At 46.1% G+C, this 144,179-nt stretch overlaps 1 protein-coding gene across 1 annotated transcript; it reads right to left on the bottom strand.

The window, feature by feature from the left end:
* Positions 1-81,001: 81,001 nt before the first annotated feature.
* WNT9A (Wnt family member 9A) lies at positions 81,002-141,399 on the bottom strand. The gene is made up of 4 exons (XM_055806532.1): positions 141,254-141,399; positions 104,535-104,794; positions 100,257-100,519; positions 81,002-87,958 (listed from the first exon to the last, which is right to left on the bottom strand). Exons 1-4 carry the CDS (start codon positions 141,346-141,348, stop codon positions 87,485-87,487), a joined length of 1,092 nt encoding a protein of 363 aa, XP_055662507.1. The 5' UTR covers positions 141,349-141,399; the 3' UTR covers positions 81,002-87,484.
* Positions 141,400-144,179: the final 2,780 nt, after the last annotated feature.

Below are 144,179 nucleotides of genomic sequence, written 5' to 3'. Positions count from 1 at the left end.
GACTGTTTCGATTCAGGTTCTCAGTGGGTATAAGTTGGAGGTACCCCTGTGACAGTGATAAAGACCAGATGAAAATTTGATTTAGTTACACTGAAAGGTGGGTCAGGAACCCACATGAGAAATCCACATGAGCTCAGATTATTTGAAGATTTCTATTTTCCAAGTACAAATGTGCTGTAAAAGCAGCTCCTCCTGCAGAATTGTCCTGTTTCCAGATCCCCCAGAAAACCTGCAGTGGTGAAAGTTTTGAGAAGACCGAAATCAAAAGGTGATTTAGTTTAACTTCTAGCAAAATCTTGTATTCTAAGGAGGTTTGAAAAATGATTCTTGAAGCGATACTGACATTTCCCCATTGATTTCATTTCCCAGGCCTCAATACAGATTAGTTTTTCTTCTTTTCTAAATTTTCAGACAATTATCCTATTTGGTTGAGGTTTTTTAAAATAAAAGTAGCTATTAATTTCACTTCTTAAAATTATTTTTGCCACAAAATCTCAATAAATCCGAATTTCAGGAAGCCGAACACCTTGATAACTACTAGCATAACATTTTCACTAAAGTAAGTTTTTCCCGAGATTCCTCACACACCTTCCTTCTGCCAATAGCTACACCTATGTGCTGCAAAATTATCTTGAAGATGGGGGTAAAAACCCTCCATTAAAGCCACCACAAGGGAGAAAGACAAAAAGCAGATGGCACATTTCATTACCTTGCTAATCCCCACGCACATATCAGGCATACAGACTGGGATTCATCTGCTCTATTTTTATACACCCAAACGTTAGACATCTGAATTGGAGCTAGTCAGCCTCCACCAATGTAACCAGCAGAACAGAGAAATCGCAGCTTAAAGCAAGTGATTGACTTCCCGAGGCTATGCATTGCTCCCCACTGACTGCACATGTCTCAGGTGAATATATCAGACTTGGGCATAGAAAAGAGGGTAAACTCAAACACAGGTTGTTTTGCCATCTTCAGTTCCTCCATCCCCAACAACCCAGAGAAAACCAAGAAATTCAGCTTTACCTCTCCCCTTGTAACTGAGAGCAGCAGGGAACCACATAACAAAATTTAATTACATCCCGTATGCAGGACCAGTATGTGACCATGAATAATAACTAAACGGTTGTCCCTCCAAGGAAGAACTTTCCTTTGAGTGGGTCAATTCTTTCAGATACCCACATGAAAAATTATAGTACTAAAATTTGTTAGTATTGAATATTATATTGTTGAATTCTTATATTATTAGATACTTATTCCTACTTCGACAAGCATCTTCCTTGCTGACACAGAAGTCATGTCTTGGCCCACCCAACAGCTAGAGTGTAGCTGGTCCTCTGAACAAAACCCTTGGAGGACTTGATCAAAGGTACGTACTCATACCTTGCCTGATACACCAGTGAAATTTAGTGGCAAGGATGACTACATTCAAGAGACTGACTGAAGGAGGTGATCTGGGTATGCCAAAGCACAGTCATTGGGTACATCACAGAAAAAAAAGCAGGAAAGCTGGCTTCAATTCCCACATCAGCCCCAAGGATTCAGAACTGTAGTCCTAGCACCAAGCTTGGACAAAAGGAAGATGAACAAACTGCATCTTTGTCCCATCTGTTCAGGATACAGCTGGGCAGGGAAAAGAAGGAAAGTTTACCTGGAGCAGGCAAACGGAGTCTCAGTCTTTAGCCTAATGCTTGGAAAATTCACCTGAAAATCTAGAGCACGGAAAGAGCTGAAGTCTCCTTGCCTTCCACAGTAAACAGCTCATTAGTGTCAGCTCATCACGTTTGTGTCATACTGACCAAAAATTGGCTGATTTAAGACAGAGAAATATTCCAATATATGTCAACTGAAGTTGACATACCTTCTTTCAACTCTGTTATCTGTCTTTCTAGCTGTCCATCTGCCTGTAATATGCTGAATCATTAGTTTTTCATGGAAAGTATTTTCTTTTTGAAACTTGCACTCTCTGTTGAAAAAAATAAAAAAAAAAATCATGGAAAATGTAGCTGTAGTACTAGGTACTGTTATGCCAGACTCTCACTTGGCCTGGATCAGTATACCTCTGCTGACCTCAATAATAATTTAACTTGAGGGCAAGCAAAGAACTTGGTGTTCAGTCATAGAGTGACTGTGGCTAATCTGGTGAATAAATCAGACAAGACCAACCAGTTGCTTCATAAATTCACGGTAGCCCATGGCCAACACATTACTCTCAAGCAGTGGCACAGCAATTTAATGGGAAACTTGCATTATTGTTGTTGTTGTTATTATTTTTAAGGCTTTGGCTTTTTTCCATGAGTCTTTGCCAAGTTGCTCAATACTGTCACTGGCATCAAACTGAAGCTATTAAGTTTTTCCTGATGTGAGCATGAGCTAGAAATGTGGCTCATTTCAGGAAAAAAAAAAAAAATGAAAGCCCACTCCTTTAAAGGCACTTGGTTTTCAGAAGGGACAGCTTAGTATTTATATTGTCAACGAGAAGTGCACGAGCCTCACCAATATCCCCCATTTATGTCCTCAGAGCATACGTCCCTGACTGAGCACGCTGCTGCTGCATGAGATAAATGAGGTTTGTGCAGCTTTGCCTTTTCTCAGTCCCCAGTGGCTGTACATGAAGGTACTTGTGAACCTTCCAGTTCTTTAATAATTGAAGCCAACGGAAAATTTATCCATATTTTCCATAGCCAGATGCTGTTCTCAATAGAGAAGGGAAATAGCAAAGCACCTTCGAGGCATTCTGCTTTGAAGGTGCAGGAAAAAAGGTAGTGCTGCCCCTGCCCAGCCTTGCCGTGGTTTTGGTGCCTCCTGGGGGGATGCTGACTCTGTAGAGCCGTGGCGTGGTACAGACTGCACTTGGAAGTAGTAGGGAACAGCACGCTTTCCTACTCTGCTGCATAACAAACCATTTCAAGTTCAGTTGTTTGGTAGGTGTGGATTTGGGGGAAGGGAGGGAGGCAGTGGAATTTAATTCCTTTCCCTAGTGTAGATGGGGTTTTGTTTTCATTTTCTTGCTGCTATAGCTCAGAAAGACCAAGGAAGGAGAAATGAGGAGTGGGGCAACATGAAGGAAAGAAAGGGAAAGAAGATAAATATTTCTGTATTGATATTGATTAACTGATATGCAGAGGAAAGAGAGAGAAAGAGAGAGGAGCACATTAACAAATCTCTATTTAAATACTAACTTACAAGTGAAAATGTGTTGGCTCCTTCTAAATCCCTACAGAGATTTTGAGACATTGAAGCCAGCAGACACCCTATGATCATCTAACCTGACCTTTCTTAACTCAGTCTAGAAACTTTACCCAGTGATTCCTGGAATGGCAGGAATTATCCCCACTATGTGAGTACATTTCTAAGATGCAGCTTAATAAACTGATGATGGGTATCATATTGCCTGTGATAGCAGAGCACTGGATGTCATGGGCTGGTTCCTGTGTTCCTCTGGAGGAATGTTACCAATGGCTTGTGGTTGAGCTAAAGCACATTTATCCCTTCTTCCTGCAACTGCTACTAATTCTGACATTGCTGTCAGAGCTGCCTTGTCCTAGCATGCATAGGGAGATTCATAGCCATATGAATCATAGTACAGAGGGAGAGCTATGCTGCAAAGATTTCCCAGTTCTTTCCTGAACCCATCAGGTCAAGGTAGATCAATTTGTCTGTTGTTAAAATTACAGCCACAGGCACAGGAGGTTAGTGCTATGTGATGCAGACACCCTTAGATACCACTCTGCCATGCCTTGGCTAGATGAGGATTTGCATTCCTGGCCATTCTGGAGTATTTTAAAGGGGTCAGTCTTGCTATCTCATGATCTAAAGACACAGGTAGTCAGACACACATCCTGAAAGAGTATCCACACCAGGGATCAAGGTGTGTCAGAAGCCGTAATCTTCACCCCACGTAGCAGTTCTACAGCTGAGGAAGAGGTACTCCTCTATCTCGTCTATTCGCCTCCTTGCCTCCTGATAAACAAGTCAGTTTTGTAAGGCTCTGACATCTCTACTTCCCATGAAGGTGTCTTCTGCTGCCCCAGAATTTCATCAAGCAGAAAATAAAAAACCCCTGGCCATTTAGCCAGGGTTTCCCACCACAGCAGCAGCTTCAAAATGTCCAGTCCTGGCACAAACAAGCCCCAGCTCCGCTGCACTGGCAAAGGAAGGCTGACATTACCTGGACATGGTGGTTTCACGGCACAATATATAGTACCCATGATTTCTATATGCACAGAACCTGACATGTCGTGAAAGGGTTGAACAGGTAAAATCTGTCAGCATGGGGCACATGCAATCATGGTCGTCTGTCCTGGTCATCCTGGGGTCACTGCATGTGTACAGCATGGCAGTCACACTCATATCCCTCTTTGGGATTTTTCAGATGGAATATGGGATCAATCCAATTTTGTCTCCCCTTGTCTCAGCATGTTAATTTGTGGGACATGCAATTCAGCTCTCCTGATTATGTAAACAATGAGACTTGTATTAAAAGGACAGGCTGTGGTTCTTTTGCCCTGAGGTAAAATTTTCACCTCTTGGGTTCCTCATGGTCTTTGTATTCTCTTGCTGGAAGCTGAAAGATGTCACCAAGTTAAATGACCCTACAGACACTGGCTGGGCAAGAAAAGTAAGGGACATATTTAGCTTGGGGCTGCCTAAAATAGCTACTCCAGCTGTTGGAATTAGGGCATTTCCAGGTTGTGGAATGTCACAAGTCTCATACTGTAGCAACAATGGGACACCATGAGAAAGCCAGAGCTATTATTCATGTTTCAGGCTCTGGAGAATTCAGAGGTCCAAACAAAACTCAGAGCTGCAAAAGCTTGGAATATCATGAAAATACACTCATCTGGAAATGGTCTAAGAATCTTCTGCAGTGGTTACTGGCAACCACTGAAGAACCTAGGTGGACAGGTCTTGCCTTCCCAGGATGCAGGAAATGTTGGGATGGCCTTTCCCAAGGTATTTTGCTTCTGTGTTTCCCTTCACAGCAGGTAACAAAGCCACATCCAGCAAACAATGGATGTAGTGCAGGAGACTGGAATCTGACACTGGAACTTCTGAATACTTGGCACTAAAAATGTTAGCATCCTGCCCCTGTGCTAAAAGCAACTCATTGCAACTGCTGCCAGTGAGAGGGCTCGGACATTTGAGAAGAACAGGAAAAGCTTGGAGGTTGGGTCTGGAACAGATACTGCCTAGGAGCGAGGAACCTGGAATCAAGTCCTCAATGAAAGTATAGACACTCAGCAGGACACAACTAGTCTCACCACAGCATGAAGTAGGGGTATCAAGTTCTGGAAAGCATGGCGTTTGTCCTTGAGGGCAGGAGAAATGGGCTTTGGTGGATTCAGTGGGGTTCCTCCAGATTTCGGGGCTGAGGACTTGGGCTCATTGTTTCTGAACATCCATCAGCACGTGAAAACAGCTCATAGCTGTTTCTCATACAGGAGAAAGAAGACCTACTCATGGCCTAAAGAAAGTTTCCCAACAGCACAAATGAGGTGTATCCTGGGTTGGTTGCCATATGCAAGTCTTACCTTAGCAATGCAATGGACACATCTGGAATACTTGTAATTACATTTGGGTTTTAAGGGTGCACTATAAGTCCTCTCTGAGGGCTACTTTAAGCTGGGACTGTTGCAGTTGGGTGGTCTCTGGCCACAGGTGCACTTCTAATTAAAATGCAATGTGAAAAATCAGGGGAAAGGCCTGCAACAAGGAGCAAGGGGCTTGCTAAAGAGTCAATTTTACAGCAGTCTTACAGAATTAAGGCAGGTGAGAGTTCAGAGCCAGTGGTGTTTGTTCAAAGGAAGTTATTTTGGATTTTTGCTAAAGCAGAAGATGCTTATTCATAAAAGACCTCCCTCCTTTTTGTTGATTACTCCTCACTCTGCCTTATTGCTTCATTTTGTCGTATTTCAAAACAAACATGACACAAGAAAATTGATAGTAGAAGTGGTCCCCCCAACATAAGACTTTGTCAGGGACCTCACTTTTAATTCCCCAGCTTAATTAAATGCTTCTCCTGCCCCCTTTGACTGGTATGCTCAAGCAGCCTCTCTAGCATGAAGCCTCTCCATATCTCATTACATGACACAGGATGTCCCTGGCAATATGACAATAAAAAAGGGCTGGCAATATCCATGCCTTGCTGTATCTGACACATCTCACTGCAGGGACAGGATTCAGTTGCCAGCATGCAGGCATTTGATAACATTTTGGGTGCTGCACATTATCCAAACCAACCTCTACTTGTCACTCCAGAAGCTGCAGGTCTCCCAGTAACCCTGTGCCACATCTAAGACACTTCAGGGCATCTTAACTGATGTGATGTACCTATGCGTGAGCCACTGAACTGAGATGACATATTCTTTTGCTAAGAAGTAACGCATAATAACATAAATCACCGATACTTTGTCAGGATGGTCTAGAAACGTGAATTGTGTTGGTACAAACAATAACTTGCTTTGCTAAAATATTTTGATTACTTGTAATTGCATCCCAGATCCTGCCTTATCTTCTTACCAGTTTCTCTCCATTTTTTGCGTAAAGACAGGCTATTGCCCTGCCATTCTAGTAGCCATTTCTAAAACAATATTCTGTGTTTTATTCTTTCCACTCGTCACTTTGGCTGTTAACCATGCAATCTAGATGGGACATGTAAGTCTTAGCTAGTCACTCTCGGCATTCTTTTTAATCCATGCTTGGCTTTCTTTTTAATCCATGGAAGGAAACAAGCATCCCCAGAAAGGAGGAAGAAAACCCTTTAGAGATGCATCCCCGCACCCCATAGACTACCAAATGAACCTTGGTTGACCAGCTAAGATGAATAGTTAAGTTAGATGAGATGAATCCCACATTTAGGATCCAATTCCCAACAGAAATCAAGGATATGTTTCATTTTAAATGTCATATATTGGGATGAACATTTGCAGAAATACTGGCTTTTGACCATATTCTAGCTTAAGTGAAAATTATTTTCATCATTCTACAATAACCTCTTAACTCTCCCAAAATGGGAAAGCTTTTAGACTCATAGCAGGGTGTTGGACTAGATGATCTTCAGAGGTCCCTTCCAACCCTGACCATTCTGTGATTCCCAAGTTGCCAGTTTTAACTGGCTAGTGAAGAATTATTTTTTCTTAGTCATTGATTTGCTTTCCTATCGCTTACCAGCTTCTTGTCAGGATTGGCAGCTGCCAACCTCACCCATATTTTACACCTGTCCTGTTCTGTGAAAGCTGCCTCTCTAGTTCTGGTTAGAGAGATACACAGAGTGGCAAAATTTATCTGTGAGAAATTCTGATGCGCATATTACTCAGAGACCTACTAAACTGCGTATTCTCCATATGCACCAATATTTACTTTTTTCAGACACATTGTTCCTTTGAGTGTTCTTCATACATGGTTACAAGGAAATTTTCTAGAGGAAGGATATAATTAATAATTTGGAATTATTTTTATTTATCTATTTATGGCTATTATTCCACTGGGGAAATAAATTCCCTACAGTGTGGGATTCCAGCTCTGTAAGTCTCATGAAGGAAGAAGAGGTGGTGGTGTGTGGGGGTAACATGTAGAAGGTGGGGTTTTTTTTCTAGAGTAAGAAAAAAAAATCTCAAGCACAAAAGCTAATGATATTTTTGTGCTACTTTTGTGAAATGCTGATATGTGTGTTCAAATGGACTGCAGTATGATGCCTTTCAGTATTTGGAGGCATTCGTGGTCCATCAAGGAGTGTATGTGGGGATGGACAGTGGTATCCACAGTGGACTCTGCTGAGGTAGATTCCTTCACAGTTACTATTCAGTAGAAACTTCCAGGGCTCAGATCCTCAGCTGATGGGAACCAGAAGTTCTGCCACCTGTCCAAAACCCATTTTCCATTGCCTGGTCCTACCAGATCACTGAATATTGGCAGTTGAATTTATTACTGGTTTAGAACAGTAGGCAGCATTTCCTCAAAAAATCACAGTATTTTATCCTCTCTCAAAATGGGACATTAATTTAAACAATTTAAATGTAAGCACTTTGTCTGTATTTCTTAAAACAAAAGCAATCCTGCTTAGTGCTAGCTGTGTGGTGCAGCTATTACTCACAGATGGATATCATATGTACAAAGACTGTGGATCCCATCCCGAGCTTCAGGTCACGCTGGGGAGGGAAAGGTGGTGAGGACTTTATCTGGGAAAGCTGAGAGGAAAAAGCAGTAACTTAAATATTTCCCCAGCCAATGTGCTGTTTGGAGGAAGAGGGCTTGTCATTCTAGAGAAGATGGATTAGTAAGCTCATGTAAGTAAAGTTGCATAATAAAGGCAATTTATCCTGGATCCACAGCATGCATGAGGCTGACCCTCCAGGGCTGCCTGTCTCCCTGCACAGTGCATCAAGGCACACACATACTACTGTAGAGAATGCATTTAGGTGTCAAAGGGTTGCAGTCAATCAATCACTTCTTTGGCCACCACCTCTCTTGCCCATCCCTCAGGGGGGCAACGTTCTGTGTTTTATTCTTTCCACTCATCATTTATTTCTTTTGAAAGAACAAGCCTTCTTTGTTTGGGGCTCCTACAAGTTGCACTAGATGGGAGGGGTGGGGGGATTCTCTCACAGGGTCTCTGAGGCAAACTCCACAGCTGATTTCTGAGTACACCACGTACCACGGTGTCACAAAGATACCACAAACAGAGAAAAGTCATGCAGCCATGTGCTATGGGAGCTGGCCCCATATTCATGCCAAGATTCTGGATTTCCTGGTGCTCTAAAGCTCTTTGGACCATGGGGATTATACATTGCACAAGATATCAGATGCCAAACACTGACTTTTAAAAAAGCACATGGGAAACAACTCAAAATGACCTCTTGAAAAAAGGATCCTATGGATATGTTTTTAACAATAACAGAGCAGGAAACTTTGCCTTATTAGACATTTACCCAGCTTATCTGCCTGCTGGCACTCCTTAAGTGCACTTGAACACATGCTGGGCCACCTAGGTCTGGGATCCTCTCTGATTTCACAAACTGAGCAAGGTCAGCTCAGGGCAGGGGTTGGGTAAGATTCCCCTTAGTGAAACCCCCGCTGTCCATCAAAAATGGTGCTATTCCATCAACTGGCAACGAACCTCTTTTTCACAGAATCATAGAATCATTTAGGTTGGAAAAGACCTCTAAGATCATCGAGTCCAACAATTAACTCAGCATTGCCAAGTCCATCACTTCCTATATGCATGTACTTATTATACAGCTACATTCTCTCAGTTTTGAACCTATTTTTGGCCTTGCTACTGAGCTCATTTAGTTCAGACAACCTTGTTGCTACCGACGGTGATAATGAAATGAACAATCCCCAGATTGTTGTGGCAAGGAATCAGAAGGGAATAGATTGTGAAAAACAAACAAACAAAAAAAAAAAAAACCAAACACCCCAAAAATGGAAAAAAAAACAAAAAACAACAAAAACAAACAAACAAAAAAAACCCAAACAAAAAAAGAAGACACAGGAGTTCATCCAGAAAGTCTTTGTTAGAAAGGAGAAGGTGAAAGCTTCTGTCAGCAGCATCCTGGATTGCAAACCAGTCCACACAGTTCCCTTTGGCACCCTGGGGAATTTGTCACACTGGAAACTGCACTCTTGTCCTCACCAGTCTTAGCAGGTCTCAGCTTTTTCTATGGACTCCATTCTGTCCATGTCTGTATCTCACCCTCTCCCTGCCCTCCATAAATGTCTTTTTCCCTTGCTGCTTTCAGAAGGGATATAATTTCCATTTCCTCTATTTGGTCCAAAGGGTAGCATCCGATACAAGACAAACAAGCAGCCTTGTCTCCTGCTGCTCAGCTGCATTTTTTTGCAGAAGACTGTCAGTTATAGTGCATTGAACATATAGTTCCATTTCCCCCCTTTTTAAAAAAAAAATAATTTCTCATCTGGCTTGTTTCCTTGTATAGAAATATCTTTAGGCTGCTGTCGGACATTAACAGTGAAAGAAAGAGAAGGGAACCTGTGGGCTGTAAAAGACATGATTGCGGTCACCTTGGGTCAGCCCATGCTGTTGCTGACCTGCATTCCAAACTATAAATCTGTGATTTTGCCCAAGGACAGAATCTACATTAATTTCAATCAGAACCCTGCTAGTTGAAAAATATTTACAAAAAAGATCCAGAATCCTATTGGAAGGTGATTTATTTACCTAGGCATTCTTTAATATCTGATGCCTGGAATCTTGCTTTTATGCCTTCCTTGAAGAATACAGGCTGTGAAGTTCAAGGTTTCATTGGGGCATCACCACCAGGAACAGTCAAGATCATGAAGAGACCTTGAGCATCCTCAGTATAAGGACCACTCATATTGAACTACTCCGCAGTGCTGTAGACCAAACAAACATAAAATAAAGATCCCAAATCTGCTCTACCCTTGGACACAACCAGGAACCCCATGGAATAGGTATGGGGAGACTCATGGGGACAGGCTACAAATGGCAGCTTTGGCTGAGAGTGAAATGATGATATCTGCAAACACCTAAATACCTGCAGCAGCACCCAGTGAAGAGAAGGTTGCTACAGCAGTGATGTGTGTTATGCCAGACCCTGTATCCTTGATAGAGAGTGCAGGAAAGGGCAGGGATCTGGGGAAGGGAGGGGATATGGGAAGCCAGATGAAAAGTTTTATTAGGTGATTATTAAACTATTCTGCAGTGCCAAGCACAGCGCAAGGCTGCCAGCTTGTCTCACTGCAGAACCAAAATTAAAATAATGAGAGGGGCCCTAATCACGGGGTGTCTAACTGCTGATTTTCTATCTGTGCTGGCTGATGGGCTTCACCAGCCTAAGAGAGAAACTCAGAGGTGGCAGATAAGCTTCCCTCAAGGGCAATACCCTTTCAGCTCACTCTGGTGCCCTTCATAGATACAGGCTCCTAATCTGGCAATAAGAAGTGTGATGAGAACCCAAACTACCCAGCAACTAGGGCTACCGGAGGCTGGCTCCTTTCCCAGTGAACGAAGAGAAGATGAGACTGTCTTTCGACAACCTACCCAAGCCCAATCCTTTTGTCGTGACTGCTTCATTCCACAGACCCAGGAGCAGTATCTAGGGGCCTATGGAGTGGGTGGTCTGAAATATTCATCACTGTCATGTAATGAAATACCGTCTGGAGCATCTTCATCCATTTTAAGCACCTTAATAGGTGGTCTGAATATAATCCATTCTTCACGCATGGGACACAGGTGTCCACCATGGAAAGGGGAACTTTCTCTTGAGGGGTGGAAGTGGACACCTTTTGATTGTCCCCTGACTTCAGTCTTCAGAGGAAATACCAACTTCAGGGTGTTGTCAAGATCATCATTTATAAACAGAGGTTCGCAATTTCTGCATCTAGACCTAATGGCAACTGCAAACAGCTTCTGGATGTTGATTAAAAAAAGATCCAGGTCCTGATTCAGCAAAGCATTTTATCATACATTTTGAATCTGACTGTGGTTGCTGGGTCATAACTAAGTGCTTGGCAGTGGCTTGCCAAAAGAGGTCTGAGACAAGAAAAATATGCTGTCACTCAGCAGCAATGTAGCCCAGGAGACTGATCCTGAGACACACGTGGGCTGGATGCACCCACACCATCCACCTGGGAACATCATACAGATCAGGTAAGACTTTCTTCAGTATGGATATTGTCTCTCCAAAGGACTGGTAGAAGGTTCCCTTTCTTTGACACCATTAACCTTATGATTCTGCATGCTGTGACCAGTCTATTTTTAAATAATACAGCCCTGCCTACATCACGCCTCTGGGGATGTTTCTGTCACCTTAATTGAAATTCTCTTGTAGGAAGCTTTCTCCACACCTAGCTTTCACTTGCCTTAACCTCCTTTTCATCTCATTACTGTGGAGATGGTGACCTTCTGAGGTGCCTGGACCATGTCCAGGGACATGAGAAGGTCACTGTCACGATGCCAGGTGGACACAGAGGAGGCAATACAAGACAGACATCCTTGACCTATGACGTTGTCCACCCATTGGAACGCAAGTGTTCTGTGGGATGTGTTAGCTGGCTTTAGGATCTGGAGGCAGATTTCCGTGCCTAGAACTAGCGGTTCTGGTAATTCTCCAAGAGACGAAAGGGAGGAATATATAGTGCTGAGCGGAAAGGCAGTGCTGTTCTTAGAGAACTGCGTGGGGCTGACGTAATGTTCTGTGCTGTGATATTCCCAGTTGGAACATATGACTTTGGGTCACAGGTTTGTGGGGAGCCATCTTGGGAACGTAATAGCAGCTCTGAGCAATCCAGCCTCTGCTTTTCCACAGTGTGTGCATAGGCACATCCATGTGGTTTCGCCTGCGGGCACAGAATCAATACGGCTGTTGTTGCCTTTTATAAAATCCACGCTTTGTCTCGGTCTCTTCCCAGTAAACTATTGGCTTACCATTAGTGGATCTGGTAAGCTTCTCCTGTACCATTAACAGCTGGATGAGGTTGTGGGGTGGATGGAGAAAGAGACCTCAGGGCTTCAGCACTTGCAAATCCCACAGCAAGTTCCTATCTACTCCCACTCCTGCCGGAACACCATGGTAACGAGCTCAAACTGTGCAAACTGGCTGCAAAATGCTTTTCTTCAGTCAGTAACACAATACTTTTTCTTTCTCCAGACATCTAACATACACTTGCATCCCCCCGAACACACCATACCAGTTCCCAATGTGATAAGCAATTAATTTGGTAAAGGCTTCCTTTTTTAGGAGCTAAAGCTGTTAGAGTTACTGGTCTTGAGGGAGATATGAAATCTGCTTTCTCCCCTACCAGACCATTCCTGCAGAACACCACCACCTCACCTCTGGGACACTGAGATCCAAGTGATGTGAAAGCAGCTGTTGAGCTTGCAGAGCCCATTGAACCCACTAGCTGTGCAGGAGAAGCCTTTTCTGTGTCAAAGGCATTTCTTCTGCTGATCTTCAGAGCAGGAAAAGATTTGGGGAGGCAGGTGATTTGGACCCTACCCTAAAATGCCCTTTTCCAAGGAGCCATAACCCTGCGGATCCATTTCCACTATGATTCAAACCATCTTTCTCACCACAGATTAAAAATAAAGTGTCAAAATATGCTATGACTCAGTAAAACACAGCAGGGGTTGCTAATTTCCTGCCGGGTGCTCCTATTCTACGTTCTCAGTGCAAATGCTGGTATCTTCTTCAATTCAGAGTCCAGGGTGTTGAGTCTCAAAATAATATTCCAACTCCACTGTAGATTCAGGACATACTGGTGCTCAACCTGTTTGCTCCACCAGAAGCCACTGGAGGCTTGGTAGCTGGCATGCCTTCATTCAGACACACTTTTCCTATGTTATGCAATCCCTCAGGTGTATTGCAATTTGTATTAAAGAAGTACCGAGAGGACCTGTGTAAAATGAAGCCCCATTTGGCAAAAAAAAAAAGAAAGAAAAAAACCAACCCCAAACTAATAAAACAAAGTCTCCAAGATGAGGAAATTCTAAAGACAATGCAAACAGATAAACTAGGAGAAAAGGGGATGCATGAAATGAGGCATGGTGAAGTAATTTGTTTAGGGACATATAGTCTTTATTGCATCTTTTTGCTCAGACCCTTAAAGGTAGCTGAGATGATTCAATCCTCCTGGTGGTTTTCTTAAAAGGAAAAAAGGCCAGCATCACAGCATATACCAAGGGCAGGAGGCACAAAGGTTCAGGATTTCTATTGGGAAAGAAAGATTGTACTAAACACATGATGCTGAAAGACTTTGATTTAGGGAGACAGGAAGGGAAGAGAGAGGGACAATTCAGTTGTAGCACAGAATAAGTTATAAAGCCAAATGGAACAGCAAGGAAAGGGACAAACTGGAGCAGTAGGACAGGTCAGCAGCAGCAATGGAGATGTTATTGTCTTTGAATAGAGGCAGGGTGCCTCTAGGCAGAAAAAAAGATCATATATGATGAAAGTCATGTAAGCAGCAAAAAGCTGGCAAGAACCAGTGCCTGCACTGAGTGGTGCTGGGCTGCACAAGAAAAGCTGCTTATCAAGCAGAATCACTTACTCAGCCCTAAAATTTGACTCCCTCCCTCCTGCTGTAGCAGCCTTTCTCTCAGCTGAAAAAGTGACATTGCCATGATGCATTTTTTGGGTTTTTTTTTCCACCAGGCTCAACGATTCTGCATTTTGAACACAGAACCGGTGCATCTAATCCAAATTGGGAAGGTCATGTCATGAGTAGACTCACTTATTTCTTCATTGGCCAAGTCTGAAAAGCATCAAAGTAAATGGGACAAAGAAAACCAAGTGGTTGGGAGGCAAAGTCCCTGAACTGGGACTTCTTGTATGATGTTGGTTGGGTCTTTAACACTGTAGTGAGTTACTCTAACTGTGCCTCCCTCCTTGACTTAGTCATAAGGGGTAAAGGCATTTCTATTTGTTGGGTAGCAAGCATTGATTGCTCTCCTGGATGTAACGTTGACCTTGCCAGGAGGCAGAATTTACTTGGTTGTGCTCAGCAACAGCATACTTTTACCTCTTTTTTTTTTTTTTTTTTTCCCTGGGGACCATTTTTCACCCTGGAGAGAAGTCTCACACATTGCTCTCCTGCTTCTTGTGCTTGCGCTCATTCTTGTTCATTCCTCTCAGATAAAGTAACGTTTACTTAAGACTGGAAAATCTTACTTTATGAACCTTTTGCTTCATGGCTTGGGCTCGGCTCAGCTGAAAAATTAGAGGCCACATCTTCACATAGTATAAAACGGGAACCAGGCCAGTTTCCACCAGGGAAGAATCCAGTCTCCCCTGGCAAGAGCAATGCTGCTCGGATTGACCAGCGAGGGTTAACGGGACATCATGCTTCGCTTTTAACATCATCTCTGACAAAAGGAGAACACAGGAGACATAGAAAGGGAGTGAGAGATTTTCTGAGGGAGCATAAATATAATTGCAGTCAGAGGCCAATATTTTCCATGGTTTGCAGCAGTCATTCACAAGCCTCAGACATCAATAAATGAACCTTTAACTTGCCTTCTAGCTCCATTATCCATTCCACACAGTGCTTTAATTACTTGGTGCCTAAGAAGCATTTTGGACATTGAAGTCTGTCACCCCTTAAGCTGTCTGCCCGACTCTTCATTTCACGAACAAGATACACACAACCTCGTTCAGCCAACGGTAGGCTGGTCACACAAGTATTATGTTTTTCCTCTCGCTGTCTACTGTTTCACCACTGTAGGAATTACACAGCCAAGAGCACAGTAGGAATAATGGCTCTATTCATTTCCCCCTGGGACTAATTCTTACAGATGGCAAGCACTGTGATGGGGCAAATTAGCTTCTTATTTCATTTGGAGGCTTAAAGTTATAAGCTCATTTTGTTGTTGTTTACGGGATAGCTCACCACAGGACGGTGCAACCCTGTACATTGCTGTTAGGAGGAAAAGAGGCAAATCCTGTACCAATGGTGGTCAGAGGGTAGGAAAGGGGATGCTAGGAGGACCCTGCCACTGCTGAGCCCATACCCATCGTGTGCTCAGATCTGCAGCCAGAGGAAAGCTTTGTGGCTGCCTGGGCTCCCAGTCAGGTGCTGATATGAACGGGAGGCTTAGCAATGCTGCAATCCAGGATCACGGCCACGGCAGTTTGGGAAATCAGGATTTGCCAGTGCTTCTGGGGAGAAGTGGTAGAAAAAACAAGCAGTTTGCACAGACAGGCTTGGCTACTGTTAGATTACTTGGAAATGTGCTGCAGATTGAAAAATGGGAGATCCTTGTTTACCAGAAAAGAGCGGCAAACAGATGTACCCATGAATGTTTTCTTTCACAGTCATTTTCCTCTTGAGACACACAAGAGAGCAGCAGTTTCAAAACTCAACAGAAGATCCTTGCAAAGCGAAGGCCATCCTTTTCCCTTCGGTAATCACTGTGTGGTTGCCACTACCCACCGAACTGTGGCCACGTGCGCCACCGTACCCTTACCAGATGGCATTTCCAGATAGGGCTGCGCCTCCACGCACATTGGTGTTTGTCTAGTATTCCAAGCAGAAAATAGAAGGATATATCCTTAGTTTTGAGTGAATCAGCATCTCTCTGGAGATTTCAATTTATACCAGTCACTAATCTGGCCCATCATGTTGTTTTTTGTCGGAGCTTCCAGGGTCAAAGTCTCCATGAGTAGTAAAAGATGCTGGATGGGATTTTATTTGCCTGCAAAAACCCTGTATTTGTGTCCCAGACAGAAACTGTCAGTGAAATGAGTTACCAGGGTTTATCAGAGAGGTTATTAAGAGCTGTTTTCCTGCATCTGCCAGCCAAGACAAAAAGTGGTTTTTTTTCTGCAGTGTCTCAGATCATAAGGGATGTTTAACCTCTCCTCGGAGAACCTTAAGGAGACTGAGTACAGCCTCACATCAGAGGGGTTATAGGTACTGACCTGAATCCCACCAGGGATATGGCGTTAAACACGTGACAGACTGAAGCCTCGGATTCCCTGCCCTCTTTAGTCTTTACCAGCACTGTAAAGAGCTCTGTGAATTTTCAGTATTTCACCTAGAGGTCTACCAATGTCACTGTTTGTGTGTCCTGATTTCTTATCTCCCTTACATTTCCCTCTCTCCCAGATGTCACCTCTGCTCTGGATTACTCCTCATTATTTATTCCTGTGTCTATCTGCTGCTGAATTATCTTTCTGTTTGATCCAGGAGAAATATGAGAATAAGAACTTGCCTCCCTTCACTTGCAGTGTTTACATCTCCATCTGAATTGGTCACCCTCAACTGTTTTTATAGTCTTGGAGAGAAAAAGGTACTTTCAGAGCATGATTAAGTTGATCTATATTTAGGGATGAATTGCACACTAGATGCTATCTGTTGTATTGACTAGTTCTCTTGTTGTATCTTGCTCAGGCATGCACATCTACATTATAAATGATCTTCACCTCTCTTCAAGCATCCTCATGCACTGAGAAGTCCTTTGTTCCCTTCCCATCATATTTCTTATGCCCTTTCTACCATTCAGCTATGTACAGCACACATCTTCTGTTGCATCACTGCACTCCTGACATCCATGGCAATTTCTCTTCCTTAAGATACACAATCCAGTGTTCCAGAGCCATCACACACAGCCTTTTTTCCACAGTGTGGCATGTCCCAGAAGGCACAAAGCGGTTTTCAGGCATGATCAGGTGGAATTTAGTTTTCAGGTCCTTCATTCTCACAGTCCCTCACTGACCCTAAGTCCTTATTCTGTTGTTCCTCAGGATGGAATCTGGGAGACATCTTCATGACACCAAGCAGAAGAAGTTTGCTGTGACAGAAAGGCACGTTTAGATAATCATCTTGCTTCTGGTCCCTTAACTGGACCAGGATATCCATATGCCACAACCTTGTGTGACTCTGCTCCTTCTCCATGGCCTGCGACCTTACTCAGTAGATCCTACAGCTCTGGTAATGTTCTACCATTAAGTAAAAGCTTACTTCCTATTGCATATTTTTTTCTGTAGAATGGGACAATTGCTGGCCATCAACTCTACTACTTTGTGCTGCTGACAGAAAGACCTCATAACTCAGAGGTTTGACAGCAGCACTATTCACGTAAGGCTTTTGTTGTGCACGCGTAGCAGAAGTGCACATTCTTACATCATGTGGACCAATATGTACCTAATTGTTAATGAGGCTTTGATGATCACCATAAACAGAAAAGTGGCATATATCTTCTCTGCATCTGAGATGCTTTTAGGTCTCCATAAAAATATGAACTTCTATTTTCTGAAATACTTCAAAATATGCAAAAAGAAAATCACTGTCAACAGTATCCCCTTTTTGAGGGAAGAGGACAAAAACAATTTGGATTAAAATCCAAAACTTTCAGATGTATGAAATAGACATAGCCTATTAAAATAATTTAAGAAATGATAAGGGTTATTACAGCATAAAAATTGATCTTCAAAATGAAAAGTCACGATGACATGAAAATTGGTAATTCTCTTTTCTGACAAGATAAACAGAATGTTTCCATCCTACAAAATGCTACATTTGCATATGCACAGACACACACATATGTTTGTAAAATGCAGCCTGCTAACAGACATTTTTTTTCTGAAAGTTTAATTTGTGACAAAAATATTTAAAATTAACAAGCCTATTTTCAACACAGAAACAATCTCTTCAGAAAGCTTGCAGCCACAAGCAAATGCACTTGTAGAAAAGTAAACCTGATTGCTTTATAAAGCCACCATAATATGAGGTAATGATCTAGATGGTGTAAATTACCCCCGAACTCTAGATATTCTGGGATAAGAATGGACAGTTAAAGTAATGAGTGAGGCTACAGCTTCTCCATAGCTGTTCCATATGCATCCATCTCCAGTACCTTGGCTTTAGAGAAAAGGGAGCCTACCTGTTCCTTAAGCCCATGGTTTTGTTGGCTTTACTGTACAAGAGGGATATGGTTTTTGAGCAACCCTGAGCTCGGCTGCAGTCATGCCCTAAGCCTCTGAGCTGCTGCTTTCCCTGCTGTGGCAGGTTAGAGCTTTGTTGCCATTTGCCCTTGGCTCTGCAGAGCAATTGCGCTCTCTGTTGCAGGGTGACCACCTCCATTTTCTTCCACAACAGAAGAAAAAAGAAAAAAGAAAGAAAGAAAAAATCCCACATGTTGATTGTATTGAATCACAAAGCCAACATCATGCTGTGGTGGAAATTCCTTCCTCACTTTGATGCATCCCCCCCCAGCTTTCTGTCTTTGCTTAGAGCCAGTGGTTACTGGAACCACCAAGTCCTACATTGCGTCGAGCCAAGTCCTCGCCTACATTGCGTCGAGCCAAGTCCTCGCCTGCACCCAGCACCGCTCAGTCTCAAGCCCTTGAGGGGAAAGCCCAGGCTAGCAAAGCCATGCAAACACACTGATGAAAGCCTGTGTCAGCAACATATGTGTACAGACCTCCCTACCTCGCCGGATTAATGATTTCTGTGGTAGGCTCGTTGCTAGTTTTACAAGCTTAGACTCAAGGCAGAAAAGGGGAGGAGGAGAGGGCCAAGAGAGGAGGCACTGAAGTTTAATGACAAAATCGTGGCTGGCTTTTCCAGGGCATTTCATTATATAAGTTGAGCGGTAAGATCGTTTCCTACGCCCCTGTGACCAAAGGAATGCACGGAGCACGCAGCTCGAACCAGCCAGTGAAATGGATAGCTTGCTGAGTCCAGGAACATGCATAGGCTGTCCCAGCCTCCGCAGTGCAGAAGCACAGCCTCGCCAGTGAACGAACGAGCTGCTCCAGAGTTGCTTTAACTCCGGTCCAGGGGATTAAATGATTCAATCCAGGGTTTGCAAGGGAAAGCCTGGGTAAGCCAGCCAAAGGCAGAGTGCAGTAAGCATGCAAGGAGTTCAACTCAGGATTCTTTATTAAAGGAATAGAAAAGAACAACAATAAAGTAAAATTCCAGCAGTTAAAAAGCACAAGGCTCCATGTTTCTGGTAACTCCAGGCTGAAGGGCTTGTAATGCAATGCTGTTCCATTCTGTGTTATTTCATTTTTCCAAATCCATCCCCACCATCACACACACACACACTCTTCCTTCTCCTAACCTTGCACACTGAGGTCTCTGAAGCTAAATTGGCTTGTACCTATGCATGTACTACTCAATGTCCTCAGTTTGCTGAATTTCATGTTAACAGCAAATATTAACAGGCTGATCAGCACCTATTTTCCTCCTTAAGGCAAGAAAAGAGACATATCTGCACTTACGTCCCTAAAGCTACCTCCCCAGGTAGGGGCCAACACACTTGTAACAAGCTATTTTCAAAGACCACTGTAGTTGTCAACAAACTTCCATGAGCAATGTCAAACATATGGACTGACATCTGCACAAGCTAGGAAAGCACCATAAAATTTCAGCTGTAGTCTAGAAAGTCGCATCAAGCTTGCAAGATTCGCAGGGCATGAAGGACAGGCAGCAAAGGGAAATCTGGCTGTATAATCTAGTGGTTAGTGGTCTCTGGTCAAGGCTTCGGGTGCCTAAAATAAAATATAAATGCCCTTTGCAGAAATGTCCCAGAAAGCTACTCAGGGCAGGAAACTATTTTATTACTTGATTTTTTCACTAGTTATAGCCCTAAAACAGCAGCTATGACCTCCAGCATCCCTCCCTTTATTATTTCCATCGGATAAGGGTAGCTATCACCTGCAGTTCTGGCTTTGGGCAGTTCATTCTAGCAGGTTATTCTCAGCACCCATTACAGAGGGAAGCAAGGTGCTAACATCAGCTATGTGCTTCTTGCTTGTGGTGGTTGCCGACTAACTTCCAGATGTTTCATCATGGATTGTGGCAACATCTGGGCTCTTTTATGGCAAGACAATCTTGCTGCAACAGCAAAGAATGCAGAGAGAAGCAGTGGTTTTTATTAGATTGGATACACAGAGCTTAGGAAAAACTAAAACTAGGAAGGCAAATAACAGACAAATTCCTTGGTAGGCAAGCCTTTCTTCGAGAGTGAAACAGGACCAGCAAGTTTGTACTTGGGTTCTAAAGTATACTTCACCTGAGCAGCTGGTTTGCATCCGAACTGCTGAAAAGAAGTGTTTGGTATCATATCGTGAACCATTAGCTGTTCACGGGTGATGGGGCAGGAGCAAGAACACACTGCTCCTGCTCCTGACATCAGGTTAGGAGTAACTAAACAGAGGCATCTTGTTTTAGGTAGTCATGCATCTACTGTCAGTCCCTTTTATCTATATATGCATTATTTTTAAAAAGGAATTAACACAATTATCAGTGGGAGTATACATTATACAAAGCCATTTCTGAACTCTGGAGAAGCTTAGCTCTCAACACAAATTGTACCCCCATCTCCCCAAAAAAAAGATGTTCTTTTTATGCAAAGAGTTGCTTGCCTCTGTTGGGTTATTAGGTTGTCTCATTGCTTTTGCTGCCTTGTTTGCAAATGCTTCTGAGGATCTTCATCCAGAATATGCCTGTCACTGTGAACCGAGAAAGCTGTGCAGAACAGATATCAAATGCGATCTGTTGGGTATTCACCTTGTTTAAGCATAGCCATTTGAACCTGCCTTTGTTGAGTCAGGAATTCTTGACCATGACATGCAAGTGAAGAGCTGTTCTTTTCAAAATGTGCCCTGAGCTTTACTCTCTTCCTAAACTGACCCCAGAAACAGGAGATTGTGACAGAATCACCCCTCTGAGGTCAAGCAGCATTCATGACAACAGAAACTCACTTTGCCCTGCTGAACCCTACTTTTCATCCTGCCTCAGCCCAACAATTATTATGACTATTAATTCATAATGAAACCACTAACATCATTCATGCTGGTATTATGACTGCTACTTTACAGAATTTTCTTTAATCTTTGAGTTCAAAAGGATTGTCGCATTAAGAAAGATGTCTCAAAGGTTTAGGGGACCCCAGAAAGGAATGGAAATGCCCAATCAAACCTTCATGATGGGTGCCAAGTCCCCAGAAACCCAGCAACAAACAATTTTCTGTTACTCCATTCTCTGTCTTAGTAAGAGGAGCTGCCTTATGTAACTTCAGCTATGAAGAGCTAGGTATGAAAAAATGTAAAGGCAGTTTTGATCAACTTCTTCCATCACAGTATAGATATCTTTCTATGTGAGCTTCTATTCTAAAAACTGCATCTAGTCCCAGGATATTGCATCCTTCCTGGGAAAGCAAACTCAGCCCAGAGGATGCCAGAAGCCCCTATTTTATATTACTGCTACACTTCCATGCAAAGTCCCAGTCAATAATGAAGTCTTGCTATGCCTGCTGGTAAATAAATGTCAGGTAAGTGAACTGCAGGGTTTCTGCAATATTGCATTTCAGGTTATCAAACCTGGCTGCAATAGCTATTTTCAGATCAAGTGAAAATCAAACTGCTCCCTTGTTGGTGCTATGTTTTGAAAATCCTAGTCCCTATTTCTCTCCTCTGAGACAAGTTCAGGTCCCAGTGATTCACCCACTCACGTATTTTACCTGGTTTGCAGATGGAGAAAAGCATGCTGCTTTCTAGAGAAAGGGAATGGCCCAATGGGCAGGCCAATTTCAAGCTGAGATAGAAATTAATATGCTGTCAAAAATGATTTGGAACAGACCTCTTTGTGCCATCTGATAAAGCTGAAATGTTCTGCTTTGGGCTGAGGCACACCGGGTTGGAAGCTGACATTTTAACCTTTCCCCATGAAAAAAAAAATAAAATAAAATAAAAGCCACATACTTTTGTGGGGGAGAAAAAAAAAAGTTTTAAAAAATAAGTCAATATTCAAGCCCTGCCCTGAAGCATTTATAAAACTACTGATATGAGACAAAGCAGCGGAGTCTGTAATGCCCTGTCAGAACCAAGGGGACAAGGCAGGTCTCCCAGGGGTGATTCTGCTGATGCCTGATGCTTTGGTTTCGATGCCGTAGTAGTGCAGCAGCCTGTCACGCATCTCCACCTTGATTCACAGGAATTCATCCAGCTGCAGCCTGATGAGCACAAGTATGCAAGGGCAACCTGCAGGCACAGGAGCGTAGCTGTGCGTTCAGCTCCTCCGTCCACTCTTTGCACTGACTGACAAAAAGGATGAGCTGGGCGGTAAGCAGATATCCTCGTTTGATTTATCTTAAGCCGATAACTTATTCCACTTATGCTACAGCATCAAGGTTTAAAAAGAGATGACCCAGCTGACCTCCAGCAGCATCCACCCAGCCCCTCTCCCTGTTGGCTCTCATCAAAGCCCTGTCTGTCAAGCACTTGCAGACTTTCAGCCTCTGCAATCTCGGTATCATGGGCAGCAAGAGTTTGTATACAAAGCTGTCACCACTCTCATGAGTGGGTGGATTTTCCAGCTCATCTGTAACCTGAGTGGCACTTCAGCCCTGGGATCTTTCTTCCTAGTGTCAACAGCATGCAGCACTGCGCTATCCCGTTACACATTATCTTCGATCAAGTTGATGGGCAGGAGGGAACACAGCCAGAAGTAATTGTGGCAGGCTGGGTGTTTTTACAGGCACAATAGTTAATGGGCTGGTTAATGTAAAGGATTAGCCCCTTCATCCCTGGGACATATGAGAGGGGAAGAAGGGGGTGGTGCTACTCAGTAAGTCCCAGTAGAAAACACCACAATCAGCTTGTAATCAGATAGAAGGAAACCAGAAAAAAAAAAAAAAAAAAAAAAAAAAAAAAAAGAAAGAAAAAAAACCTTCAAACTTTAAAATATCTTGTTGTTGGCACCAGGGCTGGCATTTCAGGACGGTGATGCTCATGGCACCTAACACAAAACCCAGAGCCTTAACATGAGCTGTGCTTCAGGCGAGCAGGGAAGGGGTAAGAAGGCTGAAAGGATGGATGATCTTCATCCTCAGCCAGGGAGTAAGAGGGGGAGGCAAAGGCAAAGCTCTCAGCTGTGCTGCAAGGACATCAGCCCTCCTCTCCCAAAAACTCCTCCCGGCAGGCTCTGCAGAGCGCTATGCCTTTGTGTTGGGGGTTCAACAAGCAGTTGCCCAGAGGTTTTGCTGCACGCTGGAGCTCTCTGTGCACGGAGGACATTTGCCACATTGCCTAAGACAGCAAAGCCCATAGAGCCGAACCTGAGGCTCCAGTCTCTCCCTGCTGCATCCACCTGACGTTACAGCAGTATTACCCAGAGTAGTCCACCAAGTGCTATTGTATCACCACTAAGTGCCCAAGCTTATAGGATTTATGGCCATATGCTTGCCTGGCTTATGCATGGAGAAGTTTAGAAACTTTCCTTCAAATTCTTCAGGCAGGCTAAAACCTCCTGCCTGATGGCTGGATCAGCTTACAGCACAGAGACTGTCCCGGTGAGATGCTCCCCAGAAAAGCTGCTAAGCACTAGAAGAAAAGGGACTGCTGTCAGCAGAAATCTGGGAGGGGCTAGAGCTGGCGTGGTAACATCCCAGTGAGGACAGTAAATCACAAAGAGGTAGAAATCTGGGGCAGTAGACAAGACTGTTTTCCCTTGTGTCACTAAGCCAAGGAGATAGGAATTTGTCTGTGGCTAGTTTTCAGGTATGCTCTAGCATATAATTATTTGGGTTTTGCATTAGGCTACTGGGATTTAGCCATGTCCACAGGCCAAATCTCTATCATCTGCATAGCAATATGATGTTTACCATCTTCCTCATCATAGTAGCTTTCAGCTGTGTCACATAGTGCCAACTACTCCAAAAAAAAAAGAAAAAAAAAAGTTGATGAAAACTCATAGAAAAAATTATCTTCTTCCTTCCTTTCCTTCTCTCCCAAGACAGCATCCTAATTTCAACAGCAACAACCATAGGAAGCAAAAATGTAATTTCTATTCAGCTGCTTTTCTTTTCCTTGTTTTGATATATTTTAATTAATATTTCATATTCTGATATTTAGGTGAAGGGGGAAAATAGAGAAAAAAGTTTAGAAGGAAGCTTGTGATTTTCCCATCTTTGACTGGCCAATTCACATTCACTGCAGCAGCATCAAGGTGCTGTCATTAAGCACCATTAGCACCGAGCTAATTCCAAGGAACCAGTCACTGTGCTCCCTACTGTACAATCACTGTCTTCCCATGTGTGAGTATCTCCAATTAGGATTAGGCTGTACGGCAAGATTAGGGTGGCTGCACAGACCACAGTGCCACAGAGAAGGACTGTGAGATGGCCGGTGGACCAACCCCTCACAGCTCAAGCAGGGTCTGGGTTGTGGGGATGCGGAACAGCAGAAAGTCCACATGGCACCAGTTCAAGTAACTTGGCTTAGAAATCATCCGAGGTCCCTTAGAGCGGATAGTCCCAAACCAGTCAGGAGGGCAGGTTCTTGGTCACTGAAAAAAAAAAAAAAAAAAAAAAAAAAAAAAAGCATCTCAGGGAATGGTACATCAGAGCAGAATTTTATATCACCTAATAATATAAATGTCCATAATTCACATAGAGGGGCTGTTACCAACTGCTCCATCATTGCACTGAGCCATTCCCACCAGCCTCACTGAGCATGGAGGGCACCAAGAACCTCACAAAAAGTCAGGTCTTCTCTGAGCCACCCACCCATTTCACTTGTGCCTTCAAAAAGCAATCAGCACTGTTATACTGTTGAACAGATTTGTCCACCCTTGGGTCAAATATTTGCTCTCCATCACAACCCCTCTGCCACTAACAACTGTGCTTTAGAAGGGATTTTTCCAGCATCCTGGTTTCTGTAGGAATTGCTTGTAGAGTCTCACAGCCTGCTCCAGGAAGTGCAAGAGTGATGGACCTGCACCGGGGCACCTCATCTGAGTACCCTTGGGGTTTGATGGCAGCAGGGACTGAGCGCAGGCAGGGGAGCAAATGAAGCTTGCAGTATGATTCTGGAGTTGAGAAAGGGTAGCTCAGCTGAAGCAGTCTACTCCACAGATATAAAGTGAGAAACAATCCTGCTGTTAGTCTGATTTAAAGAAATGCAGAATTGTTATTATTATATTTTTACTATTATTTTGTAATGATGCCCTGTGGTGAAGCCACTAAGAACCAGCCCTTTGTTTCTCCATTAGGGACCGTCTTCCTTTTTCCCAAACACGCATGTTAATTCTGTAAAAAGTCAGATGTGGTTTCTGCTTTACATGCACAAAAAAGATCCAAGTTAACAGAGCTGAATTTTCTGCTCAAGGCATGCTCTGGCTTTGGAAATTTTCCATATGTCCACATGTGCAAAAAGGTTGAAAGCAACTGCGTTGCTGTTGTGAAATATGAGTGTCACAAAGAAGTCAAAAGGAAAGCGAGTGTTCTGTTCCCAGATCAGGGCTCAAGCAGCTTTCAGAAAATTAGCCAAGGGCAAAACCCCAGACTGTGTCAATAATATAGAACATTGAATAGCCAGTTTCTAAGAGGGACCTATTCATTTTTGGACACTGAATGGGCCAGGAGTTGTTCTAGCCCTACCTTACAGGCAAGTACATGGTTTTGCAATACCAGTTAGAGTTTAGACATATGCTGTGATTTAGGAAATAGGGAATGTTGTAGGAGGTCCAACAAAGAACAAAGTCCTCACTCAGCAAGGGACTCCCAAAAGCGACGGAGCTAGAAACCACGCTGCATCAAAGAGCTTAGAGACAAAGCAGGTATTATCAGAGTCGTTACAGATCAAGGCATCAAGAAATTAAAGGCTTGATTCTTATATATATCTATAAATGTATACACTATTCTGGCATTGTAAAGGGACCCTTAATTGACACTTAATTACAGATAGTTATAAAGTGTGTACTAAATCTGCTATGCAGAATGGCCAGTGTCGAGAGATAAGACAAAGAGAGCGTTTTTCATATTTTTCACCAATTCAGAAATAAGGTAAAGAGGTAACAGAACATGGCCAAGTTACAGAGGAAACTTGTGGCAAAGCTGTTAATGAAGGCCAAACAACTGAGTTCTGATCAAGGACCTGTACTTTTCAGGGGTTATTTTTATTATTTTTTTTTTCTGTAGAAGTCATTTAAACAAATACATATTTTAGCAAAGACTAGAGCTGTTTCAGCTGGAAGTGGACTTTTTAAATGGCCTTACTACAGAAAAATAATGTCCCAACTCTCAGCATAAGCGGGGAAAAGAAAACAAATATTTTCAGGAAATAGTTACAACAAATTTGTCACCAATAAAGCAGTCAGTAGTTTAAATTAGACACACCTCATTTATAGATCTATGTTGATTTCACCTGTAAGGGCAAGACACAAAAGAGAAATAAAAATCACGTGGAGATCACACACTCTTTTCAGCAACCCTCGCCATACCTCTCTTTGCCAAGCAAAACCCACTTCAGTCCTATGTCAGACCAAAAGCAAATCTATACTGCATGAATCAAGATGTTTTCATTTAACAAAAGAGCAGGGGGTGGGGACACACGCACAAAAAAGAGGGAGAACAGTGAAGAAGTACAGTTAATTAATGTAAGAATTTGACCAGATCAATTCACATGCTCGTTTTAAGTCACTAAGCTTTGGGCTTCTGCACCTGGACCATTCAGGTTGCCTTCCACGCTAACAAAACAGCAAACCTGGTTCAACACAAACAGTGTTCCATAGCACAGACAAATGACGTCAATTTAGGATTTATTTATACAAGGCAAGCTTAGATTAGAAGTAGCAGATGAGAAAAGGGATGAGAAATGGTGAGGGGGAAGCAAGAAAACAATTGAGATCAAAGTCTTTGTTTAGGCAAAGAATCTGAAAATGTGCTGCATGTTTAGCATATGCTTACGTCCTGGAAAAAAACACATACAAGTCAAGTGTGATCCTTAATTACAGAAGAAAGTTTCATGTTTATTCCAAAAGAACTGACATAATTGTTGTTCTTATTAAGAAAACAGGTTTTGGGGGTATTTTTTTAGCAGTTTCCATGTGGTTGAAAGGTGTCTAAACATGCAGGAAAACCAATATACACTTAGATGGTGTTAACATATCATGTAATAGAATAAAGAAATAGGAAAATGACTAAGGGACAGCCATACCTGCCCAGCTCCAATATCTGCTCTCCGTGACATTGTGTCTCCTACAGCTGCCAGGGTTGTAAAGCCTGAGCCCAGGGCAAGCACTGAGTGATGTAGCTCAAAGATGATCTCCCACTTCACAGATATTGGTACCTCAAAGGTTTCAAGAGCTCTGAGACTGCCAGGATGCCCAAACTAATGACAATTCCCACTGAGAAAGCATGTGAGCCAGAAGCTTCAGCTCCTTCCCTGGAGAACCCAGCTTGAATCTAGTAAAAAGTCACAGGATGTTGGCGCTCTCTCCTGCTCTCACAGTCATGTTCTTATTGTAGCTCTTCATCTTTGCTGGTGGCTCTTGCATGTATTGTGCAGTGGGAAGTGTCTTCTGGCGAGGTGGTGTAAAGGCAGACTCTGTGATCAGGCTGGGCTGAGGCAGCTGTCTTTCAAGCATCTAAGATTAGAAGACACAAATCCAAGAGAGGGTCGTTAAACAGTCGGTTTCAGACTCAGCCAGTGCTTCGTAAACACAGCGTAAGATTTCTTCTCTAACCAGATGAGTAATTAACCCCTTATAAATTTAACAATGAGTATCAAATGGATTTTCTGCTGCCCCCCATCGCACACATCCAGTGAGCTCAGGTTCATGCCAAGAACACAACCAGCTCTCACAGGCTGAACAGGACGAACTTCGTGGTCTGGATTTCCCCCTTCCTTGGTGAATGGAAAGGGATGTTACCACCTGATGGAGTAGGAGCTGTGCATGAGCCAAGGCTGCAAAAAGCTGGAACCAAGTACCTTTCACGCCAAAGGGTTTCTACGTCCCTTATGAAGCCATTTAAGGAGGCTATGAAGACAGCACGCAAATACCACTAAAGGGAAACTGAATTTAAAATGAGCTTAATCCAGAGCACTAACATTACTTTAACTTATTGGAAAGTGCATGTTACAGATTCCAAACAAATTTATTTTCAAGTACCACATGAGCAAAAACATTCAACAAAGCAAAATGCAGGAACATAGAAATTATCATAAAATGGCCAAAGCAGCAAGCTATGTAGTCTCTTCCTCTCAAATAGTAGCTAGCTTAGAATAATACAGGGCAAAATAGAGGTATACATGTACCCATATGCATGCACCTGCCCAGCTATAACCATACTTTCACACACATACGAAGACACACAACCCAGCTGAGAAGGTGTAAAGACTTGGAATGTATTAAAGCTCCAAGAGGATGAAGATTTAGCAGGTATATGAACCAATATCCAAGCAGAATGGAATTAGGTGGTGCTCATCTCTTAACTGCCTGTGGCTGTTAATGATACCTCTGTGCAACTCTGTATGGGAAGGTGAGCATGGGCTCACTGGCCTCATTCTAAGCCCATCAATGTCAGTCATTTCCTTCCCAGAAAAACTCATAACTAGGCAGGCAAGATCACTCTAACATGTAATAATTCTGATTGAAAGCTCAAACGGAGTTAAATCCTACCAGATACTGGTCTGATCTGCATTTCATGATGGAGAATCAGAGTCAATCCTGAAGCTAATGTTCCAGATTTATAAAATTATTCATTGACTCACTGGGAAAAGAAGTGGTATTCCATGGTTAAATGTTGCAAACAAAAACAAAATAAAATGAAGGTTATTAAGTGGTTAATTCCCAACCTTTTGCCAATAATCACCTGAAAATCCACTTCTTTTTTTTTTCTTTTCTTTTCTTTTTTTTTTTTTTTTTTTACTGCCTAGCCCACATAGTTGTCTAGACAACCAACACCTGCTCTTAATTAATGACTAATATCCCAAACCGGAAACAGTGCTCCCTTGTAACACAGACATGACCTCTGATCATCTCCTTCTACCAGCAAATGTTCAAAACAGCTGAAGACGGCCAAGCCCAGTTAACGTCACCCACCTGCTGCTGCAGCTACTGAAGCCCGAGCTGCTCCGCTGTGCTGAGTTCCTTCGGGGTTTGGTTTTGTTTTTTCTGCTGTGCTGTGTGCAGTGACCTGAATTGGCACAAATCCAGCACTCACACACTTGCAAAGTTGGAAAGAAATAGGAAAAAATAGCCAGAGTGTTTGCTGTATGGTTTTTTTCCAGCTGACAGTAGCTTGTCTCCCAAGACCCTCCGAAAGGTGGGACCCCTTCATTTACAGTGCTACAACTAGAGACATCAGGGTCTCCCTCCAGGGACCATCTCCAGAGAGGAAGTGCAATATTTCTTTTAAAGTTGACCAGACTCCACCACCAGCCCAACAATCCAGGAGAATCCTGATAGCCAAGATCTGGATGAATCTGGCTGTTAAGACTGGGAGGCAAAGCTCCTCCAGCAGGAAAAGTGAGCAACAGCTCTGGTCACCTCCAGTGAAACTTGATTTTTTAGTTCTACTCACAGGGATATGTCAAAAGAAACCCAGCTTTGCCTCGCCATTGCAGAGAGGAGCACAGTCCGCTGGGGTCCTGACGCCAGTGCTGCTGGTGCTGGTGCTGATGCTGATGGACAGCTCATGTTTCTCTCCTAAAGAAAAAGACAAAATCTTATTTTGTGTAAGTCAAATGCACAGAGGGTAGCTAGCAGTGACCTTGCTTCTCGAAAAAATGGGCCACACATAAGACCTAGTGTGAGGAAGCCCAAGCTGACATTTTTTATCTGATAAACTGTCCATTTATTCTCAGTCTAAAGCCTGTATCTCCAAGCCTGTTCAATTAGCACTGAATATCAAAAAGTCACAACTTTAACTGAGGGAGCTATCACTTACACAAAGCTTTACCTTTGCTTACTAGTATCTCAGACCTCCACTAGCAGTCAAAGAAAGAGTTGTAGGACTGTCTCTGGATGCTGGGACTTGGTCATTGGTGCTGCTCATTTGTTAACACTGACCATATTAACCCAGATGAACCAGCAAACTCACGAGAACTCTTGGGTGCTGTTCAGGAGGTGGCATGGAAAGGAAACCTTCCAGGAACCTGTTTCCATGCAGCCAAGCAGTTTTGAAGGGTAAGAGTGTTTATCAGTATATGCAGAAGTTGTTCCCTCACAACTTGTCCCTATGCTACGGCATCAGCATCAATGCGATCTGAGGGTCATAACAAAAATCTACTAGATCCATCTAAGAGAGACTTTGTTGCTTACTGTGATATCCAACCTGAAGAAAGCAATGACTCCAGCACTGCCAGACGCTAGATTCTCATACTGCTGTGCCAAGCCTTCCACGCGGCAACTAACTCGTGGTTCAGCTACGATCCCAACTTCTCTCCTCCAAATTATGCATTTGGTTTTTGACGTCAGTCACCTAGGTTGATTCAAACCAGACCATGCTAGGCATCCCCTGGTAATAGGAGGAGGGAACGGGCATATAATTACCTGAATAAGTGAAAGTTGGCTTGTCAGCTCATACAGACCCATGTAACTGTTGATTTCACACCAAGCAGAGATGTGACCTGTAATTCAATCTAGTGCCTGTGAGCAACAGAACTCGGCTCCCTGAGGGAAAAAAATACATTGAATGCAGAGGGTTGGGGTGGAGACTGAAACAAAAAATCAAATGAACTGAAAATTTGCAGTTTGCTCCCATTCCCAGACAGATTTCCTCCCAGGCTCTCCACCCCTTCTGCAAGAAGATGCAGACCTTGGTGTGCAGGCTGTGTTTTCACACACACACACATGATTTTGCACATGTGTGTGCGCACATCCCCTTTCTCATTTCTAGCTGCATGCTGCCAACAAGACTTAAGCTTATACAGCTGGTTAGAAGCCTGGGGAAAGGACATTGGTTTTCCTCCTGCTTTTTGACTTCAGCTGGAAAGGGGAGAAGGGAGTGGGTTGAGAGTAGAATGGTGCAGAGCAGCAGAAGTGAGATGAATGGGAAGGCAAAAAGAGGAAAGCAGAGGAATTTGTGGGATTTGTTCAAGTTCATCCACCTATTAATAAAGGGCAAATGAGGAGTGACAGGGAGATAACACTGAGCAGGCCTCCACCATTTCACTAACCATCGCCTATAATTTCAGGGAGTAAGAACTCCACCTGACAGATTTTTGGAGCCGGTCACGGTGCTGTCATGGGACTGGGGAGAGGAAGGGGGGGGGGGGGGGGGGGGAGGCAGGGGGGGCTGGGAGCGGGCAGAGCTTGCAGAGAGAAGAGGGAGGCGAGCAAGGCTGAGGTCAATGGCGAGGTGTTGGTGGCAGCTCATGTTCTGTGGTCTCTGGTCTCAGGCACGGCAAAAGCTGCTGCTCACGTTGGATGCGCTCAGGGAAGGAGCACTTCATAAACCCTGCGCTCAACTGCGGCAGAGCTGGGAAAAGCCGACCAGCTCCTCTCCTCCGGGGTGGCTGCTTACACTGCATTACCTGACATTTTCCCCAACCCAGCTTTACATGACTCAAGTGCCGGAGGTTGCATTAAGTAGGTGTGAACATCATGAGCCTGGATGCCAGCCAAAGCTCAGGAAGGTCAAGGGAGGATTTTTTTCCACCAACTTCAACTGGACTTTCAATCAATTCCATGTTCAGCCTGAGATTTTCCTTGCATGTACCCGAGAAAATGAGGTGATGTGCCATGTAATGAGTGGGACCACACTGGGGTGACTCACTTGGGGTTCCTCGCTTATGGCAAGTTTGCTGAGGACATCTGTGAACATTCCTGTTTGGGGTGCATGGAAAGGGGGTGTCCTAGAAGGCTTTTTGCTGTTGCCTCAGAAGAAGTGGCCAAGACAATCTTACAGGCAGGAAGATGTTTGAAACATGGAGACAATATGCAAAATTAGGGCTGGAAAGGTAATATGGTGATTAGCAAATCCTGGGATGAGTTCCTTGCTTTAGGGACATTTTCAACCACCAAGGACAGACTGCTCAGACAGCCAGGCACCCAGATCTCAGCTGCTGCCCCTTCACTCACAAATACAGGACCAGAGCAAGCTTCCAGTCTGACAAGAGGCACTGGGAGGGTAGAGGCACTGAAATCAGTGAGGCAATTCACTGTTGTGATTGAAGAGTTGCTCCATTAGCTTGGTGGGTCCTCATCTGGTTTAACTGCCTTTGCAGATCTCTCCCAATGTGCTGAAATGCATCTTCAGCTTTGCCATCAGCTCTCAAATAAATTACTATGGAGAGGTGTTTAAAGACCCCATAGTTAGCCATGTGTTTTGAGAAAAGCACTAAAGAATGATGAAGAGTTGGTGAAATTTTATGTTACAAATATTTTTACAGCTTTAGCCCTATTTTTAGTTAACAAATCATCTATGGACCAATTATAATTTCCTTCACACATATTAAGTACACACAAGAATTTGCCAAACACACTGGTGTTAACCCCAAACATTCAAAAAACATGAGTCAGCCCTCTCTCTACCTTCCCCCCTCCCATCCCATATTACCGATGCAGACTTCATCAGACTTTTACAAAAATAAATGTAGGCTCTTTTTTTTTTTCCTTCTCATACTGGATTTTTTTTCCCATTTTGCCTTTTTAAGGTTTTTTCTGCACTTCTGAGGATTATTACTTTATTTTCTTTTTTTAAAAAAAAGCCTGAGATTTCCTCATAATTACTTGTCTTTCAGAGTGAGGGGTGCATAAAAAACTGTCCCGTTAAAGACAAGGGGAAGAGCACATACAGTCCTTGGATTTCCCCATTCTGATTGTGCCCATGTGGTCTTACCTGTTTTTTCTTCCGTATGTGGAATATGCAAGTAAGCAAATGCTGTGGTTACTGTTTCATCTTCCCAGCTGGGATGGCAGCTGGATTGAGGACATGGCCAGACCCTCATAAATGTATGTTGGAGCAAATTGAAAGCTTTCAGCTGTTTTAAAGGCAATCATTTGTCCTTCCTCAAAGCTGCTCATGGTGATTAAGGACCATTATTCACTTGCCTAAACATAGGTTCCAATGCTATCTGAGATGCTCTAGGGTATTCCAGCTGATCTCCAGCATTTGAATGACCATGAGTCTTCTGCAAGACCTGTCTGGTACCCATCAGACCCATGTGGATGTTTTAGACTCCCAAGAGCCTCGAATAGCACTAGACATCTATTTTTAGGGAGCTGTGTGCCCTTTCCCCAGTGCTTTGAGATATATGTAAATGGGCTCTGAAAATGACTGAAAGTAATTAGAACTTTGCATTGCCATGGACTTGTGGTCAAGTTACAGTTCATCCAACAGCATGAGAACATCCTTCTTCAATAAGCAAGTCTCAAAGATGCAGGAGTAGGCTGTCCCCATGTGCAGAAAGACGAATTAGAGAGGAAGAGGACCATTCTGGCTGAACAGAGAGCTTTGGGTGGAACTGAGGGGGAAAAAAAAAGAGAATTTATGACCTTTGGAGGAAGGGGCAGGCAGCTCAGGAGGACTGCAAGGATGTCATGAGGTTATGCAGGGAGAAAATTAGAAGGGCCAAAGGCCAACTAGAACTTTATCTATCTACTGCCATAAAACACAATAAAAAATGTTTCTATAAATACATTAGCAACAAAAGGAGGGCTAAATCTTTACTGGATGCAAGGAGAAACATAGTGACTAAGGATGAGAAAAAGTCTGAGGTACTTCATGCCTTCTTTGCCTCACTTTTTAATAGTAAGACCAGTTGTTCTCTAGGTACCCAGCCCCCTGAGCTGGGAGTCAGGGACAGGGAGCAGAATGAAGCCCCCATAATGCAAGGAGAAATGGTCAGCGACCTGTTGTACCACTTAGATACACACAAGTCTATGGGGCCGGACGGGATCACCCCAGGGCTCTGAGGGAGCTGGCAGCAGTGCTCACTCAGCCACTTTCAGTCATTTCTCAGCAGTCCTGGCTCCCTAGGGAAACAGCCTCAAGTTGCACCAGGGGAGGTGTAGATTGGGTATTAGGAAAAATCCCTTCACCAGAAGGGCTGTAAAACACTGGAAAAGGCTGCCCAGGGAGGTGGTGGTGTCACCAGCCCTGAAGGGACTTAAATGCCATATAGATGCAGTGCTTAGGGACATGGTTTAGTGGTGGGCTTGGCAGTGTTATGATGGATGATCTTTAAGGTCTTTTTCAACCTAAATGGTTCTACGTTTCTACTAAACCATTCACCATCCTCCACCCACAGTCCCCAGAAAACGTGTTTGCTGGAGTGGAGCTTTGGCCAAATAACCATCTCTCTCCAAATCCGTGAAACTTCTGTGACACGGTTGTCTCCCCAACTCCCACCTGTCAAGACAAGGGAGATGTCTCTCTCTTATTTATGACAACACTGCAAAGCCCCTTTGGACAAGTTTGGGAGCTTTCCTCTGCCGCTGCCAGTGTAGCTTGTGTTAGACCCCTACTTAAACCATAAGTTTCTGAGCAGAGGGAGCACATTGTAGAGCCATATTCTCCTGGTGGCAGAACCCAAGATGTGCTGGTTTTCTTCTGCAAACCAAACCCTGACCAATATAGCCTTTTTTTTTTTTCTTCACCCCCATGTTAATTGGAGTATCTCAGGGGCTGTTCAGATTGGTGGCTGTTCAATCAGTTTGCCACAGATTTCCCATTAACCATTGTGAAAACAACACCCATCAGCGGGGTCCATCACATGGTGAGCTGGACCATTCCTTTTCAGTGACAAGAATATATCCTGAATTTTTTTCTCAGACTTCTTTGGAGTAGATTATATGTTTAGCTCACTGCCAAACTTGTCTGACAAGGCTGCAGAAGTATCCATTAATCTGAACTAACTTAGCAGATTTTTGTGTATTAAATAGCATAAAACATCATTGAAAATAATGCAAGAAAGCAATCAGAACATGAATAAAAATAATAGATGTGCATGCTTATTTTACTTTTTTTTTTTTTAGATATGGTAATAGGAAATGTAAGATAAACGTGTTAAATAAAATACAAAAAAAATGAATTAAATTATATAAATAATTGGCCTGCAAATGCATCTTTAAGGAAAATATTAAGTGAGTATTTCCCTTGCAGAGATCAGAAAGCCAGCTTGTTCAAAGCAGCAGAGAAATATATATTTTCTTTTATACCAAATAAGCGGAGTTATTTTTGCAGTAGATGTAGATGCTTATCTAATACAAATTATATAAGTTAGTAGCAATACTATCCTGGCATTTTGTATTTGTGATGAGATAGTGAGAGAAAGTCTCCATTCCACCACAGTGCTCCTAAAGCCCTGAACCTGTGCTCACGACAAAATTTCATCTACAGTCTCCCCAAAGCTTTCTTTGTACCTAGTTACTGAGCTAAAGTTACAGAGGATTTTTCATCCCTAAAACACCAATCACACTTTACTTTTCTGTAAAGCGATCTTTAATTCTAAACATCAGCATTGACTTTTCTATTCGTGTTGTACTTACTTCTAAATATACATAAATGAATTCTCCATGAGTTTCCATTTTGCTGATGGGGTCATGAAGGAAAAAACCTCACGAAATCCTCGTCCCCTCTGGTTTCACCTATTCCAGAGGACCACAGTTTGTAGATGCCTGTACCAGAGGAAAAGTCACAGGCTTATCAGCCAGCACTCTGGGAAGGGAAGCAAAACCCCGCCAGGATCCCAGCCCTCTTATACTAGTGTGCACCAAAACCCTTTGCCAAGCAGGGGCAAGGAACTGGATGAGCACTTCTGGATAACCAGGACCAGGACCATGTGTACCTGGAGAAAATCCAGGCATATCACAGGAGAAGAGCCTGAGAGGCAAAGGAGAACGGGACGGGTTTCACATCTCCAAATCAAACAGAGCTGTTAGTCTCCGACTGACTTGACAAGGGATGTGTAGAGTCTTGACTCTCATTTTAAGGTCATAACTTAAATATATGTTTATCTACCAGTATAGATACAGATATGCATGAACTGCAGTCTGGCTTTCTACATGGTTGGAGCTTATAAAAGCATTTTGGTGCTCTTTGCACTGCAGGACTTTCTCATCTAATTGAACAGGGCCACAGAAATGCTCAGCACATATAACATCATCTGTAAAAAGCTTCTTTTTGGACCAGTGTTCATTGCTGTGCACTGTGGCACACACTGAAGTAAATCCCTCCTGGCCTGTGTGGTTTTGTGAGAATCCAGGAAAAAAAAATATTAAAAAAGCAAATTTCACCAGATCAGCTTTCTAAGCAGTGACTTTCCTTACGCTTTCCTAGAAACCCTGCTCTGCTTTTCCCATCTCCTGCCAAGCCGTATAGAATTGGATGAGCATAATTTTTCTTTCTCTCCTTCTACACGAGCTAGTGCCAGTGCAAGTTTATTATTGTAACTTAACCCTCTCTTGCAAAGTGCATTTAAAGCACCTGGCTTTACATTTTGAGTGAAAGCGGAACTGACCCTACTTTGCTGAAAATTTAGCTGCTCTTTATTTGACTTGCAGGGTTTTAAGTCAGCTGCAATGGTTTGGGGTTAAGAGAGTCTCTGGTAAGAAAAAACTGTGAGAGGAGAGAGGAGCTGGAAGTAAAATAGACTTAAAAATCCCTGAGATGCTCAGAGACAGTACTGGCTAGCAGTCTTCAAATTCTACCTGTCATGATGCAAAGGAGTACCCATGTGGGGGGCTAGTTTGTGTGGTTGGTTTGCTTTCTTTTCTTTTAAACAGGATTATAGAGGCCTTTCATGAAATTGAACCAGGAGGCCAAGGAGTGAACGGGTGTCTGGAGGCTGCCTTCACTATAAAGGGAGAATTGAGTGACTAACACAGACTTAAATAATTTGCAGACATCTGATATTAAAATGAAAGAAATCCCACCCCCACATCTACTGACTGGGAACTGTGCCCTGCAGACACTTTTAATGGCTAACGTGGCTCCATGCACCCTAACCTTCCAACCTTCCGGGAATGCTTTTTGCTGGGATATTTATTGATTTTTCTGGATCTAAACAAAGGCACTGGAAAAAAAAATATTAATAATAATAATAAAAAATAATTTTAAAAAAGCTATATGAGATGGAAAACAGCTGATAAACAAGCCTCAGAGAAATGCTTAGAGGAGCTGTCTGCAAAGTCATCCTGAAGATGTGGCAGTTTTGTAGATCTGGTACAATGAGGTCAGGACATCAGGCAGAGTGAAGGAAGTTAGAAGAATCACTGAGCACGAGTCATTAAGGGCACCCATCACACACACAGCGTGATAAACGGTTCTGCAGTCTCACCTGCCCCAAGTGAGAAGCCTGTCATCAAGAGTGGTGAACAGAAATCGTAGGTTTTAAAGATTTTTATTGGAAAATTGGGTTGTATCAGAACCTAGAGTGTCCAAGGACTAATGAACTAATACAATAATTTGAAGGTTTATGTAGTTGTTATTACTGAATGTGTTATTTCTTCAGTGTTGAAAAGGGAATTCCAATCAAAACAGGTCTTTCAAACCAGAGGCAATGTTCTGAAACCAAGTATTGAGTTCACTGAATCATCTCTCTTCCATTTCATATCTAACCATCAGTACGGTCTGCTGACAAGGATTCATTAAAATAGGTTTCTGTGAAATCAGTTAATTTGCCCTCTAAATATGCATAGCGAGCTTCAGCTACTCCAGAAAAAGTAGAAAAACAACTTAGACAAGGTATCAAATGGTAGATCGCTCATATTGACCGAAATGAATGCTACTTTCTTTTATACCAACCCAGCTCCCACTTGCAGAGCAGGGATATTAGGACTGCCACACTTCAGCTGGTGTACCGAAAGCTCACCAGCCATAAAAACCAATACAGTGGCAGTGGAGACCTTGAAAATTCTTTCTATAGCAGCCAGGCTTAAGCAGTGCTGTCTTCAGTGCTGCGTCTGCTCTTTACTTGAGCTCTAGATCCTTCATTCTGCTCACAGAGGTCCATCTTTTTATTTTGTTCTCTGTAAATGCAGAATGACACTCAAATTGGATGAATCCCTGAAATCTGACAAACAAGGGCTGTTCTTCACCACTCTGGGTCATTTTGAAATCGGTCGCTTTTTCAGTGGTTGAAAGGGTCTGCTGGTCAGAACAGGACTGCTGCCAGATGGGCATCGTCATTTGTCACAGGGTTGGGGATGAAAAGCAAAATGCCATCCTGCTTGATTCATGAAAGCCTGTCCTTGTCAGCTGCTGCAGAAGCTTCATTGCCTTTTCCCAAACACTGAGCTTAAGGTGACAGCTCATCTCACCCAGCCTCTCACTAGCAGTGGGTTGTCCTCAGCCCTGACCCTGCTCTGAGCAAGAGGTTGGACAAGGTGACCTCCAGTCTCCTCTGACCTGAATTTGCCCATGATACGGTATGGCTTTCAAGGTAAAGGTTGGTTTGGCAGTGAGGAGGAAAGGGAGACCATCACCACAGGAGTCTGAGCTCACACATGCAGTGACTTGGCAGGGAGCCTGACAAACCGAGCAAGCTCCATCAGCAACCCACTAAAGTTCAGCTTGAGGAGACTGAACGCAGAGGGGACAAACTACATCCTGGTTCCTGTGGGGAACAACTGTGCATGGATGAGTCACTCTAACTGTTGCATTTGAGTCTTGCTACTGCAGCTATCTGATCCCATTGCTAACTTTGTAACCTTTGTCCTGCCTCGAAACTTTCCGCTTGTGTCTGCACCGCCATTCTTGACCTTTAGCTGCTGTGCCAAATTTTTCTCCTACTCTATCACTTCATATCTGAGATGCAAACCTTAACCACAGCATGGTCCCCTGCTTGGAATTTATCAAGAAAACATATGGCAGACCTGCCTTTTACATATGGCCAATAGCAATAACCTCAAAAGTTTACCACATGCTAAGACGAGATGGCATTCATTTTCTGAAGCCATCTTTCCTGTCCTTATCTAGAGAGATACTTCACTGTTGGCTTGTTGCTTTCTTGGTCAGTACTCGAGTGGTCAGGTCACTCAGTGTCACCAGGCTCACAGGGCAAGCGGTCAAGGCTGTGAAACCTTATTTACACATTGTTAATCAGAGGTGCATGTCTTTACAACAGCAAAGGTGCTGTGAACAGTGCTGCCAAGTTTTATTTATGCACAGACCCTTAAAAACACTGGTCATTAGGGAAGGCTGGAACTGTCCTCTTTTTATATCTGTTCACTCATCAAGATTTAGGAAAAAAAATGAAGAGGGGCAAAGGAGTGAAAAGCATTGTTAACACTTTTGCTAGGAATAGCACAGCAGAGGAAAAGGCCATATTCAATTTTTTTAATATATTTTCCTTTTTGAGAGATTAAAAATGCAAGGCAGCTTCTATCCAAAAGCAAAGTAAGCTGTCTGTAGCAGCAGGTTGAAGGGGACTCGCAGCAAGATGGTTCCGCAGTCTAGTTTACTAAAATAAACAGCAAAATCTGGAAAATCAGGGCAGCTGCCTCTGAAATAGGGGCTGGGCCTTTGTATGCTGATCCTTGAGAAGGAAAGGCAGATTTCCAACCCCAGGCATAACTGAGCTTGCTCAGAGTAGAGATAGAATAGCTTGACGGATGGATAGATATACAGACAGACACTTCGTTCATAGAAGGGATCACAGCACTACAACCCTCTGCCAGAAATCTATGAGGCCAACATGTTCCAAGTACTGCTGAGTAAAGCCCTACGAAATAAGAAGTAGAAATGACCACAAATATGCCGTGTTTTAAATTCTAGAGGAGCTGGCACTGCCTGGTAGTCTGCTGGTTGGAAAGGGAGCAGCCAAACCTACAGAAGTGCAGCGAGGCACCCTTGTGCTCTCCGCAAGGGGGGATTCTCCGGGCAGTGCCCGGCATCCAAGCCAGCGCTGCAGAAAGCCATTTGCGAAAGTGACCTTCCTTTTACAAAGCAACTTGCAAAAAGCTGTGCATGTCACTTCAAAGAACAGAAACTGCTGCTGTGTAACTCGGGCACCCCACCAAAGCAGCTCACCCGCAGGGACTGCTGAACTCTGTAAAACCAACCTCTCACTAGCGAGTACTCACTCTCTGTATTGAGAGTCAAAGTTGGGGTATCAATTCAAGAAAATCATAACCCATGGAGACAGAAAGTGATGAAACGTAGCCAAGATAGACACAGGAACCATAAACTCAGGAGAGCAATTTCCTGCTCCTTTAATTGTCCACCCTTCCTCAGAATCTGGATTTAGGGCTGACTCCCAAAAGGAGCACCAAAACCTTTGGTTAGATGTCTGTTCATACACACCATGCCTAACTGAACATAAGGTCTTTCTCCAACCATTTTAACCCTGGAAGAAGCACCTACCACACCATTTTCTAGCTAGGGAGTGAGAGGTCCCACCAATGTTTCTTGCTTCCACTTGACAAGGTCTACGGTTAGTATCTTCAATGGGTTGGCCAAATTCGGAGAAATACTTTTTCTGCGTCAGCCACCACAGAGAGATGACATGGTAGCAGCGGTCAGGCTGAACTTAGCTGTCGATTTTCACCAGCACTGAAAGACATGAAGAAACAGCATGTTTTTGATGAATGCCTTGAACATTCAACATTAGTCAGTGCTCATGTGTTTCCGTGAGCACTGAGAGTGAAATTGCAGTCTTCACAGTGGGAGAAAGGTTGCATGTGCTGTTACTCAATTTGGGAATTGGGCATTTTAGTCATGACTAATATTTCTTCTTCTCTCTGCTTCCTGTCTCCTAACCTCAAGAGCATCAACCTTTTTACTCACCACTTGCCTGTGGAAAGAGTTGACAAGCCATTTGTACTAGATAACACACACTGGATTGTTTGATACTGCGTCGCTGTGTTTCCAATTAGGTTTCCTTGCTTTTATCTTCTTTGTGTAATCTGTTCAGTCCCTCCCACTAATTAGAACCTTATTTGCCTTTTTTCCCCTTTCAACAGTGTTTACCCTTCGCATTGTTCCTTGCATCTCTGCTTAGCAAGATTGACTTCTGTTATCTTTGTTTTTTAAATATATGCTTAGATTTTATTGGCACAGATGCTTGTTAAAGCGATCCAACTATTCATTACAGACCTCATGATTTTCCATAGTAAATTTTCTAGACGATCAACTCGGATCAACATTATTTTTTGTCTCACTCTACATTCTTTCAGAGAGTTATGTTTTATGAAAAGCCCAATACTTCAGATTATTACCTTTCATACACTACATTCCCTCAGAATCAGTGGGTATCTGATGATATTCTGATGGCTAGACCTCCAGATGTTTTATTTTATTTATCATACTTGGCTTGTTTTCTAGGACCAAGTCCAAACCAGCCTCTAATCTCAGGGGTTGCTCAACAAATTCTGTGAGGAGCTGTGAAAAGTTACCAAGGGGGGGAAAAAGTCTAATAATTCCCCAAATCCTACTGTCGTCCTTATGTACTTAAAATATATATTGATCAGTAATGACCTTGTAGGAAGATTAATGAGGAATTTTAACATGCCTTTTGCAAGGGGATGGAAACGCTCAGAATAAATTGATTTCTTGCTAATGAAAGTCAGGGAGAAACTTTCCAGTGGTAGCTTTCCATAATTGTTGGTTAGGAGGGTTTTGTGTTTTTTTCTGTAGTAGATGGCACTTGTCACTGCTCGAGAGTCAGAACAGGTTCTGGATCTCTAGTTTGAGCCAGGACTGCAGTCTTCATGTCCAGAAAACAAGTAGAACAAAGATGAGAGGAACCAAATATGTAACATGCTGCGATGCCTTCCTGCCTGTGCGGAGCCTCACAGGGCTTGGAACCGAAGAGCACCTTTCTGGAAGGACAGGCCATGGCCACCTGAGCCGAGGGGCATGCCTGGAGGTAAGCAAAGAGGTAGGCGAAGACCAAGGGACCCAGAATTAGACAGAATAAATGAGCCAGTAAGTTTGTAACTAACAGTTTCAGTTTGGTGAGTAAAGGCATTAACAGATTTGACTTTGATAGGCAAAAGGTGTATTTCCATAATAAAATGGGCTCTGGGAAGCAGCCACTTTCAGTCCACCCTATTTTCCCTCTAGTTCCAGCCTGGTTTTAGTATCAGAGGCAGATGAGCAAACTCAAAGGCTGGCAATTAAGCATCTGTACTTAGGTAGACAGCACTCACATGTGAAAACACCAAGTCTTCTTCCTCCAGACAAATTGCCCTACTAATGACTTACATCATCAAAAGAATTCAGTGGTGTAGCTATCCTGAGTGAACCTGCATCACCTGGCAGTGCTGTTGAGGCATCATTCCATTCCCTGGAGCTAATGCTACCTGCATCATGAGCTGTGAACCTCCTCAGACAGCACCGCCCCTCCTCCTGCCCATGACAGTGCCAGCGCAGGGCTAGGAGCCAGTGCAGGGCTAGGAGGAAAGCCTGTGGTGGTGCTGGATTACCAGCTGTCCAGACCCAGACAGGAGAGAAAGAAAAAGGGGTCTCATAGCTCCCAGTGCCATCTCTCACCAATGTCATCCCTGTGAGATGAAAGCTTCTCTGAAGAGGTACCACACTCCAGGTGATGACAGAGAACAGAGCAAAAAAAGCTAATTTCACTCAAGCCTTGTGTTAAACTTCAGCTTTCACGAGATTTCTAGGTTAGTGAAGCGAATAAAAGTTTTGCAGCAACACACGTTGAATAGCAGAGCAGCCGTTTGCTGTCCTGTTCAACCCATTTTACACATTTTATCAGAAGAAACAGACGTGATTCACTTTTCCAGTTCTTAATACAATCTTTTGCTAGACTCAGTTAAGCCACTATTTTTCTTGTCTTTTTTTCTGCTCTGTTTCCTTCAGTAACTGATACTGCAGTGGAAATCACAAGTTCAGTGTCACAGCCAAATCGCAGGTCACCTACAGGTACATACCTGCATGCTCACCTCGTGATTCCTGTAGGTCTTCAGCTGAAGCCCCAAACCATGAATATTAGCTAAGCTAACTGCGTAACCAAGCACACAAGCCAGGCTTGTCAAGTTGCTCTGAAATTCCTCTCATCAGGTTTTGTATCCTTGATTTCTTGCAGCCGGGCTCTCCAGTATCACCAGTGTTCTTGGGAAAGGCAGCAACAGGACAAAAGAGACAAAACCAAACAGAATTTTTTTGACTTCTCAAGGAAGTTTTGAAATTTATTTTTTTTTAATCTTAATTCTCTCCACCCACCCCACCCCCCAATTTCATTTATATTTCTTTCTTTTCTTTCAAACCAAGGTCAAAACTGACAAGCTGAAATTCAGAATTAAAAAAAAAAAAAAAAAAAAAAAGTAGGAAATTTGAGGATTTTCCCACCCCACCCCACTTTCAACAGTTTCCAAACCTTTTTACTACGATGGCCTGAGAGGGCTCTTTATTTTTACAGCTGCTGCATACCTAGTTCTCCTCGCTGGAAGACGCACACACAGCTCCAGCGATTCTAATCTTTTCATTCCAGGAAAGGAACCAGCTGTAAATCCACTGAAGCAAGATCAGGATACAGCACCAGGGCTGTTGTTCTGGCCTCCCGCTGGTTAAGACTTCCCTTGAACTGCTCTCACACTCGGTCCTGTCGTGAGTCCAGGAGACTCTGTTTTCAGAATCCCTTCCCATCTCCCAGTGCAGACCTCGATAAGACTCTAAAGGCAGTGGTATTATGATTTTCATGATCTGGTGAGACACCCCTGCAAAGCAACAGTTGAGCCAGATTTGGAGAAGGGGGTTCCTTCCATCCTGAAAGCGCACGAGAGAGGTACTATGTTCGCATCCACTCCCGATTTCTAAACAAACGGTAGAGATAAAGTTACTCCATGCACACTCCGTGTCCCTGAGAGATGCTGTAAATGAATTTGTGTAATCATGTTGTAGCAGTTGATAGCACAGCTCCTTCCCTCTTTTACTCCAAGCAGGGCTGCCACTATCCCTGCTGATGTCACATCAGCTTTCCACTACACAGTAGACTACAAGAACAACAAAAATTTTGGCACTGTTTAAAACAAGTCAGATCAATGTTTGCAAAAAGCCACAATGTCCCCGCACCCATGGAAAACTGCTCAGGGAGTCACCTCGTGGTGGTGAGAACATCACCTCCAGGGTGGGTCTTTCCCAAGTTTTCACGGTAACCTGGTGCTGAGTGTATACAAACACTCACAATGACTGCCTAGCAACACCTCCTGCCAACCCAGGCAGTGGCAGCGCGAACAAAAATGTGCACCGTGCTCTCCAGCTATTCCTGAAATGAAAATATATCCTCCAGGAACAGTAAAACCTGTGTTGGGCTGATGAAGATGAGGTGGAGCAGGACCCTCCGCACCTCTTTCTACACCACTAACACAAGTTTGACATTGTCTTCTTTGACTCGGCAAGTCTCATTTGGGCTCCAGCAACCCTCACGTCCCCGGTAAAAGCTGGCACATGTGAAAGATATATATATACACATATATATATATACACACACACAGACATACACACAGACATATATATATATATATGTTGTGGAGGGGATGGGGAGGAGGAGGAAATTCTGCAGCAGAAGCCAGCAGCTTCCTACAGACCAAAGTTCAAGAGATGTGCAGGATTTTTGCAGATGTGTGTTGTCATTTTTTATCCCGTCTAGATCAAGGGTGGCCTGGCAAGGGGGAATGTGGACATTTGGCATGGAAAGACACTGTTGCTCTCAGGGGCAGGGAATTAATAGATCCTGAGACCAAAGGCCACAATACACTCCCCACAGCAGCCCTGCAGCCTTCTGCAGGGTGTCCTTCGGTATTGTTCGGCATATAGCAGGACAGGTCCCCGCTGAAGGCTGGCCATGGCTTAGCTCAGGCTTTCCACCTTTGAGGCATTCATTATGGTTGATCTGGTGGCAGTTTTGGAGGTAGGGGTGCCTATATCAACCAGGAGAAAACATTCCAGAGAGGCCTGAGCTACCGCAGGGGTGAACTAATGCATCCACGCAATACAGCCCTTCGCCATGCAAAGGTATCAACTCCAGTCTAACAGCCTGCTGGCCACTGCATGGGTAGGAGGGGTGCTACTTATCAACCACACTGAAAGGGAATAAAGTGCCTTGTTCCAAACCCTGTTGACATTGTCACATCATTGCTAGCTTGGGGACAACTCTATGCTTTGCTGAACCTTTCATCCTCACAGCATACCTCACCATAAAAAGCTGTTTCTTTGGTTTTCTGAGGCCAGGCAGAAAGCTTGCCCCACTGGAGGACTGGGACCGTGTCCATTTGCCACCAGCTTGACTGACAGCAGGCTGCAGGTCTGTTCTTCCCTAGACTCTCCTGAATATATTAAACTGGCTCAAGATCCAGGGCTCGGTATGTGAAACCCTACTGAGTGGGTGTTAATGTTTCTGAGTCAAAACTCAAAGACAAGGCACTGTGCAGTTTCTTAACAAGCATTTAATAAGCATAGAAAACCTTGTAAATCATGTTTGGAAAAAAATCTCTTAAATATTTGGGACTTGCAATAAATTTTAAATGACTACCATTGGGTAGCTCCTCCTACAGACATCCTTCTTCCTATTGCTGTTAAATATATACCGCTGGTGTTCCTTCACAGTAGCCTCTCCGAGTTCAGAGTGTGACTGTAGGACACACTCAGAGATGGAGAAGAATGGCAGGATCTCAGATGTTTACCTGTTGAAAGGCAGACACCTCTGGCAGAGCCTGTAATAGTGTCCTTTTGAAGAATAGTTTAGCTGAAGACATATAAATTTACTCCCACCCCCAGCAGCATTTCAGCCTTGGGATTAATAACTTAGATAATATGACATAAATCTATAAAAGAGCAACCTGGACCACATAACGCATATTTCCTGGTCCTGCATCCACCAAACCTTTGTCCATAATTTGTATTTCCTACTCCTCCCTGTGCTGTATGTGTTTCAGTTGCATGAATGTCAGCTGAAAGTGACACCAGCTGCTCCACAAGCTTCAGCGGTGATTTCTAAGCACAGCTCATAAATACCATTTCTTACATTTGGCTATGTCTGAGCCTTTCTAGCCATATTACGCTGCCCTGCTCTCCACGTCTGCAAGAATTAAAGCTCCCCCAAATGCCTGCCCCTCCCTGTGTCTTTGATCCTTTTGTCTGGACTAAAGAAATTCAAGCTGATACATAAAGCATGTGTGATACATCAGCCTAGTAAAAAGCTCCTTCGTGTATTAGCCCTCTTCTGGAGGAGTGAGATTTTTGTGGTATGATGCATAGAGCCAAACCTGCCAGCATTCCCTGGAAAGCAAGAATAAGGGGGAAAAAATTTGAGCTCATTATTTGAGATCTGATCATATTATTATAAATCTACATTTTCATTATTAAACAAAACATCCACCCAGTTAATTCCCCGATCGCCACCCTGGCAAAGGGGCCCTGGGAACTGAATATTGGAGTTGGAGAATATTGATCCATTTTGGAGGGTAAGGGTTGCATTTGTGCCGGGGAGCAGGAACATCTGGAAGGAAAAGAGGGCGCGTTCCCAAGCAGAGCAACAGCTGGCTGCCCTGTGTGTCCAGCCCAGCCCCAGCTGGCACAGGAGCACCGCCGCAGACCTCAGCCCCCCTCCACCGGCACCACTCCCACAGGCTCTTGCCCTTGCATCAGATCCTTAGCCACTCTGTGCGCTGCTTGTCACTTAGGCCGTCCCCACATGGCATGGGCACAGCACAGCCCTGGCCTCTGGCCCTGTGCAGCGTAAGGATACAGGGCGAAGGGGGAGCCAGGAGCTGTATCATTTGCATCCGGGAGACATGAGTAAGACTGTTTCCAAATACAGCAGCAGCTTGCTGTCAAGGGTTGCAGGACCATTCATACCAGAAGCAGATGATTTGTGTATACTGTCATACGGCATTACTAACGCCGTTGGGTTCCCTCCCAAGCGGAATACCTCCCCCTTTGAGGCAAAGCCCGGCTGGTATTTAACCACACAAAGGATCCCTATCAACTATCCCTTCCACTAAAGCTCTGACAAACCACTTTCCCCATGCAAGTCACAACAGGCTTGTCAACCTCCCCCTGCTGACACCATCCTAGAAACCCTTCTCCCCCCAGGCAACCACTGGTGGTCAGAGCCAGCCCATAAAACCAGCTCCCCCGGGATGTGCCAATGACTTCTCTCTGAAAGAATCCTCATCCCACCACCATGCCACAGAGGAGGGGGTCAGGTCTCCAACCCTTGAATCAAGAGCCTCCTGTACTTTCTACAAAGCCACAAGGCTGTTTGATGATCCAAAGATTTCCTTAATTAAAACTAGAAATCAAATTCTCAAAATAGATATGATTCTATTTTGGATTGAGTCCCAGCTTTGATTTTGATCTTCCTAGTCAAACTGTCTCCTTCCCTTCCTCTGGAAGGGAAGCCTTTGGCACCCAGTGGACCAGCTTCATTATAAAAACGCTGAACAGCAGACCAGTAGTTCCTGAAATCTGAAATGCTGGGACAGAAGTCAGCTAAATTGCTGGCATTTTAGTGCTCTTGCCCAACTTGCTAGATGTGTTTGTCATCATGAAGCGTGGAGTGCTGAGGTGCTAAAGCACTTAGTGCCCTCTGCCACACCTTGCAAGCTGCTGAGGACCATAAAGCAAAGACCTTTAAAGTCACAGACAATATTACAAAACAAGGATGACAGCACGTGCCTTTTTTTTTTTTTTTTGGGGGGGGGGGCGGGTTGTGTAGGGGAAACTGAGTCAAGACAACTGACTTGTCAGAAGGATGTGGTGCCAGTTTGAGAAGCTAAAAATCTCTTGAGTGCACTAAATCCTTCATTATAAATCAAATGATAAATGGATGAGCAGAACTATTACTAACATTTACTTCTAATTTAACCAGTGGAAAAGCCCCTGGGAAAATCTGGGCCAAGAAAAAATGTTTCCAGCCTTTGCCTTTACAAAGCGGTAGGTTGAGGAGCACAAAGCCCTCCAAGGTGAATGCAGTGCAGACAAGTCATCTACATCTTGTGGTTGCCACAATAACCAACCATAATCTGGGAGTGACCTGATCATATCAGCTGTTAACTGTGTGACCCACGCAGAGGCTAAAATCTAATCTCAGCTGTTTTGGGGGTAAATCTAGGGCAAATCTTGCCGATGACAAAAGACTCACCCCAGGCTGGGCTAAGAACCAAAATCAGACTTGAACTGCTATGTTCCACTTCTACCCAGCCACCCCATTTTTGGGGTGGAAGGTCAGAGGAGCAGTCAAGGAAGGAATCTGCCACCTTTCAGCACGACATCCAGGCTGGTAGGTCCCCACTCCATCCTCCCAATACCAGTGTTTCATTCAGCCCATGACTCTTACACCTGCTCCACGTCAGCCTTCAGCTCCTGGGTGACCTGAGTATTTTGGAGCATTCTTTTCCAAAGCAGATGTTGGTACCTCTTGCTCTGGTTAATGATCAAAGGTGTAACAAAACTGCCACGTCTGGGTTGATCTGTAAGTGGGAATGGGAGAAGGGGAAAGGAAAGGCACTGATGTAGGTATAAAAAAGACAGCACGACAATAAATATCTTTTTCCATTCTTTGTGTTGATTCCCAAGTCCCCTTAGAGCCTCATGGAGCACACCCCAAAGGAGCTATTCTTGCCTGGGTGTCCTAAGGCATAGATGGCTTTCTGCCTCCGTAGCCTGCTCATTGACTTCACCAAGCTTCAAACAGGAGTTGAAGTACACATCCACGGGCATCAGTGGACGTAACACACAGGTTGAGCTGAGGACAGATGGACAAGCAGAATTCAGTTTCTGCTAGTTCTGGGTTAGTAATCACCTTACCTTGAGAAGTGTTTTCAGACTCTGATGGTAAATTCTGCTAACTTTTCTTACAGAGATTATTTTCTTTTTTAAAGTTATGACTTTCCCCATGGTTTCCCGCAGCATTCTCCTGGAGAAACTGGCTGTTCGTGGAGGGGATGGGTATGCTCTTTGATAAAAAAATGGCTGGATAGCTGAGCCCAAAGCGTGTTAGTGAATGGAGTCACATCCAGCTGGTGGCTGGTGACACATGGTGTTCTCCAGGGCTCAGTGCTGGGGCCAGTGCTGTTTAATGTCTTATATATGATCTGGATGAAGGGATCGAGTGCACCCTCAGTACGTTGCAGATGACACCATAGTGGAGGGGACTGTTGACCTGCCGGGGGGCAGGGGGCTCTGCAGGGGGTCTGGGCAGGCAGGCCGGCTGAGGGGCCGAGCCCAGCTGTGTGGGGGTCACCCCGGCCCTGTGCTGGACCCTGCCCAGGGGTCACACCAGCCCCAGGAGCTGCGGGCTGGGGGCAGGGGGCTGGGCACTGCCCGGCGGGGAAGGGGCTGGGGGGCAGCAGCTGAGCACGAGCCCCCCCATGCCCAGGTGGCCAAGGGGGCCAGCAGCGCCCTGGCTGGTGTCAGACACGGCGTGGCCAGCAGGGCCGGGGCAGTGCCCGTCCCCCTGCGCTGGGCACTGGGGGGGCCGCCCCTCGGATGCTGGGCTCAGTTTGGGCCCCTCAGCACCAGCCAGACCCTGAGGGGCTGGAGCGTGTCCAGAGCCGGGCAGGGGGCTGGGGAAGGGGCTGGGGCACCAGCCTGGGGGGGGCTCAGGGGGGAGCTGGGGGTTCAGCCTGGAGAGAAGGGGGCTCAGGGGGGACCTTCTCGCTCCCTGCAGCTGCCTGACAGGGGGGTGCAGCGAGGGGGGGTCGTCTCTGCTCCCAGGAACAAGTGACAGGACAAGGGGAAATGGCCTCACCTTGCCCCAAGGCAGGTTTAGATTGGGGGTTGGGGAACATCTTCCCTGAAAGGCTGGTCAGGCACTGGGACAGGCTGCCCACGGAGGTGGTGGGGTCACCGTCCCTGGAGGGATTTAAGATACATGTACACATGGCACTTAGGGACATGGTTTAGTGCTGGGCTTGGCTGCACTGGGTTAACAGTTGGACTCTATGATCTTAAGGGTCTTTTCCAAGCTTCTGTGACTGTCTTTGCCTTGTTTTATTTTGTTTTCTTTGGTTTTCCTAGAGGTTCAGAAATGGAGACTGCTTAATCCACAAATCCACACTTAATCAGGGTCAGAGCATAGTACTTCTTCCCGCCTCCTAACCACTGCATCTTGTTTTGCAAAGACCGTTAATTAACCCCCTACAAAAAGCAAGGTTTGGCTTCTCTGCTGAATACCCTGACAATTAGTGCCAACTGTTAAGGATGACACAGCCCCTGAGTGTACTGCAAAATAGACTGAGACCACAAATTCATTTCACATCCATCCCTGTTAGCACACTAGAGCCTTTGACCACTGCAGCCAAAGTACCCTACTCTCAAACTAGCCATCCAGAAGAAATAGGAGAAGAGTATTTTACATTACATTTTCCACAAGACAAGTGGATCCAACTTTTTAGGTGGTATGGATTGGATGTCAATACTGGGAGTCTTTCTCAGAAGCTCTACAGATGGGGTAACAGCAAATGCTGACATTTATTTTCTGGCCAGTTATAATCTAGACAAATGACAGGACGTATTTAGTTGCTGGACTCCATGAGTTGCCTTCACAGCCATCTCTCTAAGTCAAATGCATTAGGTTAGAGGGAATTGACCTGGTGGACAGATCCAGCCCTCAGATCCCAGCTGATTCCCCAGCTCACCAACACCACATGTGTGATCAAGCCAATTTATCCAAGGTCTAATACACTGGAGCTGTGCAAAAAATCTCAAAGTTCATCATTTCTGGTTGTCTAGTGGGCTGGCACAAAAATATAGCAAAGGAGAAAAACAAGAAATCCAAAAGAAAGGCTAAGACTAGATTTAAGGCTGGTTCTTGAGAGTTGGTTCTTAAATTCCACGTTTGATGTGGAACATGGGACCAGTTGGGATGAAAGCAAGGGTTTCATCCCAACTTTCCAATCTTTCCATTACCCACAATGGGCTTGTGGTAAGTTCCACATGAAGTGATCAGAAAGTGCCGTAAATTACTTAATTCCTTTCTGCTCTCTGTGCTGATGTACTCAGCTGCGCTTGGGAATTGCAGTAATAGTAGAGATATATGGAGCTTGAAGCTGATCTGGGGAATGTAGAAACAGAAGAGGCCCTTGATGGAAGCTGTGCTTGATGAGCCATTTCTGCTCACATTCTTGGACACTTCATTTTGACCCTCCTTTCCATCTCCATTTGGGATCTTTCTATATCTTTTCTCTTCAAACAGAAACATTTGATCCCTAAAGTCATCAGACAAAGCCTATCCATCATCACCAGGGTGTGCTGCACAAAGTCATAATTTCCTGAGATCTCCTGGTGCAGCTAACACCCTAACACATCAACTATACCCTCTCATCTTCTTTACCCTCTTACAATTCCTACATACTGCAGTTTTCCAAGAATCAGTTCCAAATTCACAAATGTCCCCTTAAAATACATGAGCTGTGTCCAGAAAAAAACACTGCAAAACTTGCTGCAAAGACAAAACATGGTGTATTCTGTTTTCTTCCTTCTCAGGACCATCACAGCTGAAACTATTTGTTCGTGTCTTCAGTCACCCCTGTCAAATAAGCTAGTAAATTCCCAAGGAGAAAACCAGTCAATAACCCATATCAGGTCTTGCGCCAAATCCAGGACCTAGATAGACGAAGTGTATGGGGGAAACTTTTGCTCTCTGTAGGGAGGTAGTAACCTCTTAGTTATGAGTAGCCAGTTAGTAGCACTGGCAGGATTTGGCTAGTGCCCTGGCCAGGGAATCTAAGTAGACAAGCAACAGTAGAAGAAACTAAGAAAAACAACATGGCTTTTTTGCCTGCAGTTTAGGTTCCCCTGCAACAGGACTGAACCAGCCACAGTGGGGGAGGATGGAGGAGAGCTCCTTCTGTGTTGGTACGGGCTATTAGCCCTGTGGCTAATCAGAAGGTTTAAGGTCTCCAAGCCATCAGTACAGGGCTATAATCTCACATTATGAATAGCATCAAACTCACAGATGTGCACTGTACACAACATTCATGGAAACAAGTAATTCTCCCAGACTAATAACCATTCCGTCATTCCTTCAGGTCTTGACATGCCATGGCCTCAGGCTCAGGTTATTTCATGTTCATTTGGCTTCTTTGTGGCCCTGTGTGAGGTCTTCCTGGAGTTTAAGCTGGAGGACAGCCAAGGTGTCAAAGGGACACCTTTCCTCTGAGCTGTTGAGCGGAATGTCCTAAGTTTACGAATGCTGGAGTAATTCTAGGTATATGGCCCTCGTGAGCACCATCAATCATGGATTTTCATTTCAAACTCTCCCTACTTTTTACGGCACTTCCCATGGCTGGGTAGGAGAAACGCCGTCACTCCCACCAGATCACTGCAGCTTACTGAAGTTGCTGAGCTGGGTGCTAACTTATTTTTAATACCCAGAGTGGAGCCTCCAGCAGATTCTTGATGAGGATTGTGGAAATCCGAGAATGAAAAAATCCCTCTTAAATATTCCAAGTCCATCCAACTTTATTGTGAAACTAAGTGTCCCAGTGCCTGCTGGGACAGGACTCGTGTAACTAAGTGTGACTGTGGACTGTTTCTCATGGAGAAATGTATGTACCTATTCTGCCAAAAAAAAAAAACCCAACAGGGCAGTGACAGACAGGAGTCTGTGGGACATGGTGCTGACACCTCAGGCATTTTTAAGTATATTGGTTTATCTATCTACTGATTTATCAGTCACACAGCTCTAGAAATCAGTTCTGAAGTTACTGATAATAATCTCAAGGAATATTCTCCATGTTAAAACACTGTAACCAAGAAAAGAAACAAGCAAAAAGCTTTGAAATATCACTTTACAGTTATTCTAAACACCTAAAATTACTCATTTTCATACTTAACTGGACATATTTGGATAGTTGTGGATCATTTAGACCTATCTTCCTGAGAATATTATAGGAATTCAAGTACCCCAACAGGCACAAGGGCTGTCTTGTCCACAGCAGGAGTAAGGACTGTTCTTATGTTATGAAATTACTCATAAAATAACCAGAGCAAACTGAACTATTATTATGCTTTGGACATATCATAATTTATTGGAGATTTTCTCCTTTAAAAATTCCTGACCTGGCAGAATCAAAACTTCTTAGTAGAGCATAACAATTCTGCTCAACTAACCTGCAAATGTTTTCTCCTGTCTGCCACTCAGATAGGGCTGTTTCGGAATTTCCTGGTGGGGCGCCACTTGGTTCCAAAGGGCTGATTGATTATTTGTTTCTAATGGGAAAATGACATTTGAGGGAGACAAACCCTCTGGATTCCAGGCAGATACTGCCTAAAAGCCTGTCAGGTTCAGTATAAAATTTCCCATCAGAGCCTGAAAAAGCTGCCCAAGAAGTTAGCTGTAGGTTGGTGCTTGGGAAAACAGATCAGATGAGGAAATCAGAGTCAGTGAGCAATTTTTGAGATTTATCATGAAGCAGAGGGTTTTATTCTATAGGAATCTCTCCTTCCTACCTTCTGGCCTCTGCAACTCCTCGGCTTCCTGCAAGGTTCAGCTGACCAGCTTTATTTCTCAGTTTTCTGAGTAGGAAGAAAAAGCACACCAAAAGCATCTATTTGACAGCTATGGACTTAAGGACAAAGCTGAACTCAGACCTGTATTTCCTATGGGATCAGGCCAGCATGCTGACTCCAAATTCAATCTGCTTCACTTTAGCACATGGCTCAGACAAGATACAAGGCATGCTGCTTTCCAAAGGGCACATGCAACTGTAGTCCTCTGTAGTTCTGAGAGGGCTCCTTTACAGAGGTGAGGATGAGCAAGCAGAGCAGGGCTAAAGAACCATTCCACCCTTGGCTGCCATAAACTGGAAACCACACATCCCTCCTGGGTGCTCTGGAGAGCCTCAGCCTTCCCAGGACCCCCAGGGAACTGGAAAATAAACCTCACCAGCTTAAATTCACGTCCCCATGCCAACACCTATCCCTGCTGTTCCAGAGCCTTCCAGAATCAAGTCCCTGAGTTACAGTGCAAGGTGGCTTCAACAGTGTGCCATCTCATGCTTTCCCACCATCCTCTTTTAACACATGATCTCCTTCCTCCCCCCAGCCTTCTGCTTAAGTCTGCCTTGAACTGTGGCCAATGACAGATGAAATCACAGGGGATTAGTTTCCTGTGACAGGGAGGGGGCCAATGCAGCGCCAAGGTGCAGGCAGGCATGTTCCCCAAAAACACCGCTGCTCCTTCAGCCTTCCCAGACATCCAGAGGCTCAGCAGCCTCCATCTCCTGAGGTTACAGCCCAAAGAGCCAGCAGCTTTGTCCAGCTACTCTGCTGCCTTGAAGGAAACAAGGAGGGTATTTTCTTTGCTTGTTCCTTAATTCAGTCAGCAAACATACCCCACACAAAAAAAACCTGAGCTGGGAAGAATTGATCTATGCACCATCTTGCATTTGCCAAATGGATTAGCTAGTAATTGCTGGGTGTCTCAAATGCAAAAGGGCTCCTGACTCCTATGTATGGCAGGACAGGGCTTGGTCTTTATTTATCTATCATTATTATTTCCCTCCCCCTTTCTCACCCTTGACAAGACAAGACCCTGACCTAAATCCTTTTTTTTGGGGGGAGCAGGGGAGGGGTATGATGTTCTTTCATTAGCAAAGCCTATGAGCCTAAGAGTGACTTTGGAAGGCAGGATATTAACCTTTATGGCTCCTAATACTGCATTACAACATCTAATCCTGCATTCCACGGCAGGCTGAAAAATGAGGAAAGGATGGGTGGAAGAGAAAATATCACTCATTGTGCAAAACCCATTCACTCTAAAGGAAACAGAGGTCATTGCAAGGGAGATAAAGACAGGACAAAAAGGAACCATAATAGATTTGAGTGGGTTTTTCCAGGGACATACAGAAATTTCCAAAGAGGAAGGGGGGCTCTGGAGTGATTTATTAAAATGATAATTCCATCTCCTCTCCTTGGCTTCACACCACTCCCTGTGCCCTCCCAAAAGTTATCTGCTCATGATTCTTATCAAGAATTTATCACTCAGGTGGTGGGGTCAGGACAGTAGCTGTCCCCATCAGAGCCAGGGAGGAGCTGAAACGAGGTGGGCAACAGTGTGGGGGTGGGGTGGGAAAGTCCCACAGCATAAAGGGAGCAAGGAGGCTTCATAACGGCTCTCAACAGCCCTCCTCTGTGGATGAGCTGGGTGGTGACCAAAAATAATGTTCCCTGTGGGATGACTGATAATGCTGTAAGACAAGTAAAGCTCTCCCTCTGTCCATGTTACCAGCAGGCTCAACCCACCAGTCCATCTCCATGGGTGACAGTGTCTAGGACAAGCCAGTTCTGTCCCCATAATCTCCCTGCTGAAATAGTTCACTCTTTTTCCACTATATGGATGTTAGTCCGATTTCATGAGACCATACGTATCTGAGTCATCAGACAACATGAAGTCTTACATCAAGGTGCTGCTGTGGATAAACACAATGAAGTGGGAACAAGAGGGATTATTGGCAGAGGAAGGAGAAACAGACAACCCAGAGTAAACAGTAAAAAATCAGCCACAAAAGGAAAAAAGAGAAAAAAGGAGAGTCAGCACTCAAAAATACCTGGGTTTGAAAGTCAACATTGATAGCTGTGACCTGAAGAACACCTCAAGGTTCTGAGGTGTACCAAAAGGGAACCTGAGTCAGTGATGGCTTCAGCACAGCCTTTCCCCGTGGTGCGGAGTGAGGCACTACAACACTGCCTGACCACGGTCTGGCTGCTTTTAGTAGGGTTTTTCAACCAGCAGCAGTGACAAAGCAAAGAACAGCGCCAAAAATTTGTTAAGGATCCAGATAGCTGTTGAGCTTCTGGGAGGTTTTATTCTGGAATACACTTTTTCAGGAAAAGAGATGGAAATATCACATGGGAATAAATTTGATAACTTTTTTTTTATTTTTATTAAGATAAAATTTCCTTCTCTGACATGTACAGGGTGGAATGATTAAAGTTATTCAAGCAATCTGGAGGAGAGAGGGTAAGGAAGGGGGACTAGCTTCTTGGTGAAGGTTACAGTGTTTTTTAAATTACAGAATTCTCTTCCAAGTCAGATTGCACACAGTCAGTCTTCCTCTCTGTAGATGAATACACTGATACGTTCCCAACTATAAACTCAGACATCTAACTAATAATTTGATTTCATTACTGTGGTATTGGGAAAGCTCCTTGCATCTTGCTTAGAGTCCTGACTCCCCATCAAGTCTGATGGCAAGGGAGAAAACAGAGGTCCAAGCTGGAGATCTGAGCACTGCGTACAAGCATGTACTGAAGAATCACCACTAGCTGCCATAAAATTACTCTCTGTTCATGTTCCTTGATCACATTCTTGCTTCTCTGCTCAGATACCCCATTTTAAACCATTTTGTTCTTGGTTTTCATTCATGTAAATTAAACAAAATAAACTAAAGCAAATCAGCCCTGACTATCTTTGGGTTTGCTTCCTTTCTGCAAGACACACACGAGGGCTTTGCTTACAGCACAGCCAAAAACAAAGGACAATTACACTCCACGTTCCCTTCTAAGCTCAACATTCCCATGCAGGTCATGGATCCTGCTCCACACCAGGCAGCAAATCCACAAAAGGGTAGGTAAAAGAGTTCAGCGTCATGGCACTCAGTTGCACAGCTCCTTGCAAATCGCCATCAGGGTACGGACTTCAGGGCTGCTGATCTGATACACCTCTGGTTCAGGATCTGAACATCCTATTTTTTCATTTAGGTCTGCAGACAGGGGAAGCGTGTTTGTTATTCTTGAGGACAGATCTTTTTCTTTTTTCGCCCCCCCCTTTTTTTTTCCTGGATTCACAACAGCTAGTGAGGAGCAAAGAGGGCTGGAGAAGCTCATTGCCTTGCTAATGTGTGGTTTGCAACAAGAGCTGCAGAAAGCCTTCTTGAAGGAAAACCAAACTGGCTTTGAGAATGAGCCAAACCCAAGTGTTTGGGAGGGATCCGGGGGAGAGGATGAGGACGGGGGAGGGGGAGAGGTAAAGGAGGGTAATAAGAGCTGTGTGTGGTACTTCTACATTAAAGAAAAAAAAGGTATTAAGAAACGGATTTGGGATTCCTCCCTTTGGAAACAGTTGAAAAAAAGAGAGCAGAAGCCTGAATTTAAGAAGAGGTTAGAAATGTTTAAAAAACAAATAGACTAAAAAAAATCCCAAACCATCTCTTTGAGGATTTGTCTCCCATCAGCACTCCCATTCCAGGAGAACACACTGGGAAAGGCTACGTGACCAATGAATGCATCCTGACCCCAAACGCACCACAAGAATAATAGACCTTATATCGCACTTTCCTTTGGTAGAGTTCAGAATGCTTTATGGGAAAAGTTGTGTTTTTCACCAAAAAAAAAGTTTTCCAACAGGAACTGGAACCGGAAAAATAAAAACCAACAAACCCCCCAACTTTTAGAAATTTTCCATCTAAAATGTCAAATCTAGAGGGAAAACAAGTTTTGCTTAAAACAAAAACATTTCACTCCTGAGAAGAAAGCCAAGGCATGGGGAGGTTAAAGTGGCTTGTCCAGAAACCCACCTGGGACTTGCACCTAGAGCTCCTAAGCCACAAACCAGTCTGTCTTCAGTTAAACTGTAATGTCAACAGAAATTTCAGGCAAGCACCGAAAAAAAAAAAGTGCAGTATTACTGGTAAGGTCGCCGGGCTATAAACCAGCCTCTTTAAGAGATCTCCATGCCCACACACGTACTATTCATCACTGGCGTAGAACAGAAAAGCAAGGCAGGCTCGTCCCAGAGAGACCATTTACCCCTCTTATCCCCCTGTAATAACCAACCCACTAAAAGTGCCTACAGCATTCCTTGCACAATCTGCTCATCTGCTGTGTATAATATCACACATGCTATGTACATAAGGTCAAGCTGAACATGCACAAGCCATTCCCAAGGCTCTGAAATTCCTGCGTGCTCCACTCAGGCAACTTCTGTGAGTGAATTCCCCTGAATGACACTGAGTTTCAGCCTCTCCAAGACCTCAAGGTTTTCTCCTAAGCAAACAGCACGTTAATCCTGCATGGAGTTTTTACAGAGCACACGGATCATGTCACGTATGGAGACTCTCAAGATGTCATCTGCCACTTAAGAGGTACTAAGAGAGCCAAGAATAGCAGAAACCCAGAGCAGTGCATACCCTTGGGTGCTCTACAGCTGTGCTTGAGCCTGGAAGACATGTAATTTTCACACCATTTCTCACCAACATACATTCAGTCAACTCCATTTTCCTAGCTCTGTGGTCTAAACACACAGACCTCCAATTTTCACTTTGTCTTCTCATTCAAAAGAGCTGGCAGTGCCTGTAGGCAAAATGCTTTTGGTCCACTTCATTTCTGTGCTCCGATTTACATTGGCTTCTGGAATTGGCTCCTTTATTTAATAACTATTTCATTAAGCAGAGAGTGGTAAAAAAAAAAACAAAACAAAACAAAAAACAACCAAACCTACCTGTATGGATTGATCAACATCAGTTGGTGGCTGTACTGCACAACATCTGGGAGTAAGAATGAGGTGGGATGCAAAGAACTGGAGAAGAAAGTAACCACAGCATGGTGAAGCAGAAAACGTGCTACTCTACCTCCTTCCCACCTCCTCCTTTTGTGGGTGAAGAAGTCAGCAACTTTCAGTCCTAGCCTTACCCACCTCTTCAAGCCAACCACACACACTCTTCTAGCTAATAGAGGTAGAGAGGCTCTACCAAGGAGGTCCTTCATGTCATCAATTCATTATTTGGCAGGTAAATTTGTAAATTGGCTATTGTCAGTCATTAGTGACCATATGCAAGGTGACAAGTGTAACAGGCTCCTCTCTCAGCTAGAGCTACTCACACAACATCAATGCCCTCTCCATAAATGAAACAAATCTGTTCCAAATGAGTGGAGAGATTCTCATGAATTTTACACCAAAAATCAGCATTAGGTGTAACCCATCTAAACTATCATCAAATCTAACAGTAAATGATACAGAAAAACACCTTGTAAGGTGGATTGATATCCTGACTTTGTGGGAATTGGAACGGAAATGTTGGATCTGAAATAAGACCTAGACACAAACCCAAGACTGGGTCTCTGCAGAAGCATATTCTTGCATTGGGCTGAGGGCACGTTATGGAGCCATACCACCACTGGGTGATTTTGCCAGTAGGTCCAGTTTCCAAGGCTTTCAAGCCAAACTGATAAGCCTAGATAAGCCTAGATAATTAAGTTTGACTTTCTTTCATTGAACAGACCTAAGTGAGTTAGACACTGAGTTTTCACTAAATGCCCTTTCTATACCTCTTGTAGACCTCTGGAAGCCCTAGCTTTGTACTGCTGCTGTTCTTTCCAAATAGCTAGCGTCCAGCTCCACAGACAGTGCTGAAATACAGCCTGACAACAAAAGGGTTAACACAATACCTAAGCCACGCTTTCAACATACAAAGAGATTAAAAGTTAAACTTCCAAGTGATTTACTGGCAGATGCAGTACTCAGAGAAATATCATCCTTTACCAGTCCCAATGGCCAATAACTCATTACACTCAAATCCTCTCAGGTTCAAGAATTTCATAGATCAGATTCCTGGTGTATTTATCTGCTTTTTTTAAAGGACGGGCCTACCATACAAGCCTTAAAACAAATTCCACATGAGGAAGAAAGCTGTGAGCAACTGATAGCAAAGAGATAAACTGCAGATTAGTCCCTACCAGTCACTACATCTGTCAGACATGCCTTCTCCAAACACCAGGTCAAGAGAATCTGTCTCCCATGATAAACCTGACTCACAACAGAGGGGCCCATCCAAATCCATCCTCCAGCAAATATCCCCTGTGAGGCATGAGGGATGAAGGGCAAGTCCAAGGACCCCTGCATCAGAGGAGGAACATGCTGTTGATGCCACTCTGGCAGCCCAAATTCTTGCTGCTGCTGTAGCTCTCTGCGCAGACATGGGGCAGGGATCTGCTGTGGAACCTTTGTCTCCTGCTTTTGGAGTAGAAGAGCTGGCCAAGGGGGACTGCACATCCAGCATTGTCTGTCTCAGCAAGGCGCTTCACAAAAAGGCTCTTGCTTGCCAGCTTAAAGATGCACGCTGAAGTCAGTGCAAGAGCACCTGTTGAGCCAATAAATATTGGGTCAAGATCTAAAACAAATGAACTTCCCTCCTCAGGATTCTGTATCTATCCATAAAGCACTGTGATATGTGCCAGCTACCAACCGAATACATGGGGGAGATGTGAAGAATAATGTCTCATCAGAGAGGGTCCCAGTGATTGGAATAAAAAAAAAAATGCACTAACTTGAATTAGGATTAGACTTTCTCAGAAAAATTAAAGAAACAACAAAATCGCTCTGTCCACATATGTATTTTTCTCTAAACCTTAACCCAGTTTGGCTTGGATTGAACCGAGTTGACTATGAAGACCAAAACCAGTCACTAATTAATGGTGTCTGGTTTTTCTGGTATTTATGCACCATAAAAATTAATAAGGGACTTCTCTGGGAAAATAAATGGTTAGCGGGAAAGCCAGCTTTGGCCTTTGTTTTTTTCTGTTAGTCATAGCCCCTCTGTGAGATTCCTTGAAACTTTGAGCTGGTTACTTCCCAGGAACTTTTAGTGATTTCCCAAAGCCAACATTTCAAACAAGGACTTGATGCAGCCCCCCTGATATCAGCATACAGAAACCGTGTGTAAAATTGAACTTTTCAGGCTGATTTCCAGACCTCATTCTGATACGTGATATATTCTCATACAGTCATATGCAGAAAGACATGCACAAAAATTTAAAAAGCTGCAGGTATTTTTAGATGCATCTATATACATCATTTCCTTTATATCAAGATTTATGCATCAAAGACATTATTTGTAACAGTGGTAATCACCTGTAGTGGTTATATAGAGGTAAGCAGGTATTTTCCTTTCTACATAAGTTCCAAAACTAGGGAACATTTTGCCCAAGCAGTGGAGTGTGGTGCAGAATCTTGCACTGATTCTTAGTTCCAGCCAGTTTTCTCATATAATCCAGTCTGACACCACGCAGAGATACCAGTTTAGTCCTTTAAACAACATAGTGCATGACTATGGTATTGCATATTGTACATGAGCTGAGGATTTCTGCTTTCCAGTAGGTTTAGCTGGTGCAGAGCCATCAAAGCGATAGGAGAAAGCTACTCAGACAGCAAACAGCAGATTTAGAGCACAAGCACAGATATCTTGGATATCTGATATTACCCACCTTCCTGGTGGAGTTCCCATAGTCCTTATCAGCCTCTCAAGAGGCAAATCCATTGCACCACCACCATCACCCACAACATACAGCAGCCTGGGTGGGCTGGCAGAGGGGAGAGCAAGCACATTGCTTTCTACTGAGCAGACCCTGGTGCTAACCAGCAGAGCTCAGTAGCCATGGAGAAAATGAACCCAGGAACCCATATTTAAGTCCTCATGAGAAACAGCAGCATTGATACCACACCCTTGCATAGCAAGCAGGAGCCTCAGATTGAAGGTCCTAGGTCAAACCCTCAGCTGGAATAAATCAGAATGGCTTTTGACACAGACACAGCCCTCCCAACTGCCATCAGCTGAGGATCTGGCCCTCCTCTTGATTTTTATTGTGGGCTTTCTTTTCCTCTCTGCAGTTCTCCTGGAATCTGTGACTTGAGCTTTTCCCCTTAATGAATCCACTTCTTGCCACAGCACAGCACTGGAGAAGGAGTTCTGCCTGGGCATTTCTAGATGGCGAGGTCTTCTCCGAGGCCTGTGGAGAGCTGCAGGTGTTTGGCGTTGGATGAGAGGGGGAATGAACAACCCTGGTTTATTCCTGACATTAGTTCCAATATTTTGCTGAAGTATTTCAGTGATGTCCGAGCCAAACTTTAGGAAAAAAATATATATGTAGTACACAGGGTTGGGACCAGTGGATGCATTAAAAAAACATGATTACCTTCCCTTAAACTGCCGGCAGTGGTGAATCATGTTCAGCCAAAGAAATATCACAGAGACAAAATTTACTTCTCTGCAGAAAAGCAGAAGAGGAAGAAGGCAGGGAGGAAAGAAAAATTAATCTGAATCAAAAGATGAAAATATACAACAGTTCAACATTTTCTTCTTGTAATGACTTTCTCTCTTAAGAAGGTGACCACAAAACAGAGTTGTTTAATCCATTAAAAGTGTAGTTTTCTGGACAGAATTATTTGAGTTTAGTCAACCCACCAGCCTGCTGCTCGCTGGGTGGGCTCTGGCTGGGGAGGGGATAGGCTTTCATTTGATTCCCTCAGAGCAGGTCAATGTGCCACAGGCTTTGTGGATGGCGTCTAATAACCTTCGTTGGTAGATTGTCAGCATGAGCACTATGGGAAAATGGATTTTCATCAGAGTAACACAGATCTGAATGTCATCTGGTACCATAGTGGCAAGGGGGAGGATGACTTTTGGTGAGAACATGTACCTTGGGGAAGAAAGAAATTCTGGTTCTCTTTTGATGGTTTCCTTCACTCATCATTCAGCTCTTCCCATTTTCCTCAAAGGTTGGAAAGGCAGAAATAACCCCTGCTTTTTGTAACGCATGGATGCTTGGAGGGAGGTCTGAAAGCCTGGCTTGAGCCAGAGCAATGTAAAGCATCTCTGGAGAAAGAGTGATGTTTCTTGAGTATTAGCACAGGCAAGGGCAATGGAGCAATGTAGATCTCCCCTGTCCCTTGCTCCTCTCCTCTGGACAGGGAGGACAACACCAGGACCATTATGTTTCAGCATTTACATACAAAGACTGAGTGCCTGTTTGGAAGATAACTTGGGAAGATGAAGCAAAAGCTTAGCTGTTATGGTATGACCACCATCAAACTGTCACCCTCCCTCCAGCAGCAATCACATGTGAGCTGCACCTTGTCTTGGACATGGGAGGTCTAAATTCAAATTTCAGTATATCCTTGGTCACTCTTAAATGTACCTGGTCTTCGGCTGGTCTGCCATGGGCCTATATATCGCTGTCATTTCATGACAAGTGCTCAGGAAGCTCAACTTTATCTTGGTGTAAGAAAAATACATGAAGCTCATAAAAAAGTAGCACATCTATGGTATTTGGAGGGGGGGAGGTTTCCTGCTCATATTATTTATACTCACTCCCTGCTTTCATTTGCACACAGGCTCACACAAACACGCAGGCCAGGTCTTGGTGGCACAGAGCTCAAAGAAAGGTTGTCTGTGCTCTTGTTTCTGCTGAGTTTTCCGGGCACCATGCAGAGTTCAGTCCATACAGGTTATTTTTACATCAGAAAACTGAGCTACTGTAGTTTCATTGACAAAGCATAAGCAATCTAGCTGTGAGAAAATGACAAATCTAAGTACCTTCTTTCTTAAACTGTTATTTGCTTGCTTGTCTGAAAGAAAAGAATGGGCTATAGTCACAGGACAAATACACACATACCCTTTTTTTAATTTGTTAAGTTAAAGAAACGTCGGGACTAGGTCTTTACGATAGCAAAGAGGTTTTGCCCCTCCCTCCAGCAAAAAGCAGGAAATGCACTTTTTATCTTTTCAGTTGAAGATGATTTCCCCATTAAAAATAATTTTGTTCTCATCATAAAGATCATTCGTATTCAAACAAACAGCAAAAGCAACCCTTATATCCAACAAGCCCTAGATACAGCAGATGGGTGAGGAACGTGGGCTAATATAGAAATGGTACATCTATAGGTGCCAAGAGGTCTCCACGCTGAATCCAGTTCTGACACCCCCACATCTCTGAGGTGAGCAGACATGCAGCAAAGCCCCTGCGCTGCTGCATCCCACTCTGGCAAGGGGAATGCGTTATGGGGGAAAGTAGAAAGGATCAGCTTTCAGAGGCTGAAGGCTGGGATTCCCTGGAGGGAAACTCAAGGAAAATCCCTTGCGAGAAGCTTACCCTTGTCCCAGGCAACTGTTTGCAGGTCCTTCCTCACCAAAGTCACCCTAACACTCTGCCCTGCATTTCTACCTGGCATGGAAGGGACAAGGCTCATCCCACCCTGGAGCAAGCACAGAGAAGCAGCCAGTTCCTCCTTCTTTTAAGGGTTTGAGGTTCAACACTGCCCCTCATCTTATCTGCAACAATGCTCTGCATCAACAGCCACCTTACTGGACTTAATAAGCCATTACCGATGGGTAAAATACACGGAGGCTTAGGACCACCATGTACAGGCACAAACTTTGTGAGGTGGTCCCAAAACCACACCTGAACATGGGGCTTTTCAGAGATGGAGCGTATCTTGCAATGTCCATTTGGTACCATGGGAAGGAGGTCTTCTTCACTGAGGATTTTTCCAGAAAGGCTACAACGGCCCCACAAGCCCAGTGCATTACCCAGGCACTAAACCACACACAAATTGAGCCCCAGAGGACATGGAGTTAACTGCTCATTTCCCAGAACCCTCAGGCACTTTGTCACAGGCTAATAAAAAGAATAATGGATCATGGGGGAAAATCATAATTAGGCTTACAAAATGTACCCTAGGCTTCTGGTTTTGTTTCAAATATCAGTCCCACCAAAGAAGGAGTATTTTGTGTTTCTATGATTTCCTGAATAAAACTGGGAGGAAATCATAAAATGCAAAAAACACCCACAAATGAGAAGTCCTTATCTTGACATAAAAATATTATTCAGAATCTCTATGGATTGTTTTGCTAATTTCCAAAATGGATGATCAAATACTGAGTGATCCTTCTTTGACTGCCAATATTTTTAATAGGCATCTTAGTCAATGTTAGTACAGCTGTCGTTTCAAATCAACTCTTCTGATGACTCACACTTGGATTCAGAGATTTCCCGAGGTTTATCTGCTCTCCTAATGCTCTTGGTGGACCCGTCCTTGAATCTCATCACATGAGAGAGCAGAAGTTGTCTCCTTATCCAAAACACACAATCCACTGGGCAGTGAAAAGGACACACACAATTAAAAAGGCAGGAAAGGAAAGGAAGGGGAAAACAGGAGGGGAAAAAAAAAAGACAGACCAGCATGGTCATTTCATGCTCCAGCAGATCGGCATTTATACATAAAGCTCTTGGAACGCCATACTTCTGCAGTCACCCTCCAGCCTTACTCATGGCAAGTTCACATCACCTGTTTCCCCTTTGAGTCGACATTTCCAAGGACTTTGGCTTCCTGATGTGCAGTTGGAAAACTGAAAGGCAAGAAAGTCTTCACATTCTGAAGAAAACACAGCTCCTTGCAAAGCCCCAGGGAAATGTCAACAGCCAATGGAAACGAAGAAAAGGAAGCCATGAGACACTATCCCTACTGTAGAAAACAACTGATGATTTAATATTCATTTGAGGAATTTTATTTCTCTCTGATTGAACTTTTCCCATGTCAATTTGACTGAAGGTTGAAGGAGAGTCAATAGTGCGGTCATGGAGGGGAGAAAATGTTCCCCTCTAAAAGTTCATTCTTCAGGTGGAAAAGTGCTTTGTGGCCCAAAGGGTAACATGAGAATGGTTTTGTGTAGATAACTGGAGCTTTGTTACTGCTCAGATTGCTCTATTGCTCTTGGTCCTCCTGGAAAAAAAAAAAATATGGAGAAGTCATCTGGGCTGAATACTTTAATTTTGAACCCTCCAGTAGCTTGAAATATCTCCAAACCTATTAAACCCTGAAACCAAAATAAACATTTTGTCCTCCCTTCATGGAAGCATAAAGAATGTCTTAAGTCAACCCATCCACTTGCCTGCCAATATAAAATTGCCCTCAAGAACATATTCTCCAGGGCTTTGTCAAATCAGCTTTAGCATTCCTTAAGCAACAGGGGGTTCTACCATGTTCCTGGAAAGTCTATTCCACAATCTGTTCCCGTATCCTTTTTAAAAAGCACCATAAAGCGCCTGTTACCTACAAGCACCGTAGCTGGAGATGAATCGAATTTTCCATTCTGTGGTAAATCCCATGCTTTCAAATATCTTTCCAGTCTGGATCCAAAGGAAAGCAAAATATTTTCAAAATTTCCTACTGAATTCTGAGAGAAAAGGCCACTTGCAGTTGATAAAAATTTTCATGTCAATAAAGACAAATTTTTGGACTCAGTTCAAGGTTTATTGCTTCTATATAACCAGTACACTACAGCCTCTAAAATAAAAAATAGAAATGAAAACACATTCTGAAACTGAAAACCAAAGCTTTCCTTTTTTTTAATGAAAGTTTTTCAGAATTGACATTTGCAAACCATTTCAGTTTTATCAAATTGGCTTTTTCCAACAGGAAAACATTCCTTCAGAAGATTTCCCATTGGCTCTCAGACAGATCTTTGCAATATCACGGTCAGAAAGAGCGCTTTTTGTTTCTGTTCTCCAAGAATTTAAACTGCCCAACTATTCCTTTCCCAGAAGATGCATTTCACAGAAAATTATTATAGTGCAGTTGAAGGATTCCTTTCAAATTGAAGGAATTTTTTGATCAGTGCATTCAGGAGCAGTACAGGACCTATAGCTAAAGTCAAAGCACTTAAATAGAGCCAAATCTTTCTATTTTTTTCAGAATTTTAGGTTTTGTACCCTTTGTTTTCTAAATATGTTTATCCAGTTAAGGACCTAAATCTTCCTTAAAAGAAAGCGTTAATACACAACTTGAGCTACTCCAGAACTTAACATTAAGTCTGGGCTTGATGTGGGTTGTTACGTATTGGTAAAGGGGGGTGGGGAGTGGGAAGGTGGGGAAGAAGAAAACAACTAAAAGAAAAAAAAAACTAAATCAAACCAACAGGCAAAAAACCACACCAAAAAAATCTCCCCAGAACAGGAGGAATCTTTCCTACTCAGCACTGGCACAAGCGGTATCAGGTCCCGGGTACCAACATGGGGCGGCAGCATTCATCCCTCTGCTCTCCACATCGCGTGAGCATATACCTGCCATAAACACACACCTCTGCCAAAAGCTAATTCCTGCAGCCCCCCATTCACTCCCATCTTAAAGGCTTATTGCATACCCTCCACAACCAAAGCCCCCCAACATTGATTAATCACTGTTTGTAGAGGGAAGCCGCTTGCACTGTCAGCCGTTTAGTATTGATTAAGAAGCACTCTGCGAGGCAAGACTGGGTGGCTCCAGCTCTGGGAAGTGCCAACAAAAATAAAGCTGGTATTAGTGATCCTCAGCTTCTTTGCTAGGGCTGAGAAAAAGGCAGTATTGTGGGCTGGGAGGCTGCTCCCCAAGATGTCGATCTTTGCCAGTTACCTAACAACAATAATCATTGGATAAATAGGTGGGATATTCACAAGGGGAACCAACAGAGGGAATTAAAAATGAGTAAAAGAAGAAAAAGGAGAGGGGAAAAAAAAAGGAAGGCGTTAGACTTTCCAGCATTCTGAGAGAGCAAGGTTTTACCCTCAGCCGGGGGAAAAACAGATTTACTAAACATGGTGACCTCACTTGTTTGCACAGCATTCGGTAACGTACATTTTATTACCTATGATACCTCCATGCTAGCTTGCAAAGCCTTTCCAACGGCCCTGTGAAGGATGTCAAGCATATGGAAAAGAACTAAACCAGCTTGAGGAAGGAATGGCACAGCTGGGTGAAACAAAAAAAGAAAAAAAAATACAGGCTAGAAACACATTGGTTGGGTGTAAATATAACTGAACACCTTGGGAGAAAATGTTTCTCTCCTCTGCCCCATGTCAGCTAACCAGTGAGGGTCATTTGAACTGGTGATGTGGAGGTGCAGACAGTGGTCTCACTTCTCCTCCCCTACAATGCTGCACCACGTACTTGGGCATTGGCAGATGGAGGAGATGTGGTAATGGGCAAGGGCTGGGGACCAGGCTGCAGGGAGAGAAGGTCCCATCTAGAGAGGCTCCTCTGAGGGATCAGCCTCTGCCTGTGGCAGGAGCAACCATGGCAGGCACTGCCAGCACGCAGGGTATGGGTGGAGGTGATCAGCCCTGCTTGATGTGTGAGCACCAAAAAATTGTGGGTCAGGCCATTGCACTGCACTGAAAAAGTGAAGCAGAGCCTGTCTGCCAGCTCCCGTGGAATTCACTGGTCATCGTTGGTGAAGGAGGTGCCACCCTCACACACAGTCGGAGGAGAGAGTCCCCCAAATGTGATTTAGCTGAAATGAAGGTTGAGAGTGTTTTTTACTGCAAGACTTGGATCCTTGGCTGTGGCCATAAGATATGCCCACAGGTGTGACACAGGAAAACTGGTGGTCTGCAGCCCAGAAACAAAGCCCAGGGAAGCTCCAACAACTGTCCCCTAGAGCCCAGCTCCACCTTAGACATCTCCTTTTCCATCTCTTTGCACTAAGAGTGTCTGTGAGCTGGAAGGAAGCAAAGGAGAGCCTGTGAACTGAGTGCTGAAATTCAACAGCACTAAAAAATATAACAAAAGGAAAGCAAATCCCACTGGAATAAAAATAATAATAATAAAAAACAGGGAGGGGAACAGACTAATATGAGGTGAAGTCAAGAGATCTTAGGGTCAGTCCAGTTTAAAAAAATAAAAACAAGCCACCAAATTACTTGTCTCATTCCATGCTTTGCAACAGCAGAGGCTCTGCCTGCTCCTGGAGCCAAGATCACACAGGAATCGGTTCAGGCAAGAAACCACCTACACCGTTAATTCATAGTGAGCCCAAAGTAAAACCAGGAGATACAGATGAGAAGCATTTGGTCAAGGTGGGGTCTCCCCTGACTGAGAACAGGGCACCAAATTATCTAGGACCTGTGCAGACCAGACCCATGCACCTGTCTGTGCCTCACCTCTCCATCAGCTGATGAACCTGCCACTGCTTCACCCAGCCAGGAATGGAAGTTTGCCTGGGCACAGCATGGGTAAAGAGAAAAAAGGCTCTTTGAATGACCTCCCATACCCGACCTTGCCTCAGCCACGCTTGCTCCATTTCCTGGTCCTGACCTTCTATAAGGTATTTTCTGGCCTTTATTCTGTCCCAGGACTCGTGCTTTTTCTTTACCTTCTCCTTTATTATCTCCTTCCCTTATTTCCTGGTACATAATTTAACATGAAAGCCTGCTTGAGGAGGCTTCAGGAGGACCCTGCCCTGAACCTTAGTTTGATTTCACCATCTCCTGACCATGGATGGCCTGTAGTACCACAGTACCACAATCCTGGCTCCAGACAGTAATCCAACCGGCTGAGCTGCTTGCCCTCATCCATCCAACAAACCCCTAACAGCACATACAAGCAATGGACCCATGCTCTGACCTTCTGCAGGTGAATTGGGTCCTTTCTGGGCCCCCAAATACTCATGTTACAGCAGATGTGACTCTCATGGGATAAGCCCTGTTCAGAGGCAGTAGATATTAGCACAGGTACAGTTTTATGTTCACCTGCTCAAATGGCTTTCAGCTTATAGCCCATCACCATCTGACCTAAAGTTGCTCAGGGGGGACCTTATTGTGCTCTACCACTACCTGAAAGGAGGTTGTAGGCAGGTGGGGGTCAGCTCTTTTCCCAGATACCTAGCAACAGGACAAGAGGAAACACTCTTAAGTCACACCAGGAAAGGTTTAGATTGGATATTAGGAAAAAAAATCTTCACTGAAGGGGTGGTCAAGCATTGTAACAGGCTGCCCAGGGAGGTGGTGGGGTCACCATCCCTGGAAGAGTTAAAAAACCACACAGATGTGGTCTTAAGGACGTGGTTTAGTGGTGGACCTGGCAGTTCTGGGTTAACAGTTGGACTTGATGATCTTAAAACTATTTTCCAACCTAAACTATTCCATGACCTCCCCAGCATGTTTCTGGGGCAGACAGAAATGAGCTGACTTCATCTGTGGAGACCTGGCAAACCTCATGCAATATCTCTCCCCTGCTGATAATGGAGTATCTTTATGATAATATTAAGTATCTTTAAGGTTCCTCAGCACCAGGGCAAATGTAACAAAGCAGCAGCTCACGAGGCCAGCAAAGAATGGCCGCATCTGATTTTATTCATGCAAGTTGGGCCTGTGTTAACTACTGGACTGGACACAAGCACTGTGGTATAGGTGGTGGTGGAGGGCAAAAAATACATCCTAGAGAGAGGCATGTCAGGCACTGTAAGTGGCTCCTCCAAGCTGTTAAGCAGGAGAAGCTGTCTCAGAGTCTACTGTGGTTAAGAGCCTCTTATAGATGGGAGAAATGCGTCAGCAAAGCATTTTCACGCACCTTGGCTCAGGGCTCAAATAACAGAAGTGGTCGGCAACGCTGCAGCTGACACCCAAGGAGCTACCGAGGGATGATGGCAGAAGCTCCATGAGACTAGCTCGAGCCCAGCCTTGCTCCCAGCAAGCCTGGCAAGGCAATGCCAAGCTGCAAGGTGACCGCAGGCAGGAGCGAGGAGCCGACGGAGCAGTCGTGCATGAGATGCACAGCAACAGCAGCGTTGCATTAGCTGTTCCTCCTGGACAACAATCAGCCAGGCCAAGGAATGGTTGCAATGGCCAGATTTACACCTCGGTGGAAGTTCATTCTTTGAAATTGAAACCATACGTAATTCCCCCTCCTTTGATTTTGGGGAGTGAATTTCTCAGTAAGATAGACATGAAGTTCCTGGGCTGGGAGGGAGGGAAGGAAACAACTAAACAACCAAACAAAAATTCCTCTCTGGGTTAGCCACAGGGGTTGTGCAATCATCCCAGGGTGCTGTCAGCTGGCCCATTCCAAGGAGCTCTCTCCCAGCTCCACCTGGTGGCAAAAGGGACATTCGGGCTATGGCTGTGGCCATGGGATGGGACTCCAAGGGAATAGGGATTCAGTTTCTGCTGCTGCCATCTTGCATGGGTGCCCCTCACTCTGAGTAGCACTGGCTTGCCTGCTCTCCTGAGGTGGGAACAGCCCTTCACCACGTAGGTTAGAAACTCTGGCTCCTGCACGCGTGCGTGGTGGAGGCAGCCTGGTGGGGACATGGCAGCTGGGAGGGGGCACTCGTCAAGAAAACAAAGGGAGCCTTGGGCTGGCAGCCAGGCAGGGCTGACAGCTGCCCACAGAATCACAGTCATTTAGGTTGGGAAAGACCTTTAAGATCATCAGGTCCAACCATTAACCCAGCACTGCCAAGTCCATCACTAGACCACATCCCTAAGCACTGCATCTACGTGCCTTTCTAAACACTTCCAGGGATGGTGACTCCACCACCTCCCTGGGCAGCCTGTTCCAGTGCTTGACCACCCTTTCAGGGAAGAAATGCTTCCTAATACCCAATCTACACCTCCCCTAGCACAACTGATGGCCATATTTGCCTTGAGGCTGAATCACCCCAGCTGTCAAAGATCACAAAAGACTATCAAGAGTCTTCTCTGAGTGTGGTTAAAGCAGTGATATCTTCTATCTGGGTATTTAGGAGGTCGAAGGTGGAACTTGGTTGCCCAGACGCAGGCATCTCATGTCCTTTGAGATGACCTGAAGCATCTCCCCTGTCCTGCTCTCCTTCTCACACGAAGGAGTGGAAGTTGTACCACTGCCTCACACTGCTGAAGATACCTTCAGCTCCATCAGTATGTTTGACATGACCGTAATGCCAAGGAGTTTTAAAAAGATGACCTACAGAGAGCCATCCCCAGACAGCACCCTTCAAAGCCTTGACCCTTCGAATGAATCAGATAACAAATCATGGTCAAGATAGCTCCAGGACTTGTTCACCTCCCAGTCCAAAATAGAGCTCAGGCCAAGCCTTACCACAGATTTCTCCAGCTACAACAATTAGAACAGCAACAGCATCATTGTCTGGCTTGGTTTTCTCCATGTTACCTTCTAAGAGAAGGAAAGAAAAAGAGAACAAAAAAAGAGAAATAAAGAAAACAAGAATAAAGAAAAAAAGCAAAGAAAATCCCGGTAGTTCTAGACCAAATGCAGAGCGTCCTTCCCCTAAAAGCAGGAATTGCAGCTTTTTCAAAAGCTAGAAATTTGATATTTTAAAACATATTAGAGAATATATTTGCTGAGTAAACAGAGAGAAAAAAGAATCATCAAAAAGCCTCCATTATCCCCCTAAATACTAAATATCTGATTTCTAAACATCAAAAATTATAAATGATCACGGACTGGCAAAAGTTCCTGGGACTAGCTTATAGCTAATTAAGATGTAACAGACCCAAACATGTAATACTATGACTTCTAACATAAAGCTGATTACAAATACTGTTATTTACGATTGCTGAAAATACTCTCAGGAAGGCTGTGTGTATCCTTTGGGATCTTCCCCTCGCTTACAAGGAACAGGCCTGGTGAATACATGCCAGGAGCTGAGGTCACTGTTATGAGAAAAATCAGGGCATGAGAAGTGAAGCCTTTGTAAGAAGTTATAGGAGCTGTAGAGGGCTAACGCCAGGTTCAGGAACGGTGATGAAGCTGCATAGAGACAATATAGCATAAGAAAGGGGGAGGTGGGAAAAGGGGAGGCAAAGCCATGCTGCCAATGCTTCCAAAAAGGCTGCATCCCACTGAAATCCCACTTATTCTGTAAGCACCCAAGTATACATTATGCTAAAGCCATACAGAGACCAGCAAAGCAGATGTCCCAGTCTAACCTCCGCCCATCAGGATCTATGGGACAGCTCACTGCAGCTCCGTGTCCTCCACCCACTCGGGTAGATCCCTTTGGGAAGGGAGAGGTGTCGATGTGTGCAGCAGGGAGGCACCAAGGATGTAACACAAAATTTGCACTTGGCGCTTTCCTGGGGCAGAAGGCATTTCCAGCTCCCAAAAAAGTATGAGAGCTACACTGTCTCCACTAACTGCAGGATCAGACAAGATGCTTGGAAATAACCGAGGTGAAGTCAAGTAATTGCTCATTAATGATGCCAAAGCATCTTTGGCAGTTGTCTTAATAATTCCCATAAGCTGTAGCTAAACTGCAGCTCAGGTGGGAGGCAGCCTTGAGAGCACATTGGGCGGGGGTGGGCATTTTGCAAAAAAAACTCTTTTTGTTACTTACTCAGAATTGTGCTTTTCACAAGGGCAGATCTTTTTTCCCTCAAAGTGATTAGGACTAACTGTATATCACAGCTTCTGTTTCCTTCCGTTAGTGATTCCTACAAATGTACCAGACAGATACTTTTAAAGAGCAAACTGAGAGACCTCTGTAAATCAAGAATGTTCCAACACACTTATTTGGGAAGGTAAAAACACGAGGGGGGAAACTATATCTGATTTAAAAATATGTAATTCCTAAAATATGGAACATATCTTCAGCTCTGTAACTCGTGAATAATTAAATTATAAGTCCTTCCACACAGCTGTTGGTTTTGCATTTTAAGTGAGTATAACCTGATAGAACAGGCTCTGGATTTCCACCAGGATTCAACAATAACTCCAAAAACAAACTGAAATATGGGTTCACATGTAAACTAAGTTCACCCTCTGAGAGTGCTCTGGCACATCCCATGTGTCAAGCAATATCATGCGAGTGAGATATAAAACCGAGGTGGTGTGGGTAAGGCTGGCCTTGGGTTGATCTTGGCCACAGGAGCCAAGAGATGGAATCAGAAGACTTCAGTCTCATACTGATGATCTTCTCTGAGGATCCTCTTATCTGCAGATAACCATGGGTGAAATACTCTCGTAAATACTTCCTTTCAGTGGAGAACTTTGATTTCAATTCAGTTAACTTTTTCACAAAATATGCTCTGATTTCCACGGAAAATGTGGCTTTTTTCATCAAATTTCCTCCCTGACATCCCTTCCTTTGTACTTCCATGCATTGAAAATACTTCCCCCCCCCCTACACTAGTTATAGCTCAAACACCTCCTGTCCCTGCTCTGAGATGCAGCCCAAGCTCCCTGGCCAACCCACCTCCCACAGCGCCTGCAGAGGGTCCCGGTGTGACCAGGAGGACAGTCTGTAGAGAGTGGGAATAAAAGCAATTGAACTTTGCTTTTCACAAGGCATCGCAGCTGCATTTTCTGATTTAAAAAAATGATCCTTTTTTCAGTTTTCCAACAAAAAATTGCTTTTTGCACAGAAAAAATAAACAAAACAAAATACTATTGAATCAGCTGTAGCCACGAGCACCAGTGGCCTGTTTACGCTGTTGAAATAACCCATTCCAGCCCATTTTCTGTCACCAAACCTTGCTGAAGCTTCAGAAAAATTTGTGTGTGCCTTTTTCACCCCACCTTTGTAGCTTCAAGTCATGACTGAAAGTGGAAAACTTCCCTCCATCAGGAAAGGCAAAGCTTGCTTGGCACCACCAGCTTCTGCACAGCAAAGCCCTCACGCTGCACATCACCCCAGTGCAGCACTTTCACTGCCACAATAAAACAACAGCCAACTTCCCTGCGTGGAACTAACCAGATCCACTCAAAGCAGACATTTTCCATCTTCCCTTTCACTTATCCAGTATTTACAATCATTTCCATTTTGCCCAGAGGCACCACTAAATATCCCTGAGGGAATCAACAGCATGAGACACCCACTGGAGTACACAGGATTGCTTGATTGAAGATTTCCACCACCACTAATGTGGTGGCCCATGAAGGAAAAGCAATTTAGGACAAGCACTTCCATGCCAGGTCCATCACGTGCTCTGTTATGTGTTGCATGCAGCCTCCATTCACACTTTGCTGTGATCCGGGAAATTAGGAAACAAATGAGTTGACTGTAGAGTAATTTCTCTAGCTGGTAAATGACTAATGACATTTCAGTGCTGTTACAGCTGTGATAACTGAGGAGAGCCAGCCCATCAGGGAGAGGGAATCATGGAAGACTCAACTAAGCATGGTTTGGACAAGATCACAGTCTGATGGCTTTGAGATGGGCTGCCCAGAGCATCCAAAAAAAGCTAAGAATTGCTTCTTCATGGTTGGTTGGTTGTTTTTATTCCCCCAAGTGTCAGCTGTTTTTCTTTTTTTTTTTCCAAATGTGCAAATTCAAAGTTAATAGCCGATGCAATCCAGAAGTAAAACTCCGTTATAAATATAACCCCTCCTCCCTATGCCCTCGTACAGCCACCCTGTGCTTTTGAGCTGGGTACATGTCCCAGTGACCTGTCACAAGGAATGAAGAAAGGCTAACAGGCACCAGTGAGGTCATTCACACCTGGGGAAGGGAAAACTTTGGTTTTGTTGAGGTTTCCTTGCCTCAGAAGACAATAAACAGAAAAACAAGAGAGAGGTAGCTCACACAATAGCAGACCAACCTTGATGCTTGGGACATTTTGCCAGTCTGTAACAAAGACACAAGGTCAGGTAAAGAACACCAAGTAGTGCCTCAAATGCCTTCTTTATGCTTTGGTTTGTTTACTTTTTAGGTTGTGTCCAATACTTCAGTTTAAGTACTACCTTGTTAGAAGTAACTAACGCCATTTGTTCCATTTTTCATCCTTAAAAAAGCAGTGAAGTCTCAGACATGCAAAGCCTTCTGCCCTGATCACCAAGCAAAGTTAGCTGGTAGTTTCCCAGCAGATGTTGGGGGATTCCCTAGGCCTGGAGGGAATCCAGTTTACACCTCAGTGCCCAGCCACTTTGTTTTCTTTTTATTTCCTCAGCCCTCCCAGCAGGCTGCCCAGTTCCCCTGGGACACTGCTCACCCAGAGCATAGACCTGCTGTAACAAGCATAATCCCTTGAGGGATTCTTCTGTACAAGTGAGAGGGAGAAACGAGTGATAATTTATGATAAGTGCCCTTGCAATTAGCACCTTGGAAAATAACGCTGCCTGGGGAAGCTGAGAAGGCCATAAATGAAAGCTTAGCCAGGACAGGAGCATTATTCTGATGCTAAGTCTACATTCTTATTAAGGTCAGCGGGAGCTGGAGGTGGTGGGAGACAGGGATAGCATACCTTAGAGATGGGAGCACAGCCCCAGGCAATCAGAGCCTTGAAATTCTTCCCCCTTTGTCTTACCTGATACAATATCATGCTCTTTAAGGCAGCAGCTATCGGCCAGAGAGCACTTAGCAAACCAGGGCAGAGTCTCAGTAGTTCCATCATCAAAGGAGAGGAGGAAAATGGGCTGAAACACAGGCTCTGGACTTGAGTTCTAATATATATAACTGATATTCTAATATTAGTTATGTGGATGTGGGACTTCACACTCCAGTCAGAGCCTTTAGGGTCTTTCTATTGACTCCTGAAGGATTTTTATCAGTCCCTGAGTTTGACATTCTTGCAGTGAATACTACCAGCCATTAAATTTATGGGATACGTGAATGTAAATATATGAGCACAAGCACAGACACATATATGCAATCATACAGAAAACCCAAGGCACGAACAATCAATGGATAAAGAGGGATATAAGAGGCACCACTTAACCTCTCTGTCGTTCTCTAGGTTTGATTACCTCTCATTAGCTCCAGGTGGAGGTTACACTGCCTGCAGTCCTTACAGAGGTGCCTCAGTTAAGTAATTAAAGGAAGCTGTGGCTATTCAGTCCTTGAGTGTGCTGCATGAAGCAGTGGAAGGCTATGCAGGGCCTGCAAACAGTGATAAGCACACAAATGGATTACCCTTGCTTTGGTTGTCCTGCTGTGAGGTCTTTCTCAAGGTCTGGCCGTGTCTTTTCCAGAAAGTGATGAGTATTGTGAGGTCTCTTTATAGTTACTCATCATTACAGAAATCACTTCATGGGTACCTGGAGCATCTGGATGTGATGGACTTGTTTCTTGCTTTAGTCCTGGCCAGGCAGAAAGGCCAGCCTCCCCTGAGATGTGGTTTCCCCACCAGCAGAATGAAAGAACTGGCCAACAACTTAGTGTGTGAGGATTCTTTGTAGAGCACTTGAATTTCTGCATCTATTTTAGCAGATTTAAAGAGTGGCAAGGAACATTCCTGGGTTCTCGAACTTGGTCGAATATATTGTTAAAATATTAGAAAATCCCCTGCGTGCTTTTGGCTCAGGTAAAAGCATGCTCCCAAGCAATTCCTGGGCATGGTTCAAACATTAGCAGGGGCCGAGGGACCTTCCCAGGAGACAGTTTGCATAAAGCCACCTTGTTCTGGAAGGCAAAACTATACAACAGGCTGGATGTGGGCTGTTTTATGCAAGGTCACGTCGGGATGAGACCTATATTTAATTAACTAGTGAAGATGTAGCCAGAAATTCTAATCCACTCCCTACACTGACACTGTGACTCTTGGACGTAGGAGCAGAGATGACCTGGGAGAGGATGTAGAAAGTGAAATTACTCCTCCTCTTTTCCAAGCAACTGGTAGCATCTCCTGTCACTATCTCTATATCCCAGGTCCCAAGGGAAATGCTCCATTTTGCATTTGACAGCAGCTATAGACCCTTTATTAGCCTGGCTACAGCCCACCAGTACTGTAGCAAACAGTGCACGAGCGAGTCATACATTGTGTCACCTCCAGCCAGCTTTGATTCCCACTGCAAGACTGGTCAGTGGCAGAAGTGGAGGAGACAGCTTCTAGCATAAGTCTGCAGAGCCAGGCTTGAAGCAAATCCATAGGGAAACACACAAGTCATGGTGCTAACCCATCTGCTTCCCATGGCAGAAAGGCAGGATGTGAACTCTGGAGTGCAGCACGATTTGTGTCTCTCTCCTCACCACATGTGGTACCCCCTGCATCTCAGAGGGTGCTGAGGGCACTTACCCCCTGCCTGGTTCTAGGCCCAGTTCTCAAAGTGACCAAGGTATGAGTTTGGGCAAGTCACATCTTTCTACCCCTCTTTCATTTCTCTGTCTCTCTGTCCGTAATTCTATTTAGACTGAAGGAGAATAAGCATCACATCTGCCTCGTCAGTAACTCAGGACCTCTACAAGGAGATGTTCAAAAGCACCTACGCACTTGACCTATGTTAATGATGATGATGAATTAATATCTGGGACCTGACTCTCCCATTTCACCTCTTGGTGATTAATCTTACTTTTAATCAAGTAACAGTCAAATTTTCATCTTTCATGCCTATTTAAGAGGAAGCTCTGTATAAAGTTTGTCCCCTCATTATTTTTTCTCTCTCTTTCTCCTCATTCTGTTTTTTGGCTCACAAATGCACATGCTCTTCTATATCTGTCTGTGCTCAGTCGTTAGTTTCCTAGCTGGATTACACACACAGTTCCACACAAAACACCTTCCTTGGATGTGTAGCTAAAAGCTTGTAAGAGGTTCAGGCGAGTCCTTGCTTCTTTCTAAGCTATGGGCACCTGTTATTTGGTTTCACTTCATTCTCATGCTTCCCTGCTGCTCAGCACATCCACAGATGCAGGCTGAAACCACCTTCTTGCAAAGACATAGCAGTGGCCCTAAGGAAAGCAATGGGAGAAAAGGGGGAAGGAAACCTGTTTTATTTTCCTGGAGGTGAAGTCTCTCATTTGATACCTTTTAAAAAAAAAAAATAAATAAATCCCAAATTCTTACAATACGCATTCTAGCTTCACCCACTTCCTCTGTGGGAACAGCTGTCAAAACGCTGCTACATCCTAGGCTACTGCGGCTTTACGACTCACATTAGCAGCTCTTTAAGGGTCTGGCGGAGGCTGGCTGTGAGGTTTCAAGCCTGCGATTTCTCTATTACCCAACTGCCAGGAAGTCTAATGCAAGGTCCGTTGGGAAGCTGAAGAAGGCAGGGAGGTACACTGCAGGGTTTGACGGGTCATAGACCAGAGGTAGCTCCACAGATCCCCATCTCCAGTCCCATCATCTCCAATCACCCACTCTTCCTGCACAAAACTACCCAGACCAGACATCAGCCAAAGTACCTGCCTGGCTCCTCAGAGCTCGGAGTTGATCTTTCTCGTCACAAGAAGGGGCAAAGCAAAACCAAAGCAGAGGTGCACTGGTTTTGCAGGGTTCTCGCTGATTTAGTAAACATTTCCTTGGGTGGGTGCTGCAGATAATACGCTGTGAGGAGTGCAACTGTGTGATACGATACCAACATCAGTATGACACTGGATGAAGATACTGTCACCTCTGACTGAGGATGGACAGTGTGTGAGGTACTGAGGAGCTATCTCTTAAGGGGTTGGTTAAAGGCCTGGATGCGATTGCTGTACCACGGTGGAAAATGAGATTGGAAGGTAAAACAAATGCAAGAATTTTGCATGCATGGGAAGAAGAGACTTGGAGAAAAAACTCTGACTTTGGAGACACAAGCCAGAGCTGTCAAAGTCCTGCAGCATGCAATCAAGGACACAGTAGCCCTTGTTTAACAGCCTAACCTGGGATGTACAGCAGTCTATCAAGGGTAAACTGAAAGGACAGCTGCAGCTCAAGCTCTTTCCGAGCTCAGTTTTTCTCTTATGTGCCCAGCCAGTCTGCCAAGCACCTTGGCTTGGCACTCTGCTTGTTTGAATCATCCGGACCACACTTAGCTGCCTCCACGGGGTGCCAGACTGTTGAGAAGCCACACCTGGGCACTGTGAGAGCCGGGAAGTTACTGCAGAGTGGGAAGTTATGCCCTGCCAGCTGAACTACCAGTGCTGGTTACATGCTTTTTCTTACCCCACCCCATAAAGATGCTTTATGTTAACTTGAGTACTTGACATTGAGGGAGATGACAAGGGTGCCTGTTCCTGGTTGCCTGTCTCAACAGACAGTAGCCCAGGAATCTAAATAGCCTCTTACTTAATAGTTCACCACTAGCTATCTCAAGGTCTTTTCTGCCACAAGTTTTGTCTAATCTAGGGCCGGGTTTTGGGGTGGCATGTTTCTTCATTTCTTTTAAACACGTTGACCAGTTGGACCTCAGACAGCTGCTGGTTGATGTCTAAGCTTTCTCCTCATCCACATGAAAAAGAGGTATCCGTGATCCAGCCCACAGCTGTGGTCCAGAGAAGCAGCATCTCATTGTATGTGCTCACGTATGGGGGCACCGTGTCATTTCTCAGAGGCTTTGCAAACCCAGGTCACCCATGTTTGAGTCATTAGTAGGTTGTAAGATGAACAGCAACAGGCTCTGGTTATTTAAAGCTCAGCTGAAATGCATTTTAGGTACTAAATAGCTCCAGGGGCCATTGTGGAGAAAAAGACATTTGATCAGGCAAGACAGTATGTAGCCTGGGATAATGACAATTTTTTAAACTGTTGTCATTCAGCCAGACTAAATTTGTTCATGTCCTACCTATTCTGAGCTCCAGCCAGTTACTTGATCAAAGTAACTTTGCAATCACGACAGTGACATTCTGCCAAGGTATCATGACTTCTCCAGCAAAGTATGATGACTAATGCAATCCCACAGAAAGCTGATGATGTCCATCAACCTCCTGAGTGTTTAACACTGTATTGCTCAGAACACCTGTACAGAGACCAGCCCAAACACGAGCACTCTAACAGTCCCAAATCTGATTGTACTTTGTGAGCTATTTGACTGGGAGAGCAGAAGATATGAGGGGGTGGGGGGGAAGAGCAGGAATCTGGGCGTTCTGGCCTTGCAAAATCAGTGTAGAGGCATTTCTCCGGCTCACGGTACTGCTACAAGAGCAACTACATTTTAAATTCTGAGGCACTACCTGGGCTGTGATCGGAGGGCCAGCTCAAGGGCCTGAGATGGACAAGATCTCAGAGTTCACTGGGCAAGAGTTAATTGTTGCCAGGGCTGGGCTTGTTGAGGACCTGTTTCCTGAGCTATCGGCCCTGCTTTCTGCAGGCATAACTACTGCAGAGAGAAAAGAACACTTTCCCCTATGAAGGCTGCGAGCATCCCTTCCCCTGAAAGCCTGGGGGCTTTCAAAGCAGGGGGGAGACTGCAATGAGATCAAAGAGCTGAGGATCTCCACCACTCAACCAATTACTAGGGATCGTTTCACCTCTCCCAAAGCATACTGTGACCGCATGTTGGAAATACACCATCCTGCTCATCTAGGCAACACACTTGCCACTCTGCTAGGCTTTACGGTCTTTTGAGGCTTACATTAGCCACAAGGGCAGGCTGGCTCCAGGACCAGAGGACAGAGCTCCTGCTGAGGGAGGCACAGGGGCTACCACAGCCACTGGACACAGACCTTTTCCAACAGATGCAAAGAAAGAGGAACATGCTTCAAGTATAATTTAAAATACATTTATTGTTTCATTTGTTCTGGCTTTTTTTGTTATACAAAGATGTTAAATAACTTAAATACATTCTCAACAGTCACTCAGAATCAGATTTATACCTACAAGCTGTACATATGAGGTAGAGAAAAATAACTTAGGCTCCCATAAGACACTGGAAAAAAAACAAAAACAAAAAAAAAAAACAAAACGAAAAACAAAAGAAAAATACTAATCCTTCATGTTAGTATTCCCACCTCCCTTTAAAAGGAAATGCCATCCCAGGTGTGCAAAACAAATCCTAGACTTTACATTCAGGCCTCAAAGGGCATCGTTAAGAGACTGCAGCAGGGTGGAACAAGGGAAAATTCCTGTGCTGGTTTGGTGATGCTGTTTCGAATGGGTCCATACCCAACAGGAGCTGGCAGGGTTATCCACACATAATTTAATTAGTCTTAAACTCATCCCCACTTCTATTAACTTCTATTAACCTAGGTTTCTGTGTCTTTATCCCCTTCTATTGTCAGCAGGGGAAAAGTGGCACCTCCCATGGGCCACAACGCTTGCAGGAGGTGGCCACACTGACTGCAGACCATGGGCTCAGCATCCAGCGAGGGATGATTCCAGGCTCACTACAAATGCCCCGCTACCCCAAGCATGTCAGCATCTCCCCCCACTTTCCTGAGCAACCCTGTGACAAAAAGGAGGACTGGGTGAGGGAGGAATCTCCTGCCCCTTTGCGTCACCTTGCCCAATGCTGTTGAGAAGGGGTTTGCCCATTTCTGCAAACATGCAGCAGCAACTGTGGCAAATGAGTTATTCAGATGTGTCCCCTGATAAGCCTGCTGAACTTTCTGTGTCTGAATCGCTTATGGCCTCAACCCTACTGACTCCCTGCACCTGAATAAATGCAGTTACAGGAAGCCCACCACGATACCAGAGCTAAACTGTGCTTGCAAAATCCATCTGCTCTTCCTCCCCACCCACAGGTACTACAGAGTCCTGTGTTGTTCAGAAAGACTCTGTTTCCTGGAACGTGTAAATTGCTCAGTCCAATCCAATGTTCATCACCGAAAAACAGATCTAAAAGCTATTCAACGGCAATATCCCTGGCCCTAAGTTTGACTGCTTTAGCAATGACCACTTTTCTACAGGACTGATCCTGTGCGGTACTGAGCCTCCTTTGAGTTACACGAGCAGCAATGGTCCTAAAAGGCACCATTTCTCCTGCAGGAAAATGTTGCTCTCCAAAATTCATCACCTAGTTAGCATCCCGAAAACTGAAAGGCAGGACGAGCTGCTCATGGAAGCCAGATTCAACCCAACAGATGTGCACGCAGAGCCCAGCAAACCAGGAACGAAGAGCTTTGCTGCACCTGTTTGAGTACAGAACAGACCTAATTTTACTGCAACATCAACTGAGGAATTTTTCACAGGCACCGTAATCCACCAGAAAATTACCTTAAGCAGCATCTACTCCATGAAAGTACTCTCAAGAATCTGTCCCTTCATCTGGGTTCTCGTCCAACCCTACCACAGCCAAACCAACCTAATGCATGTTCACTAACACAGGGCAGCTGAAAAACAATTAACAAAGAAATTCAAGACCTGGGCTGACGGAAGGCAGATGTGTATGAGCTGGCTGGCTGCAAAAAAAAAAAAAACCAAAAAACCAAAAACAAACACCAACTTCAGAAATTATTTTGCCCCTGCTCAGGTCTCCAAACCAGCAATCCCAAAAGCTCTTTTGGAAACAGATGGTCCATAACTCATCCTTGCTTCCAAAGGTGAACGACAGGCTTCCTGAACCACAGCCGACCAAGGTCCCAACTCCCCATTTCTACACTGCCTCATTCAAATAGATAAAAACTGCTTGTGTTAGATCAAGTCTGGAATTTGGTCCTCTTCATTTAACCTTCCCATGTACTCAGATTATTTTTTTTTCCCCAACAGTTTTAAGAGTCATTCTTCCCAGGCCAATGGAGATCAATGGCAAACATCTAGTTATTGATCCAGTTACTGTAAATAGGTTTCAACTTTCCTCCATCCAGAGCCATCTCAAGACCAGGATGCACAACTAAAAAAGGGTAAGCTTCAAGTTTCGGGTTAGGTTTTTGTATTTTAATTACAAGCTACTTATTCTTCATAACTCATTTTTAGTGTCAAGAATCCAAAAAACAAACAAACAAAAAAAAGCAAGCCCCTTTGACTAAACACTGTTTGTTTCACCAACTGGAGTCTTTTCAGAGCTGGAGGACAGTGAGAACGTAATGTTTAGGACTTGTTTTGCATGTCTCCACATCCGGCATATATGTCAGTCACACAGAATAGAAGCTTGTTAAAATCAGATGATGGGTGCAACAATTATTTGTGGGGGGTTTTATTTCTTTTAATAGAAAATTCTAATATAAAACAGCAAACATTTTCAGTTTGCCTTGTTTACAAAAATATTATATATTTTTTTTATATTTCTGACATAACTAAATGCACTATTCAATAAAAATATTCTTCCATCAGCTAACTTCTCTTTTAAAAAAATTAATAAAAAAGTTATATAAATAATGGTTGCACCCCCCCACCCCAAAACTGATCTCGCAAGTCTTGCTGGATCAGCTTAGGAGAACCAACACATTGACGCTTTTGGGGGGGACAGGGAGTTAAAGGGGATCAGAAACCTCCCCTACACCCGTCCAGTTACATCTGCCGCAAAAGCCTGTTTTTCTGGGGGTAAGAAAAAGGGGGAAAGTTGCTTTGCACTTTTTTTTTTATATATATATATGAAACGACACCATGAAAAAGTCAGGGACCCAAACCCACTCTTGTAGTAGTTTTACAAAACCGAGCAATTTCATTGAATTGCACTGGAGATCCAATGGTGTGGTGGCAGAATTAGCCTTTCTGGAAAAATCCAGTTTCCTAGAGCTGGAACACAAATGGGTTTTACTGGAGACCACGCAATGTTTTATAGAGGGCTTTGGAGTCTCTCATCTAGGGCTCTCTGAGCTCGCGTACGGAGCGGCGCAAGCAGAAGCTCTTGCTCCCTGGGTTAATGCAATCCCAACACACATCTATCACCAGCAGAAAACCCAAGTCAATTCTGCCAGCCGCTACTTGTTCCATCCTACTCAAGCTCCACTGGATTTTTCCAAAACAAGGTTTCCGCTCCCTGCCCCCCCCCCCGCCCCCCAAGTCTTTCTTCAAAGATAAGGCAAACATTGGAAAACGCTGGGACTAAACACTCCCCCACCCAAAGCACACACAACGCGGTGGGGGGGAAAGAAAAATAACCCACGTATGTTTTACCACCCTAGGTCAAAAGGCCAAGAAGACAAGTTCTCCTGATTTCAGAGTGTTAGTATATTTTATACACTGCCTATACATTTAACACATGTGCCTCGCTACTATTTAGTTATTTATAATTTTTTTTTTAACCACAGGAGAATAAACCTTGCTATTTACAATATATAACAGGCAAGTAATATATCCACATTAACATAAATACAATTTGTTTTTTGTGGTGGTTTTTTTTTGATTTTTTTTTTGATTTTTTTTTAAATACTTACAGAAAGCATCCAGGCTTCAGTGCGTGAATTATAATACACAGAAGAGCTCTTTCACTCAGTAGTTCATTCACTCTTTGCCACTTTCTTCTAGTCAAGCTTTGACAGCCTGCCTTATTGCCCACCCACCTCTCTCTCCCCCCGCTGCCAAACACACCAAGCGCCCCTATCCCCAGCCGACCCAGGCATTTCTCTGCAATGATATCTATGCCAACACCACCCTCTCTTCTGCATCTAGGGACTCATTCTCCTCTCACACCAGTGCAATGCAGAGTTACTCCAGCGAGGTCAACGGAGACAGAGACACCAGTGAAAAGAAGGAAAATGAGGCCCATGGTTTAAATATAACAATAATAAAAATAATAATTAATAATAATAAAAATAATAATGCACATATATTGCAGCCCATTCTTTAATTAAGAACAAGTATTTAAAAAAAAAAAGAATGGAGCCAGAAATAGTAACTCAGACCCAAAAATCCTCCTGTTCTGAGCAGGTTTGGATCTGGCCTTACTTTGGAGGGGAAGAGCTATTCTAGCACACACACAGAAATGTAACAGTGAGTTTGCACATACGTGAGAGAGAGAGAGAGACAGAGACAGAGGGAGAAAGAGAATTTAACATAATACCACATTGAAACCATAAGAAGGTCCTTCTGAAGGGCTTTACAATAAATAAATGTTCGTTCAATATTTATATATATGTGTGTCAGCGTGTGTGTATATATACACACACATGGACACACTGAACAATAGGTTTCTAGTCAGTTTATTTTTCAAACCATTAGATAAACTGCTCGTGGGTGACTTTCAAAGCGGTGCATCTCCCAGGAGCTGCGAGACCTTCCTGCAAACTTTCTGCGTCAAATGCACCAACGTGCATTTGCTGTGGTGGAAGGGACAAACGCCGCGTGTGGATTCCTCCTGCTCCAGCACTACCCCAACCTCCCGAATTGTACAGCAAATAAGCAAACATCAAAAAAGAAACAGTATGCTTCACTTTGCAAGACCATAGTGCTACTAACAGTAACATCCCATCCTGCCCCATGCCTCCACCTCAAGACTTGATGCCAACGAGCCAGGTTGTACTGCAAGTATTTGTTACTAAGAAAAAAAAAAAATATTTTCTCCTCCCAGTAGATGCACATGAACAGCTTAAATATTAGTGGCTACTATTTGGGGGGCGGGGGGGGTGGGTGGGGAGCAGAAATTAAAAAGAAAGAAAGAAAAGAAAAAAAACCTGAAAAATAATGGTCCATCTTGGGAAACTGCTCTCTTTTTGCTTGGCTAACATCTACTACTGCTTGAAAAACTCCAGGCAGATTTCTTCTTTTGAGTACCAGATTAATGGCTTCTATCAAATTGGTGGAAATTGCTACTACTGGACAATAAAAAATTGCTACCAAAAGTAAAATAAAATGCCCTCTGCTCTCCAGTGTTTCCTTAGAAAGCTTCGTTGAGGCATTCACCAGCTGCTTCCAATCCACTTCTATATGACTGAAGAATATTGCCGCATCAAATCCTGGATTGTAAATATCCTCTTCAAAGGAAAAAAGAAATGCTAAAGGTTGTCATCTATTTCACAGTGTCAGAGTGATCTACCACTGCAGTCCATTTCTGGCTTCTCTGGCCACTTGATAGTTTGTCTCTGCATCAATTGGTTGTTCCGAATCCAAGAGTTGGTTAAAATTTAGCAGTTGTATTTTTAAAATACATTTCGTAATCTAGTGGTTAAAAAAAAAATATTTTAAGGTCATAGGGTTTACATACAGCTTGTGTCATGTACCACTGCCATAGTTTAGAGTAAATGGAATGATGACCTAATAAAATCAAAGTCAACTCCTCCAGAAGTCTTCTCCACTCCAAAACGGCTGCTATACAATGCGAGGCAGCACCACATTCCAAGATGCACTCCAGTTTCTCTTGTCCTACTCAGAAATGCATGTCCAAATTCAGCTGGCATAAGACTAAAAAGTTCCAGTTCAGATTTCTGAAGCAGTTACCACAGGGTGAATCCGATCAACAAGAGGTGGGAAGAGGAGAGAAAAATAAATCATGCACAAAATGAAAATAAAACAAAAGTATCTAGTGGTTTTTTAAAAAAAAATAATTAAGACGGTGATAGTGCTAAAGAAACCGCATTTGATGAAATTGTTTTAAAAAAAACCATGTGATTGGACTGAAGGGGACAGGCACATCTGGTTTTCTACTGGCTTCCCAACCTCTTTCTTGGATATGTTTCTGTCTGCAACATGGTAGACCCAATGTTTTTTGAGCTGTATTTGGTGATCAATGGATGTGGATACGGAGCTGTGGTTAAAGAGCTCGCCCTGCCAGGGGGCTCTGTCAGAGCCTGGTGGGCTTGACGTGCAGAAGCCCCAGCAGAGGAACGAACCATCAGGGCCGTTCCTGCTTTCCCTGCATGCCTCTCTCCAGTTGTAGAAAGGGACATAAATGACCGCTTCCCACACCGTTGCATTGAAAGCAGAAAGATCTTCCTTTTGCATCTGCTTATCTCTCTAAGCAGCTGGGTAAGCTTCAGGAACAAAGGAGCACAGGTTATTTATGCCAAAGAGAATATATCAGGCCAGGAGTTCATGGAGGATTGGCGAAACGATCAAGGTGTTCCAAGGAAACGATCCGTCAAACTGCGTAGACGACTAAGGTGAAGGTCAACTGGTGTCTAACCCCAGTGTGACAGGCACTTATTTCCACATGGTTGGACCTCATTAAAATCCAGTCTACAGGAAAAAAAAAAAAAAAAAAACAAAAACAAAACAGCAACACAGCTGGGTCACCTGTACCCTACAAAGTGCTTATGTCTCAACATAGCTTTCAGATCCCAGAAGGTCAATCAAACCCTGTTTGTCTCCATATGCAGTTCTCATAGATCGCCACTGCCCGTCACCGAGGGTTGCCATCAAGCAGAAGACGCGTCAGTCTTTGCAGGTGTAAACCTCTTCTCTCTGGGTGCACTGCTTGCATTCCACATAGCAGCACCAGCGGACCTGGCACTGGCACGGACGGGTGACCACCCGGCTCTGCGTGTTGTGCCCTCGCCCGCAGCAGATGCTGTCACAGTTCTTGTCTTTGTAACATTTCCTTCCCGAAGTCCCAGGTGAGTATCTACTCATCATACAGAAGCTTGGGGAATCGTCAATGTAGACAAGATCCGTAGTCCTTGGGATTTGATCACTGTGACCAGGGTTGGACTTCTTGGGTGGGGAGATGTCTCCTTCCCCCGTGGCCTCATTGGTAGTGCTGCCCACCTTGAGCGATGTCTCGTACTTCTGCTTCAGCTGCTTCCCTATTTCATGGAATGGAGAGAGCTGCCTCCAGCACGTTCGGACAGTACAGGATCCAGATACGCCGTGGCATTTACAGGTTGTCTCCACTCCAGCTTTGATGACCTGCAGACACACACGGCCCCAGAAGAAAATCAGTTACGGGGGAAAAAATCAAGACACAGAGGAAAAAAAAAACCCAACAACCACCAACATTTGCTATAAGACACTTCTGGAACACAAAGTTGATGACAATAGAACAACCCTCTGTTAGAAGAGGACAGAAAACCTGTACTACAGGAAATGCTTGTTTTAGAAGAGTCCCATTTCCCAGGAATATGACATTTACCTGCCAGAATATTGCTTTATTGGCTAGTTAATGATACTAGTAAGGTATACAACAGCTGTCCAGTACTGGCACTTATCTACGTAGATAGAGGTATGACGCAACTAAGAGATTAATACGTATTTTAAGACCTATTTATCTATTTTAACAAGGAGATACGTAACAAAAGTGGAAGAAGTTGGTTTAGGGGAGAGAAGAGGGAGAATGCTGCTGTGGCACACACAGGTGGGGTGTCCACGAGTGTGGACAATAGGAAACTTCCCCATACCACAACTCACGCTGCTCCCCATTAGCAGTGCAGGCTCAGTGGAAACACAGTTAAGCTGTGCTGTTCCACCAGTAGTGACTAGGCATAGCATCCCACCCGGTCCACTTTGTGACTGAGGAAAAACCTTCATGGAGCTGAAATAAATATCTAAGCTCTCAAGAACATCAGCCTGAATCACCATCACCAAAACCAGCAGCTCAAAACAACCTCCAGGTAGCTTCCATCTCTCCAACCTCTGTTCAAGATCCTACTCCAGAGTGTGGCAGCATGTTCAGAAAGACCTGCCAATTTTTTCTGCTAGCAGCGAAGAAGCTGGCATGTGCTTTTAAAAACAGAGTGCCATTGCTTGCTGGCCAAACATACGTTTAACGAACCATGTTTGCATGCAGGGTGAAGCCCAAGGCTCCCTCCACCTCCTCTGCCCTCCCTTTCTCTGAAAAATTAAGATGTGAAGAAACAGGAAACAGACCCTTGTGTGAAGGGCTCAGTCATTCCAGGTGCTTTCACGCAGCCTCCAGGATTTACTCTGCCCGTGGCACCAGCTGTAGGCAGCCTGGAAGGCTGGTTTCTCACACAGAAGGTGTCAGGGGGAAAAAAACATGAAATGTGGGTCAATGCTGCAGTGAGAAGAGTCCATCCCAGTGGGTTCGGCACCCAGCCCATCAGGCAGTGACCCCTGGGGACCGCAGCAGGGCTGGTGGCTGCAGGGAGGACTAGGGGAGCAGTCTCCCATTTTTAACCAGAGAGATGATGTGGGGCAGTCACTCTGCAGGGAGATAGAGCGACCTGAAATTATCAGTTCTGGCCATAGGAACAGACACCCTGCACTAAAGGCTGAACTATCTGCCCCATCTGGAACAAAGAGGAGCTACACCATGTCAAGCTGAGGAACCTCAACTGCTTCCTTGATGCTTCAGCAGCACCTCAGGGTGAGGAGGGTCTGAGATTTGACCAGGCAAGAGTGTGGAGCAACGCCACAATCACACAGGCATTCAGGGGCTGCGGTGCCCAAACATTGCCTACACAAGACACCGTCCAGGGAAGAACAGGCTGCAAGGTTCAAGGCCCAGGCTCGCATAACTTCCATAATGTACTGGTAGAACCTTCTATAACGTGTTTTCAACTGGGATGGAAATGTGTATTTTGTTCTATGTATAAAAAAAAAGCAGAGCACTTATGACCAAGGTCTTCAAACTCCATGTGGAAAACAAAGGGAAGGCATTTAAACCCTTGGAAACTAAAGTGGATTCTGTTCCCTCCACATCAGGACTCTTATGTTAAACTTCTTGCCTGCTTATGCCTCTGGACTACAATTATTGAGGGCAAGGCTTGGTTTCAAATCCTTTCTGAATTACTTAATATTGTTTTTTATTTTAATATTCAAACACTTGCAGTGGGTGCTGTAATGAGAAATACGACTCATCACACATGTCTGTAAAGGAGGGAAATAACTTCCTTCCAGATATCAGAAAGTAAATGTGCATGTTTAATTTATTCCCAAAGCAAAAGAAAGTCAGTCTCCATATAGCAAAATGTCCAGGTTTTGCCTGGGAATAGCGTGCATGGGAATAGCTCTCTTCAGACCACCACAAAGTGTAAATACAGGAGGAAAATCAGAGCCGGTGGAATGAGAGTGTTCCCATACGAGACGGAGGGAATGGAAAGGCAAGGTTATTTTCAACAGAAAAAGCAGGATGGGAAGGAGCAGCAGGATCAGAAAGGGAAGAGAAGAAAGCAAAGAGAGCGCCAAGGGTTATTCATCCTGGGGAGAGACAAAGGTGGTAACAGCCACCCTGGGTGCTGTAAAGGACCCATACACATAAACTGGCTGATGTTAAACAAAGGATCCCATCCTTTTCAATCAGGCTGCAATAAAGATGCTTCATGGCACAAAAGCGTATCCATCATCTCCTTATAAATGTCATCTGAATGTTCTCTCCCACCTTCTCCAGAGACAGATTTACACCTGGGACTCCTCCAGGGGCAACATGAGAGCAGATATGTTATTTGGACAGTCACAGATAACCTACATTTTGTCCACGGATTATAAACAGATTTTTATATTTCTAATTCTCTCTCCCCACCCCTTTCCCAAAAATAGGTTACATTTTGATTTCACATGGGTAAAGTATAACCACTCCCTAAAATAGCAAGTTAGAACAGAGTTTGGTTTATAGAGCTGCCTCCTGTCAAGGTACTACTGAAAGCACCCTTCCTTTGGGCATCTATGGGATCTAAAAAAGAAAAAAAATATCTCCCCCCTCTGCCCATTATGGCATCTGCCTACACTATGGCCTCCTGACAGCAGCAGACTGGCTCCAGTCCATGTCCTGACCATCCGGTTCTTAATTATTTGGCTGCATGAGTCCTGCTGAGCACCATGTGCAAATGTGCAATAGGTCATGGACTCAGAATTGGGGTCTGGCCCAATCCTGATATTACAGAGACATTTTTAGAAAGACCCTATGCATAATACGGCCTTCAGCAAAGCCTGGCCAATGGTCACACTTCATTCCTGCGACAGCCAAGACCTTTTCAAATGCAATCCAATAATACACAGTAGCATTCAAACAAGTGACGGGTTACAGAGAGAGATGTGTTACTGCTTATAGTACTCAGCTGGGCCGGCTTGGTTAGGGGCTGTCACGCTTTGCATGCCAAAGTGTCTAGCCAACTCTGCAAGAAATCCCACAATGTTAGACAAGAGCATACAGAACACGTTTCAACACCAAGAAAAAAAAAAAAAGGAAGGAAAAAACCAACCCTCACCCATACTGTCCCTTATGTAAATTCACATTTCACTGGCTGTCCAGAAGTGAGAGATGAGTTCATGTGAAACAAAGCTCCTACACCTGATTTCACGCCCAGACCATCAGCAAACTGGATGAAATTGCTGAGATACTTGCAGAAGGGCTGCACACTGCAGTCATTCATCGGTTCAGGCTTTTCTCAAGCCTTCCACCTCCCCCAGCCCATTTGTGTCTGCTCCACCTGGAAAAAGGAGACAACCACCATTGTACAAGAGATGGGAAAGCAAGTAACCAACAGGAGCTGGCTCAGCTGGTGGGCACACTGCGGGAAAGGAACCTGGAGATGGAGCTGCTGTTGTTAGTAGCCACCTCTCCCGAGCTCAGCGGCAGAGCAGACGTTGCAAGTGCAATATATCCAAGGCATCCACATGAGGCTGGTAGATATGGCACAAAACGTGTTGGAAATCCAGATCCTGACAGAGCAGCAGCTAGCAGATGGCAGCAGATCTTCAGTCAGGAATAGGCACATGGGTTTAGGCACTTGAATCACACCAGCCGGCCAGCGCTGACCTCACCGAAGCAGGCATTTGAGTTTGAATGCCTGTGTTTGAGAAACAACTCCAAATTCCCATCTGAGTGGAGCCAAAGTAGGCAGAGGATCCTGCAGTGAAGCAGACATCTGCATGTGCCCCACTGAACAGCTCTCCAGGCTCCACCAGCTGTGCTGACCACATCTCTACCAACAGGAGCCTGGGGACCAAGCTCAGATGGAGGCACGACAGTTTAGGTATCCGAACCTGTGAGCAGAATCCCACACCCTGGGATGAATTTAGGTGTCTAAATATCAGCATCCAGCATTATCTGAGCTACTATGAAACCTTGCTCTTCATCACCAGCTGCTCCTCCAGGAGTATAAAGGTCTCTTAAAGGGTACTAATGCATATATTTAGGCCAATTAACCCTGTTCTCCTTGTCTGAGCTTTAATGGTAATGAACAAAGCCCCTAATGAATGCCAGTCTGTTGCTTTTTTTTTCCTCGCCCACTTCTAGCTACTCGTTAAGCAGTAGGTAGGACAGCTTAGATGTCGTGTGCTGGTGAACCAAAGCATAAAAGGTTTCCATTGTATCCATTCTCATGAATGCACCAGTTCTTGAAATCCAGCACACGGATTTTCATACGGCCACCGTGCAAGCGTGGTGCATCCCAACCGCTTCATAAACCTTCTCCTTGAAGGACCGAGAAGGGCTCGAGAATGTTATGAGGCAGTTATAGTGAAAATCCTAGAAAACTTTCTTTGCCAGCCAGCCTCCCCTGCTGCTGTCAGTCACGATGCAGCTACTCAAGGCGATGCATGATGGAGAACTGCTGCCTACAGGCCCCCTAACCACCCATGGGCTAAAATGAATCTTGGCAAAGCCCTTCTGTTTCCCCTCTCGTTCCCCTGCTTCCACAAAGACCTTCCTCCTCTTGTTGCAGGCTCCTGTCAGAGACACTTAAATCCACCCATTCCTGCAGGAAGCACTGCAAGCCTTCGCCAAGTCAGCAGGTTGCTCAGAGCAGTGTTGGCAAAACCGTTCCTGGCTGGGCTCTGGGACAAAGGGGTAAATGTCTAGATCATGCTTCCAAACCTGGAAGGATTTCCAGGGTAGAGCAACTTCACTGTTATTACCAAAAAGTCTAGGGTACACAAGGCAGAATAAGATTTTTAATACAAGTTTATCATTTCCAGAGCCACAGGTAGCACCTGCTTTCTTTCCAAGGCACATCAGTTCAAAGCCTGATCCGCCTCCATCCTGCAGAGACATGCACCTCTTTTGAGCACATGTGGCATCACCACTTATTCATCTACACCAAGGTAAGTGGCCACATGCATGCTTCTATACATCACAGATGGGAAACAAACTGTACCAGCTTAAATCCAAAGCACAAAACATGTCATGCTCCCTACGGCCTAAGTGCTGTAGATACCACACCTTGGCAGAGTTGTAGTAACTCAGGAGAAGACACCACAAGTGTGCATTTCAGTCCTTATTATATGCTGTGGAGAGCATCTACTGTGAAAGCAAAGTTGAGCAAAGACAGCTAGTGCTTCAGGGACAGCATCACACATCGAAATTGCATCCTCCCACTCTCCTTTGGACAAGCCCCGAGTCTGGCAGTCTCAAAAAGGAGAGCAGTTTGGGAGGAAAACAAAGCTCTTTGAGCAAATTAGTTTAACTTAGGAACACTAACTCCCATCGTTCTCATCGTGAGAATACCAAATACTGACAAAGGCACAACAGGGAAAACAATTATGATAGAGCAAGACTGAATAGTCTTTATTGGTGTTTGCTGTTAAGAAGAAATTAGATAGCACTGCAAGACCGCCTGCCCAAATGGCTTTACAAGAGCCATAGGGAAAAGGGATCACAGCAGAGCATTGCTATGCAACATGTAATCCTCCCTCACAACAATGGTTTGCTACGAAGCTCAGACTAAGTGCCCCCGTAATGATCAGTCTCAGACATGCTGCAACACACAATTTCTCAGTGTTTTAGCTGAAACGCTGAGGACAGATTCCCATTCATTCCCAGCTGGGTCACGGGGCTCCGGCGGTGGTTTTCAGACAACTCTTGTCTGGGCAGCAGCAGTGCGAAGCGGACACGCAGCCGTGGGAATTCCTCGGTTATAGCTCTGCTGTCGTCATGGCTGGTCTGCGGCTCCCAGGCTTCAAACCATTCGCTATGGTTTGCGGGAGAGGAGGGAGCAAACAACCCTCCTTAGGCTCAGCTCATCCAGGAAAAAGCCTGCCTGCATTCTGCCTTACTTCAGAAGGGGCTTTGGGATGCTGCTTTACAAATCGCATCTCTTCCATCCTCAAGATATGCTTCCTCCTTCAATTTAAATAGGCTTAGTTATTCTCTCAGCTCAAATATTAATGTTAGTTTGGACAGCAGCCACAGTCTCCATTCCTTCAGAGCACCCAAACAACTAGAAGACCAGACTTGTCCCTTAACACTGGCCATTGGTCAAATTATAAGTTTCACAGGTTATTAGAAGTTTTGTTTTCCTTTTCTTCCCTTTTTCCTTCATCTTGTTAAAAAAAAAAATCCTTTCTTTTGAGCCTGTTCTGAAACTTTTTTCAGAGCAGTTTTAGCCTTTCCACTAGTCTTCCTTCTTTAAAAATATGAACACTCACAGTTTAATGAAATATGTGTTAAAATACAAATGCTTAAACATAGAATAACACAACCCAACATTAGACTGAGAACTTTAAAAGTATTTTTCCCTTTCAGTATTCGTAGTATGCTTCACGTGCTAAGAAAGCTCCACATAAACAATGAACTGCAGTTACTTATGGGACACAGCAAGCAGGTTTTTTTCGAGAGCATTGATTTCCAGCCCTTAGAAAGGCTTTGGCTGAGCCCACCTCAGCCTGAAAGGAGCAGAAAATCCAGAGAGCATGCCTGTGCATTCCTACCTGTCACAACCTGGAGCAATCATTACTAGTGGTGGTCCTGCAAACTGATCTGTACGTACAAAGTCAAGAGCTAGTCTCGGAGAGGCTGCTCTTTGCTAGGTTTCAGTTGTACCTCAGTAGAAGTGTGATGCTTGTTTTCTTGCTGCAAACACACCCCTAAAGGATGCATTATGTCTCCTTTGGAGACACCAGCTCTATTAGTAAGTTCATATGGATTTGTCTCATAGAAAAGAACAATTACTACACTTTGAGGGTGCAGAAAAACAGAGGGATTAGCATTTAAACTTGCCTGTTTGACTATAGAGTTTGACCGGAATCATGTTTGCTAGTAGGAACCATATGAGACTGGATGGGCAGTGCTTGTAAACACTGTCTCTGCAACAGGAGACCAGGGTGCAAGTCTCTGCTTTGCTACGCCTGTGTGTGACCTTTAGTAAGTCACTTAATCTTTCTGGGTCTCAATTTCCCCTCTATAAAATGGAGATACAGAAATGAGGAGGGTGGTATGCTCTGATAACATGTTATGTGATAGCTCATGAAGTTCCTCAGACAGATGATAGCTGGGCAAACATCTACCTGATATGGAGAGTCTGTCTCCAGCGCAGGAGGCACGCTCAGCCCTCGAGACAGATCCCTGCCAGCACTGCCTAAGGGAAAAAGCCATTCCTTGCATGGACTTCCAAAACAAGCAAGTCATCAGCAAGGAAAAGTCCATGCACCTCCCACTATCCTCTCCAGAGCGTCCCACACTGTTTCAGAGATGCAGGCATAACATTTCTCAGGATGGGTCTGGACTTGAACCCGACAGCAACAAGGGTGACAAGGCTCCTTCAGAAACATGCACGTAGTCTGTGCAGACCAAAACGTATGGATTGGTAACGTGCAAAAACACTTTAGGAAGCTTCACAAAGGGAACCAGTTTCCAAGGGGGTATTGTCTAAAGACAGACCTTTGGGGTGGGGGGGAGAAATTTTCTTCTTCTCCATTTCTGCTTCCCCATAGTTTTGCATGAAGCACTCTTGGCTCTCAAGGGCCCTGACTTCAGGGTCCTGAAGGCAAAGGCTTGCTTGTGTCCCTCCTTCTGGAAGGATAAAGGGAAAAAGAAATGGGAATGTGACAGATTTTTTTTTTTCCTTGGGTAACAGCAGCCCCCTTTAATAGTGCCTCTTGGATCTGTAAGACATGCTTGACCAGACATACCTCTGGAAGAGGTCAGCACTCCTGGGATTAAGAAACTTAGCAACGCTCCAGAGAGGGAGTTGGAAAGTCATGTTTAATGATACTTTGCTGAGAAACTGGGCAAATTTAATTAAAACATCACTTACTCAAGCCCAGTGGAACTAATTGAGTGCTCTAATATTCCGACTTTTCATTAATGGGTTACAAAAGAGGGCTGCACTTGTGTGTACAAGGGGGGGAAAAAGGGGGGAGGATATAGAGAAGAGAGCTTTAGCAGGGCTGTCTGTGCTTCATTTAATATAACCAGGAAACTTCATTGCTGGCAACAGAGCTTTAATACAGTTGACTTCTATCACCACCACCACCCCCCATCCCCTTGACGCATACACACATCTCCCCACCACCACACACCCTCTCCACCCAAGACCCCTCTGAAAGAATAGCTGAATGAGCTGGAGTAGATTTGGCAAAGGAAGGGAAATTGCTTTTTTAATAAGTGGTCTATTCAGAGCTCCTACTTTTCAATAAAGAGAAGGCTAGAGAAGTCCTGGTCTAATTACCTCATCCTCACACTAGACAAGCTCGCCCTTTCATTAGCGATTGAGGTCATATCATATAACTTTGCGAGCCATCACAGGCACAACATGTACAGTGATTATTTCATTGGTGGCAGCAACATTACAGTTGGCCCATCAAGGTTGTAAAAACCAGAAGTAAAATAATAATTAAATGAGAACGTCTACCAAGAGACACTAAAACTAGGTGGGATAGGATAATGTCACCCTCACAGAAATACACAGATTGTTTGCTAGTGTGACACCATGGAGAAACTGCCGTGTTGACCAGAAGGGTGTAGGGTTGGTTGCCAAATTGGTCAATTAAGCACAGGTCCTTTTTTTTTTTGCTGGGTCTCAGGGGGCTATTAATACATTTTGTCATGGTTGGTAGTAATTAGATGGGAAGGATTCTATCTTAAGAATCACAAGGAGACCACCAAGCTTGTGCTCTATCTTTAACAGGTATTCCTCCACTCCCTCAGCGAACACACACGTACATCCATACGCATGCTGTAAGTACACCCACACTGCAGCAAGCTCCCGTAGCAAAACAAAGTCTTTGTCCATCCTCAGCCCAGTCCAGAGCAGTCTGTAGTGCAGCAAAGGTTTCAGTTTGTATGGCTTCACAAAGACATAAAATCTGCGGTTTGTTGGAGGAAAAAAGCAGTGGGTGCTGAGCAGGAATTTAGGCTTTAGCCTCCTGCTCCATCGCTGGTTTGCTGCACAGCCTTGGGAAAGGCATTCAAGTTTGCATCTCAGCTCCTGCTTGAAATGGCCATAATCATCTTTTTGGAAACTCACAATGACATTTAATACATTAGAGGCTATAAGAGCATCCTAGTTTTATAATGAGCACTCCAGCCCAAAATTGTTCGGTTCCAAAATGGCATAAATCAATGCCATCTGCACTCCTATGCTGCCTGTGATTCACACCATATATATATTGAGTTATTGTTCAAATAACCAAACTAGGTTAGTTCAAAGTGGTTTCAGACTGTCATAACCACTAGGTTAGCATCTCCTGCTACTCAATGGTTGGAAATTCTATATGGCAGCAGTTAGCTGACGGGCAGCTTCTTTGGAGCAACTGAGTAGAGGAAATGTGCCGAGTATTGTATTCAACTCACTGTCTTCATGAAGGAAGATACCAGTAAATTCAGCAAGGGAACCTAGCACTGCCTGCTGAGCAGCTCTCGTCCTCCACCAATGCTGCACTTGCAGTGGGGTCAGGAGGAAGCAAGCATGAACCTGGTATTAATCTACACCCAAGTGTAAGCAATGCCAGGGACAATCCATCAACCACACCAAGAAGGTCAGTGCTCAGGCTCCCCCCAATCAGTTTCAAGATACTGAAATCTGAAGCAAGCGCTGCAAGTTTTGACCTTGCAACTACGAAGCCAGCCTGGGTCCTCATCTCTGACTTGAACACCTCTGATCATCACCTTAACACCACCATATTGCACCAGTGGTTTAGGTCCACATATCCTGTCTATAAAGACATATATCCTCGTGATCTTGAGCCATCATCCTCCAAAAACGCTTCCTTCCCAATGCATAGTTTGCTTGTTCTCTGCCCAACTTTATGGTGGTGGTGTGAATCTGGCGGACTGCTTGGCTTGCCTTTCAACCACGCTATGATACAATATTCTAGGAGCATGAACAGAAATCATTCCAACCACTGCTGCAAATAGGCAAGGAAAGCCATCAGACAGCATTATCAACTCGACAGACACAGCGTGGGTGGACAAAAATAGGAACACCAGATCACTGACCTGCAGCAGAGGTCTCCGACTTGGATGGCCATGAGGGCTCTGTGTCTGGACAACCGTCACAACTGTTACTCAGCTGTTTAGCTGCAGATACTACACTAGTGCTTAGAAACCACTGCCAATGACCAGAGCCTGATGGTGCCAAGTGAAGTGGAGGCAGAGGACTCAAGAGAGTCCCCGACATCTCCCCTTCCCCTAGGAACTAACAGTGGCATCAGGACAAGAAAGGACTGGAAGAAAGGTGAGATTCACTTTCTCCAGCTCATCCTTGGAGTTAGTTTAGCTCAAAGTCACATAGTATAGAGCAGAGATGACAAATAAGACACCTAACCTAAATCCAAGACTGGGTCTCAGCCATATGGGCATCCTGACCGCAGCTATTGGGGTAGAGAGCACTGGGAGTTAAGTCAAATCCCTTGGGCAAGGTTTTTTTCAGCCCCACCACTGTTGGAAGGGAGATATTCATGGAGTTACAAGAACACATCAACATCACCTAAAGCCACAACCTTGTAGGTTTTGATGAGACAGTATTATCTGGGTCTGGAAAGGGAGGAGAACTGTGACATCTCACAGAAATCTCCAGCATGAAATCACAGCCTCCATGGACCACCTTTTCTCCATTTTAAGTCCCATCTGCTACACAGCCAACTCCAAAGAGTCGGGACAGGCCCTTGGGAACAACAAACCACAAGGATTAAAACAAATTTCATCACCCTGCAAAGCCCGTTTCACACGTCAAAGAGCTGCCACAGGAGTTCAGAGGTACTGAGCCTTTTAATCCAGAGGCAGAAAAGCTGTCAGCCAAAGCCAGACACCCAGCTAAATCCAGGATATTTCTAATCCTGATCTCAGCGCTGTCTAGGAGCATCTGGTGGTGGTGAGTGCGGGGAGACTTTTTGCTGGCCAGCACTCACTGGTGGCATTCTCCGATGCCCCAACTCCATCGTGAGGAATGACATTTTATGCATACACACAGGAACAACTGAGCTGGGGTGGCGATTCCTAGAATGCACAACTGGCTGGGCTGCATTTGCCTGGGAAACTGGAGACCCAGGTCTCCCATCCCAGCCCCAACCCTCCCATCCAATCACACGGACAATAACAAGGCTCAAAGGCTATTTATAGCTTTACAGTATGTCCCCCTTCGAGGTTGGTGCAATGGAACACTGATCCTAGGCACCTGTGCTGGCCAATCTGAGGGATTTTCATATTTGAGCAACTCTAGGCTAGGTAGAGCCAAGCAGGTTACAGGAGAAGGTGGCAAGCCTCTTTCTTCCCCCTCTCTCGCTGGGATGACCTGGCAATCGCAGACGCTTTGTCCTTCACATCAGTCCTGCAGGGAGGCTCCCAGGAACGCAGGTAAAGGCTGGTGGGAAGAACATGGTGTAGGCGCAGAAAGACCCCCAGCAGAGAGGATAAGAATGGGTAAAGAAAGAAAAAAAGAAAAATAAAAAGGGACTCTACACCCAAGCACTATCAGCTGCCAACCCAGCAGCTCGAGGTGACATGGAAAGCTTCTGCCAGAAAACAAGGCTGAAGGGACTTTTAGGACTGAGGTCAGTCAGAGTAGTATCTCCATCCTGGTTCCCTGCCAGGTGTTTGTCCAGCCAGTTTTAAAGAAACCTGGCTATGGAAAAGCTAGACCGTCCATGCTCCACAAGCTACTGCAAGAAAAGGATCCCTCAATCTCTGCTAAGGGAGCATAAATCCTTCCTCCTTTTCCTTGTCCTACCTACCTCACGGAAGCCTGAAGAACCTGTCTTTCCATCCCTTTGTAGTGTAAGGCACTCTCCTCCCTGCAGGAGCAATCTTTGTCCCCACCTCATGTCTTCTAGACCTGGACCTTTCCTCCCTTCCATGTTTTCTAGACCTTGTCCTGTTTCTTTCCCATGGATCTCTCCCCAACAGTTTTGCACAACTCTTGAAGCACAGTGACAAAACCAGGGCACAAACCCATAACTGAGACTTCACCCCCCCAGCAGAAGGATCACTTCAGGCATTTTGCATCCAACACACTTGTTTCCACACCCAAGCGCAGCACCTTACTGCCCCCACAGCAGCGTGAACCCCCACCCCAAGCAGTCCGCAACGCACCTTCATGCCCACGAGGTTGTTGTGGAAGTCCACCCTGGCTCGCAGGTCCTTGTTGGGCTTCCTCCCCAGGAACTCTTTGACAAACTTGTTGCTGTATTTCAGGTTGTCACCGCAGCCGCCCCACTGCCAAGCCTCCCGGTTCTCCAGGTCAGGGGCCTCGTCGCAGGTGCAACGCTCCATCCGCCCCGCGCTGCATGCCTTGGCCATGGCATGCGTCAGCCCCGCAGAGGAGATGGCGTACAAGAAGGCTGTCTCCTTAAAACCTGCCAGAGAGAGGAGGAGGTGGCTTTAACTGCAGATAAAGCAAGGGTTAAAGAAAGGAAAAAAACTGAGGAAATTGAGGTAAACCCCAATCTGAGAAAAGTTTGAGTGATGTCAAGCATGCCGAGCTCTACACGCACCACTGGTAGTGGAGAGGACACAATGGAGGGCAAGGAATGATGGAAGAAGGTGGCACAAGGCAGGATTAAAGAAAGGAAATCAAATCTGGCCAGCTTGGTGGCCATCACTCTGCAAGCAGACTCTGCCTGAAAATAGAAAGAGAGCAGGAGTTGGACAGGCCACGGAGGTACCATCACCACGGTACAGCAGTACTGCTACCAAGGGGACACCAAACAGCAGGAACCCACCACAGACTCCCAGTCCGATGGTTGAGGTAGAAACCATGAGCACGCCTTGTTCTTCCTGAAAAAGAAACCACTGGGTCCTACCCCAGTCCAACAACACTGTGAACGGAAGGCACCCAAGGGCCATGAGCACAGTAGCCATCCTGTCACCCCACTCAAACGCCCCAAAAAGTGGTTTGTGCCTCAAACCTGTCACCCACAACCCTTTCTTACACCTCTGCGCTCACCTGCATGGATGCAACAGCATCTGCTCCCCCCACAGTAGGTAAACTAAGGCCCAGAAAGAGCCAAGATCTTGATCCAAATGATAAAAGGTAGAAATAAAACCCAAACATGCCAGTATTTATAGCTCCTCATTCTCCAGCTATGGAAGCCATAAACGACTGCATATTTGAGATGCAATTCCAGAACAGCTTTGGATCCGACTCAAGAAATCCCCCGCTCAAAAATAACACAAGTGGACGGTGACAGTAGTGGATATATCTGTAAGCTGGTGTGTCAACCAAGGACATGCAGAGACACTGCCAGGTCATTTTTGGAACTGTTCCTTGGGAGGTTCATGGTAGTCCAAGCAAGCTCATGGGGCACTATCCTGGCCCATCCCCAGAGCCTGCCTTCCCAAAGCACTCCCAGGGTCCATGATGCTGAATTTCAGAAGATGACTGACTAAAATCCAGTCCAAGAGACTGAGGTTTAGTCCTCCCCAAGGGAGCTGGCTCAAGCCAGATTGTGATAGGAATTGCCCGACCATTCTGCTGCTCACCTGGAAAACAGTAGGAACCTCTCCCTCACTGGAAGGAAAGTTAAAATAAAAGAAGGCTCAACTCTACACTCACTGAGGACACTATAAAGAGTCTGGGCTGAGAAACCAAATTTGGTGGGTTTCCCCTCTTTGTTTTCTCCCTGAAGTTAGACCATGTCCTCTAGCACCCCTGAAACATCTTCAGCATTGCAAACTCTCATTGGGAGCGGTGGGAGAATTCTTAATTCACACAACAAACCCTCATGAGCATGCAGACCACCAAACTCCTCTAGGCAGAGGGTGCCTTCTGAGCAGCTTTCATCTTTTGTAGGCTAGTTCAGCTTTTCCTACGTTACACCCTAGGTCAGACTGCTCCCACGCCTGCCCGAGGGATGCCACTGCTGGAGACAGATGCTCCCAAGCCTCTGTGCTCCCAGGCTGTAGAACTGGCCTGTTTCCACCGCTACTACTCATGCTATGAAATGGAGAGGTACCAGCATGCTAACAAAGTCTTTGATGGAACAGGGCGTGTAAACCCTCCTCAGAGTCTGAGGCACCACGATTAGTGGCAAACAGCCTAGATGTGGTCAGGTGTAGTAGATAGCCCAGATCTACCACCTCCTTGAAGGCCTCCTGGTTTGAAGCACTGAATCCAGAGTGGTTGTGAAATCCCAGCAGAAAGTCAGTGCCGTGCAACCACAATGCACACCAGGTTTGACAGAACGCCAGGAGGAATTGTTCACTTGCCAGGTTCTCCCTCTCCATCAATCTCCCCATCAGCTTCAGTTCTACTCCTCCCGTTTTTCACCACTGTAAGCTTCACAAATTCCTGGTGCCCATCAGCACGGGTATCATCTCGCCCACAGGCAGCTTCCAAGCAAGTCCATGTGACATTTGGCTCTGGCCAGAGTTAAAGCCATCTCCGCCATGTACTATTTGATTGCACCAAGATATTTTGTAACAAGATAATGAGCTTTAAATCAATGCAGGCATTCTAACCCCCAGTGCATTGACAGCCTGCCGTCCGCGGCTATCCAGTTTCAGCCATTTCCAAAATTGTTTGCGAGTATCCAAAGAGGATAACAAGTCCCTCAAACAATCCCCCGTTATTTTAGGAAACGGGCTGTATCAGCCCAAGTTGCAAACCAGCAGCCAGGCTGTTCTGGTGACCAAGTGTAAAAACCGAGAGAGAAATTTTTTCTGAAGTGAAATGTGGAGGGTTTTGCCACCCACCCCCCTTTTTTCTTTCCTTTCTCCATAACTGCAGTGGTCCTGGAGGAGAGGAAGAAAGCCCACACTGACATATGTGAATAGCTGTGTCTTGGTGGGTGATACATGTGTCCTCCTGCCCTGGGGTATCACTTGCCGCAATGCTGAACCAGGAACCAGCAGCTCTCAGAGAGGAGGAGAAAGATTTACAGGGCAGTGTGTTATGCTGCAGGAACAACCTCTGAAGGATTTACAGCATTGGTGGAGGGTAGAGATGTTGCAGGGGCATAAAACATGGAAGAATGAGACAGCAGGCAGAGCCTTGCAACCCTCAGAGCTGCCATTTATTACACGGGGTCCTGACAAGGCGGAGGCGGGGGCTGGGAGAGGGGATGTTCTCAATGGTGTTTTAAGGCAGCTCAGCTTCGAGCTGCTTCAAAATACCCCTTGCTAAGGGGGCAAGGAACATCTGAAGGAACAAGCTGTGGCCTCCAGGTGTCAGCATGAGAAAGTGCTTGGCTCTCCCAAGGCACCACTAACCCAGGGACTCCTCTGGCATGCGGGGATATTTTTAAATGTCTTGCAGCTCTGGCTGGACCTCTTGGGTTTCATAAGGACTTTCCTTGTTTCCACCGCAGTCAGTGACAGTGCATTAGTTAAGCCCTAGCGCTTCTGAATTACACCTCTGCTAATTAGCGAGGGAGAGTGCCTTGCAAACCTCTGCTCTTGTCTTTGAGCACATCAGACCCTGGGTTTCTAGGTCCAGCTCCATCGCTGAGTGTGGGACTTTCTGGAAGTCAGTAAAGCCCTCGGGACCCATGCAAGCGATCTGTAAAATAGTCCTGGCTGCACTGTTAGCTGCAGTGCAGAAATCAGAACTGGATTTTACTGGAAGGGTGCAGGAAACTGGATTATATGACGTAACACAAAGGAAGGAGAAAAAAATACAAAAAAATACCACCTGTTACTCCAACACTTTCTCAGCTTCTGGTCATCTCCACCTGAGCTGCTGGGAAGGGGTGTGGGAATTGCCCACCACTGGCAGCCAGGGAGCTTTGCCCTGACTACAGCAGTAATGACACACACGTTCACATTTTGCCCTGCACGACAATAGGGGTCCGCTTGCCCCCACTGACAGGGCAGCACAGAACAGTCCATTTTGCCTTATTTCCCTAAACAAGGAGTTTTCTCAACTTCCTTCCTTAATAATTTTCTGGTCCAATTTATTATTCTATAATAAATAAGACCAGAAAAAAAAAAAAAAAAAAGAAAAAAAAAAGAGGGGAGAGCTTTGGGAACTAACAGCTTTGGGAACTTCAGCACCTTCCCCTCCAGCTAGAGCTCATCTTCCAGCAGAAGTGAGGCACAAATGTAGCTGCTGGCTGCAGACACGCACAAACACCTCCAGCCTCCACAGAGATGAGCTGTGGCCAGCAGTGGGAAGCAGACAGGGGTTGCTTCGCTAGTTACAAGCACCGAAGCTGCCACCATATAGCACGCCCTTTGCCTGCTGCGCACCATCACAGGTGAGCCAAGCCTAGCTTCACGTTTAACTTCTGCAAGCTCTTTGTGGACCTCTGGGGAGGAGGTGACCCACTGCTGACAAAGGCTGTGCCAGGATGACCACCCTGCAAGATGCCAGGGAAGCCAATGGCTGACGGGGATGCCAGCACCCCCAACCAGGACCCCCACCCTGCTCACCTCTCTTTAGCAAGCTGGCCCGGTAGCGACCCTCCAGGGTGCAGTTCCAGCGCTCGAAGCGAAACTGGTACTGGCATTCCAGCGCGCTCATGCTGATCGCCTCCATCAGGGTCTCGGCCACGCCGGGGTCCCGCCGGCACATCCTGCGCTGCTTCTTCTCCAGCTTCAGGCGGTCACAGACTTTGTAGTGGGCTTTGACGGCAGCTTCCTCCATTTCTGAGGTCAGAGGGAGGATGGTCAGGGGTTCGTTCCCTGTCAGCCTGCAGAGGAACAGAGGGGCACAGCCTGAGGAAAGAGTGACACAGCAGTAGACGTGGGGCCGTGGTGGGACCAGGCTCTCCCCAGCTGAGCACCCACGGGGACTTGCTGATGTCTGGGCAAGGAGCGGTTTTGTAGTGCAGCTCTCTGCAGCATGTGTGCAAGAGGAGAAGGGTAAGAACCAATATTTGGATTTATATTCTTCATAGTTCCCATAGAGCTTGTTTGTACCTAAGATCTTGGCAATTTCCACCACAGGACTCCGCTGAAAATTGAAATTGGAAAGGAATAATTGAAGGTACCTAACGGCGTGAGCTTGGGAAACTAGTAAAAATAGAAGAGCCCTACAGTCACTCTCCTGTGCACAAACCAAAAAAAGTCTTTTTAGCATATCAAGCAGAGCCAGAACTGGCTTGGGAAGGGATGGAGAATTATCTGTCCCACCAGACCCCAAGAGACGCACCAAGACAGCACATACACAGACACCCTGCCTTCAGCAGAAGAGATCCTGACATAAAACCTAGCAAGCCACTGCCTGAGGCTCAAGAGCAGGATACACTTTCCAGGAGACACGCCAACAGCTTTTACAAGGCAGAATGAGCTCAAAACCTAAAAAAAAAATGACCTGAAGACATTCGTGTCCCACTCACTGCCTTCTCCCCTCCCCTGCCTTCTCCAGGCACAAGTCCTTGACTTGTACAATGCAACAAAGAAGCCAGCGTACTGTTCCCGGTGTCAAGTGACGAACTGCTGGAAGAGGACCAGGCTGGCATCAGCCCCAGGGAGCAGAGAGGCTGCAGGAACATCTGCAGGGCTCATGAGCGGTTTGTTGGCCAGGCTGCCCGCACCCCACTGTCCTGGCTCTGCCCTTTTCCGGCTAGGTGCCAGTCCACGCAGTCAATGGGAATCACTATGCAGGGCTTCGAAGGACCTGAAGACGAGTTTCCCCAGCCAAAAAGGAAGAATTGCATAAAGCCAGAATTGAAAAACACGCTGGAACGCTGCAGTCCTGCAGAGGCGAGCGCAGGGATGGGTCGCAGGCTCAGGCGTCTCCATTGCTGAAGGACCAGTGGGGGGAACAAGGTGACAGGCATAGGAGGGGAGCACACACCTTTGCTGAATGCAGATTCACCCTGGAAACCCTTTAAACCCCTACCTGTCCTGCAGAGGCAGTGATTTGTTTCCTTTTTTAATGAAGATTTCTCTCTAATGAGCGGGGTGCATCCTGCCAGGAGCCCAGTCCCCAAGGTCAAGCAGCTAGGATGCTTTAACTCCCAAACCTCCCTGCACAATGGGTACAGAAGCCTGACCTGAGCCACAGCCAACGACAACCAGCACAGTTCCAATCATTACTGATAACTTGGCAAGGTGATTTCACGTTTAGATGTCTAAAGAAGGGAGGAAAAAAACCCCACCCAGCTGGGTTTGGAGCCTGGATTTTTTAGAAGAGATGGGCAAAGAAATGTTCTCCTTCGGTTACCTTCAAAAGTATTAGCATTTCCAGGAAAAAAAAAAACCTCAATGGTAAACATGAAGAGACAGTGATTTGTGGGAAACATGGAAAACTGGTGTAAACCAGTGTAAATGTCCAAAAATTTTGGGTTTTCCTCAAATTCTGCTCCCCAAAAGTGATAAAAACACCCAAAAGGCCAAACAGCAAGCTCCATCTGAAGCACTGACAAATGTTAACCCTTATGGTTTTGCTCTGTCTCGACCAGGACAGGGTATGGACTTGGTTTTGACTGTTCCCCAAGGAGACAGGACATCCTCCAGCCCTGGTGCCTCATTAACTGAAGCTCTGAGAAGGCTTGTTCATCAGAAAGGTGGCTTGGTCTAAGCCTCGCCGTAGTAGAGACCTGTAACAGTCTCCAGGACATTCACTCCTGCCCTTCCTCAATATTTCTGCTCCAAAAGTTCACTCCTGCAAGCTTTCACAGCTGGTGTAAGAAGTCCTCAGCTGGCAAAGGTGACTGACTCATAAAAGCATTTTCTACAGCTCCCCCTCCCCAGTTTACCTTTCCAGCTGAGCAGGTACTGTTAAGCTAAACGTCCTGGAAAACAAACTCCAAGTATCATGTAGCAGATGACCATCACAGCAAGGAGGGACACCGGAACTGATCCTACAGACAAGATTTCTGCAGAGCAATTGGTGACTTTGAACCCCTTCCCCACCCTCCCCCTTAGCTGCTTGGCTTTGAGATATGTTGAAGTATGGCTTCCCGTGGGACAGCCTTGCAGAACTTGCTGATAGCACAGCCCAATGGCATCTCTCTCCAATAAAGTCACCTAAATAAAAATAAAAACAAAACAGAGCTGGGGATAGGGAGAAGGTAGAAAATAGGATCTGTGGTGCTGCACAGTGCCAGAGGAGAAGCCTCCAGCAGCCACTTACAACTAGTGGATGGAGAGTCCTGGGAAACAACAGAAAACTGAAGCATTAAACGAACTATGTCTGCAATGTCCATTTTCACTGCTCTGTGCAAAAGCCTTAGGTAGGAGCTCACCAGCTCTGGTATGTGGGACACATGGGTAACAGCCACAGTGAGCCGAGAAAGCTGGGCAGCATGCAGCCACCCACTTCACCCCTTCCCGAGAAAACAACCCAAAGACACCAACAAGATGTCCCACAGAGACAGTAGAACACCACTTTTTTCCACCTCCCACTTCCTGACCCAGCTCTGACCAGTCCTCCTTCATTAAAGAAAAGGGGCCATGAACATCCAAACTGGTGAAAAACAAGCAACACAACACGCATGCTGAACAGAGACCCATCCATCACCACCTGGCTTGTTGCTCGGACTGATTTCACGGGTTTTCAAGCTGGTCTGAATCAGAGCAAAGCAAATGGATTGGGGAAAGCATCTCCAGAACAAAACAAGGAGTAATTTTAGGGGAAAGGGGCTTTTCCTAGCCAACAAGTAATGCAGCTCTTCCAGGTGAAGACTTCCACGAGCAAAACCAGCACACGTTCACACACACACATTTCCAACCCCCCAGCGCTGGACGTGTGCCCATTTCAGCAGGGGAGAAGACCAAAGCAGCAGCCCCAGCTCTGCACACATGTTCCAGCAGCCCTGGGAAGATGGGCGAGATGGCACTTCTCAGAGTGTGGCATCAATAATAAACAAGTGCAGGCAGAGCCGGGGGGAGCCAGTGCCCCACCTGACACACTGCCTGGGAGCTGCCGCTGCATGGAACCTTTATAATCCTATAAAGCTCTTTTATGCAACCTAGGCTGAGTGAGGTCCCGTAAGGCAATGGTGTCAGTCGGATGCTTTCTCAGCTCCTCACAAAGGCCAAGCTGTTCCTTCCAAGGAAATTTTTCAGGAAGGGGGGGGTGGGGGGGTGTTGTGTTGGTTGGTTTTTTTTATTTTTATACACACCCAATCCACAACTGTTACAATTAAACTGCCAGCCAGCCCTCTGTGCAATTGTGTTCTAGTGGATCAACGGGGCCAAGTGTGAGATGAAGGTGTGTTTGTCAACTAGGAACCTGGAGAGAGACCAAACAGCTCATTGCACACAACCCAGGAAGCTTTAACTCTGGCTCCTACAACAGCAGTATGTATCTACAAAGTCAAAAGACTGTTTCAGACTGTGACCTAATCTTCTGTGCACCTTGCCTGACTCGTGCTCCGAGTGGCACACTTGCACTGTCCAGACCTCAGGAAGGACCTGCTTGTCCAGTGCCATACCCACTTAGCTGAGAGGAACCTTTGCAACATCGCTTGCACTATTCTCCTTCCAGTTTTGCCACTAGTTTGATGCCAGGAAAGGTTTATTATCACCAGATATAAGACCTGTCCAATTTGCGCATGCACCACTGGTGCCATTCGGCTGCCTCGGTTGTGAACTTCATGTCAAACATGGCTTATTGCTTTGCTGTCCTGGAGCTCAGGCTCCAATCACCCAGGCTTGGGAGAGGTCCCAGGCACAGCCCCTGCCGCTGCACAACCCACAGACAGCCGCACAGCCAGGTTTTATCTGTAGCACCACGGAATTACTGACCTTCCAGAGAGGCAATCCAAGGTGGGTCCTGCTTCCAGCTCAGCTCTGAAGTCAAGAGCTTTTATTGTCTCATCAGCTCACACTTGCATCAGTGTCCCTGTGTTTTCCCTTGTTTAACCGGGGATTTTCCTGATGAGAATTTGAAGGGGTCAAGACAGAAGTAAGGCGCCTGCATAGACCTGTCAGTGCATTCTCGCTTGACATGCTGAAGAGTTTTCTTTGCAAGTGCCACCAGAGATGTCAGCCAAGGTGAGCTGCTTCCCTGCAAGGAAACGCCTCTGCATACCCGTCTGGAATGACAGGCCTGCTGAAATATTGCATTCCTACCCTAGTGCTTCCTTCTCTGTTGGGAGATTTCTTTGGTACATCTGTACAATGGCCCAATTGATTTTATTTTCACTTTTTACATGACCGTTTTTTCCTGCAGTATTCTACTCTTCCAACCTTTCTTCTTCTCTTTCCTTTCTTTAATAATAATAAATTTTGTGAAAAGCTGACAACTTGCAACACTAATCTCTACTGCAACAAATGAATGACTTTACGACTCAAAGAGACTGAGTTATGCTGGACACCAGGCCTGTACTATTATTTTTTACACCCAACAACCTTCAGTTGCCCTCTCTCCCACACCACCACACTCCCACACTGTGAAGAAGCTCTCCTAAATTGATTTACCATGGTCCCCCCATCCCACAAAGGCTAATTGCTATTCGAAATATAAAGAAGCCAAAAGTCCAAGAAAACACTGAATTCCATGGTGAGTGATGGAGAGTTGATATTTGGAGCAAAAGATGACCATCGAAGAATCAACTCTCCCCTTCTGCACTGTGCTGTTTAGGTTTTTTAAGTGTTCACAAGCACAAGTGTCACCATTGTGCTCACACTAAGCGCCCTTTGGAGGGAATCATCTGAAGAGTGCTCATCAACCTCAATTCTGCTCTTCCCAAGGCTGTCAGAAGCACTGGTGGATGCCCGCATCATCTGGGATCAGAGAAGGCTTTCTCCTCTTTGCTACTAAATAGTCGGCTCTCTGTTTTATTTCTACCCCTCAAAGTCAGGATGAAATATTTTTGCCTCAAGATGCATTGCTTACCCCAGCGTTCAGGCATTCATGTCTATTGCTGCCTTGCTTAGACCACAAAATCAAAAGCCTACTGCTAGTTTCAAAGTTCTCTGCCATTCTGTGAGCTAAAAAGCCAAAGGTTTCTTCTTTTGGCTAATATATAGCCATGCAAAAAAAAAAAAAAATACCCCATATTCCCTTAAGCCCTTGCAAAAAAGTAATGTATTCTCCAAACCTCAGCAAGGATTTTTTGGCTTCCACAGTAACACTTGCTGAGATGGCAGGATAAGTCCGTTCATGGAGATTGCTCTGTTAGGGTTATCCACTTCTGGCTCAACCCTTCCTCAGTGTAATTTTTCCACCGATCTCTGGCACAGTACTGTGACATTGTGAAGGTCAGAGAAGGTGACAGGAGGAAAAGTGTTTCTCCCAGCCCGAGAAAATGTAGACTCATCTAGGGCTTTACAGGACAGAGCCAAACAGCTTAAACGCCACCTAGAAATCAGAAACAGCTTTGCTAAGATTCCATCTATCCTGGCACTTTACAAGGGTTCCTCTATTTGCCACCCACAGACCACTGCCCCTTACAGACAGGCTAGGGTTCGTTTCCTTCATTCCTAACCAACTCTCCACTTTGTGCTCACCCCTCCTTTTTGCCCTCCATGTCATTCTCCATAAATAAAGGTGTCTTGCTGCTGAAGAGCATTAAACAAAGCAAAAAAAAAAAATCTGGAAGCGTAAGTAACGAATACAGCTATTTTCATCACAGTTATGCCCCAACTGCTACCTTGATCCTTATCTTCTCAATAGCATGGTACAAACGTACACAGTGCTTTTCTTCAGGTGACAACCCCCTAAACGTGGGCTTCCTCATTAGTCAATAGTGCCCAGATCTCAACTGTAGCTTCTAGTTGCAAAGAAACAAGTAACAGCCCCCACCACAGAGACCACTACAACATTACACTTCCACCAAGACACGGTAGGAGCCCTGCAACCTCACTGCATGCAGGTGGACAGCAGCCATACCCTACACATGCTCCAGAGAGCATGTGTTTGACAAAGGAAAATGCCTACAAGTCCTTGGATCTGCTTCTGAGCAGCAGGAATTAGAGAGAGGAAAGCTACACCATGGGGGCATTTTCAACCCAGTAGATCCCACTTACCAGGGACGGAAGCATCAGGCTCCTGATGAAGTATGCTCAAATGGATATTATTTTTTGAATGAGACAAAGGTGCAGATTCTTGTAGGCTTCAGTCATTCAAACTTCAATCGCTCCTTTTTTCCCAGATAGATCTATGCAGTAGGTTTCCCCTGGTCCTCTTCTCTGAGCATCTTAGGCAAAGGGATGGAGTGACGGGCATGTAAGGATCCTGCTACACATACCTGCCAGGCTCTTGGGTCTTATCAAGAGTTATTTCTGACATCCAGCAAAAAGAGAAGTGACAGCTGCCTCTGTAAGAAAGACTTTTCTGGTGCAAATCTCCAGCTCTTCCCTTTCCAAGACCTCTTTCCTGACTGCTTCTACCACTCATAGCAGCCACTCTGATCCTGAGTAGTTAAGCTCTTTTCAGGCCCAGGTGTTACCACAGAGATCATTTATGCCTGAGTTTCCCATTTTAGCCTTAGCTGAAGTTCACACAGAAGTCAGAGGACTTCTCCCAGGCTGCTGCATGCAGCTGCCCAAGCAAGTGAAATCCCCCCCAGGCCAGCCACCCTGCATGGAGAAGAGACCTGGATCCCACACCCTTACAAAGGGGTCAGCACACCAGTTCAGAAGGGATTTTTCTGTGAATGGGATAAGATGCAGACGGTTGCCTCCCAGATACAGGATGGCTGCTGCATGTGTAAATAAGCTTCCATGCAATCCCCAGCCAAAACACGCCCTCAGCTTCTCCTGTACAAATTACCAAAAAAAGTTTGGCACACGGTATATGAGGGCAAAATTTAGCAACCGAAGGAAAAATCCTTCAGTGAACGAGCAGGGAATATGTGACTCTGTTCAGATGTGGCGGGCTGGAGATGTTCTCGTTATGGTGCATTCCTGAGTGGGACCTACAGACCAAGGTGCCATGAGGAACAGCTATTTTTGCGCTGCGGCAATCAGAAGCACCACAAGTAAATACTTGGAGCTGCTGCAGCAATTCCCACTCGTGCAAGGCACAGGACCCGCACGGGTTATGAATGACAGCTAATAGCACTCCGCTGAAGTAAGGAAGCATTGTCTTCCCTCCTGCCTCCCTTCCCCTGCACAGAGGGCACCAGCAATCAGCGAAACCCCACAGCAGAGGAAGGGATCCAACTTGGGTCTTGCAGCCCTTGGTGATGTGCCTGAACCACAAGGCTGAACTACCTCTCCTCCTTTCCCCTGCTCTCCTTACAACAAACCTTATTCAGGATGTTTCCAGTCCATCAGAGCAAAAGACATTTTTATTTTAGGTAAATCTCAGTTGCAGCATTAAGATTCACCAGCATGGAAATGACACAAGAAGAGGGTAAGTGCTAAGAGCAGCTCTACCCACATTTGCAATACTCCCTTGCAATTCCCAAGGTTTCTGCTGAACAGTTTCCCAGTTTTCAAAAAAAAAAAAAAAATACTGCTGGGTTTTTGAGGAGAGGGTGTCCAGTTTTCCCAACTCAATGCTTAGCCACCCTTGGCTGGGAGGTCCCAGGTAGCTTGGCCCCCAGAGCTGCCCACAACCCAATTCCCCTGGAACAACCCATTTTGCCCGTAAGAGAGCTGAGGCAGAGAACAGAGGTGGGGAGGGGAAGGTTGTTTCCTCTCCCCTTCATCCTCTCAAGAATGAAACAGCAATCAGCGAGATTTATGAAGGATTTTCAACCCAACTTAAAACCAGCCGGTGAGCCGTGGTGCCAGTGGAATGCACGGGCCAGGCAGCAACAGGGGCTTTCACTCACTGATTTAAGACGGCATTAGCTTTACCCTTGGCAGCCTGTGCCAGGAAGCACCCCCCTGCCAGAGCCCCCTCCCCAGCTGGACAGCTCACGGACCCCCTCCAGACCTCTGCCCCACAACCCACTGCTGCTCCTTATCCCAGCCACTGCTTATATTTTTTTTTTTTCAGCTTAACATTTCTTTTGGCATGAGTCCCACTAGACTGTAGGCAACACGAAGCTGTGAGTTCTGGTGCAGGGAAGCAGTTAAGTGGGGAGCAATGCAACAGAAGATGAAGAAATAAGCCCAGAGAAGAAAACAAAAGGCTTGGTTTAACCCATTTAGCTCCACACAGTGTTGAGGGAGGAAAGAGGTTTGCAGAGTATTTCCCATGATAGGATGGATTGGCAAAGAGACACACACATACACAACATGAGGTAACATCTCCCTGCAGCAGCAACACAAAGCTGCTATAAGGTAGAGGGATTTGCTCGGTTGCTGTGGAGTTTTTATGGGGTAGATTTTTATTTTGGGGGTTTTTAGTGTTGTTTGTTGTTGTGGTGGTGGTTTTGGTTGGTTTGCACTTTTGTTCATTTGTTTGTTTTGGGTTTGGGGCTTTTTTTTGTTAGGCTTTTTTTGGTTTAGTTTTTTTGGGGGGTTGGGGTTTTTGTTTTGGGTTTTTTTGTTTTGGTTTGGGGGTTTTTTGTTTTGTTTTTGTTTTACACACACTGCTGAAAATCCAGGCTCTCAGATCACCAATGCAATAAAAACAGCTCAGCTCCATCCCTGACGTGGCGTTACAGTAATCCATTTTAATCTAGAATTGGACCTAACAGCTCTCCATGACGTAAAAAACAAGGGACATTTCTCGATCACACTTACAGAAAATACAGAGGCATCCCTCACCCTGCCTTGCTTTGGAATAGTTTTTTTAGTGGGATCGAGGACCAGGAGAAGACCACAGATGTAATGAATCACACAAAGGAACACAACAAAAGAATTTATATCAGATTTTAAAGACAGCAAACCAGTGTAAACAGGTCAGGTGCTCAATGGCACAATTTTTGTGCAACAAAGTGTTGAGCCACATGCAAACTCTGTTACATCTGCTCCTACCATGAAACCCGAATTCCCAAAAGCCAGAAAGTCATCTGTGGTATAAACCTGCAACGAGTTTTGTTTTGTTGTTCCAAGGAAAGAAAATTCAAGTTCATGGTCTTTCTCAGTAGCTTCCTTTGTCTGGGGAGAGTTGCACAAAGGATATTTAGCATCTGAAATCTAAGTGACAAGAACCAGAAACCCCTTAGATGCACTTGTGCTTTGTGCTTTTTGTACTGCTGCTGGTTTTATATTTATTTCAGCAGGTTTACAAAAGCAGCATCAGACAGCATCACTCATGGGGTAAGGGTTCTCCTTCACAAAGGCAGTTCCAGTTCCCAAAACACCTCCCATCCATCCTTCAGGCTCTCTACAGCTCAGGCTACTGACCAGGAGCCTAACCAAGTCCTGCAGATCTGCCCAAGGGTGGGGGCTCCACAGGGAGCACTGTGCTCAGGGCAATGCAGGGATCAGACTTTTTGACTCAGGCCAGCCATAGCACTTAAAAATATAATAAATGCTGGACACACTGAGATTAGAGCCTTTTTTCCAAACAGCACATCATTAAACTGCAAGGCTGGTTGTCACTGGATGTTGTGAAGCCTGAAACTATGAATAGATTCCAAAAGGGACTGGAGAAATTCAGGCAAGGGAGATTCACCCAGGTGGGTGACGAAACACAAGGGACTGAAGGCAGCCGCTGGCTCAGGAAGCCTCTAAACCACCAACTGCCAGGAGCGAGCAGGACACCCCAGGAGACACATCACCTGTCCCGCTTCTCCTTGGCTCTCCCCGATGTCCATGCCCAGCTGAAGAACCTTCGGTTCGACCCCCATAGGGCAGTTGCTACATCCTCAGCACCGAGCCAGGTACCTATAAGATGCCCTGCAGCACCTTGCTTTGGCTGCAGCATTTAACCCACCTACACACTCCAACCTTTTGGGTGACTGCAAGAAACCAACCAGCGGTGTCAGCCACACGCTAACACTTTGCAACACCAGTCTGATGGATCCATACAGCCAGAGCACCCTGCTCTTTCCTCGGAGGGGCTATTGCTGCTGCACTCCCTTTTGGCAACCCCATCCCCGTGGTCCCAGCAGCAAGCCTCCCACCCACAACAGCCCTCAGCATGCCGGGACATGGGCATGCCTCGCACTGCTCCAACAACAGCGCAGCCAGCCATGTGTTAGTGTCAGTCTCTCCCACCCACCCCTGCCAGGGAACGCATCTGACTTTGCAATGAATCGCCTGTTTGTCTCCCTAACACCTCAGCCAGCCCTTTTGTTAAATTTGGGAGATAAAGGCTTAACGGCTCCACAGCACGCATCGTACAGCGGGACTTGGCCTGCTCCTTTCCCCCTCCCTGTCCCGTCTGTCAGATAAATCGTGCTGTCCCTCCCAAACAGTGCCCGGTCTGTTCTCAGCAGATGCTGCAGTTACATAGCTGCCCTTGCCCAGACCACAGAGATTGGCAGCCAGGGAAGAAACTCCTTGTAGCCAGCAGCTTCCCTCGCTGCCTGGAGATATCCCTGTGCGCACACACACACACAAGTAGCACAGCAGCTCAAGGGAAAATAAAATAAAAGGTTACCCTCCAGACAACAAATCTTAGAAGCTGCGGGTTTGAAACTGAACCTTTAAGGGAAGCACCGTGAATGCAAAGAGCTCCCCGGGTTGGTTGGGACAGAAAAACAACAGGAGAATGAGCTGCTGCTTCCTTCCCCGGCCCCAGCTCGTACATTCAGGACCTGGACATCCCAGCTGGAAGCAGAGGCTGGCTCCTAATCAACTTCTGGACAAATGACAACTTCTAGAAACAAGCATGCAGATTCAGGCAGAAGGGGGTTTTCACCTCCTCCTCCCCTCAAAACATTTTACCCAGCCCTGATTATATATCGCACGGAGGTCAGCGCGTGGAGTATTTAGATGGCTGGGCAGTTTGACACATCATCTGATCTATTTTGGGAGCAGTTTACAGCTCTGCAATTCCTCCCCTGCACAGCAGCGATAGCTTTTCCACTCTAATGTCATATTATCCTCATGGCAGGTTTAAAAACTAAACAGGTGAAAAAACAAACTTTCTGGGCACTGGAGAGAGCAGGATGCACTAGAGGCACTATGGTGATGGGATGGGAGAAGTTTATCCTCGTTCTGAGCCCCAACAGAGACCATAGGAAAGGGCTGTGAACATAGAGGGCTGGCTCCTTACAAAACTCAACAGAAGCATAGTCAAAGGCTCTTGCATAAAGGTCATCCCATGACAAAAGGGGTCTCTCCAGTGTCTTTTTGAAGGAGCTTTGCAGTCCTGAGGTTTTACAAGCCTCAAATGAAACTTCAATGGTCAGGTCTGCAGCTAAGCAAACTACCTCTGACCAAGGTTTCAGACTCCTCAGATACGGGTAAAACATCAGTGCAGGAGACTACCTTCTTGCTGATGTGCCATAGAAGAGGTTCCCACGAAGCCAGACAACATCACAAGACTTAATGTCTTCTGCTCCAGACACAAGGGCACTGCATGCTCCTTCCCTTGCTGCCACCCGCCAAATAGCACTACTCTCCTCCCCTTGAGCCCCCCCAGCACCCCAACAGACCACTCCTCCACACCACAATTTCTCTCAGCAAAAAGAAGAAGGAAGGAACAAACAGTGTGAACACCTGGCATCAACCTCCCCACATCCATTCACCACCACAAAGGCAGGGCCAGGTCCCACACCGTTACAGGAATGGTGCGGCCCTTCCGCAGAGGGTTTAATCCGTGCACAGCTGCGTGGAAGGGAAGGAGATGCTGTAACAGTGGCTAATCACTGGTGATGGACACATTTCTATTGATAGCCAAGATGTCTCTTACAGACCTGTGCTGCTGGCAGGACCCTCAGGCACCATCTGAAGGTGACTGGACTACAGAATATCAACAAGGAGCTCAGCCAGACCTACCTTTGCCAACCCTTCAGGTGAATACCCTCAGCATACTTGGCAATTTCAGTTTATACATGTTTTTTATGACACTATGTAGAGTCTACATGACAAAAAACTATAGCCTAGGGAGAGCCAAAGCTTTAATCTATGAGTGCTAAGTAGACACATATCATCCATCTTCAAAGCAATGCATTTGTGCTCAGTAACTAAAAGGAAAATCCTTTATGTGCTGTACTGAAGAGGCACGTGGGCACACTCAACCAACCAGTACTAGGGAAAGCATTTCCCTCCTGTATTGATCATCTATCCATCCAACTAAGTTGCATTAAAAAGGCAGGGGGGAGGACAACAAGCCAAGTGTTATACATAGCAACTTCTGATTAGATTATGAAACTTTAAGAAGATCTTAACAAGTGGACAGTGTGCATTTTACATAATTAGCTTGTTACTTATAAATGCCTTCCATAGTGCCAATGGCAGATTTTCACCACCTAAAATAGCCTAAAGCTGTTGGATTCAAGAACTCCTGCCATCCCAATTTAGATCAACTCAAATACAGAAACCACGAGGTGGTTTCGTTACACCAAGATTAAGAATTGAATCGGCTCTTGTGTTGGATGTTGGAAGGGGTAAAAGATTCTAGGGCAAAGACATATTATGTCACAGCGTACCTCGCCAGCCCAATCCTCACTGAATGTGCGAGCTGTTCTTCACAGCATTTTGACAGATTTTGAGTTACTTATGCAGGGGATAGAGCCTTGCTTTAAGACTGGACATAAAGATGCAGCATTGTAGGATGCCACAGCTGTATCTGTATTCATTCAGCAGAGAACTAGCTCCATGAGACATATGCTTCATGAAGCTGGGACTGTTTCACCTCAGTTCCAGGAAGCAGCTCAGAGCAAGCCTTGAGTTACAACCACTGCCTATAAAACATGACCTCAGAAGCAGCAAACTAGGTAAGGAAGCCATTTGATTTGCAAGTTGGCTCATGCTCGACAAGGAATTCCCAACAAGTGCAGAGCTACACAATATCATTCGTATGCCAATCCCTACACCACTCTTTCCCAGTGCCTGCTGACATCTAAAAGGAGGAACAGTTTAAATTCTAAGTAAAAGGTGCAAGAAGACATACTAGAAAGCATCTCGAGGAAAAATTGTCTCATGGGAAGAGGATCCACAAGCTTAAAGTTATCCCAGCATGCAAACGTCATCGAAGCACCATCAACCAATTTGTGCAAGTTGCCATTTTCCAAACCACCCACCAACAGCCAGCAAAACACGCAGAGAAGACAGATAGCATGTGAATCCCTAGTTACCCAAACCCACCACGGAGCTAAGCTCTACAGATGCTTACTACGTGATGCCCTATCTTCACCTACTGAATAGCATTAAGACTTACATAAAACTGCCTTGGTGTAACATTGAGTATGTCCTTTCAACGCACCATATAACAGCCATTGCCAAGGACTGAAGGGGAAAACAGTGGCCACGTATCTAGGGCAACAGAGCCCCAAAGAACTTGAAGAAAAAGGAAAATACTTCCCAGTTTTGCTCCTCAGACCCCAGAAATGTCATCGTTCCACTCTGACAAATCTACAGTGCAGCACTTTAATCTCTTCCTTTAAAAAGATTATCAAGTTACAGCTGAAAATGGCATAAAGTTTCAGCTGACTGTGAGAAACCATAGTGAGGTCGGAAGTTGAGTGTCCCTTTCATCTACACATTTGGGAAAAAAAAAACAACTGGGAAGAACAAAACCAGCCAGTGCACCTTCTGCATTCAACTCTACAAGAACGACCCAGGTTGGGAGATTCTGTCTTGCAACATAAATCGTTTGTGTGGTCTGAAAATACATGATCCATCTCCTAGTCCAGTGCTGGATGATCAGTTTTTCTCAGATTAACAAAGACATTTACCTGGCATCTCATGTAAAATAACTATGACTTATATCCTTAAACTCCTCTTGAATTCAGAATGCTTTAGAATCCACATGTGAAAGAAATGAAGGGACCTGAGAGTTTTGTATCATTCTTTGTTAACTCCTTTAAGAGCTAGAAGTGGAAGAAGTGAAAAGAACAAAATTGTTGTAAACGAAATTACTTGCAATTCAGCCACTCGAGGGCCAGGAAACACCAGCATAATTACATCTGCATTAGAAAATAAGTTCTACCTAAAAAGGTTATGTGCTCATATTTTGCAAAGGAGCACTGCATGAGAATTTTTTTCCAGATTCCCATCTTGTCTTCATTTCCTCAAGACAACTAGATGGAAAGGATGTAGCGGACCACGGGGGGAACAAACTGATCTTACAAGTATCGTTTTTGAGAATTAAAATTTCATTCTAGGAGGGCCACAATAGAAGGCAAATTTGCTGAAAGAGCTTTTACAGTTGTTCACAAGTCATTAGCGTGCCTTGTTTTCCAGTTACTGAGTCTCTGGGCTTCCCTAGTGTGACAACTAACCATGGGATGACCTAGAATTCCGAGTACTCAGGAGTAATGAAAAGAAAGTTGACTTTCAGCATCAGTAGGGATGCTGTAGGTAAGTGGACTCTTAACAGCTTTCTCTGAGCTCTGTGTCTCAGACAGCATGTTAAAAACACCCATGAGGAACCAAATGCATTTTTTCCATTGAGTATAGAACCTGGATAATGCATTCTAAATAAGCCTTGGGGCCAGGTGGTTAATGAGAATGGTAAAATATTTAATTTAATTTATTTAGCAACTGCCCATTCAGATCTTGCAGAACAAAACCTGCATGCAATCATGAATCAAAATTCCATTGCAGCGTACATACACGAAAGGAGATGTTTTAGGTTACTTGTACAGCTCATCTCTGAAGTTTTCCCCAAATTAAACTACGAAGCCTTACATTAGCAGTAATCATGTATTAAAAGGTATCTCCAGATACTTAGGTACTGGCATTAAATCACACTATTTCTGGATCACTGGTAGATGCACTTCGGTAGTTATGCTCAGTTTTCACATGCGTTTGCCAGAAACTGTGTTCAGCACTACAAGGGACAAGCAAATTCCAGGGACTCCAGCCTGTACCTGGGTGGCTATACAGACATCAGGGAAATCCTGTGGCACATATAAACAATCAGATGATAAATCTATTTGTGATGATGCTTTAGCACAGGTGGGATTTGTCTGACATGGAAATACAATGAAAATGAAGAGAAAATTAAAAAACACATTGGGCAGATTCTGTAAGCAAGAGAGCTTTGCTCTAAGTCTTCACAAGTAACCCTTACCTTCTTTTCCAGCTTAGCCCTTCATATCCTAACATGATCAGTAATAAAGAACACTGAGAAACCCCCTCCCTGTACTACTCCATCAACAGATGCTCATTAGAGTTAATCACAACCAGAGCAGCTCCAGCCTGAAATGCAGTTTCCATCTGTCTTCAAAATGCATGTGGGCTTGCTTTACAATTCCCACATCCCACCTCTTTTAGTGGGTCTGGAGACTGAGTCATCACCCCCAGGATCATAGGGGGCACAACTACATGGAACCTATCAGCATTAGAGCCAACAGGCTAAAAAAAGTGAAATAATAAAATCAGAAGGATCTAACTCAATTTCCAAGTGTCACAAAGTGGCTCAGCTATACAGCAAAATCTCAAAGAAACTATCAATAATGATACTGGAGCAAGAGTACAGACTGTTTCCAAGACCAGAAACAACTTGCCCTTGAATAGGTCTCCCTGGCTGGTTTTCTCACCATCGGGAGTAAACGTGACCAGACATGCAGAAGACAAAAGCCAGGGCAGAAGTTAAAAGCTGGCTGAACCACCAGCTGAACCCTGCTCGCCCTCCAATTTAGCATGAGTTACCTTTTCCCCTTGAATCCTGTGGCAAAGCGTATTTGAAAGGAAGGGTATGAATGCAAGTTGAAGGGAAATAATTAGATTCAAGGAGGTTTAAGATGAGCCATCTCTTTGGTGTCTTGTGCAAACTGCACTAGAATTCCCAGTGCTTTAAGCAAATCACTGCATGACACTTGCTGAAGCAGCAGCTGAAACCCTATAGCACTGCGACAAAACTTGGCTGCGTCCTTCTCTTAGGTTTTACGTCCTCCCTTGGTAGACGGTATCACATTCCCCATCTCCTTTCTTCATCTACACTTGAAACTTTCCAGTTGGCCCCATGTCAAGAAAGCCGTCCCACCCCCAGCCTTGGTGTCTCATCCCTGCGAGGATATGCCTTCTACCAAGCCTTCCACCCAGCTCCCCGCTCCCTCCAGCCTTCCCTGAGGTTACAGAGGCAGCCAGCATCCCCTGACCTGCATCCCCCAGGGATGCTAACCCACAAGTCTCACACCTTGCTTCCTTGAAACCCTGCAAGCGCGGGATACACTTGCAGTTCTGCAGGCTGAACCACAGGAACAGGAGTGGTGGGATCGCACTGGCTTTGCCAGCTTTCTCTGCACCACAGTCCCCAAAGTGACATTTGTTTACTCAGTGGTGGAGAAAGGAATCCCTCTAGTTTACCCCTCTCCGGCCCCAAAACAGCAGTGGTTGAAAGTGCCCCAACAGCGTCTAACTCACACAATAGCAATAAGCAATAGTGACACTAAAATCAGGGGGAAACATTTTAGAGCCAAGAAACAACAGGGAGACGTTCACTTCTGTTGCTGTTGTTCCAGGCTGACCAACAGGTCTCAGGACAGAAGGGTGCAAGAACATCCCATCCTAGCAAACAACTATTGCTACTACTTATCCTTACCACCAAAACCACTATTAGTATTCATTTCTCCCAGCCTGTGTCTAAGCAGGGACTCACACCTAGTTTCCCAGGCCCACGATTTCCCCCCCCAGCTTTCTGCTGAAGATATCCATGTTGACAGTCTTGACACTTCAATAACTAACCCTGATCTATTCTAGAGTTGTCGAGAAGCAAAGAGAACTTTAACAAAGCAAATGGCAGCTTTGGGAAAAAAGTAAGGCCCATATAACATGAAGCTGAGAAGAAACCTTTCTACCAGAGCTCCGTAACATAATTTCTTTGTGAATCAAAAGCATTCTTCACACTGGAATTTTCCTCCAAGTTAAAGAGGGCTTGCAACTAATTAAAAAAGCCCTCCAAGTTTCCAAAGTATTTCAAGTGATAAAACCAAAGTTACAGCCTGAAAATAAATCATAACAGTAATATGCACACACTTGAGAGAAAAAAAACAGATATAAACCTACACTGGAAAAATCTTACACTTAGTGCAGCCAAAATGCCAGTTGATACATGTCACATTTGGGCGCTCTAGGCAACGCTATCACAATGGCTAATACAGGCAGGCAGGACTCCAAGACGAACGTCCAAAGCCCAGGAGGACACACAGATGCTCCCTGGAGCCTTGGAGACCAGTGATGGCATCTCAAGCCTTTTGCTGAAGCTTTCACACACGTTTAGCATCTTGAGCAGCAGCTCAAGTCAAAGCAAGGCTACGACCTTTCAGATGCTGTTACCAGCTAATCCTTCTTGAAGGAAGGCCTCAGAAAACATTTAGATTGAAGTATCCGTGAGATTAAGATGTTTATCCATCCTGTATTCTGCACATTTGTGATTTCAGTGTCTCCTGGCTGCAAGAGCTCAGGAGGACCAAGGGCCAAGAACGAAGAGAACAAGTCAGGCAAGGGAAAGGGTAGCAACGCTAGCAGATGCTTTGTATGTTTGCTAGAAACCTGTCATCAATCTGCAAATAAAAGAGTAAAACAAGTTTAGGGGACATTTTCCCCCAGATGGAAATACCTTGTGCGGCTGAGTTGACCAATCTATAGGGCATCGCAAGAACTAAGGGCATAACACGAGAGGTGCTCCCTGACAAGGCTTCCCAAGTGTTGCATCTACCTTCAGCCAGAAGTGCCATGAACCCCTTCAGACCACCCCAGCCGATCAGCAGCCCAAAGCTGCCCCAGCATGAGTGCTAGGAAGGAGGGCTGTTACCTCCCATTGTGGCTGGAGATCCTGGGCTAGCAACCACATGCCAAGATGAGGGTCTTCCCTCCTCCCACCCCAAACTGGATGGGGGTTTGGTACCAGGGCCCCATGGCGAAGCCTCATTGAGACACTCAAATACCTGGAGGATGATGCAGACCTTTTCCAAGCACAGCTTGCAGCATGGGAATAGAGGCCTCCAAAGCAGCTTTGGCCATGCACCACAGAAAATGTGCATATGTGACTGCAGAGCAGAGTTTAGGTAACATAACAGACGGAAGGATGAAGACACAGCAGCAAGAAAAGAGCATTCCTCACAATGCAACGGAGTGAGGACAGGGCTTTATGGCAAGATAAGTCAAAGCCTTTCTAACTCAGATTGCCACCTTCACCCTAGAATAACTATAATTTGTAGAGTGCAGGTAGCACAGTTTGCAGACTCCAGGGTTAGGAAGCTCACAGGCTTTGGTCACAGGTGAGACCACTCCACCATGAAGTCCCACCAGCTGCGCAGGAGTCATGCCTTTGCATAGGATGCTGCATGGCAGGAGTCACATGAGGGCAGGGGACAAGTTACCCAGTGCTTCGGTGAAGTTTCGGGGCTCACTACCTGTTGTGGCTCATTTAGGATGATGGGGAGCTGGTCCTGGGCAAGGATGGTCCCTGGCAATTTTATGTTCCTATACATTTAGTCACAACAAATGGGCAAGTGGATTTCAGGACGCCACTGGACATCTCCCAGGCAAGGCTTTACAGCCTCCCCAAAATAATCTTCACTGGTTTCACACTGAAGGCCCCAGAGCTTGTAAGGCAGGTTTAATTTTAGAGCACACTCATCGGATTTGCTTACATAATTTTCTTGATTTGGAAGGCTTTTTATTTTCCTTATGGAGAAAAGCTGTCCAAATTTATCACATTAAGTAGGGGGCTGCTTGCCCATAAGGATCTTAAAATACATTGGCTGCGATTTTCCTTTTAAAATTTGCATATCACAATTAGGGCAATATGGAATTAGAGCAGCTTTAAAGGGTGAGGTGGGAAAGAAACCATAAAAAAGGCCAAATCCTTACCAAATTATACTGGCAACTAAATGCAGTGGCCCACAGGGTGTCCAGAGGCTGCTGAAAACAGGGCAGCAAGAGATCAAGAAATGTTCCAGCCTGAACCCCTTAAGCAGGATATATAAAAATCCCACAACAGAGAATTTTATTGATTTTAAGAGTTTTCAGTGATTTTAAGGGAACACCATCCTTGTGTTAAAGGTATGTTTATAAGTACCAGAGATGATGTTGGCCTCATCTAACTGGGCAAGAGCCTGGTGTGCAAAGAAATCTCTCCTTTGGGTACCCTGTAAACCAGTCCTTCTAGCCAGCATCAGGACTTGGTAGCAGCCTAGACACTGCTCCAGATTTAGTTCTGCTCTGCTCCTCCTCATCATCATCATCATCCCTTGATTACAGCCAGAAATCAGCTTCTGAGGTTTGTACTTACCAACCCAAAATCACAGCCATAAAACTCACATCAATATCTCACTTGATCCATTACTCCCAATTTTGATATTGCTTAGTTCATTTTTGTAGGTGGAAGTCAGGCATCTTTTATAGCAGGTACTTTCCAACCCTATGGATAAGTTGCAGGAGTAGAAAGAAGCTGTCAATTTATGCAGCCTGATGACACAAGGAAGCCCCACATGAATGCCACAGGCCAGCATCCCTCAGACTGAAGGCTCACAGGAGGAAGAATTCACTTTAGATGTTGCCAGATGTCTTCCGCCTACAGAAAATCCATTGTAAGGGTCACTCCAGCAGGTCCTTTACCACTCTGCCCAACCGTCATAGCAATGCACAAAGGAAAAAGTCACACCTCAAGCAGAATCATTTCATTTGGGTCAAAACACAGCTCACGGGTCTTGCATTTAGGTTTCCAGGACTCCTGACAAGAGGAGTCCTGGAGCTCCCTGCCACCACTCTAGGAAGCCGTAAGGGATGGAAAGCCATGCTCTGGGCTGCTCTTTGATGTGAGCAATTCCCACTTCAAAGGCAGCTCATTAGCCTCCCTCTTTCAGATGATTGTTACAAACTCCATCAAGTGCCAGCTGCCTTCACTCACTGAAGTTGAGGTCTCTTGGCCACAAGCTTTGAGTAAAGGTGACACCCCCAAGACAGAGGCAGGAGAATAGCTAAAGCAGATCCTCACCTCCAACTTGCTGCACAGAGGGATGGCAATTCCTCCAGGGAGCTGGCACATCTTTTCTATTGAGGTACCTTGTCTCCCAGCACCTGCAGCCCTATTTGTTGTCTTCTACTGAAGAGCCTACTTCATACAAGCATGGCCTTCAAAAAGCTATCCTGGAAAGGTCCCCCAAGCTTGCCCAGGCATCCCTAGGGGAGGAGGAGGTTTTGCAGATGGCACAGTTTGCAGTGATGTATCAACACACCTCTTCACAGATCATGAGGCTGAATGACAGCATCATCCCCAAGTGAAAATTTGCATGTAGGTGAAACATCTCCTTTCAGCCAGATCTTGGCGTTTTCTCAGAAGTGCAGTTACAAGCTGGCTGCTCACACAAGTAGTGATACATTCTCAGCAGTACCCAGAGCAACAGCTCCCAGAAAAATCTTAAGAGATGCTAAAGCTAAGCTTAATGGCCTCATGTCTTAAAGGAGGAAACATTGACACCTCATGGTGCTAAACCCATTAGGGCTTGCCACCAAAACCTAGCAAGACAGAGGTCTTGGTTCAGGCAGGTAAAAACCTAAGGATATGAAGTATATTCATAAGACTTTTTTCCCCCCCATACTGTAAACAATACTCTGGGTATTCTTTGAGCAAGAATAAGAAAAAGCCTCCCCAAACCTGGCTACTGATTTTCATTACTGCTCCAGGAAATTTAGCTAGAGAAACCAGATTTAATGCATAACTACACCAGTGAACATCCACATTGTCACTGTTTGTGCCCAACTCATGACCAAGCCTGAAGGTGGCCAGGGACTGAAGAGCAGCATGGTGATATTCTTCACCCATGCATAAACTGCTATAAAGAGGGAAGGAGAAGTTCCCTGGTGGTAAGAAAATAAGATTAAATCAGTTTATGATTCAGCCAGAGCCATAAGTGAGATGCACTTTGCACCGCAGCACAGTGGGTCCTTGGAAGGATTTCAGAGCTGCAGCATTGCAGACTCAGCCCCAGCACAGCAAAGCAGCAGCATCCACATCCCACTCGTGTGCGATGTCTACTCTCTGCAGCCTGCAGGGCACCAGGGGACTCTTCACAAGCACCATGAAAAACCCAAGCTAAAGAAACTGAAGGTTTGTTCCCCACTAAAAAAAAAAAACACCAAACTCATACAGCTGCCAGCTGCTCCTGTGACAACCCAAACTGCTCACCTATCTCTAAAGTGGTGCTAAACTAAGTAGAAGAGCTGAAATATCATAGCCAGGGGGAGATGCAAGGAGGGGAGGGTGAAGTTACACAGGGCTACTGGCAAAATAAACCTCGGTACTTCTCTTCACCCTGCCAGAGCTAAGAGCCGCATCAGCACTCATTTCAGGCATTGGATTTAACGCTTCCTTTCCTCAGCCACCATCCATCCCTGTCAAAGGTGGCAACGGTCTGCCAAATAGCCATTCCCTCCGCAGTCTGCTGGCAGCCACCCAGCTAGGATTAAATTTGGACCTAGAGCAGAAGAATAGGGGTCTCAAGTGAAGCCCACAGGGTCAGGATGCTGTTAAATCAGTTAATTGGACTGCAGGGATGTAGGCAAGGGGATGGAGAGCCTCATATGCGGAGGGGGCGAGCACTATCTCCTCACCCCTTTGGAAAGTGGGGCCAATATGAAACAAAACAAAAAAAAGGTTGTGATAATTCCCCCGCCCCCTGCTCAGGGATCTTCCCCTCTCCCCCCCAAACACACGTCATCTGACACTTTGAACACAGAAAATCCCTGTCCCACCCAACTTCTCTCCCAAGCAAGAATTATCCTTCCCACTTGCCCAGGGCATCGCATGCAATGACTGTTTTTCACTCAAGCTTCAGGGAAACAGAGGCCAACCTCTTTCACAACCACAGCTCATCTTCAACCAGAGAGTTAAAGTTACTGAGCTAAGAGGATGAATGCACTGTTGAAGCACTCCCATTTCACCCAGCGAGTTAAGGACAGCAGAGAAAAACTGGTATGTGACTCACTGTCCTGCATTTTTAAGTGAAAAAGCAAGAGCTGGAAAAGAAAAAAAGAAAGAGTGAAAACAACAAAAGGAGAGCAAGCACCTCTAAAACACCCTAGCTGGGCAATTTTAGGCCCTGAATCTGCAGATGCAGGCGCTCTCTGCAGGAGCTGGTTCACACATTAGCCTAGGTGATGTGTTTGCAGCTTTATATCTGAGAGGCTGCCTATATTAGTCATCTGTAAGGGGACACTTCAGCAATGCTAACTGGAACAAACCAAGCACAGGAATGCAAACTGGGGTGGTTAACCCACATCACTTTTGAAGGAGTGCCTCTGCACAAGGCTCTAAAGTGCCCTTAATTCAGTTTAGCCTGATTTGCATTGAAATCAAGGATGTTAAAGCGAATTAAGGCTGTTTAATCCCCAGGGAGAGTGTTTCCACCAGGGCTAGTTAAGAGTAATTGAACTAATCCACTTTAAAAGTCAGTTCAGATTAGTTGCACTAAGTGGCTGTGCAGATGAGGCTGGGGAGCACAGGGACTGTCTCTAGCATGCAATAATCACATCAATCTGCCTCTGGGGCTGCTCTGGGGGACAGCTACAGCAGGGCTATTTTGCTATGCATAAGGCTGGGAGTGGTCCAAGACACTCCAATAAGAACACTAATAGAAATGTCTACTTGTGCTTGACAGGTGCCATCTGGTTGCAACTGAAGGCATTTTCCACATGTATTTTCTGTACATACCATATATGCTGGGTATGGCCAAGGGGAAGCTGTTTTTATGCGCAGCTCAGGGACCAAGTTACTGGTCCAAAAAGTGCTGGCAGCCTCTCTCATTCAAGCCATGCTTGAAGCTCATGTCACCTCACTGGAATATGTGTTACAAGCATGCAGGTCTCCACACCCCTGTCCCAGAGATGTCAGGAGGTGGGCTGTGGGCTCACTGGAGGACTGAGGGACCATCCCCACCATACACCAATGCCTGAGGGTGGGTGGCTTCCCCATTTAGTGCTAGCACACCCATCCTGCTCTTCTGTGAGCTCCCATGTGTTACCCATTGCCCACTGGTTTCCACCCTAGCTTTGCAACTGGACTCAACTGGTTAGAGGCAAAAGCAGTTTGGCCCCACACAGTTCCCACAGAAACAAAGGGAAGCTAAGAAGGGGCAACAGATCAAAGAGGGCTAACAGCCACCCCAAAACCCATCCTGCCCCAGTTTCTACTGCAGGTCCCCCCCAGCCCAGGCAGCGGCACAGAGAGGGCTCAGCACAGGTTTTGCCTTTCTAGGAAAGCACTGAGCCCCTCTGATCCAAGCCAGTTCTTCCCCAGCTAAGAATAATCCCCCCAGCTGCTGTTTGATTTACACATTACCATGGACGCAGAGTGTTTTTTATCTGGTAGATATACACGGGGAGAGGGAGCAAGCCTGCGTGTGTTCATTCTGGTTAATGTTTCCTGTGCGGTTCAGCCCGTTATGCCTACAGGTATGTTTATTCCACTACTTTAGCAAACCAGCAGACTTTTTAATGGAACTGTTGATATTTTTCCTGGCTGATCCTCCTGGAGAGGCGAGGCAGTGTACAAATGAAGTTCATTCCTCGCTCCAGCCTGAAGCTACTCTTCTCCTGGGACCGCAGGGAACTGAAGGTTTCCATTGCACTGGTCAGATTTCTTTCTTCTCCAGCCTTCAAGTTTTAGATACATAAACAGAGGCGCTCAGGCAGCTGACAGTAGCAAGAGCAATGCGTGGCTGGTGCTTTAGGCAAGGGCAGCAGCTGCAGTGAAAATCCAGCCGTGCATCTCCCAGCAAGGCTCTGGAAAAGGCTAGCGGGTGCAACATTGCACCCCTAAAATGAAGCCTCACCTACACAGCTCATTTTGCAGGCAGATCCCGCAGGCTGAAGCTAGGTGTTTCCTGCTTATTAGCATTTCAGAGCTCACTAAGTCATCAGCAGATTACCCATACATTTATCTCAATCTCCTTCATTGCTGCACCAGGAGCAGCAACTCCCACCCACAGGGCTCTGCTTCATTAGGCACCTATAGAAGACACTTTCAGATACGGTCCATGGTCCAACAGCCCTTTGGAGTCCTAAAGATAAGCCAAAGGATGTGCACCAAGTTCCTGACAGCTCACAGACTGCTCCCCTGAGAACAACCCTGTTTCACAAGCAGAAGTACCCCGAGATTAACAGATGTGTCCAAAGCCACACAGATGCCTGGCAATCTCTGCTCCCTTTACTCCCACAGAGCAATCAGGTAAAAAGCTACTCAGGCCTCTGAACACATCCAGACAGACCAGACGCCAGCTCTAGAGCCACTTCAGTTGCAAGTACTTGAAAGGAGTGCTGCAAAGAGCTCTGGTAACAGAGTGAACAGCCCCATGCAAGCAGGAGCACCTGCTTGGGCATGACTGAGCTAAACACCCCTGCCTCTGAGCCTGTGCTGCTGACCTGCCCAACAGCAAGTGAAGCACAGCATCCCCCAGAGGCACTCACCAGCCTCTGGCCACACTCAGTGCTGGAGCAGCCAGCCTCTGGGAGCAGGTGGGGTCACCAACCCCCTCCACACCATGAGGTGCTTCCCCTGCCTATACAGCAGGGTCTGCAAGGGAGAGCATCCAACCCCAGCCAGCTGCTAGGGGACAGGGTAAAAATACAGCCAGTGTCACCACCTAAGAGGGTCATCAAGCCTCCTGCAGTCCCAAACTCCAATGAGTCAGAAAAGACGAAGCCTTCAGGCTCACCTCCCTGCTCCCAGTGCCAGCTCCAGCTCTCAGATTTTCCATGAGCCTTGCGGCAGCCCAAGCAGCAAGTGCCTCAAGAGATGCAGTGCTGAGGGAGGATGCCCTTCTCTTACCCCAGTACCTCCCACAAGGCAGTGGCTGGGACAGCCCACAGGGAACCCAGTCCACACGCTGAGGAAGACTGGGACCACCAGCTTCCCAGAGACAAACTGCATTTAGTTTTAAGGCATCTCCACTACATCAAGTGATGTTTGTTTCTGCATGGCTGTTGATCCCTCTGCAAGCTGAAGAGACAAATGCAGGATTGTACCCGGTCCTGCTCCCCTCCAAATGCATCTCCTTAGGCAGAGACCTGCTCTGCAAGGTGCAGGGCAGCTGCTGGGCTACAAACACATTTTCCTCAGCTACAGAAACCAGCATGGAGACGGTGGCTTTTAACACTGACCGCAGGGACTGCTCAAAGCCCTGTTCAGTCCACTTCACACTCTCCTCAAGAGCTTCAGCTTCAGTCCTCTCTTCAGGCTCATGCTAAGCCTCTGGATTTCCAGAATCAACATGGGACAAGCCAGAAGATAGAAACTGTCACCAGGGATGCAACACAGCTGTGCTAATGAGCCAAAGTAAGTGTTGGATCTTTGGTTAGACCCTGTAATTCAGCTCAAGTGGCTGTTTCACCTCTGGCCTGTCAGATCAACTTGCTAACCACAGACTGGGAAATAGCTCCCTGCTAGCTCCCAGCAGGAGATTTATCTTTGGCAGGGGCTGAAAGCATCCCTGGCCCCCCTTCACCCTTGATTACAGAGAGGCCCAGAGATGCGGAAAGAGAGCTATGCTCTAAGTTTGCCAGGTATTTCAAGATCTCACCTTACACTGGAAGAGGATTAGGGCTAGAAAAGAATTTTGTCAAGATTAAGCAAAACAAGTCAGTTCTTTTAAATAAAGTATCATTTCTGGTGAACTGTCCCCAGAGGGGCTTGGGCTCCAGGATAAGGTTTCTCGTCAGAGGAGGTGGGCAGCCCTGGAGAGCTGTAGCACTGCAGGGCTTGCAGCAGCACAGTAAGCTGAACCCTGTGTCCCCAAGCCGGGCAAGCTCCACTGGTGTCACTGATTGCACTGGGATTGGTCCCTGTAGCCCACACCAATGGAGCCAGCCCAGAAGGATTTGCCTGTGTTGGATCCTCACCCTCGGTGTGGTCGAAATGCACTGTCTTCCAGGTACCCAGTCCCACCAGTTGCCCTGGCTCCCAGGTAAATAAGCCACACTGAGCTGAACTTGGCTTCCCAACACTGATGTCACACCACATGTCACAGCTCGTTCACTCACACCATAACTCACATCTGAGCAAGACCAAAGCTGGTTCTACACAATAGGGAAGCTCAGCTCTCCAGTGCCACTGCAAGAGGCAGGGTCATGTAGCACTGTGGCATGCCCCAGGTCAGTGGGGTACTGATGCTCCCACACTTGAGGGACACTAGAAGTCTCCTTTGAGACTACTAGAGGCCTGGATACCTTTCTCTCAAGACCTGGCTGGGTTGGGATACATGTGCTTGAAGCTAGGGAACAGTAGGATGTAAAGAAGCTGAGAAACACCAAAGTGCCCAATGGCCTTCCTATGCTAAACTCAGGGGGATGCACATTTTCTTTGCTTGCCCAAGTATTTTGCAATGCTTTGCGTGATGTGCCCTCACCCACACTCCCCAGTGCTGAAAGGCACTGCCTCAGAAGAGGCTTTGCACCCATAGCAGGCAGGACCAAGTGGTTTTCATGAGAACCAGGAGACACTGAAGTCAACGCAAGATTTGGGGGAAGCAAGCCATCTGGGAAACAATCTGGCAGACCTCCTGCAGGCAGTGACAAGCTTCGAGCTTCAGTGCTAAGGCCAAGCAGGGTAGATCCCCACCAAAAACACCCACACCCTACCAGCAGTCAGCTACCAGAGAGAGACCTTAGCACTGAAGCAAAGTGGGGCATTGTGTTAACAGGTCCCCAGGGTAAAACAAAGCCCCTACAAACTCAATTTAAGGCATAGCCTAGGAGCAATCTCTAAAGATTGAACACTTCACCTGGGCAACTTCAGAGAGCAAGGTGTTCACTAGCTGTAATCCTAAAAGATGCACAAATCTTCACAAAAGATCCACAATCTTCAGCTGCAGCCTCCAAGAGGAGGACAGATATGCCCCACCAGGGCTGCCTGGCTTGCTTTGTTGGAATACAGAGCACGAGATCACCAATTTTAAAAAAGTTCTCAACCCACAGAGAAGACATTACAATGAGAATATTTAAAGGTCTGAGCTCACCATAGTAGTAAAACCAGTCAAGGCACCAGAGACAGCAGGGGCTCACACAGCAAGAGCTAGACTGGGAACCAGCTGCAGGCAGCCCATGAGGACCAGGGCACAGTGATGCCTCTGTGCAGTTTCTTTTAAGCAATTAGGTGGGGAAGTCCACTAGGATGACAGCAAGGCATGAGAGCAACCTGCCAGGCAGTGCATGCCAGAGCTCAGCAGATGGGCACTAACACAAGCACTCTGCTATCCTACAGCCCCCCACCATCAGCCCCTCCAGCTAAGCCCACAGAGGGGGCAGCCAGCACCAGTGCACACTGCAGCAACATGCAGCACACTCCCATGTGCAGAGCTGGGGAAGCTGTCACATCCAGGTGATAGATGACAGCAGGGAACATAAATAAGGCACTTTGTGGAGGTGGAATTTAAAGGGTAATAACTTGCTCTGACTAGAAGTTAGTACAAGTATTCCTGAAGACATGGGCAAGTCCATCCTATTAGATGCTCACCTGGCAGCACTGATGCTTTTGGAGTCACAACCAGTTCCTTTTGGGAAGTTAAAAGGTGCTTATGATACAGAAGCAGGAAGCCCACTGTCAAGCTATGTGCTCTGTGCAAAGCAATTTATCCTGGCAACCTGCCTCACCTACCTGCATGGAACACATGAAGGCATTGCCCAAGGGTCAGGCTCAAGACACACCCTTGGGTACCTCAAAGTAAACTTAATTTTGCTGGACTAACAATGGAGGAAAAAAATTTAGACCAAGATGGAAGCCAGTTCTCTGTTCATCAGCTGACCTCTTCCAAAAGGACTTGGCCTTTGAAAGCAAAGGTTGCTTGACACTACTTGCTTTGGGAGGCTGCTCTGCAATTTGGTGTCAGAGAAGTTCAACAGCAGACCAAGGTTTGGCTAAACTTCTGTCCATTCCTCCCAGGATTACCTTAGCCAGGTAGTGCCACTGGACAGGTTTTTAGGCTAAGCTCAGCTATTCCTATGGGCATCTCAGTGCTTCATTCACATCTAGGGGAAATCCCATGTTGCTCTCCAGCACATGAAGATAATATGCACAACAAATAGCCAATTATGCTCCTTCAGTCTCTGGAAGACTCAGAGCAGGTTTTCCAAGAAAGGAAACTTTTGCTTTCAAACAACAAGTTGTGAAACTTGTCCACCCAGTGCACAGCAAATGCAGAACTCAGAGCAAGTTAGTTTCTCCCCAAACTCCATAAGCACCTGGCTATCCAATTAATGTTATTTTAATGAGCTAGGCCAAATGAATCCACTCACAAAACTCATGCCAAGTCCCATACAGCCTGACATCCCATCAACATGAACCGCACGCTCCATGCTACCTTCCAAGCCAGCACAGACTCAGCATTAATGTCAGATACTGTTGAGTTTGCATGTTCTGCAGCGGGTGTACAGCAGAGCTGTTTTGCTCTGTGTTCTTTCCAAAGGACGAGTTTTTCTAACCTGTCATTTCCCCTTCCCCCAAAAGAAATCCTGCAGCAACAGAATTAAAAAATTCTCCCCACCCCTTATAGAAGAATGATTTAAGGTCACAAGCAGACTGAAAGACCACCTAGCACCCGCTGGATCCATCTGAAATGGAGTTCTCTGCAACGGCTGAGGGAAAAGAGTCAGAAGAGATTTTTCTATCAGCTAAAGCAAATGCTGTAACTGCTATGTTTATCCATGTAGTCAAAATACTCCCTGTTCTACTTAGCACAGTGCAAACACACATTACAATAAAATGTAAAGCTTACTGAGCTGATAAACTTCATAAGTGTATTTTATGACAGTATCTCAAGAGATAAGACTCATTAGCACTTACAGCCATGATCCAGGGGAACATTAAAAGCACAGCTGAAATCAGAAGAGGAAAACTTTGCAGCTAGATGTCAAAAAACAGCTTTTAAAGGGTTAACCCCTTCCACCCAGCATCATAATAAATTTCTAGCTCCTACTGAATTTGAGCTGAACTAACTCCCCAGCTCTTGGTCCAGTAAGTCAGGAAGGTATCTCCTACCTGCCCAGCCTGCAGTCAGACCATGTGCTGGTCCAGGACCTGCAGCACCAGTATCACTGCAGCCACATTCTGCAGGAGGAAGAGTAGCCCCCTGCCCCCCATCAGCTTTTAACAATGCAAGCAACAGGCCCTCTGCTTGAGGGCTGCTCAGGCTGAGAACCCCATTGCATTAACACGCTACAAGCCACTGGAGAGCTCTTTTGGCTGCAGAGAGAAAGACTGCTTCATTATGGAAGGAAGCTAGGGGCTCAGCGTGTTTGCAGTCTGGAAAGCCAGGTATATGAGACTTCTTTGATTGCTTCAACATACATCCTCGGGGAAGCTGGCAGGTCACTACCTGGGCAGTCAGGGAACTTGGGATGATGTTTGTATCTAACATAGGCTTTTAGCATGAACTAGGCAAGTGCCATCCCACACAAGGGTGCTCTCTCCAGGAGGTAGCTATAGCCACATGGTCAGGCACAGAGAGAGCACCTCACAGACAGCAGCAGATCAGGACAGTTTTAATGCATTGAGCCCTCGCCTCAAATGCCTCAGACAGCAAACACTAGGATAAGAGTTGGCCCATTCCTATTCTACAGAACTCAAGTGACCAGAGAATCCAAGCCATGAAGGTGCCACATTACTCCATATAACTGGAGCAGAGGATCCATATGGAGCTCCTGGCAGCAGAAGTCCTTGTACCTCTGGTGACCTGAGACCATGTTCAAGACTGTCTCCACAGTGGGGATATTCCAACATAGCACCTCCAAAAAAGCTTCAAAACCCCCTCCCCACCTAAGTCCCTCTCCTCAGAGGGCAGCTATGCACAGGGTTGTAATACGGAGACAGGGCAGGCAAGTCTGGCCTTCAGCAACCCTGAGCTGAGCTTTCTAGGTGGCACCACCCCAGTGCAGCTCTGTCAGCTCTGCACCAGAAGCTGCCACGTGCAGTGGAAACTAGTGATGCTCACTGCTTCAAGCACCTCCTCTGGCTACTCGAGCACTGCAATGATGGCTTAGTTCAGCAGTGTCTTCTGGCTTGGCTTTTCCACTAAAAAAAGTCTTAAGGAGCCTTTACATGCCAACATTTCACCAAGGAAAACCTTAGGAATAAAAACACTGTCAGTATCTCCTCAAGTGAAGGGAATGGAGCATCCCTGGGACAGAAACATCTTCTCCAGGAGGCAATTACACCAACTCTGCCAGCACAGTGAATTAAACTGACAGAAAAATGAAGAAAGCAGCAAAGACTGACAAAACCTAGTCTGGTCAGAAAGATTCAAACTAAGAAGCATCACACTGGCTTCTCCATGCAGTCTTCCAGACCTTCCACTTAACCCTTCCCCTTCCCATCACCACAGCCTAATTCAATTACCTACCACTGAATAAGCTTTAAGGCAATTCTCATTACCCTGCGATAAAGCACAAGGCCTTTAATTATTAAACACTCATGGGCTTTTTGTGTTGGGGTTGTGAGGCTGGACTCCCTTTTATTGTTGTTAGCAGCTTCCAGAAAGCAAGTTAATCATTGACCAGGCCTTTCACCAGGAGAGCAGAGTCCTATAGATTCCTGGTCTCTGGTTCTGCATCACCAGTCACACTAAAGAAAGTCACTGGCCTCCTGCTTTGCCAAGTACACACTCAGTATTCTCCTAACAAGCCATCTTCTCTCCCTAGGGAGTCATCTGCAGCACTGGTGATCCCTGGAAAAAAAAAAACAAACACAAAAAACCAACCATGCAATATTTGGACACAGAGGTTATACATGAAGCTCACTGTTGAGTTTAGAAATAGCCTCAGAATCTTTCCAAGTATGGGAAACTGAGGCACAAGGTAGGGATTTGCAAGTCTCAAGCAACATGGTCATTCTGGTACATAAGTGTAAGACATACTAACTTACCCTGTCTGAATAACGTTTTGCTCCATCCTCTAAGTACACTGCAAGTGGAAGGAGCTTTCATGTACTTCCCAGCCTAATTTGGGACAGATCCTGGTCCCCTGGACTGAAGATACACATCTTTGTAGACCTTAGCTGCACACAGTTATTTTTTCCAAATGCTCCTGGGTTTGTCACCACCCTTACGGCACTATCAAATCCAGTGCCACCTTCAAGCATCTACAAAGCAAATGCTGCTGCTGGACATGGGCTCCCCTTCGCAAAGGAGGTTAAACACTGCTTTGAACTGACCCAGAGAGGCCACCTTTGGGAGAGAAGCCAGTCAGGGACTCAGATCAGTCTCTACATGACAATTCACTCAACTGAAAAGCAGCAGGGGGGAGGAAAAAAAAAAGCCAGGCACACCCTTCCTATTCCAAGGAAAACCAGAAATCCAGCACCTTAAAACCCAGCATCTCCACCTAGAAAAGAGCCAGCACCACAGGGTGGTATGGCAAAGCTGCCTCGCCAGCCTCAGGAGCTGCCTGCTTATGCTCCAGCTGTGTTTGCCTGCGTGCCACATTCCTCCCTCGCCACCCGAGTCCAGGTTTTGTTTTTTTGGGTTGTGCCGAGAACCAGCTGCTCCATCTCACACACGCCAGAGACGACCGGCGCGTCTGGAAAGCCAACACGCTGTGGCCTGGCTACGCAACAGCTTCCTGAGAAGTTCACACGCCTTCGGCCGAAGCTGCAGGCGCCAGCGTGTGGCCCCACACCACCATCAAGTGACAGGTACAGAAATTCTTGATATGCAACAGCCATGTTAGCACCTATAGTGTATCCCACCGGCTGGAAAAAACAGGCAGCAAAGCCTGCCAGCGCCACTGGGCTTGCTTTTATTGGAGGTGACATTCAAGCTGATGCCACACATTTGTAGCAACAGAGCTCAGAAACTCAGGCTAACTCCCAGCCCTCTTAAGAGCCCTCCCCATCAGGGTGGTCACAAGCCCCGAATACCCCTTCAACTCCAGAACTCAGATCTCTTCCTACAGAATTTTAGCAAAATCACACCCTGAATCGCACGGTTTCTATCCCCAGCAGCAGCTAAAACATAACCAGGGTACCTACTCTGCACCAGCCAACGGGAACAAAACTATATTGCATTTCCCACACCAAAAAAAAAACCACTGTGCAGCAAGGAACCTGCTCTGGCCAGTGATGTGTTGGTAAATTAGGACAAGCTATGCTTCCCCTCCCTCCCTCTCCCCCACGCGAGCATTTAAGGGTTCCTGTTGCCTGCGTGCAGTGTACAGATCAGTTACATTTATGAAGAACATTGCAATCTGTCAATATAAACACTATGTAAGCATGAGCCACTTGTAACGTTACTACTGTCTTGACAAGTGTTTGCAGGGGAGCAGAGCTGCCCTGCTGCTGCTGGAGGAAAGCAGAGCAAATCCCAACCCACAGAAGCAAACACTTCTTCCAGCAAGAAAGTAAAGGGGTGCCTCACAACTCTATCAGACTACAAAACCCAACACCCAGAAAGAAACAGAGGGGGTTTAGTACATGGCCTGGGCAGGTTGCAACCTCAGGTCCACATACCAGGCAGCTCAGGCAAGCAACAAGCTCCTGCAGGCTGGTTTGCCTTCCCCCTAGCACCAGGGCACAGCAGGGCTGGAGTTATTCAGCCTGCCTGTCATCCCAGCACAGCTAACCTTGTCACCTGCCTCTTCCAAAGGCCAGTAGTGCAAGACCCAACAAGTCCCAGGTGCCACTATGGCACTTCCACCACCCCCAGCCACATCTGAGCTGGAGGGGAGGTCTGGGCACCCAAAGCTTGTAAGGTACAAGAGGAGCAGAGCTGGGAGGCAGTGAAAGGCAACGCTTTCTCAGGGCTCCCAGCAGTCTGGGGCTGCTCCAAACTACCCCCACCAGCCAGCTGTAACAGCGTAAATTCGTTCTCAGACAGCCCAGCTGCAGAGGAGATGGCTGAACATGAAAGCAGGCTCACTTTGAGAGCCGCCAGCGCATCTCCACAAGCCAGTCTCAGCTGACATATCCCAAGGCAATGCTTCCCCCTCTGGTACAGGCTCAGCCAGGAACAGACTCCCATACATACTCCTACCCTAAACGCACCCAACAGCAGCAGGAACCCTGATGGGCAACTAAACCTAGCACAAGCCATCAGGCCCTGCTCAGCTTCACTTTCTCCACTCTAACATCACGAAGTTTCATCATCAGACATGGCTTAGGAGCTGTAGCATCACCACGTCCCTGAAGCCAACCTCTTCCAGCTGCTTCCCAGCAGCCTGGGCTGGCAAAGCCCTTCTAAGCAGGTGCCTGCAGGGCCTCAGCTCTGCTCGCCACTGCACACCAGCACCACCCCAGGTCCTACCTTTGCTGGGTACTACCTCCAGTCAGGCTGGCACCTGCCTCTCCCCTGCACCGGAGAGGTGGTCAGCAGCACTAAGACTGCCAGCAAAGTCCCAGGCAAGGGAGAAGCCTGTCCATCCCTTCCACACACACAGCGAGCTGTTACCGCCAGCACAGCTCCAGAACAGGCAGCCCGAGGATGGAACAAGTCAGCAGCAAGGACCGCATCCACACCAACGCTTTCTCACCTACCTCAAGCTCTACTTCCAGAGGGCATTTATCAGCTTTGGCTGCTTGTTCATCCCTTGAGGAACAGAGCCAGACACATAGAGAAGCACCAGCCACCAGCCTTCCCACCCCAGCATCCCCTCCCGCTCGCTGGCTGCCCCTGTGGGACAGAGAGACATAACTACATGCTGACACAATCTCATTATCATGTAACCATGCCCGATTTCTGTCCCCATGCACTAATTCCCCACCAGGCCACACATTTGGAGAAACTGAATTCTTTCCCTGAAATAAGACATTGGGGATGGGGGGGAAGGGATCAGCCACAGCTGTCCCTATCCCCCACCAAACTGCAGAACAGAGCAGACACACCGCAGCTACAGCGTGACATCTGTTTAACACAGCCGCCTGCTGCTCTCTGCACCCCACCGCCTCTGCTGGGGATGCCAGCACCCAGAGCACAGGGTCGAGCAGGCCACCAAAAGGCATCACTGTGGCTTTGATGCTGCCTTTGACTGGGAAGGAGCATCTCTTCCCCACCTCCAAAGGTGGTTGGATTAACTGAGCCCACTTCAGTATTTCAGCTCAGCCCCTGAGCAAAGGGTAATGCATCCAGGTTTTCAGGAAAGATTTGTATTAAACAGCTGTGCTTCCTCACCTGGAGCAGTTCCTCCACACATGTGGCCAGCTTTCTACACACAGCAAAAAGGGCTAATACCAGCTTTTACAGGGCACTTGGCAGAGGCACTAAGAGCTGAGGGAACATACAGGTTTTACCAGGTACAATTTCTTTCTTTCTCGATGTACAGAAGCCCACAGCAAGGAGGGCTCAGCTCTTCCACACATACTTGTTAGATTGCACATCGCTAGGGATTAGCAGGGACCCCAGACCTCAACACGACTGTTTCCCCATATCCCCAGCAGCTCAGCAAGTGCAATCTCTGCTTCAGGCCCCTTGGAAGAACAAAGAGGAGATTAGCAGCAGATGCTGCTCCTTCACTGTGGCTCTAACCAGAGAGCAGGATGCTTTGCATAAGCAAACTTCACTGCACACCACAGCAGCCCTGGAGCACTTGGAGCGCACATCTGGCTGGGTGCACATCTGGCAGCATCTCCTCTCCCCTCCTTATTGCCAGAGAGGGAGTCTCAAATCAGAAACGGCAGCCGGGCTGAGGCAGAGAATAACCCAAAGTGGTCAGGACAGAGCTAGCAGCACACTTCCTTGGCTCAACACGTTCACTCTGAAGTTAAAATCTACACCAGCTACACAAGGCCAAAAGAGAAATCCCAGGAGCAAGCAACTGGAACGAGTTACCTGCTGCACTACAGCAGATACTAGCACCACATGGATTAACAGGAGAGCTACAGCCAAGCTCCTTACAAACCCTGGCAGTCCCAGAAGCACCGTACAACTGCACAGTGCTGGTGGTCTTCAGCAGACACACGAGCTAACGGGCTCGGCACGGCCCTCTGCCTGTTGCTGGGGGAGGAGAGGGCTTTTCCTGAAAACCTGCACACACAGGACAGGCTGTTTCCTCAGAAAACCAGCCCCAGCAGAAGTTAAATGGTTCTGGAGTTGGAAGCAGAAGATGTAAGTAGCACTGTTTGGAAAACTTTGCCAGACCACAAGCAATGGACAAGCCTCAACACCAGGATTTGTTTTACTGGAAAGAAGGGGGTGGAGGGGGGAACCTCAAGTCTGCTAAAACATTCTCCAGGGCCGGGCCAGTGGCTCCTACCAGCGGTCACACCACAACATCCCAGAAAGCAGCACGAAGCATCACTCTCCATTGAACTTGCACCAAAAACTCTCCACCAGGCACTCGCATCCCACTCCCCTCGTAAAACGACCCCATTTTGGGACAAGTCTTTAAAAAAAAAACTTAAATTAAAAAAACAGGGCAGCTACACCGACACCCCAAGAAAGCAAAAGGGGGGGCTGCGCAGGTGGGAGGCCAGCAGACCCTCTGCTGCGGGCTGAAGCCACAGAGCTGCGGCTGGGGAGCGGGGGAGGTTAAAGAGAAAGGGGTGAGCGGGTTTTATCTGGCTCTTCCAGCTCGGGCCCCCGCCCCGGGTAAGGGGGATCCAGGATGGGAGAGCGCGGGATCCACCTGCGCGGCGCGGAGCCGGCGCGGACCGGGCTGCTGGTGCCCTCTGCCGGCCGCGCCCCTGCACCGCGCACAGGTGAGCGCGGCGGGATGCGGCGGTTCCGCGCCTCTCCGCGCTCCGCCCGGGGCTGGGGACCCTCAGTTCTTTCGGGAATAAGCTTTGCAGCATGCCGGGGGGGAGGCAGCATGCATGTCCCCTGCCCAACAACAAAAATAACTACAGCGCCGGGCGATGGCGGGACCCGCAAGCAGGCACTGGTGCTGAAGCATGTGCTTAAGTCGGCGGGGGTAGGGGGGGAAGGGGGTTTGTTCAGCGCTGCCCCACGCTGGTGCAGGGTACGGCACGCACCCGGCGCCCAGCCCCCCGGCCAGCCCGCTACGGGACCCTCCGTGCGAAGCACAGCCGCCCGTCCCATCGGGGAAGCGCGGAAGGCAACGCGCCCGCGGTCCCTGGCGGGCTGCAACCTGCGGCGGCTGGCGAGCCCAGCAGCCCGCCCGGGGGGTAGGGTTGCTCGGGGGGCAGCGGGGAGAGCCAGGGGCACGGGGCCGACCCTCCCTGTACCCCCGACGCGGGGCAGCTGGCAGCGTCGGCGGGAGGGGATGCGCGCACCCACCGCGGGAGAAGGCTGGCGACGGGCGTGCAGCAGCATCCCCACCGCGGGCGGGTGCAAAACCCCTTTTGTAAAAACAACAAAAAAAAAAGTTAAAAGTTAACAAGGAGGCGGGGGGTGCGGGCGCTGGGCACCTACCCGAAGTAGGCGGCGGAGGGCCGCGGGGCGCAGGCGAGCAGCCCTAGGAGCGCGCAGGAGGAGAGCCATCCCAGCAGGACGTGTCCATCCAGCATCTTGCAGCGGCGCCGGCGCTGCTCATCTCGTTCCCCCGCCGCGCCCGCTGCGGCCCCCGCCGCCCGCGCCGCTTCTTATAGCGCGGCCGGCAGCGAGCGCCCGGCCGGCGGCGGGGCGGGGCCGGGGCGGGGCGGGGCGCCGGGGTGGGGCGGGGGCCGCGCAGAGCCACGCCCCCGGAGGCGGGAGCGGCGAGAGGGGGGCGGGGCGGCGGCGCGGAGCGGAGCGGCGGGGGGGGGGAGGGGGGAGCCGGGCGGGGGGGGAGGGGGGAGCCGGGCGGGAGGGGCGGCGGTGGCACGGCCGGGCGGGCACGGGCTGCGCGTGCGAAGGCAGCGCGTGCAAAGGCTGCGAGTGCAAGGGCGTCTGTGACATGGCCGGGCGGGCACGGGCTGTGCGTGCAAGGGCCGTGCGTGCAAGGGCTGTGTGTGCAAGGGCTGCGTGTGCCAGGGCTGCATGTGCAAGGGCTGCATATGCAAAGGCTGCATGTGCAAGGGGTGCATGTGCAAGGGCTGCGTGTGACACCACTGAGAGTTCAAGGGCTGCTGTACAAGGGCTGTATTTGAACACAGCTGGGAGGGCAAGGGTTGCTTGTGCAAGGGCTACGTTTGCATGGGCTGCATGTGCCCCGGCTGTATGTGCCAGGGCTGCATGTGCAAAGGCTGTGTATGCAAAGGCTGCATGTGCAAGGGGTGAATGTGCAAGGGCTGTGTGTGCAAAGGCTGCGTATGCACAGGCTGCATGTGCAAGGGGTGCATGTGCAAGGGCTGCTGTGCAAGGGCTGCTGTGACACAGCTGGGAGGGCAAGGGCTGCGTGTGCACGTGCTGCATGTGCAAGGGCTGCATGTGACACCGCTGGGAGGTCAAGGGCTGTGTCTGCAAGGGCTGTGTGTGTCAGGGCTGTGTGTGCAATGTCTCTGTGTGTGCAATGGCTCTGTGTACAAGGGCTGCATGTGCAAGGGTGGGGCAGTCACACAACCAGCTGCACAGGCATCAGGTGTGCAAGGGGTGGCCATGCCAGCACTGGGCATGCAAAAACTGGACAAGGCAAGACAGTCATGCAAAGGCTGAACATGCAGCGATGGGCAGCTATGCAAAGGTCAGGTGGTTGTGCAAGGGGTAGAGGTGCCACAGCTGGACAGCTGTGCAGTCATGCAAGGACTGGATGTGCCAGGGATGAGCAGTGGTGCAAGGGTGGAGCAGCCATGCAAAGACCAGGCATGCAACAGCTGGAGCGCTGTGCCAGCACTGTGCGTGCAAGGGTTGGATGTGCAAGGGCTCATCAGCCATGCACGGACTATGCAAGGGGCAATCAGTCATGCACATGCTGAGCGTGCAACAGCTGGGTGGTCACGTGAGGGCTGCAGCTGCAAGTACAGCAATGACACAAGAACACAGCCGTTGTGCAAGGGCCGAGCACCTGCTCAAGGGTTAAACATGCCACTTGAATCAAACGCTAGAGAGCCTTGCAAAGGAGAGGTGGGCCAGGGCTGATCCAGCGTGCCAGCGCTAATTGGTGGTGCAAAAGGTGTGGAAAGGCACAAGCATTGCACACCTGCGTGCACGCACTCCCAGCCCTGTGCAAAAGCCATGCATGGTAAAGGCAGGACGCCCAGCACCCTGTCTGGGAACCAGTTAACACCCTGAATGTCAGCGCTTCGGCTGGTGCTGGGTGGCAGCAGCGTCGTTGCAGGTCAGTCGGTGACGTCACTCCCGTCGTCATCCTTGAGGTGATTTCTGCACCCGCCGCCATGCAAGAGCAAAAAGGTTCCCCTGGGTGAGCGTGTCTGTGTCACGCTGCTGAACCTCCCCCGCAGGGATGGGGACGGGGGGGACACGCACTTGGCACCGTGTCACCTCAAAGGCCATCGTGTCACCTCAAAGGCCACCGTCCCCAGGGGTGACAACCAGGAGCGTGACGAGGCAACGGGACCCTCGGAGGATGTGGTGGTGCTGCCTGTGTTTCTGACCTACCCCCCCTCCCAGTCTGAGGACAAACTGGTTCAGGAGCCGCGCAGGGGGTGGGTTAATGGGGATGGACCAATGTCCTGGAATAGCCCTGCAGCAGCATTGGGAGCTCGGAGCTTCATTCTCACCCTGCACTGGGTGTTTCCAGCCTTCCCAGTGCTGCACAAACTGCGTTCCGCTTATATTCAGCATAAAAGCAGAGGTGGGGGACAGAGGAGTCAGGGGTCGCGGCAGGGGGCGGTGTCAGAGGGGATAGCTGCTTTAATTTTTGATGCTGTATAAAACGTCTCAGCCCAGCCCCTGGGCGAACCTCTGGAAGCCAGCTTGGTGGGAAAGCACGGTGCACAGCTTGGCACGGGCACCTCCGCCCCCCGGGCACGAGGGCTGGGGGCCCCCATCACGGGTCTGCACCTCGAGCCTCAGCATCCCATGGGGTGGGGGCTGAAATGTGCGGGGGGGGGGGGGGGTAGGGTGTAAATCCAATGTAGCCAACGGCTTCCTCATGTTCGTGTGATTTGCCGGGGTCTGGGAATATCGCCGCTCCCTTCTCCCAGTGGCGTGCCACCATCCCCAGCACCCATGGGTGCTGGAAGGCGGGCAGCCCTCCCTCCCCGGCTCTGCAGGATGGCAGCCCGGCAGAGGCCAGCAGCAATATTGCATTAAAGCCCCATCTAGAGGCCTTTCGCTGAAGAGAGCTCGGGGGATGAGGACCAGATGCGGGGTGACCAGGTCCGGGGTCACCCTGGTGTCCTTACCCTCCTGCCTGAGCTCCCCCACCTTAAGAAAACGCAATAAAGGACTGCGGGCGGAGGGGAGGGCGAGCAGCGTTACGTATATCGTCACCGGGAGGCTTCGCTTGAGTGTTTCT

This window comes from Falco peregrinus, chromosome 5 (genome assembly GCF_023634155.1).
Source record: "Falco peregrinus isolate bFalPer1 chromosome 5, bFalPer1.pri, whole genome shotgun sequence".
In the NCBI taxonomy this organism is placed as follows: domain Eukaryota; kingdom Metazoa; phylum Chordata; class Aves; order Falconiformes; family Falconidae; genus Falco; species Falco peregrinus.
This window is presented reverse-complemented; position numbering and strand designations above follow the sequence as displayed.

Coding starts and splice junctions, on each gene's coding strand:
- WNT9A (XM_055806532.1), bottom strand. CDS start 141,348: ATGCTGGATGGACACGTCCTGCTGGGATGGCTCTCCTCCTGCGCGCTC. Junction 104,795..141,253: donor CCCTCCGCCGCCTACTTCGG/GTAGGTGCCCAG, acceptor GTTCCTCTGCAG/GCTGACAGGGAACGAACCCC. Junction 87,959..100,256: donor ACAACCTCGTGGGCATGAAG/GTGCGTTGCGGA, acceptor GTGTGTCTGCAG/GTCATCAAAGCTGGAGTGGA.